The 140,716-nt window shown below is 42.4% G+C and overlaps 1 protein-coding gene across 1 annotated transcript; it reads right to left on the bottom strand.

Annotated features, from left to right (window-relative positions):
- Nucleotides 1-26,647: 26,647 nt before the first annotated feature.
- Nucleotides 26,648-104,107, bottom strand: LOC147684523 (extracellular calcium-sensing receptor-like). Its single transcript, XM_086939684.1, has 6 exons — nucleotides 103,881-104,107; nucleotides 75,190-75,481; nucleotides 52,522-53,358; nucleotides 52,099-52,326; nucleotides 46,761-46,884; nucleotides 26,648-27,558 (listed from the first exon to the last, which is right to left on the bottom strand). Exons 1-6 carry the CDS (start codon nucleotides 104,105-104,107, stop codon nucleotides 26,648-26,650), a joined length of 2,619 nt encoding a protein of 872 aa, XP_086795810.1.
- Nucleotides 104,108-140,716: the final 36,609 nt, after the last annotated feature.

Below are 140,716 nucleotides of genomic sequence, written 5' to 3'. Positions count from 1 at the left end.
CCTCTTTTTATTATAGGGAGTCATATGACTGGCGCGCCCCACGCCCAGGGCGTCGGGGGCGTGCCTCCAGGAACATAACAGCGCCTGAACAGAGAGCAGAGTGTTTATATAGTCTGAGAGCAAGGGCGTTGCCTACATGAGACACGTGTAGTTAGAATGCTGTTAGGAACGTGCACAGAAGTTTAGGTTTAACGTGCCTGAAGGCTTGGTCACAGAAATCAACAAGCATTGGAAACTGCCCTAAAAACATCAAGCCTTGGCAAAACCAAATTGCATTGTTCTTAAACAAGGTTCCTTATGAATATAACTCTGTTTAATACATTAAATAGTACAAGATCAAATTTTAACAGGTGAATTCTTGACAGAGAATTCTACTCTTGTACTCCACATGAGTTCTGTGTCTCATGTCTTCATGAGATATCTGTATGTCTTTGAATGTTGTGATTTGTTCCATGTTCTGAAGATCAGTTTGGCTTCAGTTAAACTGCTGATCTTCAGAAGGCGGATGCTTCAATAAACCCACTCTTCAATTACTTGTGGATTTCTTCTGGATTTATTTACCGAACCTACTACAACATATTGGCGACATCTGGGATTTATTTTCAACAATTCTGAAGCATCCACAGATCAAATTTGGAGGAAATGCGCTTTATTTTTATATTTTTGTATTCCTGTACGGAAGTGGTTTCTTCATAAGGATATTTATAAAAAGAAAATGTTATTTATTTGCGCGATTTGATGCAGTGTACTCTGAATTGACTTTCATTTATTCGTCTGGATTTGCCTTTTGGATGTTCATTATATCAAAATCAGAGAAAGTGTTTAGAGAGTGTTTAGTGAGAGAGCAGTAGTGCGTTAATTATCGCATTTAACACTACTGCTCTTGTATTTTGTTTTGAACAAATTGGCGTTTCTTTATATTTGAGACGCAGTGAAGAATTTCTGCAATTGTCAACCCTGTTTCTCCCTAACGAGTGTTTCAGTATCACTGAATCTTGACGGTCGGAAGAGGTGAGAGAAACAACTGCGTTATTCGGATACAGTCCTGCAGAGATTAACGAAGGTTGGATTGTCAGCCGCTTTGTTTTCTTTTAATTGACATCACCGGACCTTACCTGCGAATCTTCTTGTGAAGGGTTCCTGGAACATTTGTCTTTCTTCGTTTCCGTGCCGAAGCTCAAGGAGAATCCTCTATCCGTCATTGCGTGCTTCAGTGACACACACATGTTCTGATGACACGCACATCTTACGGAAGTAACTTCCCTGTTTCAGCGTCACGAAGAACATCACAGTTTCAATTGCGTGTTTCCGAGTCACGCACACGTTCCGGTGACACACACACCTCATAGAAGCAATTTCACTGTTCCAGCGTCAACGTCAATACCACGTTGATCGTCATTACGCTCTCGACGGCCATTTTGTGTGCTTTATGTTACCTTGGTTACCAGATACGAGTAAAGTAGTTTCCCGCAGTTAACTCATAAAGAGTTTTCCTTGGCTACATGTTATCGCTTACGGTAAATCTTAATTTTTATTAGCATTATATTTAGATTATTATTGTATTTGTTCATAAGTTTGTATTACCATGAGTACTAGTGCTGTATGTGGTACTCATCCTCCCCCTTTTTATTCAGGTGCCAATCAACCCAGTATGAAATAGGAAACATGGCACAGACAATTTAATAATTATTTACTTGCCATTAATGGTGAGAGTTTTAGTGCCAAGAGAAAAAAGCTATTCCTTTAAACACTTTAGGTGGCCATGCTAAAGATGTTTTTGTCCATTTACCACCATCTCCTACTCCAGATGGGATGGATAGTGGTGATTATGATTGTTTTTCAGAAGCAATTGATAGGGTTAAAAAGAGGTTCGCTGAACAACCTCATATTGTTAAGGAAAGATACAATTTTTACACTAGACATCAATTACTAAATGAACCTGTAGATACTTATGTTGAATGTTTAAGGATATTAGCAGATGAATGTGATTTTCGTGATCAAGTACATAATTATATTCGTGATCAATTTATCATTCGTTGTTCTAAAAAAAAGATTCGAGAGCAACTTTTAAGACAGCGCAATCCTTCGTTACAAGAAACCATTCAGATTGCGAAAAGTGTTGAACGTTCTAATATTTCTTTTAATATGAATATTCTTGCCAAAATTTCTGCAGGTGTGGCAGCTGTCAATGTAAAAGACTCAAATTTCAAATCTACTAATGTTAGAAATAAGTTTATTAAAACTACTACGTCAACTCCACAAAGTCAAGTTAAACAATATTCTAGTTCTGGTAAATTGTTTTGTAATCGTTGTGGTTCAAAGTCACATTCATTTCAATTCAAACATTGACCAGCTAGAGGCAAAGAGTGTTTCAAATGTAAAAAAATAGGTCATTTTGGGACTTATTGCCTATCTAGCAGGAGAGTTGCCATTTTATCTGAGATGGATTGTGAAGAAGAGATGCTTTCTGAACCTGATTATGAAAACAAAATTGTAGCTATAACTGAAATTCATAAGTTAGGTCAAGTTTCTCCCAGTGATTGTGATATTGACTCTGAACCTTATGTTCCTCCCATGTGTATCATTTCTGTTGAGGATAAAGATATAGATGTTATGGCAGATTCGGGTTCTCCCTATACGATTATTTCTGATTCTTTCTTTTACAAGTCATGGAGGAATAAAAGCTTAGAACCCAATGATATTTGTGTTTACGGTTTTTGAGCCAAGGAAATTTTCAAAAAAAGAAGGCTTACCTTCAACTGTTGTTCCTGATAATGGTCCACAATTTACCTCTCATGTGTTTAGTTATTTTCTTAAGAATGTTAATATTAAGCATTTTAAAACTGCTTTGTATTCTCCGAACATGAATGGTTTAGTGGAAAGGTTAAAAAAAACCTTAGTTGAAGGAATTCAATTAGCTATCAAAGCTCGCATTGATGTTAAAGCCCATGTTGCAGAATTGGTTTGGTCATATTTATGTACTCCACATTGTTCTTCTAAATTTTCACCTTTTTTGTTATTAAAAGGCAGGAAACCACTGCAAGAACTTTTTCTTTCATGGGCTAAAACTTCTAATTCTAAATTACCAATGAATAGTATTTATAAAATGGTTAAACAAAATTGTAATACTTAAAATGAGGTTGTTCCATCAATGCATTCTTCCTTAAGAGTTGGTGATAAAGTTAAAATCAAATTACCTGTTTTTGTGAGAAAAGGTCAATCTAAATGTTCTAATATTTTTATTGTGCTTAAAGTTGGTAAGACCTCTGCTCTTTTGGATAACGGTTCTTGGTGGAATATCTCAAAACTTGCAAAAGTTAATACACTTAATTTTAATAATAATGAGTGTTCATCTGAATGTTTTAGAGAATTCTACTCTTGTATTCCACATGAGTTCTGTGTCTCATGCCTTCATGAGATATCTGTATATCTTTGAATGTTGTGATTTGTTCCATGTTCTGAAGATCAGTTTGGCTTCAGTTATACTGCTGATCTTCAAAAGGTGGATGCTTCAATAAACCCACTCTTCAGTTACTTGTGGATTTCTTCTGGATTTATTTACAGAACCTACTACAACAATTAATCACCGACCAGGCATGGGCTCTGCTGGCAAATTTCTCTTTATCATTTAAACCAGATACTGCCTTTACCGTCTTATTAATTCATTTTTTTAAAGCAGTTGGTTTCAGGGCATTTGCCCATATTGATTGAATACCCATAGCAATATTTATCGCTAAATAGGCTTAGCGACGATTTTTTTATCGCTGCCTATCGCTGGATATGTTAGCGGAGAAAACATGCTATTAGCAATGTTTTTCTCCATTGTGCTAAAATATCCAGCGATAGCGGCAAAATGCGTGAATATCGCTGAGAATACAGCGATATTCACGCATTAGCGACAAAATGCTCTTAGCCGTGTTATCCACCTCCCATTGAATAACATGGCTAAGAACTGGTCTGGGCAGGTGTTAGTATTTGCAGATATTCGCGCTTAGCGCAAATATTTCTAACGCTGCACCTTCCTTGCTAATAGGCGATAGCGACGTTAGCGACTGCTTTCAGGTATGCCCACTTTGCATGTCATTAGCGATAAACATCGCTGACATGCAAAGCGGGCCCCAAACCGCTCGCTAGCGCCTAAAAGCTGTCGCTAACATCAGTTAGCGACAGCTTGCTTATAGGGCGATAGAATTATCGCCGCTTAGCGGCCGAAAACGGACGCTAAATCGGTGATAATTGCCTATCGCCCCCCTTGGTAATATGGCCCCCAGTTCTTTTATTGCTGCATTTAAATTAATATGGGCTGGAGCTTTTTCGTTCCTTTGCATCTCCTGCCACAAAGCTTGGTGTGGTATCCTCCATATTAGGGGAAGACTGCCATGATTACCCTCACCCCCTCCTCCTGACTACAGTCGGTTGATTCCCCTGTGACATGCCTTAGAACATCTCAGTGCTTACAATTCTAAGTGAAGCTCCCTGCATGGTGGCTGAGAGAGACTGGTCAGACGACAGCTGTGGCTGGGGTCCTCTCGCTGTACTTGAATAAACTTCTTTTGTTTCCAACTACATTGCTTCCTGTGTTCAACCGACAGCTGATCTTCATTTTCACACTGGCGACGAAGGACGGGCACAGGAATCAAGAATAACAGCGGAACGTGACCTCAACACGCTAGTAGTTCATGTGCCGACTCGTGATTACATACAGTACCGTGAGTAACCTTCTAAAAGATATTCTCTTGCTGAAGTGAGAGACTCAGTAACTGTCAAGCCTTACAGAGAAAAAAAAGGAAAGGAATTGTCTAGAGGAATGCCGTTTTAAACAATCCCTATATGGCAAAGTAGAAATTGAGTAAGCTCTCCTATGGCTATTCGGAGAGAGCTGTCTCACCTGTTAACCCCGATGAGCTATTCGACCTTGTGGTGACCGCTACACTTCCTAGGTGCACTTCCTTAGTGCTCTTCAGCTTTTGCATCTGACAGACAACCTAAAAGCTGTGGGAAATCAGCAAGAAAAGAGCCCCTGCCAGTCACGCTGACTGGCACAGCCTTTTTTATTTATTTCTCTTGGTGAAATAACGCAATCGGATGAGCTGTGGAGGAAACATTCTGATCACGTGTGTTTCCACAGCACAAGTCGTGCCTGCTAGAGTCACTAAGGCGCAAGACGAGTGTATAAACTCCAGCCGCAGCCCATGGAGGGAGTTCCGTGGGGGGCAGAGAGGCGGGTGGGGGAGGGGCAGGGTGGGGGGTACTAAACACCGGAATATGGATCATTGGAGGTAAGCAAACAATTTAATAAATAAAATTTATTTCGTAGCGTGCAAAGCAGGGCACGCTATGAAATTCATTTTATTTATTACATTGTTTACTTACCTTCAATTATCCATATTCCGGTGTTTAGTACCCCCCACCCTGCCCCTCCCCCACCCTGCCTCTCTGCTACACGGAACTCCATCCATGGGCCGCGGCTGATAAACTCCCGCCAGTCAAGCTGACTGGCACAGCAATTGATATTAAAATCATCAAAGAGGAAGTAACTGCGCACATACATGTGAAGAGTTCACTAGTCAGTCACGCTGACTGGCACAGCTGTTTACTTTAGTGATCGATCCAGACTCTCTTACTTCGAGAGAGTCACCTCTTCACCTGCTAGGAGACTGCTTTGGCCTCAACCGAATATTAACCACATGGCTGCTGGGCGTTTTCTCCCCCCTGTGCTGGAAATTGCCATTTTAGTGGCACCATGACGAGCTCAGCTCGTCATCAGCACACGACACCCGTGGGTGATGACGAGCTGAGCTCGTCATCAGCATCGAAAGGGTTAACAGTGCAGGATTCTTCAACAGCTTTAGCATTATCATTTGACTTCGGGCATGGGGATTTATGAGGAAGGTTATCCTTTCCTGTCAGGAAAAGAACCAGTAGAAAAAGGAAGCTGTAACAAACGACCAGTAGACTGGAAAGGAACTGGCAAATCAAGTGTATGACAGTGAAACAGCGCCCTCAAGTGGACTTTTTTATTTTCTTCTTTTCTTTATCTAATGTCACACTAAAAGGTGCCTATCCTCACACAAACTCGAGTCTTGAACAACATCTGCCCAAATGTAAACAAATGTATTTTTTGCATTAGAGGAATAGTGCTTTAGTGCAGTTCTGCAAGTGTTTTAATATTGGTTGAGATTCTCAAAGGGAACATTTGAAATATCAGTGGTGTTAGTGGTACATTAATTCACTCTTAGTCAAAATGCAGAATGAAACACCTCCGCCATTTTTCCTGGTCACTCCAGGGGAGCCAGTTTTGAAATGAAACAAGTGGAAAAAAGTTTTTCAAAACTACGCAGTGGTATGTGGACTAAATTTGGGACTCGAAAGGAAAGTAGCATTACTATTGCACTACTTAGGGGCTGATCTGAGTGTAAATGATGCCAGAGGTTTGAATGAATATGAAATTGATTTTAAAAAACTGGACATCCATTTCTTGCCATAAATAAGTATGATAATGGAACGCTACCATTTCGGAAAGAGAGGGCAGAAGGAGGGTGAAACAGTAGAGGAATTTGTTTCTGAGTTGAAAAAATTAGCTGCAAGTTGTAAGTTTGGTGGAGCATGTGAAGAACGGATAAGAGATCAATTTCTCTTAACATGCAAGAATGAAAGAATACGAGAAGAGTTATGGCTAAAAGACGATCCACCATTGAGAGAGGTGCTAATTGTAGCAAAACAAGTGGAGCACATGATGCAGTGTGTGAGTGAAATTAAACAAGACTGTGAAGGGAAAACAAAAGTGAGTGAGGTCACTAGTGAGAGTGAAAATGTGCTTGCAGTCAAAGGAGTTAAAAGAGAACAAAAAGAGAATAAGAGTAATTGGAGTTTTATAGGAAATTGTCACAGGTGTGGAAAAGCAGGACATTTGGCAAATAGCAAGGAATGCCCTGCGCTAAAAGTAACCTGCAATAGATGTGGAAGGAAGGGTCATTTTAGAGCATGTTGCAGAAGCAATGCCAATTGCAAAGGGTACAGCAGAGACGACACCACTCGTGTCTGCGATGAAATTGTCTTACAGGTTGAGGGTGAGACTGTGAGCAACCCAAAGGACTTCATAACAGTAGAGGAGACAAGGGTTGACAAAAATATCTGCTGAGGATTTTGAAAAGGTGTCAAAAGGGAAATTGAGACTTCAGAGAATGGATGTAAGACCAGGAGGCTATGGAGGACAATCCATACAGATGAAGGGTTTCTTCTGGGGCACAATGAGCTACAAAGATAGAATTGTGGTCACAAAGATTTAGGTATCCATGAAGGGAGATAACATTCTAGGATGGCAAGCACAAAAGGATTTAGGAACCTATCTCAATACTAACAAATACCTGCAGATTTTGGTGCAAGAGGTGAGCAAAACACTAGTGGGAATTGAAGAGGAATTCAAAGAAGTTTTCACAGAACAGTTGGGATGCCTCAAACACTATGCCCACAGAATAAGACTCAAAGAGAACTCCAAACCAGTCTCAGCCAAGGGGAGAAATCTGCCCATTTCTTTGCAGGAAGCAGTGAGGGAGGAACTAAAGAAGTTATGCAGTTTGGGGGTGATTGAACCTGTAGAAGTCACTGAATGGTTGGCGCCCATTGTAGCAGCCAAGAAGGGAGAGGACACAGTGCGCCTATGCATTGATCTAAGAGCGCTAAATAGAGAAGTAATAGTGGACAAGTACCCTCTGCCTAACATCAGACAATTGATGAGTAGATTAGCCGTGGCAAAGGTGTTTTCAACACTAGATCTAACCTCTGCCTATTACCAAGTCAGGCTACACCCAGAGTCACAAGAACTCACAGCGTTCATCACACCCATGGGGGCCTACAAGTTCAAACGCATGTCTTTTGGACTTGTATCCGCCGCCTTGATTTTCCAAAGGATCATGATCAACCTCCTCAATGGCATACCTGGAGTACTTTGCTACCAGGATGATGTTCTGATCTTTGGAGAAAATGGAACTCAACATGAACCTAGGCTCAGACAAGTCCTTAAGAGGTTCTGGGAACAAGGTCTTACGGTAAAAAGGGAAAAGTGTAAGATTGGATGTGCTGAAATAGAGTTCCTGGGACATAGAGTGACAAAGGAGGGTATTCGCCCCAAAACAGAGTTGCAGTACACAATTCTGAACCTTACACCACCCAAAAGCAAAGAGGAAATCAAATCCTTTATGGGCATGGTAGAGTTCTACAGTAAGTTGGTGTGATGAGTGTCAGAATGAATTTGAAGATACTAAAAAGGCCCTGGCAGAAGCACCCGACCATAAAGCCTTTGTACCTGGCAGAAAGAGGGTGAGCACCACCGGTGCCATCTCCAAAGGACTAGGAGTGGCTCTGATGCAAGTGGGAGAAGAGGGGGAGGAAACCATAGCTTTCGCATCTCGCTTTCTATGCCAAGCAGAGTACAATTACTCAGTGATCGAGAAAGAGGCCCTTGCTGCACACTGGACTGTCCACAAATTTAGAGACTTTGAGTGGGGAGTAAACTTCGGCCTGAGGACCGACCACAAGCCTCTTGTTGAAGTCTTTACTAAGAAGGGGCTTGACTCAACCTCGAGCAGAATCGGGGTGGGTGGTGAGCCTACAAGAATACACTTTTGGGGTCGAGTATGAGTGTGAGGAACCTTGCTGCAGACTGCCTTTCTCGCCTGGTTGGAGAAAAGCAAGAAGGAACTGATGATGGTGATGTGCTAGAAGGGCAAGACGAGGTGATGCAAAATGAGAATGTTTGTGTCATCAACCAAGGAGCAGTTGAGGAAGAGCGTTGGAAGGGTGACTTGAGGGCAGACATGATCCTGCAGAGAGTATGTGAGAAGAGCAAGGGTGGTTGGGCAGACCAAGAAAAGCGTGAAGAGAAGCTTAGATCCTTCTGAAAGGTCAGGCATGAACTATCAATCGTGGATGATTGTCTCTCCGGGGTACCAAGTTGGTTCCTCCCAACACATTGAGAGGAACTTTGGACGACTTTGCCCATGAGGGACATCTGGGTGTCAATAAGACAAAACAGAGTTTACATTTAGACTATTGGTGGCCCAACATGGACTCAGAAATTGAGAGGAAAATAAGAGAGTGCTTACCATGCTCCTCCAGTGACAAAGTACTCAAGCAACGCACTCCTCCCATGCACTGTAGGTCTCTGCCTGTAGGCCTCTGGGCGGATGTAACTCTAGACATAGTGGGTCCGTTGACTGGGGAGAATCGTACACCTTACATACTGGTACTTGTGGATCTTTACTCAAGGTGGCCCGAGTTAACATTTGTGTCAGAGATCACCACGAAGACTGTCATTAATTTACTACTAAAAGTGTTCATTAGGGAAGGCTAACTTAGCAGCTTGTTGACAGATATTGGGGTACAACTTTGCTAAAAAAAAAAATGAGGGAATTCTAAGAATGTAATGGAATAAAACACAAGTTATGTGCACTATACCACCCTGAGACTAACAGGATGGTCGAAAGGATCAACAAGACCATCAAAGAAGGCATCCAACTAGCGAGAGCCAGTGGGTTGTGCTGGAAAGACAAGGTACTGAAAAGTCTGGAAGCTTACAGACTATCCCCTCACCAAACCCCTAACATGACACCCTTTGAACTATTGAAAGCTAGAAAGCCTAACTCTAGATTGGTACCAGGGTGGATGAAGTGGTACAATGGTTGGACAGGTCTATCAGAGGAGGTACAGTGGCATGAAAAGGAACGGAAGGCCATAGCTGACAGGAAAGCCAGGTTTGATAAATCACATGCAGTCAAGGACATGGGATTCAAAGTGGGTGATTTGATCAAAGTCAAAGCACCCACAGGTAAAGCAAACTGGTCTGAATTTACAGAGTCGACTACAATTATAAAGTTGTTAAAAAATGCTGTTAAAACTCAAGAAGGGAAAATTTGGAACGTGAGTAGGGTGGTGAAGTACGCTGCACCTGCTCTGTCCACAAGCACACTAGGGGACAGTGAGTGTAAATTCCCAAGTACTGCTAACTTGCTTGAGACTGCTTGTACTGGGCAGGACAGTGCACACACCAGGGTGAGTGGCAGGATGGTTTGTCGTCCAAAGTATTTGGAACACTATGTTGGTAAATAGACTGTGTCTCACCTCCTTTCCATCTTTGTTTCTCTCTTAATTTCTCTCTCTCTCTTCCTCCCCTCCCTTTGGCAATTGTTAATTGTAAAGGAGGGGGATGTGTGGTATTCTCCGTATTAGGGAAAGACTGCCATGACTACCCTCACCCCCTCCTCCTGTCTAGAGCTGGTTGATTCCCCTGTGACATGCCTTAGAATGTCACAGTGCTTAGAATTCTAAGTGAAGCTCCCTGCTTGGAGGCTGAGAGAGACTGGTCCGATGACAGCTGTGGCTGGGGTCCTCTCGCTGTACTTGAATAAACTTCTTTTGTTTCCAACTACATTGCTTCCTGTGTTCAATCGGCAGCTGATCTTCATTTTCACACTTGGCATAAGTGATTTTTCAAGGCTTTTCTTATTCCGTTCAAGGTTTTCACGTATGTCCCCTTTCTTGCTATTATTTGATTTATAAGTCCAAACTACAGTCTTATCTGGGCTTGTGATGTTTTCAAGGATAGGTGGAGCAGAGATCTAAATACTTTGGAGGAGATCAGGTTGAAGAGAATGGCGTACCTGCCACAAAGTACTTTACTACGGTATGTGATGGTTGGTAAGAGTCTAGCTGAAATCCTTTCAGTAGTGGTGCATAGCTGGGACCATCCCTACTTCTTTTAAGGACCTGGAATGCCTGGGTCAAGGAGATAGCTTTTCCCTTAAAGTCCATCTATTACTGTTTAAAAGTAGCCCAATCATCAAAAAGTACTCACAAGTATCTATATGTTGAAATTTGCTCCAATTGCTTTTTTCCTAAGAACCATTTATGCTTCTTTTTTTCTGCTCCCTTTCATGATCTTATTTTTTTTTAGGTACACCATCACACCATTTGTTGCAGAATATATAAAAAGTAGATCTATGAGTTGCTGCAGGACAATTTTTGTCTGGCTTAGTAATATAAGGTCATCAGCATATAGAAGGTTAAATATGGGCTTGGAATCCAGTTTTGGAGTGTTTGAATTTACTTTATCAAGTTCAGTCGTGAGGTCAGCTATAAATACATTGACTAGGTATGGAGCAAGGACACAACCCTGATTTAATCTGTGATGTGTCTCAATTTTCATTGAAAGCCTAGATCCATTTCTTATTTTTACCCTTACCCAAGTTTCCATGTATAACAGCTGTATTCCTTTGAAAAGAGGGCGAAAGATACCCCAGAGAGATAACTTGTGCCATAAGAGATTTTTACTCATTGAGTCAAAAGCAGCCTTATAATCCACATAGCATAAATATAGTGCTTGGTTTGTGTTTTTCTATTTGTGCATTAATAATGATACCGCCAGTAGGTTGGTTTCCATACCTTGGTCTTTGGAAAATCCTGTCTGGATAGGGGGATGACGTTATTATCATTCAACCATTCTAACAATTCACTAAGAAGCAGATTGGCTAAATATTTGGCCTTAACATCTTGCAGGGTAATTAGGCGATAGTTTTTCAGTTGCTGATTATTTCCTTCCTTAGAAATTGAGTTAATTATCGATCACCTCCATGAGTCTGGAATCATCTCTTGCTGTAGTACATAATTGTATACCTGGGATAACATACTTGACCAGAATACTACATTAGATGTAAAAAGAGCTTGTGGCAGCCTATTTGGCCCAGGGGCCCAATAATTCATACTTCTTTGTACTACTTTATTTATTTGAACCTCCAAAACTTGATGTGGAGCCCAATTTTGTGAATATGACTGTATTCTTTTCTAATTAAGGTGCTGTATATTTTGTTTAGTAGTGAGTTTAAAATGATCTGTCACAAATTTCTCCCAGTTTTCTTCAGTAATATATAGCTTGTTACTCGGGATGGCGGTTTATTTAAGCTGTTAGTTAATTGCCTGAACAATCTTGTGGTTTTTTTCTTAGAGAGGAATAGAACTTTTACTCAAAAATGTTGTTTTCCCCCTGATTTCTCTTTCCATACTGTCTTTCTGTAATTTTTATTAATGGCATTAAAACTTCTGCAATACTCGTGATTTTTTGGAAATCTCTTATTCTCCTCAATTGATTACACTTAAATTTGATTACACAACATTGTGCAGATATTTTAATTTTCCTCCGTTCATTCGAGTTGAAAGTGGTACGGATTAACGTAATTTGATGATCATTAGTTACTTATTTGGTGAAGTTTGACCATTTCACTATTGGATTAAAAAAATCTTTACTAAAGCTGTTGTTTGCTTTAGTTTTTGCTATATCTTTTATTCCTGATTGTGTGTATTCTGACCATATCAACTTTCTATAATTGACTGTTGAGTCTTCTCCAGGATAGATGGGGCTTTTTGATGGAAGCGGTTTTGGACACTCATTTCTATTATCACTTTTGTTTGTCTTTTGTATTCTGAAAGATGCCACTTGATACAAGAGCAGAGAGATACTAACATATAATTTAGGATGAAAATCTAAATTTTAAGATTTTCTCCTACCTGCCATTTTTCCTTCTTCTTTGTCTCTTATGCTTCTGGATTTCATGGTTTGCCAGTTCTTCCTCACTCAGAGTCCCAGTCTCACTGTCTTACATTCCATGTTTTCTTTTCCTCATTCACCTTTCGATGTTTCTTCAATTTATCCCACTTGTCTCTCAGCTTCCTTGTTACTTATCCTGGTATCAGCTTTTACCACTTTTTACAATGTCTCTCCCCTCTTTCCTCATATTGACAATTTTATTTCTACCTCTACCCATTCCTAGCTTTCATTCGCACCACTCTGTTTTCATGCTATTATTTCCTCAACTTCTTTGTCTGCAACTCTCATTCCATCTTCCCTCTGTCTCTCTCATGACCTCCTTTCACGCCTCCCTTTCCTTTCTCTTCACTCTCCTTTTCCTTCTTCATTCCTTGTCTCCCACTATCCTTCATCATAGTTTCTTCTTTTTCCTGCACAAGCTGTGGCTCCTTTCCCTTAGTGTTCACTCCACTGGCCTATCAACATTGCCAAAATTGCTGCATTGTATTCATCTATTGGGTTAGGTAGGAGGAAGAGATCAGTGGAGTTTTAAAGGAGGTGGGGTGTTGAAGCAACCTAGCCCAAATACCCACCATGAGAAATCGTGATTGTTTATCGAAAATCAGACTGAAGCACACAAAGCGTGTTGGGCTTTCCAATTGACTGGTGTAAGTATCATGTGAATTTATAAATATTAGGGTAGCAATAGACACTGTAAATGTACTACTAGTATGATGAATGCATTATTACTGAACTTAACTTTCACAGCCTTTTCATACCTTCTACAGGATCCTCAGTAACACCCCCCCCCCCAATAAAATGAAACGAAAGTGTGGCATAACCAGGGCAGTACAGAGTGGTCTATTTTATATAATATTAGGGTGCTATTACTTCTTACACTTTTTATTTCGATAGGCGTAACTGAAACTTCACATACTTAACCTAATCTATTATTTGTTCTTGGTAAGAAATTTCCTCACCCTGGTACACATTCTGAGAACAGGAGTACCTCGTAAGGCAATGAGCAATAATATTACATTGACATCTGGAAAGTTAATGTGGTCTGCAGGTAGTCATAATTTCAATTTAAAAAAATGCATAGGATGCCAAGCAGTTTTTAAGAAGCTAATTATCGACCTCCCATGTAGCACAGACTCAGGTAGCTAGTTTAATGTTATATCATTTATGATGTGGAACCCAGCAGCAAAACTTCCTGGATTTGTGGCTATCATATCCTCTTTGTAGTAGCCAGTACAATTGTTGGTCATCAGCTACTTGGTCTCTATTAGAAGCATGTGTCACTCAGCCACACAGTTTGCAGTCCATTTCAATGTTTTATATTCAGTCACAGTTTTTCTAAAGCATTCACTTATAGATGCTGGACTAGCACAACTACTTTGGAAGCCATTAACTGCAAAATGCTGTTCCTCTGCTGTTCTTGGCAGAGTAAAATATGTAGCAGGGCCCACAACACCATAGATGGAGTTGCATTGTTTAATAATAATAATAATAATAATAATAATAATAATAAGCCATTTCTAGAGCGCCTGGCTACACAAAAAACAGTGTGTCCCCGCGCTAGATGCTGCTAAATCTCGAGAGGCAGATGTTAAGGCGAAAGGCCAGGGTCAGAGCACACAAGAGAATTAAGTCGAAGGAAAGAGGAGCGTTTTAAGTTTTCCGCAGAATCTAGCTTCTGAGGGTTCCATACGAAGGTCGAGAGGAAGATCATTCCAATGTTTAGAAGCCAGATACCTAAACGAGCACCCGCCCATCCTGGCTCTGGTAATACGAGGGTTTTTTTAACAGCATCACTCCGGACGATCTCAGATTCCGGGTGGAGCGGTGAACAGTAAGAAGGTTCTGCAGGTAGCCTGGGCCTCTGCCCTGGGCTATACGATGCGCAAAGCAGAGAGCCTTGAATTTAATTCGCTCCCTGACTGAGAGCCAGTGGAGCTTGGCTAAAGCAGTCTTCCCAGATGCTCTGCGAGGTAGGTTGAGTACAAGACGTGCAGCTGTGTTCTGAACGCACTGCAATTGGTGAAGGCGTTTTTTACTCAGACCCACTAGTATAGCATTACCATAGTCAAGGTGGGGTGTGACTAGGGCATGGACAATGGTCTTTCTAGCGAAGAGTTTTCAGTTTGCTGAAACACCTGCCTGTCACTTTGCTGACATGGGACTTGTACGAGAGATCAGAGTCAAGCATTACTCCTAGATTTCTCACGGAGTCAGCAGGAAGGGGGGGGGGGATACCCAGTTCAGTGGGCCACCACATACGCGACCATGCTGAAGATGACTTCCCAACGACCAACAATTCTGTTTTTTCGCCATTTAGGCGCAAACAATTATTGTTCATCCATGTTGCCACGGATGACAGGCAGTTGGAAAAGTTGGTGGCATCTTCTCTGCTGTCAGGCGTAAGCCTGAACATCAGTTGGGTGTCATCAGCGTAACTGACAATACCCACCCGAACGATTCCACTATGTGAGCCAGGGGTTCCATGTATAGGTTGAACAAAGTAGGGCTCAAACTCGAGCTCTGAGGAACCCCGTGGCTCAGCTTCCTCAAAGAAGATTTAAAAGGGGGACAGTGCATCTGAAAACTCCTGTTGGCCAGGAAGGATTTTATCCGGGCATGGGCCGATCCCTCCACTCCCATCTCAGAGAGACGTAACAGCAGCGTTGTGTGCAGCACAGTGTCAAAGGCTGCACTCAGATCTAATAAAATCAACCCTGCTGTCTGCCCTTCATCCGCCATCTGTCTAAGTCACTCAGTAGAATAGAGAACGGCTGACTCGGTAGAGTAGCCGGCTCTAAATCCCGATTGAGTGGGGTGGAGGAGGGACTCCTCCTCCAAATATTTCATGAGTTGCCCATTGACCACCTTTTCCACGATTTTAGAACAAAAGGGAAGAAGGGAGATGGGACGCAGATTTTGGAATTGAGAGATATGGATATTCGTTTTTTTTTTAATGGGATGACCTGGGCTGTTTTCCACGCATCTAGCACCTGGCAATGTTGGAGAGACAGGGTGACAATAGGACTAATCTGATCAATCATACTCTCCATGACTCCTTTACAACGTACAGGTGGACACACGTCACAAGGAGAGCCAGACTGGATGCTGGTGGCAATGTTTAATAATTCCTGTCTCTCGGGTATCTTAAAACATGTAAGATGAGATTTCCCTGTATGGTTAACCCTAGCTTCAACCTGTTTAATCAAGAGGTCAGCACCATCTGTAAAGGTGGCATGGATCTTGTCAACCTTACCTACAAAGAAATCAGCCATGGAGTCACAAAGCTCATTGGAGTAGCTATCTTGGGCTTTGAGTCTGGACGGGACCGTTAGCTCTTTGTAGATGGTAAAAAGTTCTCTGGTAGGGTTGTCAGCTAATTCAATTCTACTCTTAAGATGGATACCCTTCTCTACTCGCACTAATTTCTGATATTTTTTTAGTTCCGCCCTGTAGTGTATTTTGCATTCTGGATTATAGCTTTTTCTCCAGCTCTTTTCCAAGTTTTTACATTTGGCTTTGGCTGTTTTCAGTTTTTCAGAAAACCAGGGTGCAGTTTTGGTTTGTCTTGCAGGAGGTTTAAGTGTCCAGGGTGCTACCGTATCCAGCGCATTAGACACCCATTTTTCATAACTACTCCATTTCTCCTGCAAAGTGTTGAAAGGGGGCGGGAGTTTTTCCTGAAGGGCGAGTTGAAATGTCTCTTGCTTGAATTGTTTCCAATCTCTGCGTTTCTGGGGTAAGGGTTTGCTAAATCTAGTTTCTAAACGCACATCTTGTAGTTCAAACGGAATAATGAAGTGGTCAGACCAAATTGTTCTAATCGGAGAGGAGACCTTAATACCCTCCCAATTCACAAAAATAGGGTCCAAAAGATGGCCCAGTGGTGCGAGGGAGCTGCAGATTGCAAGTTAAGCCCAAAGGATTTCAGTACTGCAGCCACAGCCTGTGCCTCCCCGCACTTTATATCTTCGAAGTGGAAGTTTAGGTCACCCAGAATAAGAAACCTTTTATATCGGAGTGCCGGTTGAGTTATCAGTTCCAGAAGCTGGTCGCCAAACTGTGCTGCCCCTCCGGGCGGGCGGTATATTAGCAGCCCGTTAATAACGGTATTAGGTCCTGCTTTAATTGTAAAAAGACCGCTTTCACTGTTAGGCAACATGGCTTTCAGTAGGGTGCATTCTAGATCAGATTTATAAATGAGAGCTAGCCCTCCCCCTCGCTGCTTCTGTCTATCTAATCTAAGTAGCCAGAACCCAGGAGGAATGGCTTCGAGAACATCAGGTGACGAAGCTTCGTCTAACCACGTCTCGGTAAGAAACAGCACATCCAGGCAGCTCTTCATTAACAAATCAAATATTTCTGTTTTATGTTTTTTCATAGATCTGCAGTTTAACAATGACATGTATAGCTTAGAGTTTTCCCGATTAGTCCTCTTCGCAGGATGAGAGGTGTAATTGCAGGTCTCACAAAAGAGAGGTGGTGATTCAGCCTGTAAAGAGTGGTAGCAGCTATCTGCGAGTTTCGGACACAGAGATACTAAATCTTGTCTAGTGTAGTGTGGGCTATACCTGTGGGTTTCCGTTGTGCTGAGGGATACGGATGAACCCGGGGGCCCAGCCCCCGGCCCCGTTCGGTCGCGGACGGGCACAGACGGGCTGGACTCTGGCTTGACTCCGGCGTGAATACGGCGCGCCCGCTGAGCGCATCCGCTGCGCGGAGACATGGCCGTATGTTTTTATAGTGGCGACTAGAGCACCAGGAGAGGGGTTCCCTACCCAAGATGGCCACCGCTGAATCCTCAGCCCGAGCCCCGAGGGAAGACGGCTCTGCAATCAGCCTGTCACTGCGGGGAAGAGGAAGGTAAAGCTGCCAACACAAGGCAGAGTGCAGACAGTCAGGATATTAAATTTAGCTGAGTTCACTCACCCTAAAATCGGCGAGTTAAACACCAAGTGCCACGATAAAATCCGAGTTTAGTCCATACATTCCTATTTTTTCCCATAAGGTTCTTCATTTAGAAGCTTCCAAGAAACCTCCTAATTGGTGAAATCTGCATCCAATCAGTAGTCATGATCCGAAGAATGAAAAGAACAATAGAAATTTGCAGATTTTTAGAACATTTTGTGCCCCAGCCACTTTCACCTTTTATTTTGCCACAGTCCTTAGCGGCTCACAGAACTACAGCAGCATTGTGATTGTCTAAACCTGAAGCGCATGACTGACCAATGCCTCCCCTTATGTGTGTCATCAAGGATGTCCAGAGTTGTCATTTGTAGTCATTGTTATTTAATGAAGTAGAGACTCTACAACATTTAGGTAGGACACCGGGGCCAGATGTATGACCATATCATTTAGCGCCTTGCAGTGTGTTTAACCCTGTTTGCAAACATCAATGGGGTCGCAAATTGCAAGGCTCATTAATATTAATGAGCCTCTTGCAATTTGCGAGCCCATTGGGAATGCCAGCCGTCCCAGGGATAGTGGCCTTCTGGGCTCAGCAAACCACCATGTCTGGGACTGCTTTTAAATGAAGCAGTTTTAAAGAAATCTAGCCCGTTTCCCTCAAAGGAAAACAGGACGCATGTGGACCACTGTCTGCCCTTAAAAAATAATTTTGCATGCATTTGCAAAGTGGAAGGAGTCCCCTGGGGACCCCTTCCCATTTGCGAGTGTAGTACCACCTACTTGAAGTAGGTGGTAATTGCGAGTGTTTTGCAACCGCAATTTCGGTTGCAAAACATTAGTACATGGTTCTGAGACTTGCTATTTGGAAGGGAACGCCCCTTCCAAATAGGGAGTCGCAAACCCTATTTAGCGAGACACAAAAAAATTGTGACTTGCTATATAGGCTTTGTACATGGCCAATGATGGTTTTGCATGCGCAAACGGGTTTGCAAACCCATTTACGCATGCAAAAATAGATTGTACATCTGGCCCCAGATATCTTGTGCCTAATTATCATTAGACCTACTTATCATTGCTTCCTCACTGCCGCAAAAATACACAACAAGCACATTTCTTGCTTGTGTGCCTGTGTACATCCTAGTGGCTAAAACTAAGTCTCCAAGCATCACCCAAATACATACTCTCTCTCTCAAAATCACCAGTGAACCTTCAGTTATCTCTAACACTGCCTTGTTAATATCCAATGGTGACTCTGTGTTCCATCAGACCTGCACTGCAAAACTTAGGGGCATATTAGCAAGGGCCAGATCGCCGCTTTAGCGGCACTTTCTGCCGATAAAGCGCCAATTTTTTTATCGCCCAATTACCAAGCTGTTGCTAACAGCAGTTAGCGACAGCTTCCAGGCAATAGCGACCGTTTTTGGGCCCGCTTTGCATGTCAGCGATATTTATTGCTAATGACATGCAAACTGGGCGTACCCAAACTGATAGCGACTGAAAGCAGTCGCTAATACAGCTATCGCCTATTAGCAAAACCTGCGACGTGATAAAAAAACGCATGCTAAACGCGATTAGTGCCAGAATTTTACACCTGGTAAAAACCTGACTTAGCCATAATTGTCAATGGGAGGTGGATTCTACAGCTAAGTCCCCACCTGCCTATTAGCGAGATTTTCCTTAGCGATAGGATTTTTATCGCTGGAAATCTCACGTTGAGGATGCAATTCACCGCTATCGCTGGATTTTTGTATCGCAGTGGAGATAAACTTTGGTAATACTGCGTTATCTCCGCAATAAAATCCAGCGATAGGAGGTAATAAAACAAATCACCCTAAGCGCTGTTTGCGATAATTATCGCAAGTTGTTGCTAATATGCCCCATACTGTGGTCTTTCCTTAAAATAACAAAAAACCTCTGTAAAAGTTTTGCAGATTGAGATATCCACTGAAAAATTGCAGGGCTCCCAACCCTACCAAATGCGCAGCACACCACCTCCTTCGATGGGGGTGGGAGGACGATAGCACCTTTGGTGTCATAGTCTTAGTTGGTTCTGTCACTGTAACCTCCTCCGTGCAGCCAAGCTACCAAAGAGTCACTGTGGGTCACAGTAACAGAAGCCATGCGGTTTTTAGGCTGGGGCTTATGATACTGATTGTTATTGCCTGAACTTTCAGAAGAGGCATGCAAATGATGCAGGAGAAGACAAAAAATGTCCCTAATACACAGAGAGAGAAAACACAATTTTATTGGGGAGTTTTATTTTGCAGAGAGAAACCCTCCTTTCTGCAAAACAAAATAATATGCTGCTTGTGCCGTCATGACATAGCATCCATCCACTATTCATATCTGACGGTTCGACAGAGGCGCTTTCAGCATAAATGATACACCAAACAAAGTTGGGAGGTTTGTGATACAATCAGCAGAGGCGGGTGTCTGCTGTACCATAGAGCACAACAGCTTTCCTACCAAGGTTCAAATGACCCCCACCGGTCTCCTATTGACCTTGTAATCCTACCAAATCACTCTTTTAAACCTTACAACAATCCTCCCATTCTGTCCCAGCCAGAGAAAAAACTTCCATTTCACTTACAAACCGCCTTCCATCCTCAAAGGTTTCACTGACAAATTAGTAAATTCAGATACTTCGCTATCACACTCAAAATGACCAGTCATTGAACCTCTAAAGTGACTCTGCCTTTTTAAAGCTTTATTATTTATGTATGGTCTATATTTCATGTTATAATGTCAAAAATGTAAATTATAACAGCTAAGACCTAGCATTTTCTGACCTTCCCAACTTCACCTTATTGTACCGGTTAGTTCCTCATTGTATTACCTTCCAGATTTCACACTATGCACTACTTCAGAGGGTCCTATCCAAACCCACAAGAATCATTAGCAAATCCAAAAACCAATACCTAACTGAGCACCATCAGCAAGCATTCATCTGCTAAAGGACTGCTTCTAAAAGACACAATGATTAGATACTGCCAAATTTAAGTGCCTCCCTAAACACAATGCAGAACAGCACATATCAATTATCAACACAATTATTAAGAACAAGTAACATGCCTCTTGAAATGCACATGTTTAGAGATGAATAAAAATACATCAATCCACTGACTGGAAAAATCAACAAGAGACACAGCAGTCTCTAAAAGACTCCTCTTCCCTAAAAACACAATGGAAAGAACGCACAACTGAATAAATGGTAGGAGGATTCATGAACCACAAAACATGGGCTAGAGGAGGTTGCCTCATACACATACATTTTAACTTCTTACACAATAAGTACTGACTCAGCCAGAACTCTGTAACACTGTTCTGTACCATAAGACACATTTCACAGCCTTGCCGAATGGCCAGCAAAAGTAGGCTTTTGGTAAGAAATCTGGGGTAAAATATTTTGGGTTCAAATATGGAGCACTTGAAACTGTAGTAAGCTTAATGCACAGCCTTTTTGTGTTCCAGATGAACCCAAACTAGTTGTCTTGAAATAGTCAAACTGAGCCTATCATTGATGTTGTCCTGGGGTCTGGCCTTTACTACTTATCTGAATTGTAAGTATGACTTTTTTGATCTTCACCTAGTTTATAAAGGAGGAGCAGATTAAGCAGTCCTATAGATTGTTAGATTCTCTGGGCTTAATTCTCTTCTGGATCTGCTGTGTATTAGAGCTTATGATTTTGATTTGATCATGAATCAATAAATGATTTATATTTGCGGACTTAGCTTCCTTTTTTTTAAATTGTTATTATCAGCACAGAGTGAAAACTCAGCAAAATCAATACATATAGTCCATCAAAATCTGTACATGAACCTATACAGAATGGCAAAAAATATAGAATAATAGAGATACACAATGTTTAACAGAGAATTCATACCATTTTAAAAAGAAAAGAGCCCCTGCTAAGAAGATTTTAAATAAAATTGCCCCAAATTTTCTCAAATTTAAGCATAGACCTAGTACCCCTAATTCGGGCTATTCCAGCTTCCATGTTATGTATTTCATTGACCACGGACCACCACTGCATAATATGTGGCGGCTGTGGCGATATCCATGCCCGATCTATAGTAAGTTTAACACAGGATAACAAAATAGTAATTAAAGCTTTTTGAGGTAAAGTAATACTATGTATATCTAGAAGTACAGTAGAAGCTGACAATAATGGAGGTCTTACCAGTTTAAATTTCAAAACTTTATCTAAATTAAGCCAAAAGTCATTCAATTTCGGGCAGGAAAATAACATGTGTTCAATATTAGCGCCCACAGTATCGCACTTAGGGCATTTGGTACGATCAGTATATAATGCATTTGAAGACCATTTGAGGATCACTTCAAGGGTATGGTATAACAAACAAGAAGTTTTAAATTGTTGCAATCGAAGGCTAGCTGATTGAACCAAACTGTTGATTTTAGACTGAGAGTGAGAGATCTGATCCGGATAGATCGTCATTCCAAGTTTAGAGCTCACACTTCTCCGCTAGTTTGGAGCAATCTTGTTTTACATAAGACATTAAACAGTTATAGCTGGTGCTTATTACTGATTTAATTTTAGATGAATAGAGGCACTCCCAAATATCAGATTCTGAGACAGTTAAGATTTTCATCAGGCGTATCAAAAAGTCATGTACCTGGATATATTTAAACCTCATAGACTCCGTAAGGTGGTACAGATGTTTAAGTGTCTCAAAGTCTAACAGGCCATAAGCACCAAACAAATCCCCTAAGGTTACAATACCATGGGTTACCCAAGCACGAGCCCAGCTATCATTAAATATCCCTGGAAGTCCTGGGTTATCCCAAAGCCTTAATTTTGAATGATAGAAAGAGGTTTTACAGAAATGCATCATACCGAACCAAATCTTAGCAATGTCCCGAGCTGTCTTAAATTTGACTCTTTTGTAAACATTTGGGTCATTCAATCTTAGCAGAAACATTCTTTGCATCTAAATTCAGCATAATGGTATGAAACTTTTCTTTTTTAACTCAGGGTTAAGCAAGGAACGAAGGCACCCAATGAAAGTTGCCCAAAAGTAAAGTTTAAAGTCTGGGAAGCAAAGACCTCCCATATCAGTAGATCTTTTAATGAAAATAAACTTTTTTGTGCCTTCCGATAACCCCAAATGAAGCTGCTAAAAATTCCATCTAGCTTTTTAAAAAAGATGTTATTAAGTGCCAAAGGAATAGAACGAAAAAAATAAAGAAATTTCGGCAGAATTTTCATCTTAATTAAGTTTATTCTACTTATAATATTTAATGGTAGTTTATGCCATTTTTTAAGAAGCTGTTTAGTTGATTTGACAAGCACATCGTAGTTAATGGGAATTATATCACAGATATTAGATGATATTTTCACCCCCAAATAATTAGCTGCCCTACAGACCCCCAAAGTTCCCCCCGATAATTTATAGTTGACCACTATCTGGGGTTTATTAGCATTTTATTTGTAGCCAGAGACATTGCCAAATTTTTCCGCTTCAACCATGATGCCCTCTAGTGCTGTTGTGACATTTGATGAATATATTGCAATGTCATCTGCATATGCGGTAATTTTCAAACAGTGGGGTCCAGAGCAAAATGGGATTATCCTAGGCTGGGCCAGGAGCGCAGAAAGAAATGGCTCCATAGATATTGAAAAGAGCAGAGGTGACAACGGGCATCCCTGGCGAGTGCCCCGTGCAATGGAAAAAGCAGAGGATAGCAGACCTGAATAGCTAATTTTAGCCGTGGGTTGGTCGTATAGAGCCCGAATCCAGCTGACCATTTTACCCCTGAAACCGATGAAAGGCAACACAGACCAAAGATAATCCCACCCCACTCGGTCAAAAGCCTTTTCTGCATCTAATAAAATCATGCCGAGTGGGGAGGCTTTGGTCTCTGCAATGTCGAAGGCTGTGATAGCTGTGCTAATGTGGATTGTTTTGTCTCTGCCCAAGACAAATCTGTGCTGTTGTTCACTAACAATCTCAGGGATAATCAAGGCCATCCTGTTTGCCAGAACTTTGGAAAAGACCTTCGCGTCCGAATTAATCAAAGAAATTGGCCTGTAGGACCCACATTCCTCCGCTGGTTTATCCTTTATTTAAAAGAAAATTATTTTCGTTGTATTCCAAGAGTTCGGGGCCTTCCCCGTTACCCCAATGTACTGTGTTACAAGAAAAAAAAGAGAGATTATTTCCTCAATGCAGGTTTTATATACTTCCACCGGGATTGAGTCCTCCCCTGAGGCTTTCCCCATAGGCAGAGATATAATAGCCTGCCTTAGTTCCAGCTCTGTATTGTCATCCGAGAGATCTTCTAAGCCTGGTAAATTAAATTTTCCCTTGATATTACTTTCTAAGTATTCTAATATTTCAGATGTAGGGGGTTGATTCTCCGGGGTATAAAGGGTACTATAATACTCTCTGAATTGAGTCAAAATCTGCGCAGGTTGGTTATACATAATTTGATTTGCACCCTTTATGCATTTAATACGAGTCTGGGCTCTATCATCCGCCACTTTGTAAGCCAATAGCTTACCGATTTTATCCCCTCCTTCATAACGCTGAATTTTGGTCTTAAGCATTTTGGCGCAGCTTTTTTCAATAAAGGTTGTTTTAAGATTAGATTTTAATGATCCAAGTTTAAGCTCTATTTCTACGATGTTGATGAATCGTAAGCGAAGCGCCTCAACCAATAAAGTTTCATATTCCAAAATATCTGCTGTTAATTTGTTATTAGCCTTCCGACGTTCAGAATTCTGTTTAAAAATATATTGTTGCGCATGGACTCTAATGCTGGCCTTACATGTGTCCCAAACACAGATATGGGAGGCCGTATGAAGATTTATTTTAATGAATTCACACAGATGAAGCTTAAGTTGAGAAATATAAACTGTATTGGTCAATAGATAACGGGGGAAGGAAAACAATCTTGTGTTATTTTGACCTTCATCATAGCTATATGTTAATAGAATGGGGTTATGATCCGAGGACACCTGGGGGCAGATTTCCATGAAGCTATTCTGAATTATTTGATCCGTTGCCCAAGCCATATCAATCCGTGTGCAAAGTTTGTGAGGGGCTGAGTAAAACATATAGCCAGGTACATCAGGATAGAGAGAGCGCCATACATCCTTAACATTGTGTACCTGACTTATATCTAAAATAGCGGCCCTGACTTTGTGCATATGTTGAAAAGTTTATCTCTGGATATAGTGCATAAGTATGTGATGTTCAGGGTGGGTGTGTTGCTATGTAGTAGCTTATCAAATGCATGTTATGGCACCTATCAGCAGACTACCATCTGATGATCGTTTGGGGTTATGAGACTGAACAGCACAACATCTCTGAATGTGTTTATCTTTACAGGGTGCTTTATATGTTAATTTCACTTGTATGTCTTCATCAGGGATTCTTGTTTGTCATTAGCTGGATTGTTTGATATGAAGGATAGTCTAATGAGTGTATATGATTGTTATGAACAATACCCAATGGATAACTATTTGATTATGATCTTGTGGTTGCATGGCACAAAACCCGGATGTCTGTGTCCCAAAAATCCTTTCAGGATTGAAAACTTATATCTGAATATTGTGACAAATAGATGTTCTTGTCCTGTTAATCATGCACTTTTATGTGTTGATACTGTTATTGTGTATTGTGTAAATGTTTTCATTAAACATTTGTATACTATTCAATAGAAATGAAACAGTAAAAGAATGTCTTGATAAATATTTTCTTTTAACCATCTGCAGACTGATGTGAAAGCTCAATAGATGATTGATAAATTCATGAATGACAGTTGATTAATCCTATATAAATGAACACAACCGCATCTCCCTAGTTAGTTAGATGAGCTTTGAATATATTGCCTATAGTTGCAACAAACAAGAAACAATATTTATGTAATATAATCCCTCTTTTTAGATAATCTCTATACACTCCTCTTCCGTCCAGGAACATATAGTGCCTATTTTTTAGGAGTATTTTCCCAACTTCATCTTAACCGCTCTCTCAGAAAACGTTTACAGTTATGTTTATACATCAACACTCCTACATTACATACTTTTGTTTTGCTAGCTCAGTTTTCTTTACATTCTTTCATCCATCGTAACCACCCATAGATATCCCAAAGCGTAATGGTAAAAACATTTCTTTTTAATTAAATGAACATTATCAGTTCTAGCTGACTAATGGCTACTCCAGTCAAGATTGATTTGATAAATAAAGTTTACCCAAAAAACCAATGTCGTTGATTGGACAGATTACCTTCCTGCCCCCTTCAGTCTTCTTTCCTCTAAGGTCCTGACCTCAAGTCAATAAAAGAAACTCAAATAGTATGTCAGAGAACTTAATATTGATACTCCTACATGATAATATTACCTCATCTCTGATTTCATCCCAAAAGAGCAAGAAGTTAATAAGCTTTGGAATCAGTAATCTGAGAACTTGATGATAACCATAGACATAGGACCACTGCAAAATGAAAAGAATAACATCTTTAAAAACTACACAATAGTATCCAGAAAATTGGAATGAAAATGAAATAATGTAAGGACTCCTGCAAAATGTGGGAGTACAAATTCTAAATTGAAGCAAAAATGTTTTGAATCTAGAAATCTAAGATCCTTAATCAGAATGAAGAATGACAAAACAAAAGTGGTGTTGATTTGAATATAGTAAAAACGATGCAAATAAATGTCTTTAGAGGAGAACCATGACTACTCTATAGAAAAATATCATCATTTATCCTGCTTTTTTTTGGACAAATTGCAAAAGCTCAAAAGGTAGAACTCTACCTATTGCATATAAGACAGGTCCTAAACAACATGACAATGTCTATAAACCCAAACTAACTTGGTCATTCCTCAGAGTCGTGATCCACTCAGAAATTTAACAATGTTAAGAAGTGGTAATGAGTTAAGAATGATGTAAAGAACATATACAAGTTTAACAAACAAAGTTAATAAAAGTTTTCAACATTGGTTTGTGGTGATATTACATAAGTTTCTAATGAAGGCCCAAATCAACATGAGATAACATTTAAATTTTTCAAGAGCATTTCAAGAATAGTGGATGATCAAACTTTATGAGCTCAAAGACTTTCATTCAGATTTAGACCTTCAATTAAAAAAACAAGTATTCTTCATTCAAACAGTTCTAGTTATGTTGGACATTTTTTTGGACTAGATATTCTCTTGTGTTCATTTCTGGTCTCAGAAAAAGGATGTAAACCTTTGGGGCAAATATGCAATACAGAAGGCCTGCACCAGAGGACAAAATTGCGAAAATCTCTACAGCTACCAGGTATTTTCCCTTTGTGCTTATGTAGGCTGGGATAAAAGTGATCCAGACACTGACAAACACCAGCATGCTGAAGGTGATAAACTTGGCTTCATTAAAGGTATCTGGCAAATTCCGAGCCATAAATGCGATCCCAAAAGTTACACAAGCCAAAAATCCCATGAAGGCCAAAATACAGTAGAACATCAGGATGGAACCTTCATTGCATTCAGCTGTAATTTTCCAATTTCCAGCATTATTGTTAAGTTCTGGGAATGGTGGTGATGTTGCTAGCCAAATAACACCAATGGTGAACTCTATTAAGGAGAAAGTGAGCACGATGAGGTATGAAGTTCTAGAGCCAACCCAATTTCTTAAGTTACTGTTGGGCCTAGTCGCCTTGAAGGCAATGAGTACTGTGGCTGTTTTAGCCATTACACAGGAAACACAAAATGAAAAGGAAATGCCAAAGATCACCTGACGGAGCATGCAGGTCACTCGCTTGGGCCGACCAATGAAAATTAGGGAACAAAGAAAGCACATCATGAGGGCAACAAGAAGGATATAACTCATCTGAATGTTGTTGGCACGCACAAGTGGGGTGTGACGATACTTTATAAAAAGACACAAAGTGCCAGAGGCATTGAAGAAGAGGAATATAGCAACCAATGCCAATATGAAACCAAGCGGTTCTTCATAGGGCAAGAATTCAATTTCCTTTGGAATGCATATGTTTCTTTTGCTGTTGGACCAGTGGTCACCTGGGCATTTGATGCAGTCAAGTGAATCTGATGAAAAAAGCAAAAAATGAATTATACAAAGCCGCATTGCATTTAAGCTTTGTTTCGAACTGTTGAATAAACATATATCATTTATTGCTGCAGAAAAGTATTCTCACTAAGCAAAGAAATTTCAAAAGCAATAAATGCACTTCTTTAACCCCTTCGGTGCTCATGACAAGCTCAGCTCGTCATGAGGCAGAGTGCTCGTGTGCTCATGACGGGCTGAGCTCGTCATGACCACACCCATTTCCATTATGGTCCAGCAAAGCAGGGGAATGATTCAAGCAGCAAAGGTGTTAAAGAATACATATTTTATAACTTTAAATTTAAATGTCCTATCTAAAGAATGATACTGAGTGATCCCAAGTATCATTCAATCAAAGTATATATCAACAGTGAACTAATTCATAAAGATACAAATCCTACACCAATTTCGAAACATATAGAAAATTGTAATGATAAATTACTTGACACCAAAATGACAAAAATCAAAATGTAGAACCTGAGTTAAGAATTTTTAAACTTCAAGGTAAAGATTAGCTCCTAAAAGATCAACCCAAAACCACGGACCTATAGTTGCTCAAGACAGGGCCAAAGTAAAAAGAAAATGGCCAACCACAATGGAGAACAGGTTGGGTAAAAGAAGTGGATTGGGTTCAGTTGGCATTTATCTTCAGACTTTGAAGACATTTTTAAGAAAATGTTCTGAGAAGGGAAAGTTTCAGTGTGGCAAGGGTGCAGGCAGTGTCCGAGGAGGGAGCATAGCTATCAGGGAGCTGCTCGATAAAGCCGTTGTGAAGATTTCTTCGTTCTGAATAAGTCACGTTTTGGAAGCTGAAAATCTCCAGTGGGATGAGGCTGCAGGCCATAGCCAACAAGAAATCCATGAAGTTGGATGCCTCATGGGCGAAGAAACATTGAACAGGATTTGCTGCTGCGGAGACAATCATAGCAGGTGCTGGCACAAAATCAGGCTGACCAGCGATGCACCTTGGGTGGATAGACAAACAGATTGGTCCCAGTCTCCTCTTGGTTCTCAGAGCAGTTTTGGGCCAAAAAATGTCCATGTCAAATGTTTTGGCTTTTGGCTTATGGGCACATTTAGCACTACCACCAAGAGTCCAGGAAATAGATCACTTATTAGGACTCACTCAGGCTGGTCCAGGTGCGGTTTCAAGATTATTAGCCTGTTCTCTCCCTGAGACTCTGATCAGGAGGCCAGCCAACTAGCACTTGTAGTCACTCACGTAGTCCTGTATAAAACATATCTCAATTGGCAGGGGAGGCACCTGAGGGTTCAATGAAGGCTTCAGGCAGCAAAACAAGCCTTCTATGTGCAACAAAGATGTCTTCTGAAGTTCACAGCAGGCCACAGCAGCAGGCATTCCTCTGAGAGTCCTTCCACAGATCCAGTAAGTGAACTGAACAGTGAGTCTCCGGATCCCATCTTTATACCTGATGCCTCTGTTGAAGTAGAAGTTTCTAGGGAACTCCCTTTGAAGTACTTGAATTTTCTTGCCTCCCCTGCCCAGTCCTCACGGGATTATTGGATGGCTCTGTCTCTTTTGAATACTGGCTACAAGATAGCTGAATGAACGATGAAGGATTTAGCAAGTCCTCTGTGTCAAGTAAATCTTGTAAACCTATCATGTACTCATTGTGGATAGTCAAATAGAGCTATTGTTAGCCTATATAATAGTAATATAGGTCTAGTTGGAGGTTCTGGTATTGACCCAGGATCTAAAGCAACATATCGGTATCCATCCTGTCTGCCAGCATGCAACCCTGTTTTATGGAAGAGTTGAAGTCATACTTATTCAAAGACCTCTGCATCACAATGCATTACCAGTCTGCAAATCAGCAATTATTTCAAAGGACCCACACATTGGTGGTGAGGCTAGGATGTGATCCAGGGATGTACAGGATCATTGAGGATAACCTAAATGCATCTTTGATCTTATACTGAGATTTAGGTAGTCTGTGCATCTCCACAACTGTTTTTTAGTCTGCCTTAGCTTTCCTTAAGTTTTAGATGACCTTTTAGAGTTTGGAGTAGGAGTTGTAGAATTTTTGCACTGTAGGCCCTTCCAATGAAGTCAATTATTCTGTCCACATGTGAGGTTTAAAAACATATGTACAAAGCAAATGAGATAATCCCAAAACACTGCAGACGTCATTCTAACTAAATTCCACTCTTGGTAACTATTGATGCCATGTCTCTGGATGATCCTCTAGACCAGTAGAACATTTTTCAGTATTATCAGGGCAGATAACTGCAAAGGTATCATGAAGATCTCTCAAACTGCCATAATGAAGTGCTGAAACACAGCCATAATGTAACAGAGACCAAATGTATAACCAAGTGCTCAAAATTGGCCACATTGTGTGTTATAAGCAGTTTTCCATTTCCCTTTCACAAATCTTGTCATCCTTGATTTCATCTAAGTTCTCTGTGTTCAGTGGAATGCAAACATTGCATAATTTGCTTTTGAAAAATTATCCACAGGAGGAGTTAAATATCAAGGTAGCAGGGGTGTGAAAACTGCAAATTATCGAACCCATGAGTAGCACTCCAGCCTCTGCTACAAGGACCAGTATACTGAGAAGGGTCCTAACTTATGCTTCTACTGTCTAAGGTGCCCCAGAAGTGCTGCTGAATGTTTGCCTCTGATTACATAGTACTTAGAAATGTTTTCATGTTGCCCATCCTCGCTCCCCAACCCATCCTTCAATACCCTGTCTGACAGGCCAACCAAAGATGCTGCCTTCTAACTAATTTATGATATGATGTACACTGTATGTAGTCTAACTGTTCTTATCCATGAGTATGTAGGATTGTAACATGTGTCAGCACTGCTGATTCTGGCAGAGGGATAGCCAAGGGTCTGCGCCTTGGAAGTGTCAGGGTAGAGCGTTAGTGTGAGTGGAGTAGGGACTCCCCCCTTCTAGAACTTCTAATCTCCATTTGTAAACCCCTGCACAAGGTAAGAGACTCCAAACTAAGACAAGGAGCAGAGGAAAAAGGGGCTGATCCACAGCATGGATGGATGGAAGGACAATGGATTTGTACTTTGTGGATTTCTGGTGACTCTGTCCACAAAGCTAGTGGCACTAGCTCCACACCTCACCCCTGGGTGGACTTGCTTAGCATACTTCTGTGGACTGGTCCTGGATGCCCAAGGTGAGGATACCGCAGGTTACAGCGAGATGCACAGGCATGCTTGGAGTAGCAGAAGGCTTAGAGTGCTTTGGAAGTGCAAGCAGAGAGAGTGGTCTGTCTTGAGGGCCATTGTGTGCTGTTGCAGGAAGATGCCATGTGAGGCGATTAGTGATTTCCAAGGGCTCAGACAGGAGAGCTGAGATGCTGGAATTTTAAAGGTCAGTATATTCTTAAAGATTATGTCAGGTGCCTTAAGCATACCAACAAGAGCAAAGAGTAATAAACCCTTCAAGATTTTGCCTGTGGGGGGTGAAGATATTTGGATTAAAAAGGGCCACTTGCTTTCAGTGGTTCTAGCATCCACAGTGGAGTATTGGGGGCACTTTCAAGGGGAAAAGTGATATCATGAATGGCAAAGCACATAGCTGGCAAGGTTTCAGATTGCTTATGTGTGAATTTTGCATCATTCTTTTTTTTTTTTTTTTTTTTTTTTTATTTATTTATTTGGAGTCAGCAATACATCACAGAAAAAGGAAGATTTTTAAAAGTACATATTTTGATCATTCAGGACACAGGCTTAATAATTAATTCTCATAATCTTTAAATACAAAAGACAAATAATCATTCCAAACATACATTAGATAAATAGTTAAGACTTCTAAAATGGAAAAGCTCATGTAAAATCATCCGAATATAAATAGGAGGGGGAGACAAGGTGTATAATTGTATTTCCAATATCAATAAACATCCAATTCTGCTAAATTAACATTTCATACATTTTTTACATGAGTCTCCCGCCAATTGGTTACCGGGGCCCAGAACCTTCTTCCGAAGTCCCGTACTTTCCCCCTCTTATACTCATATAGGCAGATCTCAATATTGTGTATACCAAGGAGTCTAGATAGCCACATTTGAAAAGATGGTGCAACTGTATCCTTCCACCCCGCAGAGATCAAGATCCTAAGAACAGCGACAGAAATAAATACCAGTGCTTCTTCTTCCTTGCCCAAATTTAAATTCGAATCAGTGCCCAAAATCATCAGGGTAGGGGATAGATCGATCTTATGACCTAGCAGCCCCTCCCATAGTTTTTCAATCTCTTTTTTCACTGGTGTCAAGAGGGTGCAAGAGAAGAACATATGCAGTAGATCTGCTTGGCCACCCCCACATCTTGGGCAATTATCGTCCGCTCTAGCCCCCCATATGTGTAATTTCGCCGGGGTATAGTATAAGTTAAATATCGTTTTATAGTGTTGGGCTCTTAGGTTTGTAGCTCTGAATATTCTTTTATTCAATTCTATAGCCAGGTCAACATCTACATTCGGGTTCCCTAATTTGTTAGACCATGCAACCTAACTTAAGGCTATACCACTGGACCTGTCTCTTAATACAAATGAAAATACTATTTCAATTAGATGTTAATTCGGACAACGTTAGACCCGAAGCTTATCAACCCCCCTCCATTTATGAATTATTATTGGGAGGAAAGGCTACTGGTATCATGTTATGTGAAGTAGATCGAAGATTTTATAAAAAAGTAAGATATAAGATAATTGATAGTGCTTGGAGTGTGTGGAAGGCCAGTAGAAAACTGTGTAATATTCCCAAAATTAGTGCCTATATCCACACCCATAGATTCAGCCTCTTTTCAAGGCTGGGGATTGGAAGGGTTTTAAAAATTTGGAGTGAATTGGGCATCAATACGCTACGAGACATAATGGATGCAGAAGGATTTATGAGTTTTGAAGTATTACAAAGGAGGTACGGGATTCCAGATAATCACTGGTTCGCCTATACCCAGGTTGACCGCTCCCTGAAGTCCATTAAACCAAAACCACCTCCCCCTGAAAATAGTTCCCTCTTGGAAGCATTGTCCAAAGGATGCAGTAAAATCAAGCCTCTATACAACATCCTTCGGGCTGAGATCAAGGATGATGTTGAGAAAACAGAGGTTGCTTGGTCGAATTTTGCATCATTCTATTGTATCTATGAGTGACATTCAATGACTATGAGTGACACTTTCTCCTGAACAGTATAATGTCACCCACACTTAGTAGTAGCGTGGCACAGCCCAGAGCCTAGGACGGACACCCGTTGCCAGGTGAGGTGACAGAGAAACAATAAGTTAAGCAGAGATTCTCTGCCTTAGCCAGCCTGCACTTCCCTGACTGGCTCACGAATAAAATTAATGGCATGATCAGATCATGATCAATTGTCAGAGCCCGTCCAGGCTCTCCACCACATGGGACCCGAGGCCGAGTACAGGATGTGAGCGAGTCCCCAGCAGGGATCTTCTCCCTGTACAGTTCCTCAATTAAGTCCTACTCTTACTGCAGTTATGAATGACTCAGTTTTTAGCAAGTATTTAGAAGCTTCATTTTGTGGCTGGACATCCACATCTGTTTGATTTGAGCAGGGGGTGCTTTTTAACATTAGTTAAGCAGGTGTGTGGTTTTGTGTTTTGGTCTTCAAATCTCTGAAGTGTGTTTGGCTTGCATATGATTTTCTGTGATAGCAGTATATTCCCACGTCGTAACATATTGAGACTTCAATACCTTCTGTTGTACACTAGAGTCATCATGCCGCCTTTCAAACACGAGCTCAGATTTTCTGTGTCCGTACCAGCAAAGCAAGAAACTAGAACTACACGTTTTTATCGCACATCAGGACACAGTTCTTTTGTGTGGAATCTCAGACACTGCGGTAATGCGGGAACATTTATAGAAATGCTTTTTTCTAAAGCAAGATGCATGGCACTTGGCAGGACTGATGGCAATCTTATTGAAAATCCTCCCCTTAGAAGTGGAGTATGATTAAGACATTGTCTTCGATGCCCATAAATCCTCTGGTTTATAAGTGGTCGGTGTGAAGGGTTGGCTTCCTAAGTCCAAGAGCGTGGTCGCAACGTATCCTGTGCCCTCCTTCAATGAGAAGCACAGTTTGGGGTGAGAGATGCAGGGTGGGAGGCAGGAATAATTTCCCCATTGGGCATTGGGGCTCCACCCCCTTGTCAATTCAAATCCTAAGCAAAAAATCTATGATCTGCCACCATGCAGATGAAAAATCTAGTTTTAAAATCCTTATTTTCAGTGCTAGGATTCTCTCGCTCTGAGAGCTGGTCCGGCAGCCAGGCACTGTGTGACTGATGAAACAAAAGTGTGCACATATGGCACTTTAAGAATCATGCCATGAATCAGGGTTTATCTCTTCACAACCCTTAGTGCAATGTAACTGGAGCTGGAAGGCCATCTGCTTATTTGTTGTGGTTATAATGCAGCCCCTGAGCATTTTCATGTCCAACCCAGTCCAAAGCTGAATGTCACGTCAATCTTATGAGAATCCAACCCTGTCTGAGTTATCACAATGTAGACACATAATTGTAGGGGCTGAGGCACTGCTGCTCCATCTGATACCTTCTCCAGGCCTGCCTTGATTGGGTGGTCTGGCTCCTGTTCTTATATCTACAGTTCTGGTACTGAAAAAGCAGTGGTGCGGACAGTTATCCAAACATAAGTGCCCCATAATTGGCAAAGCAGCCTACTCTGCATCAGAGACCCTGGTTTACTTTATTTTCAAGTTTACAGAAAGACGAGCTGCCAAGCACACAAAATTTAAAATATTGCACTTTAAGCAAATCCCAGGGGACCACTAAATATTACAGTTGGATCGACCAATTGAATGCCAGTTCTGTTCTCATTTATCGTATCCAGCCCACACCATACATATAGTGTGAAAAGAAGGAAATGCCGGTTTGTTTCTTACTTGATAATACAAACAGTGAATAGAGCTGACATCTCCCCTATCACTTCAGTAGTGTGATATAATTGTATTACTTGGTCTGATGTCTGTTCTCTTTCTTGTCTCTTGCTCTCCTTCTCAGTATAATGTATCCTCTTGGGTTCCCTGTCTCCCTGATTCTCTCCCATACTTTGTTATCCCAGTCTCTCCCCTTCTTCTTTGCACCCTTTTCCTAGTCTACAACTTTTCTTCCTTTTAGAACTTTCTGTAATTACCATAGTGTTGACTTTCTCTCCCTCCCAACCTTCCTGTTTTCAAAGCACTTCGATAAATTTCTATCTTGAATTGAAAGATCTTTATTCAATTGTAAATTATATAATCGTGAAAGGATAAAACAGCATAGAGATACCATATTCAATTTAAATACAAAGTATGTAATACAATCAGTAGGATTGGAAGAGGTGAAAAAATCATCATATTTCATAGGGAAGTCACATTAACCTTGGAGTTAAGAAGCCAAATGGCATTTTAAGAATTCATCACTTTGTTCCAATGCAGGCACTTTTAAAACTGCAAAAGACACAGCATAGCTAACATTTGTAAGTAAGGAAAGGCTGGTCTATATTGGTGAAATCCCTTGACTTAAGAATGGGCACCAGATACCTTTGACAAGGGGGATCATCACACCTACAGAATAGTACCAAGTGTTCCAAAGTCTCAAAGTCAGGGGTAAGCGGCCACCTCAGGGGAAAATTTCAATAGAGTTTGGCTCATTGATATTGATAGGATTTGAGAGCGCAAGTAACCCCAGAGGCGTCTTGGCGCTGTCTGTGATCAGTGGAAGTGACCTAGTTAGTTAGAGAAAAGCCAGGCTTTTAACAACTTTCAGAAAGCCAAGAGAGTAATGGCTTACTTCAGATTTTGGGGAAGATTGTTCCATTTTAGAGCACTGCATCTGATGAAGCTCTTGCCTCCCCAGGACACATGCTTATAGGGGGGAACAACCAGATTTCTGGAGTGGCTGCAGGGTAGGTATCTGCCTGGAGAATACCATTTAAGGTTGTAGTCAGGCCTTATTCCATGAAGTGCTTGAATGCTATGCAGAGAGCCTTAAAGGTGATACATGGCTCAATAGGCAGCCAATATATCTTACTTATGGCCTGGGATGCCGATTGGAATCTGGTAATTTTCCTCTCGCTGAATGCTCAAACAGTTATGAAATCCCCAGATGGTGGCACCATATAACAACACAGGAAGGCATTTCATTCTGTATATTTATAGCAGCGGTTGGACAGGGTTACTGCCCACCATTAAAGCAAACCCCGAAAAGAGATCTGCATGCTTGATTAATTCACTGGCAGCAGTTTGCAAGACAAGGTATCCAGCTTCAGGTCAAAGGTAATCCCTAAATAAGTAAACGCAGCCACCCTGGAAATACATTTCCCTTGATTGTGATGGAGGTCTGCCTCCTACAGGCCATATAGTGCATTTTGGGAAGATTGGTATCCAGCTCCAGTTCATCCGTGAACTTGACAAATGAGTCAACAAGGCCCTTGAGCCATTCAAGGTGTAGGAGAGTAGCACTAAATTGTCTGCATATAAGAGGGAGGGGACAAAGGTAGATTTAGCCTTGGGCATGTCATTCCCAATGGCAACCAAAAAAGAAGTTCAGGCCAAGTAAAGTAAAAATAGGATAGGCGCCAAAACACAGCCTTGCCTGATCCCTCCCCGAGGCTGGCTGAAAGAATCCGTGCACTTCCCTCCCATACCATATCTGACCGATGCATTGACAACTGTATGCACGATAAGTAAGAAGTCAACCAATAGCTGAGAGAATCCAAGATCAGCTACTATACTCCATAGTTTGATCCGTTGACCCGATCAAAACCACTACTCAGATCCATGAATGCTAGATAGATGTCCTCTTCTTAGTCACCTCATTTTTCCCTATTAACAAACTTAGGTTCAAGCTTTGTCCCATTGCTCCCATGTCTTCTTTAAAGCCATATTGAGCTGGGGAACAAATGTTGTTAAGTTGGGCCTAGTCTTCAGTACGTTGTAGAATTATGCAACCCACTATTTTAACGGTAGAATCTAATACAGAAATGGGTCTGTAGCAAATTAGGGTGCTGCCTACTACCCATTTTAAAGATGGGTACAATGACCACAGTTTTCCATGAGTTAGAAGTTTTAGTGGTGGTGGTAGCATTTAGGGTGTTAGTTAGTAAAGGAAGATGTTTGCTTTATAAAGGTCCATGGGTACCCCTTCTGGACTGGGTGCTTTATTCATGGGGCTAGCTAAAATTAAGGAGCGGACATCCTCAAGTACAGACATAATACCCAGTGAGAACAGTAAGGTCCCTTCGGTGACAGCCAGGAACCCATCCACACCTAATGGATAGACGTTTTTAAAGTGTGCCACTGATTGTATGGGAGTAGTGTTCGAGCCTATGTCATCAGGCCTGGCAGAGTAAGCCTGCTTCCCATTGACTACCTCCCAAAACCACATGGCATCCCCTGAATTGCAGGTGGTGACTAACCGCTCCGACATTTCCTCTTTTAGATATAGCTTTCTTCTCCTAATGGATTTTCTGTAAGCTGCTCTAGGGGTTGTAATATTCAGCTGGCTTCTTGGCCCGTCATTAAGGGCTTTGCACAGCCACTTACTGGCCACCCCGCACCCTTTGTCAAACCAAACATTTTTAGGAGCTCTACAGGGCCCAGATAGTTCAAGCATGATGGTTCTTAATGAATGATTTACAGACTGGAAGGCATCTAAAACAAAGGCAGGGAAATCCTCAAGTGTTAGCTGAGGATCCATGTTTAAACTGAGGTTTGTATCGACTAAAACGCTTAGCAAAGTGAGGATGAATATGATACTCAAGGTCACCGGGGTATGCAGTTTCTAGTAAGTATGGATTTGTCTGCTTAGGTCAGATAAGTTCCACAGAGTCTGCAGGGAGCATTACTCTGTAGGAACAAATGCCCTCACACTCCTAGAAAGGTGTCATGCTTCAACATTGGGCTTTTGCTCCACTTCGGACCAGCGCTGCAATGCCCGGCGGGCGCCCTCAATGGGGGCTCTTTACCAGAGATATGGTGAAGTGTGTGTGTGTGTGGGTAAAATAGTAGATTGGTGTTTTTTAAGTTAAAGTGTCAAAGAGTGGGATAGAAAATAGGACATAGGCTACTCTACAGCAATATGTTAATGATTGAATACTACTGCTTATGTTAAAATATGTGGTGCCACCTACTAGAAGTGAATATCTAAGGTAGCTGAAGGTCGACATGTTTCAAGCCTAATTTAGTCATGTGAATGATCTAGCAGCTTTTCTTCACAACCATAAAAACCTAATCTACACAGTGACTGGGGTTTCGATATACGAGTTCATTTTTGTTACTCCCAGTCACCTATACTTCTCTTTGTATCAATATAAGTAAATCAACTTTTGAGAAGACCTGTAGTGCAGAGAAAATTATGACATTATCAATTTCACTATTATCAAAACATTTACAATTTGAGACACCAAAGCATGCTCACATGTTCATTCTCACTCTCTAATGTGTCCCATGAATTAAAAATTGCAATTCACCAACACCACATGGAAGATAAAACATATGCCATACAATTCCAACACACACTATTGATCAGTGAGGAAACTTACCCACTGAGGGTATAAATAAGAACCCCTTGAGTATTTGCATGCTGACACACTTATTAGCATGCTGTAAAGTATCAAAACACAGGACCAGTTGACCCATGGTAATGATCTGGCGAGTGAGCAGTTGAATTGAACAGACACTCTCTTTTGGAAAAATGGAGCGGCTGTGCCATATTTATGGTCTCCTGTATATCAGCACACTATAATAATAATAATACCTCGGTATTTGTAAAGCGCAAATTAATCACCCCTACGGGTCTCGAGGTGCTGGGGGCAGTCGTGAAGATTAAGCGAGCTATTGCCCAGATTCACATGGTGCTGTGCTGAGCTGCCACCGGGGATCAAACCATGAGCCCTGTGCTACGAGTCAACCACCCTGGCTGTTGCGCCACACCTCTCCTGGAAACTTTGGAAGTGCTGAGTGCGGTGGGTCTCCTGTATTTAACCTGTCTTCCATCAGCATTAATTGGAAGCAGGTGTGTCTCATGCAGTTAAAGTCCGGTTTCAACCACTGGAGCGGAAACACTCGGGTAGGACGTTCGGGTCTTTTTTATTTCTAATGGGGGAGGAATCTTCTCTCCCATATATGTGTAAACGTGGTGGCCATTTTAAAAAGGGGGGGGGGTGAATCTGAGAAGTCAATGTGGGCCAACATCGTCCGCCCAGTCAATCATAGTTTTAATAGTCGGATTGACATAAGAACACTCCTATTTTGATCACATGACGTTTATTTTTTGTAGTGATTAAAGGAATCTTTTTCCTGTGAACAATTGTTTATTCTGTGAATGAGGATGGTAATGTATACATATTTGTGTCACTCACTAACTGTTATCTAATTTATATTCGTGCCTAGGAATTTCATCATTGAGATCAATGATGTTCTATGAAAGGCGGAATGTCTATTTTTATTCCCTTCTAAAGAGGGCATGCTGGTTCATGTTCGGGTATGCTTTTAGCACAGTCCATCGCATATCCTCTGCAGTGTGTCCCTCAGTGAGAAAATGTGTGCTCATTTTTGTATTGGATTTCTTGCAGCGTATAGTGCTGTGAGGTTAGTTTATTCTCGATTTTACAGGGTGTGTGGTCATCCCTACGTATTGTTTACCAAAGGGACAAGTGATCGAGTAGACAGAGTTCTTTGTGTTGCAATTGGTGTGTGATTTTGGTGTCCATATCCAATTAGTCTTCAAAGGTATCTCCCTAGAGTTTTCTGTGAAAGTACAGGAGATACATGATCCACATGGGAAATGTCCTTTCACTGGGGGTAGATCCCATAGTAATCTCTGGTCTGACCCCTTATGGTCTCGTGGGTGTGTGTGTATTAGCATGTCCTTCAGATTAGCAGTCTGTTTAAATGCAAACTTAGGTGGTGGGAAGGATAATTGCCCAGTTTGAGAGATTTTCCAGTGTTTCGTTAATTAAAATTTTGACTGGGGTGTGTAAGTAGTGACACATGTTAGAGTCTTGTCTTGTTGTCTAGTGCGGGGCTCTAGTAAAGTCTCTCTGTTACAATTCCTAGCACAGTTTTTACACATTGACTACAGAATTGTTTTGATTCCAAATCAACGGCAAGCTTTTGTGCCTGTGTATAAAAATCCTTTAATTTGTTGCAATTGCGTCACAGGTGTAGGAACTGTCTGCATGGAAGGTTGTCGCGCAGGGATTTTGGGTGGTAGCTATTGTTCTCCTGTCAGGAGGATTTTTATATGAGCTTACTATTAGCTCATTGTCTTTGTTCTTGATCAAAATATCCAGGAATGGTAGTTCCTTCTCATTGATTGTTTTTGAAAATTACAGGTAGGGGTTTAAGTTGCTGACCCAGGAGCAAAATGTCTCGCATGTAGCCAGGTCCCCTTTCCAGACAATGAGTATGTCATCTATATAGCGTCACCAAAAAAGGATGTTAGGTTTGTATGGGTTCTCTGGACAGAGAATGAATTGTTCTTCAAAATGTGACATATGGAGACATGCTAGGCTTGGGATAAAGGTACTTCCCTTGGAAGTACATTGTGTCTGTTGGTATAGTTTAGTTCCATTTTGAAAGACATTTTCAGAGAGGGCCATGCATGTGCATTCCATGATCAAGATAATGGGCGGCGGGGAAGCATTATTTTAAATAAATGTAGGTGTCATCAGCTTATTTTTGGTAAGAAACACCAACATTTTCTTAAATGTATCTCAGTTGTGCGATGTACATTGTAGATAAAGTAGGAGCCGGGATTGAGCTTGGGGACACCCCGCAGTTAATAGTCACTGGGTCTAAAGCAACATTTGCTACCATTTTCATTTAGCTAGGAATGAACGAAACCAGTTAAGAACTTTTCCTCTGAGGCACATACAATTCATCAGTATATTAATTAGGCTCTGATGGTCTGAGCTTGATGCCTAGGTTCCTAGTAAATTTGTTGCCCTTGATACCAGTAAATTGGTCTAAAACCCATTCTTGCAATGCTTTGCAAGCCAAGGAATGTGTGTTACTGTTCTGTAGTTTGAGAGGAGAGATGTGCATTTTTTTAAAAGGTGTAATATTATGCTGATTTTTAGCGTGTCAGGGAATCAGACTTGGCGGAGGTATTGAAACTTCTTTTCAATTTATGACAGCAGAGTTAAGTCATCATGGTCAAAAGTGGGTCTCAATGTTTGTTATGTTTGCATTGTTGCTCTTCCGATACCAGGGAAAATAACCTAGCGCTAAAGAGAGGAATGAACACTGCATACGCTGTGGAAATATCAATTGGTGTTGTGGGATATCAAAGTAGTGTAAATTTATTGAAGAATAAGTCTTGAAATTCTTGACATTTGGACTTTAATGGACTACAGTAAAAAATACCTTGGGATTAAACCCCCATCCCCACAATTGCAAAGGTAGCTTCACAGCTGCATGGGTAGCGCATGCAGACTCCAACTGCAAGCTGAGGTCTGTTTTTACTCTGCTGAAGAGCTCCACATGGCACTGATGATAGAAAATGGCCTGCAACACGGTAGGTAGTCATTTTGTGCGTTTTCACAATGTTTGGCACTGTAGTTCTTGACCCTGCCATGGCAGCGGAGTCCGAGCATTATGTCCTACACCCGGCGGACCTGCTCTGTTCAGCTAATGAGGAGATCGGCCTTGGCTCTCCCCCTGACCGTCACCTACCCAGCTGGACCTTGGGCACAGTTTCTCCCTTCTCCCTGTCTTGCCCATCCCCCCCTCTTCGTATTTCCTACACTCTGTCTTTGCCCTGTCTCCTTTCTATCCACCTTTCTGACCTATGCCCGTTGGAGATTCCTAAACTTGGCTCCCTTCCTCTAACACATCTATCCTATGCAGACGACGTGGTATTGTTGAATCTAACGAAGATTGGCATCCAAAGGTTACTAGTAGGGCTGGCAGAATTTATACCAAATAACAACCTGGAGACAAACGCAACAAAAACAATGCTTATCACCAGGCGGTGGACAGCCAGTACATACACCTACCTGGAGGGAACAAAGCTAGAGGCCGTGTCCAACTTCAAGTACTTGGGCTTCTACTTCGATAATCGACAAAGCCATCAGCAGCAAATGTCGTACATCACTCAGAGATCAAATTCACTCTCATTTGCTTTTAGATCTTTGGCCAAAAATCTCACGGGGCCATCATATAAACCTCTACTGGCAACAATAAAAGCAAAAGTTCTACCAACCCTGTCATATGGCAGTGTAGGATTGCATGGGAAAGATGCGGACCGGCTTAACAAAATGCAGACAGCCATCTTCAAATCTACCTTCCAAATACAACAGGGAGCCTCACCAGCTCAGACGAGGTTAGAATTTGGAATAGTAAATGAAACAGTGGGAAGAAAGTACGCAAGTATTAAGTACTGGTACACACTGAAACAGAACACGTCAGCCTCGGAATTGCACCAAGCATTATGGGAAGAAATTAGATCTGACACTACATCCCCATACAATCAGTATCTTGAAAACTCCATAACTGAGACTGGAACAAGAAAACTTTGGGAACTTAACCTGCCTTACCCGGCATTCAAACAGGCTATAAACAAGTCGACAAAATTCCACTCTCTCTTACTTGATAAAGCCACGTTTAGTACACGAAAACACGCATGGATGGTCATATCAAATTACAAAACACTTGTGGCGAATGTCTGACAAAAATATCGATATATAAAAATATCGGAACAAAAATATCAAAGTCAAAAATATAGGAATCCTATCCCTAACAAGGTAAGTACAAAAATATCGAAAATAAAATATAGAATGACAAAAATATCGTTTTTTGTAAAATATCGTTTTTTTTAAATATAATAAAAATGTAATATTAACAAAATAATACTTATAAATTTAATAAACATATTTAAAAATGTACTATAATATTTAAAATTAATACATAATGTAATACAAATTAATGTTAATAAATATATAATACATAATATATTTTTCATTAATAATAACTCTAAATTAATTATTGTCATAACTTAAAAACAAATAAAAATGTAATAAATTACTAATACATTTATTTACATAAAATATTCACATAAATAACAATTAATAACAACATAATACTAATAAAAAAGCTAAATACATTTTAGATAGCGTATGAGTAAAAATTACTATTCCCACTCCAGAGAGAGCAACAGTAGGGAAAGTGTTGGATAGCGTAGCAGTAACAATTACTATTCCCACTCCAGAGAGTGCAACAGTAGGGAAAGTTTTGGATAGCGTAGGGGTGAAAATTACTATTCCCACTCCAGAGAGTGCAACAGTAGGGAAAGTGTTGGATAGCGTAGCAGTAACAATTACTATTCCCACTCCAGAGAGTGCAACAGTAGGGAAAGTTTTGGATAGCGTAGGGGTGAAAATTACTATTCCCACTCCAGAGAGTGCAACAGTAGGGAAAGTGTTGGATAGCGTCAGGGTAACAATTACTATTCCAACTCCAGAGAATGCAACAGTAGGGAAAGTATTGGATAGCGTAGGATTAAAAATTACTATTCCAACTCCAGAGAGTGCAACAGTAGGGAAAGTGTTGGATAGCGTCAGGGTAAGAATTACTATTCCAACTCCAGAGAGCGCAACAGTAGGGAAAGTGTTGGATAGCGTAGGATTAAAAATTACTACTTCAACTCCAGAGAGTACAACAGTAGGGAAAGTGTTGGATAGCATCAGGGTAACAATTACTATTCCAACTCCAGAGAGTGCAACAGTAGGGAGAGTGTTGGATAGCGTAGGATTAAAAATTACTATTCCAACTCCAGAGAGTGCAACAGTAGGGAAAGTGTTGGATAGCGTAGGTTTAAAAATTACTATTCCAACTCCAGAGAGTGCAACAGTAGGGAAAGTGTTGGATAGCGTAGGGGTAACAATTACTATTCCAACTCCAGAGAGTGCAACAGTAGGGAAAGTGTTGGATAGCGTAGGGGTAAAAATTACTATTTCCACTCCAGAGAATGCAACAGTAGGGAAAGTGTTGGATAGCGTAGGGGTAACAATTACTATTCCAACTCCAGAGACTGCAACAGTAGGGAAAGTGTTGGATAGCGTAGGATTAAAAATTACTATTCTAACTCCAGAGAGTGCAACAGTAGGGAAAGTGTTGGATAGCGTAGGGGTAACAATTACTATTCCAATTCCAGAGAGTGCAACAGTAGGGAAAGTGTTGGATAGCGTAGGGGTAACAAATACTATTCCCACTCCAGAGAGTGCAACAGTAGGGAAAGTGTTGGATAGCGTAGGGGTAACAACTACTATTCCAACTCCAGAGAGTGCAACAGTAGGGAAAGTGTTGGATAGCATAGGGGTAAAAATTACTATTCCCACTCCAGAGAGTGCAAGAGTAGGGAAAGTGTTGGATAGCGTAGGGGTAACAATTACTATTCCAACTCCAGAGAGTGCAACAGTAGGGAAAGTGTTGGATAGCGTAGGGGTTTAAATTACATACTTATAAATTACATCTATCAATTAATTAATTATTTATTTAAAATTAATAACCAATTAATTAAATTTAGTTACCAATTAATAAAAATAAATGTATGCTTCCTACTAATTAATAATTAATTCTACATAATGAAATTACTTCCCACCCTATTCCCCTATAAACCCATAACCCGCTACAGAACATATTTATAAATTAATTAAAAATATTTACCAAAATAATTAAATATAATTACCAATTATTTTTAAATAATGTATGATTCCTACTAATTAATAATTATTTAAACATTATTACATTACTTCCAACCCTATTCCCCTATAAACCCATAACCCGCTACAGAACATAATTATCAATTAATCAATTAATTCAAATTATTTACAAATAATTCTCAATTAATTAATTAATAATTCCTACTAATTAATAATTAATTTAACATAATTAAATTACTTCCCACCCTATTCCCCTATAAACCCATAACCCACTACAGAACATATTTATCAATTAATCAATTAATTAAAATGTATTAAAAATTAATTCTCAATTAATTAATTAATAATTCCTACTAATTAATAATTAATTTAACATAATTAAATTACTTCCCACCCTATTCCCCCATAAACCCATAACCCACTACAGAACATATTTATCAATTAATCAATTAATTAAAATTAATTAAAAATTAATTAAAAATTAATTAATAAATAATTCCTACTAATTAATAATTAATTTAACATAATTAAATTACTTCCCACCCTATTCCCCTATAAACCCACAACCCGCAACAGTACTAAAAGACAATATTTAATTAAATTACATTAAAAATAAATAATAAAACATAATAAATACAATATAATATACACAAAATGTATTTACAAATCGATATTAGTAACATCGAAATTATTTATTTCGATATTATTGACATCGATATTTAAAACGTCGAAATTACTAATATCATACTAATATCGATATTAAGACTGTCGATATTACTTACCTTCTATATTATGTCCCATCGATATTTAAACTTCGATATAATTGTATATCGAAATTTAAAACTCGATATTTTGTCTGTGTACCCTTGTGGCAGCCCCATACCTATCAATCACATTTCCAGCTCACAGAAACCAGAAATTAATGGGACTCCGTTTGGGGAAACTTCCATTGATTATGGACCAACCAATCTGGGTGCACAATGGACCAAAAACCTGCAGACTATGAGGGAGGAGCAACGAGGACTTTGTTCATCTTGTCTGCATCTGCCCGAACCTAGCTCAAGCTCGAAGCTCTCTTTTAAAAAAGTCTATGAATGAGCGGGGTATAAGAACGTGCAGATCTGCAATTATGGCAACCTTGAACCCAGCAGACACGCGATCGAACTGCCTATTACTAAAGTTCCTTGCAGCCCACTCCCACGCGCTAAAACACACCATGGCACCCTGTCAACAAAAGGATAACACAACTGTGGTAGCTCGGGGAGAGAGCTCTCCGGAACATAAAAGAGGAAAAAATCAAGAACTTCAGAACTAAGCTAGACAGACTGCATTTTAATTACACTTCATTTGATTTTAAATAACAAACTCGGTTTTAGACGGAAAGTGTTATAGAATATACTAACAGAGATTGTACATATATATTAAGAAATTTTAAACACATTAGTCGATTCCTTTAAAATGTATTATTGTGGTTTTAATTAACTGAAACAATAAAAAATCTTTTCACTGTGAGAGCTATAGGGAAGCCTGGCTCGGGACTACCTTTCGGACTGATGACCGTTGGAGCTTCCTTGAGAGCTATAGAGGAGACTGGCCTTGGATTATCTTCCTGGCCGTCACCTACCCACTCGGTCTTTGGGCTGACTTTCCCTTTTTCTCTTTTCAATTTTCCCCCTCATCCTCTCCCTTCTCACTCTACCTCTCCCCTTTCCCTCTCTATTTGTCTCTCCGGACATTGGACACAGTTCTTCCTCGTCTTTCTGCTATGGCTCCTTCCTCCCCTTCATTCCTATAAATTCCCTCAACCTAGTTGTTTGTTTACTGTATCTTACTACACTATTGTAACGGATGTAATTTGTTATGCAATGTTCCTTTGTTACAGCGCTCTGATACCTATGGGTCTAGCCAGTGCTTTATAATCCTTTTGATGTACCTTCTAATGCAGCATTCCCCTGGTTATGCGCTCTGATACCTCCAGGTCTAGATAGCGCTATATAACCATAGCAAATCAAATAAACTAAAATCTGTTTTTTCCTGAACGCTGAGACCTGAGCAATATGGCTGATGACCGGTGGAGCTGCTTGAGAGCTAATGAGAAGAGGCCCTGGTTTTCCCCCTTGACCGTCACCTACCCAGCCGGACATTGGGCATAGTTCCTCCTCGTCTCCCCGCTATTACTCCTTCCTTCCCTCCCTCCTACGAATTATTGAAACATTGTTTATGTGCACTGTACCTTACTATGCTCTTCTATCTGATGTAACTTGTAAAGCTACGATCCTAAATGTAAAGCGCTCCGATACCCTCTTGGGTCAAGTTTGCGCTATATAAAACTTTATAAATAAATAAATAAAATAAAGTTTCAGTCCAAAATATATACTTGTTTTTCATATAATTTAACAACTACAAAACCCTAGTTTCAAACTAAAGCCTATGTTTGCATGTTTAGGTTGGAGTTCGGTTATAAGTGGAGTCCACAGTGTCCCCTAATCACATGGCTTCCTTGAAGAAAGCAAACAACCCACCTGTGTGGTTGGCGATGCTCCCATCAGTACAGGGCACACAGGAGAAGCAGCAGCTTGGACGTCCTGTGATGGCAGACTTCCTGAACCCTGTAGAACAACTCTCACTGCAGACTGATATAGGCACCTGCAAATATAACAGAAGTCAGAGGATCTCGGTATCACTACAATGTCCCATGTTTGCGATGCTTGCTAATTTTTTTATGCAATGTATGCCTCTGGGTAAATCCCGTGCCCGATTCAAAACATACCACCTCCAATAAATGTGAAATATTAACCACAGTACCGCTGCACCCATCCACAAACAAGCAACATTGTTGAAAAATGTTAAAATCAAGGCATCTGGATCTATTATTTTTCCATTTCAGCTGCCAATATAAGACAGTGGTGAATAATCCTGGTGGAAGTGAATGCTATTTTAACAAACTAAATAAACAGTATTAACAACATAATTGGGTTATAACATCGAGAAAAAAAAACTTGTGCCAGGTTTGAAAAATCGATCGAAATGCACACATATGTGTTGTCTCTTTTATAAAAGGGTGAACAATAGACACTACCACAATGAACAGACAGCTGAAATTACAGTATAAACATCTGGAAATAATGACCATGCTAGTCCTACATTGAGGCAGCTGAGTATGGGCACCACCATATTAGGCCAGTAGAGGGGCTAGTCTTTACAAATGGTATACAAAATGGCCTTGTTCGGTTTCCCGGCTAATGGGAGCACACAAACATCAACATTTAGTTTTTGATAGTGCTCTTCAAGTCGCTGCACCAAGCTAAAAAATCAGCTTCAGGTGCTAGATCAGAGTGTAATGGCACAGAAAGACTCATATCGACTAAATCTCAGGGAGTGGGTGACATCACTGTAGATTGAAGGAATAACACAGGTCTGCACCTAAATCAGGAGGGGAGGTAATGGTGAGGCAATCCTGGCCGGGAGCACAGCTGTGATACCCAATTCTCCAAATCCACCACACAATGGGCAGATTATAGTCAAAATGTTGCTAACTCGCCGAACTTGCTTTTTCCTTGCAGAAATAGGCAAAATATCATGTGTGGATGTTGTGGGTAAGCCTGGGCGAAGTTTGCGGAGTTGTGCTACGCGGAACTCCACAAAGTGACAAAAAAAACTCCGCTGCACTACGCGGAGCTCCTCAAGCAGCGGACTTCCATAGAAAAATGCAGTTCGCAGTGATTGCACAGCGCAGGCGGTCCCTTCTTTCCCTTTTCTGCTGCTTGTGTAGATTTTAACTCAAGCGGCAGCTTTCTCAACACGAACAAGCAGTTTCTCATCGCAAGCAGTCGCAAGCATATGCAACCACTCGCAATGAGAAACTTGACTACCCCGCGTTGAGAAATCTTGCCAGGATGTTTATTTTCCACGCCCGTGCTCGCCAACTTGATATTGATGTTTGCGAATGAGAAAAAATCTCGCAGGGAGGTTGATTTTCCTCATTCGCTGTCGCCAACTTGATGCTGACGATCACGAGCGAGGAAAAAAACTCCGCTCTGCGAAGTGGAGTTTTTGGGAACTCCACGAACTCTGCGTAACTCACAGTGCGGGAAACTACGGAAACTCCGCGAGCGGAGCGTAGTTTTCCGCCCAGGGTTAGTTGTGAGGGCTGGCAGGGAGAGGCCCTGGAAGAGATACTCAGGATCTGAGGTTCTTTAAATTTAAAGTGAAATTGCTTGTTCTACACTTCTGTGTAATCAACAGAACACACTTACCATGCTCTCATGGCCTGCTCAGGAAAATGAAAGGGAGGAAGGTTGAAGGATGGGGCATGGTGGGAGGGTGCCCTTAGCACAAGAGTTGCAAATTATTTAATGACTGAGGGAGTGGGCGGCTGGTGGTTGGGGGCAGCGGCCGTTTAGATGTGCACACAGAGTTCGAGTTGGGGCGGAGCAATGAAGAACATTCTGGGGACACGATGTGCGCCTGAAGACAGCAGGAGAGGTATGTGCACAAGGAGTCATGGTAGAAACGTTGAGGGTTGGGAAGTGCCCAAGCTATGTTGGTGGTCTGGGCATTCAGAGGAGTGAAGTTGGAGATCCGAGTCTTAAAGGTGAATGGGCGGATGCATCGGCTACTCAGTTGTTGTTTCGGTCAACCTCGTTGATGTAGCTGAAGTTGACTGAACATGCAGGCGGTGACAGTCCGATATTTTTTAGTGGTTGGTGATGAGCCCTGCAAAATGTTGGTGTTGGGGTGCCTTGCCCGCTGGATTGGAGACCGACAAAGAGTGCTGCAGGGGTGGAGTCACCAGGTTAAGTGGTTCTCATGTATTGCTGGCTGCTTCGATGGGGAGGGGACTGTGGTTGTGTGGATGGGTGGCCAAAACTCACCAGAGAGTGCAGGGGTCCAGCAACAGGACACAAGTTAATGGCCTTGAGTTGGATGAAACTGAACCTCAGCTGACGTTTATGGAAGGCACATGTGCGACATTGAAGGAAACTGGAGGCAGACTCTCCGTGTTAGGTGGATGGGACGGTGCTATGGAGGGGACGAGGGAGCAGGTGGGCAGCCGCAGGTGGGGGTGGAGGGCACTGAGGACGGGCGCTGAAGCTGGATGGGCGCCGACACTAGCATGAAGCAAAGCAATTAAAAAAGATTTCCCCCAAACAACAGATAAGGAATCAAAGCATAGTGAAACTGTACTTGGCCGGTGCCCCTCAGCAAAAAAACTGAAATCACGTATTGCTGCCTAAACCAGTTAGGAGGCAACAAAGAAGAGCAACACTGGTAAGTAGAAGGCAGGAGCCAGTCCTTTGCTGAATACTACAGGTCTTGCAGACAGACAGCACATGCGCGCTGCCTATGCTCGGCCAAAAAATTATCTTTAATAGCTGAGTGGGCAACTGGCTCAGGGTCCAGCGTGCCACAGCACTGCTACCTGCGAGTTCACACTTCACTTTAGTTCAGTAACACTTGCAATGCACAAGAGTGGCTCTGAGTGTCTAGTCACCCCGTCTCTTTGTACTAGCCATTGTTTTGTGGTTCAAAAACAATAAAAAGAAGTGAAAATAATACTTCCATTAATATCTCTCTACTGATATATGTTTATTTACATTTCAGCACTCTGTGAAAGGAAATTGAGATTTGGCAGTGGTCAATAGACGGCCTGTGGTTGTAAATTTGCTACCATTGGATTTAGACAGGCGTGAGAAATGTGTTTCTCTCTTCAATCTGTTGAGCGGCAATGCACAGATAAGCACTTTTGTGCGGGTACCGATGCTTAGCACCTCATAATCAACATATTGGTGTTAAATTCAGAAAAACACCATGATTCACACAAACCTGAGTGATCCTGGGCTGCCAAGAGAATTTCTGAGCACCCACCACCAGAGGTAGTTAACTCCAGTTCTATATTCATCTCGCATGAAGATCCTGCCTCTGCGATGAGACTGTGCAACCACCTCTCACCGTCAATGATTATGAATGCCAGCTTCTCTCTCAGTGCTGGATTCGACCCTGTGGAGACCCCTAGGCAATCACAATTTTGGGGACCTCCTCACGAATTATCTCCTAATATGTTTACCTCGGTCCCTACTTGATGGATCACCTTGAAACTTGCCATGCAGTTACTAGACAAAAAGTAGCACCTTTTTAGAAAGGTTTGTAGGAATTCTTCAGATATGACAAAGTGATTAGCAACACAAAAAAACACTTTTCCTATGGAATGGCTGACCTAACTGTAACTACCCAGTGGAGACAACCACTGTTTTTTTTAGATAGATAGATAGATAGATAGATAGATAGATAGATAGATAGATAGATAGATAGATAGATAGATAGATAGATAGACTCTGCATTTCATGGTTTTACATTCTATTGTGATCCTTGTTCGTGAATGAGTTGTCAGTGAAAGTTTCAATAGGTGACTGGTATGATAGGGTGCATGTGTTGGCCCACTGTTGCAGACCACCGCTACTTTCATTGCATTCAGCAATGTTGAGCTGAACCAACTTTGATTTCTTCTAAACTGGGTAAGGCCTGAGCATCCACAATTTACAAATGTATTTGAGAAAATACTATACAAAAAAGTCTACAAAAATTACAAAAGGATTAGGGAAAGAAAATGTAAACAATAATTCCTGGAAAAGCGTCATCAAGAAAAATTAAAAGTGTTCCTTAGATAATTCTCTCTCTTGAACCCGGCTTTAAACAACAACAAAATATTGTCTGGAGGTATTGGTCTCCCATGAAAATGTCCAATTTCTATTGTTTACACAGCTCAATCTGCTTAAGATGCAACACAGGAAGTACTTGTCTTTTTCCTGTTTTCAGTACCCAAAGGTGTTAGAAAAGATGTTTTCAATCTTATTTCACTATTCTTAGAAGAAGATTATAGAAAACATTATTAATATTAAAATTCAGCATTAGGATTTGTAAAACAGTTTTAATTTCTCAACCCTCTTGAAAGAATTGTTTTCCACTAAGTCCAAACAGGACTTGTTCATGAGCTTGTGGCGTAATTTTGGATGTATGTAGAATGTGCATGACTTTAGTAACTGAAATGTTGTGCTTGTTTAGTTTCAGACTTGTGTTAGTTTCTCTCATTTTGCACCTTTTCAAGTATATCATCTTTACTTCTTCAATGTATGACCTCTAGCATGTGTGAATTTTTGTATTGCTTATACATTTTTGTATGGTGACCAATTTCCCAACATTTTAGATTTTTTTGTCTTAAAAGTTTTGAGAAAAAAAATCTAATGTAAACGTTTGGGCATGATTTAGGGTTCTTATGGTGAATTTCCACCTATTGCTGAGGATTATCATAGTTTTGTGCTACACCAGTCGTGGAAAGTCTGCCATTTTGTTGGAGCAGCAACTATTTGGGGACACTTGTTGAAGTAGGGTGCCTTTATCAGATGGTGTTCACCACAGAAAGTTGGTCTCCATAACATGACATATAGTGTTTTAATTCATGTTAGGAAGACCATACAATTCTTTCAATAACATTAGCTCGCTCATTGTGTGTCTTTCTGTCAGTGAAATATGTGCCTGGTGGCACAATGAGACACACTTTTCAAATGCAGTGGATTCAGTATTTTGAGTAAACTGGTGTTCTGACAAGGTAAAACTATATACATTTCAGACAAACTATTGATAATAAGGGGCCTGGCACATGGAGAAAGCCACTCCCTCGAACAATGAAATAAATTCCAAATGTCTATTACCACCACTGTAAAATGAAACATCAAGTTGCATTTCAGTTAATATAATGAGAAGTCCCTCTGCCACAAAAGAGCTGCTATATTTCCATATCAGTATCACAGTGCTATAACTTTAGCACTAGTCTTAGATGAAATTATTAAAAGTATGTCTCACCTGGGTATATTTTCCACCCCAAAAGATGGCACTCTCATTAATGACAAGTTTTTGGTCTGGAGGAGCACTGGCATTGTAGATCCCAACTTTCACATATTTGGTTGTGTCGTTCGATGTCATGTGCCAATATACCAAATCCAGCAATGGTGGAGAGTCTCCAAATTCATCAAAAAAGAATTCGCTCCCATCAGAACTCGTAATGTGAACATTTTTCACATAGTGCAGCATCTGCCCAAAAAATATCAATCATGACCTCAAACGGATAATCAATAAGGTTGAAAAGATATGTATTGATTTGCATATCTAACTGTGGTGATCAATTTCAGCTGCATTTAAAAAATATTTAGATGAATGAAATTCTCTTTTTTATGTCATGCTTTGTTTAGAATGTTGTTGCTCAATCATAACAAAAACAGTACTAACCTGCCAAGGTTGAAAATCCATAGGATCTGCACATGATCTGTTACTGAAAGGACCTTCTTGAGGTTTACAGTGACGAAGATCACCCAGTCCTTCAGCCAAAGCATGGATGGCATTGTATGCAGCAAAGGGAAATCTGAAATCATTCACCTCATAGACAGAAGCATCAAGAGATTCTGGCCTTTCTCTCCCAGTGCAGAGCCTTGTCCCTTCTGTTATGTTCTCCATTGTCACCTCTTTAAATGCTTCTATCCATTTGCAGTTGAAGACTTGCTCCCAGAATGATTTCATGAAAATGTCCTCAGTGTCTGTCAATGGGTGGATGTTGTACAGGAATTCCTTGAATCCAGGTATTTCTCCACTGTACACTGCCAACCCAAGTGTACCATTTAAAGTTTCCCACAGGTCCCGTCTGGAAAACACTGTTGATGGGATCCAGGTTGTAACTCCAATCCAAATTTTTAAAGATGTGCCTTGCATTGATATCTCCTTCAGGAGTGCAGTGATATGTACTCCATAGGTGTAACATACAATCACCTTAGCAGTGGATTTTTGCATAATGCTAACTACACGGGCAAAAGAGTCCGTGCTGATTTGTGTGGGGAGAGTCTCATAAAATTCTATGCATATCTCATTTTCTTCTGCTGCCTTCCTAAGTGTCTGACTGCCTTGGAGACCCAGGTCATTGTTGGCAGTCACAATTCCTATCCAGGTCCAACCAAAGTGGAGCAGTATCTGCACCAAAGCATCCGCCTGGAAAGAAGCACTTGTGACTGTCCGCAGGAAAGACGGGAATTGCACTTTGTCACTCAGGACTGGAAGTGATGCAACATAGCTTATCTGTTGATAACAAAGAACACTATATCTAAAGATGTTGAACTAATTAGTGTGATTCATAAAACAACTGATTTACAAAAATGTTCACACTTTTAGATACATTATTTATACTTGATGAAATAGTGTAAAGATACATTGTTTACCCTTAAAGAAGCAAGATATGTGTGTAAGATTGATCGGTTTGCATGTGATGTACACTAACAGAGCATAACATATTTCTGTTTAAACTATCTGCTGGCCTGGTAAATTTGCCACTTTTAGGGGAGGATCCAGGGGAGGCCATGCAAATGACAATCTATGTACATAAAGAAGTACATCCCAAAGCAGCCCTCCTAGTTTACAAAAAAAAGATCAGAACATTTGCTTATGACATACTTGGTAGTAATGATCTCCTAATAAGGTGGACAATCAAACCACTTGTGTATAAATGTTTCTATGATAATATCAGTTATATATTGAGCTGTCAGCAAGCCACAAAGTAGCTCCTGAGCCATTTCACTGTGACATACTCAGAGTGTGCATGGACTTAGGCCATGGTGTTTGTGTTAAAGAGTCATAATCATTAAAAAAGAAATCTTTAGTTGTTGTCAATGTGTGGTAAGACAAAACACTGTAATGTGCAAATTCTATGTACTAACTTTAAGTAAAGGATAAATAGGTACTTTGAATGCCATTCATAGAAAGCAAAGAAAGCCCAACTTTGGGGAAGGTACAAACAGTCAGCTGAATCAGCTTCATATATGTTTTTTAAAACAGTTACCTTTTCTGCCATCTCTCCTCATTGTCTCTTCTTCTTTTCTCTTCCTGACTCCAGTCCGGAAGAAGGAAGCACAAAGGCTCCCCTAAGCCAATCACAATGCTGCAATGCAGCGTTGTGATTAGTCTGAGTGCAGTGGGTCGGCACTCAGATAGGAGCAGGGAGCCTGTGCATGTTCCCCACCAGGCTGTGCAATGCAGCCTGGTGGGGAACGGGCAAAGTGTGCATAACTGTTTGGCGGGCCCAAGACGGCTGGCCAAGCAGTCATGTGTACTTAGCCTGCACAAACTACTACTCGTCCCTGAACCACCAGCCGAGCCCAGCCCGCCCTAATCCAGCCCAGCAGCAATGAAAAATAAAATGATAATAAAGTTTTTTTAATCATTTTATTTTCCCTTTTTCCCTGCTCTACCTTAGAGAAGGAGTGCCCCTGAAAAGTATACCTTTAATATTTTTACATGTAAGGACTTTTAGTAGGCTCCTTGTACTTTGGTCTGTTATTGAATTATGAAATGGGGCAGCCATTCTCTTACTTCAATGTGAGTGAAAGAATCCTGCCTTTTCACAAGAAGCACATCCACACACAAAGTAGTTCCCTGAAGTAGTATGTACTACATTGGAAATGTGTGCCTTTTGAGACCAAAGAATATATGCTAACTTTTAACCAATAGAGTTTTTTAGAATGACTTTGATTTAAAAAACAGCCATTGCAAAAGCCAAAAGTCTGGCGATCAATGCTAGATCTATTTGCCTTGGCAATTTTTACTCTTCATGTATTATTTATTTGTAATTAAAACATCAGTCATAACAAGGCAGTGGTCAATCCTATACTTGTTCGTCATATCTATCAGTGAAAGGTTAGCCAACATCATAATGCATGATTAAATACTTGCCCATATCACATTCAGCTAGGTGATTTATATAGAGTGTACACTGACCCTTGAGGAATCAAACCATTCAAGGAATTTGTTCATGATTACCTTTTTTATCACAAAGTCCTCACACAATGACAGCATACAAAGTATGTGCAGGCACATGTTCAGGCACATGTACTGTTACCATGAGTCTTTTTTCCAAGTCAATCCAAATTTTTAATCAGTTAGTAATTAGGCAAAGGCCCCATGCGTCTTTTGGCGTCACGTTTGGCGGTCACATTGGGGACACAATTCTGCAGAGTCACTGCAGAACACTGCAACTTTCAACCTTTTCAATGACTCAGGAGGGGTCTTTTATTAAAGTCATTGCTGTTGCGCATTGAACAATCAGCATGTGAAGCGCCTCCAGTCATTGAGCAGCCTTTGGAATATTATCCGCACAATCCTAAAACATTATTATCAGTAAGAAAACAACAAAGGATATGTTTATAATTGTAAATATGGCATAAACTACTTTTTTTTTTTTTGTATGTTCTTATATAGCGCTCGACTACCCGGAGGCATCTCGGCGCTTGCCTTGGGAACCCGTCCTGGCTTTTCCCTGTGAGATAGCCCCTAACGGGCATCTCCAAGGTGAAAGCCAGGCATCCCGCCGCGGGGGGCCGTTGTGGAGATTAAGCAAGCTTAATGCCCAGAGTTGCATAGTGTGAACCCATGATTAGGTCAGGCACCGAAGCGAGAATTATCGAGTCCGTGGACATTTGAGCTCAAGACCCTGCCGCGTCGGGAATTGAACCCTGGTCCCGGGTCTGACCTCTGCTTCAGGGTCTGCCTGCTCTAACCAGTGAACCACACTTCTCCATCAGTAAGTATTGCTGTCCAGACAGTGGTATACTAATTGAATATAACATGGTCATCTACAACAGATGGGTTTTATAGTGATGTTGTATCTATGCATTCGTGCTTGGGTGTTTTCCAAGTAGCTAATAGAATTGAAATAAATCAATATGTAAAAGCTGGATACACACCCCACTTCATCCCCACTTCATTCTATAGTACAAAAAATAAGTAATGCTGTAGTGCAATGTTGGTACTGCTCTAGAGTCGATAAATTAATAATATGACAAGTCCTCTTCAGATTACCAGTTCAAAAAGTAAAGGTCTTAACTCTAAAAGGAAATTACATTAAGTTTACAACTAGCCTCAAGTAGGTGGCCTGTTCAAATATTGTGTCAAGGAAACTTGTTTAATTGTAGAGTGAAAACATTCAGTTTCTTACAAGGAAGGGAGAAGTTACTGTAATCATACAAAATACCCTTTGATGTTTACTTAAATCTGAAGGTGATTCTATGAACCAATGGTCAATGGTACATGTTAAAGGTAAACCATTCTTCAAATTATTTGTTCGCTATATGGCCCAATAGAAATGATGCCTGTTTTCATGCAAATCTTTCTCTTGAATTCAAAGATTGTAATGATGCATGGCTATCAAATGTACAATCTAAATTGATGTTGATACCGCTAATAGACAAAATAAGAAAAACCATAAACTGCAACATCTCAAGGGCAGTTCTACAAATGAAGATTGGCCAGTTCATTTATGAGAAACTACACAATGTTTTGCCCTTCACTGACAATCAAATGAGTCGTCATTTATTTTTTGCACACACAAAGTTGGATTAAGTTTGCAAATCAGATTTTCATTTAAAAATAATGTTCAGTCAATAAAGAGCCCCTTTGACCCTTTGTCACTGACCATGTCATGAGTGATGTAATATGTGATGTCATCAGCAGTGCATTGCAGGCGCGCAAGTTATAGTGAGTCCAACTAACTATAACGTGGGAATTTAAATGGTTTTATGTCAGTAAAATTTCCAGCTAACTATAACTGGTGTGAAACCTATGGTTTTTTCAGTGAATTTAATAGGTTTTTTAAATGCTAATTCCCAACTATAACTGGTGTGAAACCTATGGTTTTTTCAGTGAATTTCATAGGTTTTTTAAATGCTAATTCCTAACTATAACTGGTGTGAAACCTTTGGTTTTTTCAGTGAATTTCAAAGGTTTTTTAATAGCAAATTTCTATAGCTATGAAATGTAATATTTTTTATAATGAATCCTATATTGTATATTAATGTAATACTTTTTTTTTATGTATATTGTTCATGGTTTTTTTGTTTTTTTTTTGCCCTGGAGCGCTCCCGGTGCGCGTCCCGGTGAGCGCACCAGTAAGCGCTTTTGCCGCGAACGAAAACATCATTGTGACATATCGCGAAGCCGCATCCACGTGATACACACAGCGTAAACGCACCCGGAAGCACTCGAGCGCATAAGATCGCGCAACGTAAGCATCCGACGAGCTTCGCGACGCGCCTGGGGGCGCGTAGCGTAAGCGCGTCGGGTCATGTGACCTAAAAATAACACTTTTTATTGGTTCAGGACATTTTTGGTTTCTAAATGATGGCAGCCCTGGTCATGTGACCTGAAAATAACACTTTTCATTGGTTCAGGACAGTTTTTTTTTCCTAATGATGAAAGCCCCCACCTTTTTTCCTCATTCTCACTTTGTACTTTAAGTGAAGAAGACCTGTTGAAAGACCTCTCTGTACCTTTTTGGACTGAAAAATGGCTTCAGTAGCAGCAGCAGCAGGAGCATCTCAGCCACCACCACCATCACCACCAAGAGGACCACCACAACACCACAGTGGTGGAGATGAAGAAGAGGAGGAGGAGGAGGAGGAGGAGGAGGAGGAGGAGGGGGGGAGGACATTCCTGCCAGAAGATAATACCCCATATAGGCCAAAGCAGCACATTATATGGGAGTTTTTATCCATCCCAACGGGCCTCAAAAAAAGTGAATGCGCCAAGGGTTACTTGCCTAATCTGTGGCACTGAACTTTCAAGGGGGAACCCTAACAAGAAATACTCATTTGGCAATAACACCATGATTCGCCACATGCAGCGCCGGCATCCTAACAACTATGCTGCGACAGAGGTCCGAGAACTGGCCAGAAACCCTCCCCAATCTTCACCCAGCACCTCCAAAAGAAAGCAACCCACTCCATCGGGACCAGAGACAAGGGAGATGGTCCCAAACATACAACCCCAGTTTGGGCAATACAGGATCACTTGTATATTCTGTGGTAAAACAATCACCTATGGTGAGCAAAGCATAAAGCTCATCAACCGTGCTGGTGACAACCACAATTTCCCCCCAAAAACATAATTTTTTCCTGATTTTTTATTGCTCCAGTTGAGCCGTTTACAATTCCCTGTTTTTTGTTTCTCCCCATAAAATTAACAAAAAATATATAAAATTGTTAATAAAAGCCCAAAAAAGTACAAAATGTTCAAAAAAACATTTAAAAAATATAAAACAACAAAAAGAAGAACAAAAAAACTGTTCTTTTTAGAACTACCTCCAATTTATAAAAAAAGGCTACATGTTTTAAAAACTCTGTCATTCTTTATCCCCCATGGTACGCTTCCCGGTACGCTCCCCGGTGCGCGTCCTGGGTGCTCCCCCACGCAAATAAAAAAAAAAATGTTTTGCCCCGCGGGGCCCTTTTATGGCCCCCACATCAAACCTAGGTGGTCAGGGGGGTCTACTCTGCCCCCTTTTGGTCATTTCCCCCTTTGTTTTTGCCACCTCTTGTGTCTCGATGCTACTGAGACACAAGATGGCGGCCGCTCCGGACTGTTTGGAATGTTGACAGACACCCGAGAGCCAATTAGCTTTCCGCACGCGAACTCGCGTAGCGCGCTGGTTCGTGCCCCGGTGCGCGTACCGGGGCGCGCTTATAGATATATATATATTTTTGAACCTAAATTACTCAAAATCCACTGTAGCACATATCTTGAGACATAGCAAAGGCACATCGGGCTACCAGTCCCTACAATTTTGCCAAGTTTGGTGGAAATCCATTCAGCCGTTCGGGCTAAAAGTGAGTTTGACCTCCCTATTTGAGTTCCCTAGTTGACCTCGCATTTCATCGACCCAGAAAGACCACACGAATCCAAAACGTAAATGAAGGCACAGGGTTTATTAAAGTCTAGTCCAACAAAATCTGACGCGTTTCGGGCATCCGCCCTTGCTCACAGACAGTCAGTTAGTGCGGCATTCACATTTAAGTACCCAGAGCTTCACAGTTTTTTTTCGATGTGTCAATTAACATTTTTTTCATTAGCATTTTTTTCTTTTTTTCAAACACTACACCATGTGATCATGGAAAGAAAGGACATACTCCATTGTAAGCACTACAAAGTCTGTTTTCCAAACATACATGTTAACAAATGATCTCTACTACATTAGATGGTTAAAATCCATAATATATAAAGAATGAGTTAGTTAAAATTCATTATTTATAACAATATATACAATGGCCAATAAATGCGACAAAGTAAATACAATTAGACGCAAATAAAATGATTGCTTATAATGCAAGCAGACCCAAGCGAAGAGAGCCTTGTTCACATACATTTAAAGAGAAACTGAATAATTCATTTAAATAAAACCCATACACTGTGCAAACTACGCAATCTCGTGCAAATATGCAAGTAAACATCCTGATAAAGTGCAAGTGCAATGTGCAATTTGTATTATCAGCATTATAAAGTGTCAAAGTGCCATTCTGTGCAAAAATTGCATAAATGTAAACTGTATATATATATATATATATATATATATATATATATATATATATATATATATATATATATATATATATATATATATATATATATATATATATATATATATTGATGTAAGATCTTTCTTCTGATTACACAACAACATCTTGATCTAATTGAATGGGGCACCATCTAGTTGTCATCCAATCCACATCATGCCGAGACCCAAAATGTCTTTCAGAGCCACTCCTAAATTTCTCAAGCTCCTGATGAGTATTGTTAATCAACATTTGATAGATTTAGTGTTTACTTTTTTAGCAATGGATTTAGAAAATGTTCAAATTTCCTGGAGGGAACATTGCAGGATGTCACTAAATGTACCTTTGTTTCATCACATCACATTTCAATTTATTATATTTATATTATTGGCATTTTCCAAATGAGTAATCTATTGATAGCCATTCTAATGGCATCATTCCATCTGGCACCCAAATGTTCCAACTTTTGAATCCTCTCAAGTTAACCTATATTTCCAAAGATCTCACTGGCATCTCCTAGTAATCATGCTCAAACTATCTTAAATGTGGCTGTTTGCCATGTCGATGCCACAGATCTTGTGGACACTGATCGCTGTCTAGGTACCACACCTCCATAAATACCTCTGACATGGCCCTGTTCTTCCATGGCATGATGCCCAATCATCAATGGTAGTCTGCCAAACAGGGAACACAGCCATAGCAACAAGGACAATAACCGTATAATATCAGTAACATCACAGATGATACCCTTTATTATCAACATGGCTCCGTGCTCTCCTCTCCTCCTCCCCTCCGATCCTCTAGCCCTTCCTTAAGCTTCCATCGCCCACTCGCTAGCTGCCCCCCTCCCCAGCCACTTCATCAACTTGTGCAAAAAGTTTAAAATAGGACGCAAAAAACAAACAGACATCTGTGGGTTTCCCGCCTCTCAATTTGCTACCACAGTCAGAGCTGGGTTGTATTTCAAATGAATTATGCAGGATTGGGTGGAAAACATGACACGCTCGTGACGTCGATGCAAGTCGGATGGCTCGCGGTGATGGATGGTGACTCAAGAGTTGACGCCCATCAAGGCTGCATTCAGGAAGAGTCTGCACGCCAGTCCAGCACCAATTCTCTTCATATGGTAAGTGGGAGGCTGGGGCAGACTCTGCCATGAGTTTTTTGGGGAAACTCCGCACTGCCAGCGGAACGCTGAGTTGACAGCACGCTGCAAACTCCGCTAGCGTAGTGGAGTTCACTGCCCACACCTAGCTATTATTCCTCACTCTCGCTTTTGGTGCCTTATGCAGAAGACTGATGCATGTGACGAACAGAAGCTCCCTGTCCTGCACAGGTCTGAAAATAAGAATGGCCATTCAAGAGATTTGAATGCCTTTTTGGGCATCTAGTTACAACTACTTCATTCGATTTGTGGCATTTTGTGTTTAGACACCTAAAGTCATGTTTAGTCAACCGAGCAGGCATGAATCCAGGTTGCTCAGGTTGATTTAGGTTCTCTATTACAGTATAAAGTTAGTTCACCAACACTGTGGCAACACCCTTAGTATTAGTGTTTAGCCATTAAATGGGCTTTTATGAGTTTTAACTGCTGTACTTTCTAGGACATAAAGCCTTGACAAGCTATCAGCTATCAACTAGTTCTACTTCAACCTATGTTTGGTTCATGATGTGGTAGCAGTTGACACTCCTTAATAACAGCTCATCTCCCTGATTTCTGATGTTTGATATCTGTTTAACCAGCCGTGATGCAATGTACTGGCTAGGATTAGAGGCATTACATATTTAGGGAATCTAACGTGCTCTTATTTTGTATCAAAGTTTTGCTGGTCTCTTGAAATATCTTAACAATTAAATATTTGTTGGGAAAGTCATTATCTTGGACCCAAGTAAACATTCTTCTATCTTTCTCTATGGGGACTGTAAGATTGGCAAATTGTAATAAATATCTTGGATCAGTCAATTGTATGATGGTCCAAAGTGTAAAACCTTTGCCTAGACATCATTTTTATTTACAATTTCCACCTCCAGGTCATCAATTTCAGGATTATTTTTCTCATAACCCAGAAGTTTGCCTAAAGGTCCCTGATCTTCTGGACATATTTGAAGCGAGTACACTATTTTTAATTTTTTATTTTTATTTATTAGAGTTTTATATAGCGCAAACCTGACCCAAAAGGGTATCAGAGTGCTTTACATATATGCAGGTGAGTGAACAGGTAAATCAGAACAGTAATAAACCATACAACAATCACAATAAAAGTACAGAAGGCCATGGGAAGTAGGCAGGGAAGCTAACAGGAGCCCATCCAAACGGTATAAACAAAGAAAAAGGTGAGGGAGAGTGGTAGGGCAGGCCATAAAAACAATAATTTCGATCACAATGATAGTTCCAGATGAGGCTGTACCCAGGCAGGGTGAAGGAATCCTTCTAGTCCACTAGAGAAATCAACAGAGTAGGCATAGTGTCAGGAGATAGATTACCAGTGCATCCAGATTGACTTATCGGTGTGGGAGAGTCAAGATAATGGTAGCTTGTTCACGAATGTGTTCATCAATAGCATTTGTCACTTGTTTTTTGTCTGATTCAGATGACGGGTTGATTCTGGTTTCCGATGGTAGGGAATTTTAAATTATCTGCGCAATACCCGATAAGGCACAATTGTACGTTTTTTTCTTCTTTAATTTCTGTAGTTTCAGCAGAAAAGATAAGATGCTTCCAGAGGTACTAGTGAGACTTTCCAACCCCAATTTTTGTGCAATGTATTTCGAGGTGTTGGGGTGAATGGCTTTGTGTGTTAAACAGGCAATTTTTAGATGGATTCTTGCCTCATAGGGGAGCCAGCTTAGAGATTACAAATCGGGTATGATATGTGTATTGTGTTTAGAACTTGCAGAGACTTGTCGCTACATTAAATGAGGCTCTCAGGGGGCCCATCTTAGTTCTAGGTCCATAGTCCAGTCTGGGAATCAGTAAGGCTTGGACAACTGATTTGAAGTCATCCACAGGGAGGAAGGGTTTGATTTTCCGTAAGATGCTCAGTTGAAAGTTAGCTCTTTTGGTGGCTGAGCTGCTGTGATCTTGCATGCTCAGATTCTTATCAAGTGTAATTCCCAGAGATTTTGTGGAATCGAGGACAAGCAGAATGCAATTGAGGACAGTTAAATGTTTCAACCAGTCATCAATGTCTAGAAATAGTTTGGGGGTGAAATTAAAAGGAATTCGGTTTTGAGAGTGTTTAGTTTGAGATGGTTGCATGTGAGCTAATTTTGAGTGTTTTGAAGAGTTGCGTTAAGGGATCTAATATCCTCCAAGCAGGAGATTTGCAGGTAAAGTTGGGTTTCATCGGCATACATGTGATAATTAATGCTTGAAATTTGCAGGATTTTAGTTAACGGTTCTATCAACAGGTTTAAGATAGTGGGTGAAAGAGAGGAACCCTGTGTAACCCCTAACTAGACTGATGTGGTGTTGGACAGGGAGTGATTAATCTTTATTCTTTGCGATCTATTGTGTAGGAAGGAGGCAAACCAACCTAGAACAGGACTGGAGAGCCCCATCCTGTTTTCAAGTAAATCCAGGATATTGTCATGTTTGATCATATCAAATGCTGAGGAGCAGTGGAGGAGAATTAGCTGACAGGATTCATTTTGATCAAGCATTTGTAAAGCGTCATCAACTATGTGCTTGAGGACCGATTTAGTGTTGTGTCCCTGACAGAATCCAAATTGATATTGGTCCAAGAGTTGGAATTTTTCAATGTGATTGCTTAGCTGGATATGGACACACTTCTCAATGAACTTAGAAAGAGTTGAGATGCTGGAGGTCAGGCAAAAGTTATTTGGACCCTTTTCGTCTGCTGTTGGTTTTTTAGGAATGGGGTTAACCTTTCCTGGCTAGAGGCATTCTGGTAGTTCAGGGGGGGGGGGGGGGGAGATGACAAGGTAGAAGGACACCCCAGAATTGGACCTTCAAGAATACGAGCAGTGAAGAAGACGAGAGTAGTGCCCAACCTTCCACCTCTAACCAGGGCAGAGTGAGATTTAATCCTTAGGATAGATCAGACGAGGATCTAGGTACATTATTTATTTATTTAGCGATTTGTAGAGCGCCTGGTGACCCGGAGCCATCCCCGCGCTATAACATTTGTGAAGACCAGAGGGAAAAGGGAACTTTATTTTGGGAATAGCAGAGTTTTCAGTTTTTTCCTGAAAATAAGATGACTGGGTTCCATCCGCAGGGGGAGGGGAAGTGAGTTCCACCCAGAGGATGCTTTGACAGAAAAGCGTCGGCCGCCGGTACGAGTCTTCCTGTATCTGGGGACGTTGGCCAGACGCTCGTTATCCGAGCGAAGGGACCTGGGGGCCTTGTATGGAGTGACCAGGTCTCTCAGAATAGCAGGGCCAAGACCGTTGAGCAGTTTGTGTGCAGTGCACAGGGCCTTGAATTCGACCCTTTGACGTATTGGAAGCCAGTGGAGGGCCTTGATCGCTGGTTTGGCTGATACTCTGGAAGGGAGGTTCATAAGGAGCCGGGCGGCTGCGTTCTGCGTGCGCTGGAGTTTAGCCATGGTGGCTTCAGGAGCTCCCAGATATACCATGTTGCTGTAGTCCAGCCGCGCAAGGATCAGACCTTGGACCAGGAGTTTCCTAGATAGGGGCGGAAGTAGTGGGGGGATCCTGCGGATGGAGCGCATGAGACCAAAGCAGGTACCTGCTGTTTTGGATGCTTGAGTTTTCAGCGACAGCTCGGGTTCTAGCCAGACTCCTAGGGTCTTAATTTCTTGTTTCGGGGTGGGAATTTCCCCGAACACGTCTGGCCAGACCGATGGGGGGATGGTGGTCCATTGCTTGCCCAAAAGCATGACTTCTGTCTTTGACCCGTTTAGTTTGAGCGATGACTCGCACATCCAGTTGTGAATTTCCTTGAGGCAGTTCAGCAGATTGTCAGGATGGTTGTCCAGATGGGAGAGTGAGACGACCAGTTGCGTGTCGTCCGCGTAGCTCACTATCTTGATCCCGAAGGGGGCGACCACGTCTTCGAGAGGGGCCATGTATGTATTAAATAAAGTGGGGCTTAGTGATGACCCCTGGGGGACACCGCTCGTGAGGGGGAGGGAGGCAGAGTGGGAGTTGCCATCCCATACCTGGAACGAGCGCCCGAAAAGGAAGGATTCTATCCACGTGAGCGCCGAACCTGCGAGCCCTGCCGCGGCCAGCCGATGGAGTAGGACACAATGGTTTACTGTGTCAAAGGCTGCGCTGAGATCCAGGAGGGTCACTGCCACTGACCCTCCTGAATCCAGAATGCACCTTGCCTCCTCGATGGCGGCGAGAAAGGCGGTATCTGTGCCGTGGCCCGGGCGGAACCCGGTTTGGGACTGCCGCAGGAGGTTATTTGATTCTAGAAACTGTGACAGTTGCCCATTGACCAGTTTCTCGGCCATTTTGCTGATGCAAGGGAGGAGTGAGATTGGCCGGTAGTTCGCCATGTCGGCAGGGTCCAGATGAGGTTTTTTTAGGAGTGCCTTGACTACTGCACTCTTTCAGCTGGGGGGGACCGAGCCTTGAGAGAGCGAGATGTTTATCAGCTCCGTGATCGTAGGCACGATGACAGGGGCTACTGTTTTCAGGAATCTGATGGGGGCGGGATCCAGAGGGGATCCGCTTTTCATTTTGGCCATGGTTGTGCCTACTTCGTTCAGTGTTACTGCCCTAAAAGCGGTCAGCTGAGGATGCAAGCTGTTTCCTGCGCGGTTGGTGGGTGCATCATTGTCCATGTGGTTCGGCAGGCAGGGAGGGGGGAGGGAGACTAGAATACGGGCGATTTTGGAGTTAAAGTAGGTAGCCAGTTCGTCACTTCTGTCCGCAGGGGGTGTGTTGGAGGAGGGTGGAGCTGGTATTTTCAATAGCTCTTTGGCAATGAGAAAGGATTCCCTTGCCGAGTTGGTGGAGTTTTTTATTCTAGTGTCATAGTGTGAGGCTTTAGTGAGCTTCAGGGTTGATTTATAGATTCTCACCGACCTCTGATAGGCTTCCTTGCTGGCGTGCTGCCAGTCTTTCCTCCATAGCCGCTCTGCTTTTTTGCAGTTTTTGCGGAGAGTCCGGAGTTCCGGGGTGTACCATGGGGCAGATCCTAGTTTCCCGTTTTTATCCTCAAGGGTTTTTATGCGGAGGATGGAGTCCAGTGAAGTGGCGATCCACTCCCTGAATTTCCTGTCTGCGGTGACCGGGTCTTCCGAAGAGGTAGGGGTAGTGGAGTTCAGGGTTCTGGCCCAATCCTCTGTGGAGAGTCTGGACCATGCCCTGTCCCTGGTAAAGGTAGTGGGTTTGTGGAGTTTCTTGAAGGCTCCTGGTAGGCGGAGAGGGACCATGAAGTGGTCCGTCCATGGTGGTCCATGGTGGTCCGTGGTCCGTCCATGGTGGTCCGTCCAGTGGTCCGTACATTCTTCCGCTCTTTTTTAGGACAGCACCAGAGAGGTCGAGGAAGAGGGGGAGGGGGCATCCAGAGGGGGAGAGGCAGGGCTCGCCAGAATTTGAACCAAACATGGGAAACCTACTCCCTCGGGTTGCACGCAGCAGAGGCAAGAAACCACTGGATTTTTGACTACTGTAGAGAACGACATAGAGTTGAATTTATCTGACCATATGTTGACAAACGATGAACGCCAAGTCCTTAATAAAGGTCTTGGGTTCGTAACTACTCCTGTACATGACAGCTTTAAGTGCAGGAGTGAATTTTTTGAAGTAATGAGAAAAATTAAACTAAAAAAATTATTTGCTGATAAAGAATGTGATCCTCCCTTTGTATTTACCACCAATTTGCATCGCCCCTCTTCCTTTTGCCATCCTCTTAGCTCGGTGGGCCCGGAGGTACAGGTGTTTGAAGAGGAAGTACTACGGGACATTGGCAGCCTGGAGAAGGCCAAGAGCAGACATGGGTTTAGCAATATGAGCAAGCCAGAGTCGACAGCAGTTAAATCTTTACAAAACAACAATTCACTGACCATCAAACCGGCTGATATGGTCGTGATGAACACTAGTGATTATGAGGCAGAGGTGTTGTGGTTACTGGGGGCCGTCAAAATTATAGGCCCTTGGTCCCACTGGAGAGATACAGGATCTAATAAGTGGACTAGTGACAGGGGCGAAAGAAAAGAAATGGGTCACTTCTAAGGAAGCAGATTTTCTGATTAACATGAAACCAAGAGTCCCAGCATTCGATAAACTGGCCAAAATAGATAAAGCGCAATGGCCTCCACCGGGCCGCCTGATTGTTTCAAGTATTCAGTCCGTGTTGGAGCAATTCTCTGACTTTTTTCTGAGGGAGTGTGTCATTACCCAACCGTCCTACCTGCAGGACACCACATCTATCTTGAATATCTTGGAAAGCCTTGAGTATGACCCTGAACATCAATTCTTGATAACAATCGTTATGGAATCATTATATACAAGCATACACCAGGAAGCCACGCTGGTGGCAGCAGCGTGGGCCCTGGTGGCGTGTGAGTAGTCTTATGACACTCCCCAATCGTTTGTACTCCAATGTGTGGAAATAGCTCTGACCATGAATTTCTTCAAGTACAACCAGCAGATGTACCTTCAAGTGTCTGGTACTTTGTTGGACAGGCCACGTGTAAGGCTTGCTCTCCCCCGCACGACCAGGCCCGAGCCCGGCTCTTCAGGTGTTACACGCAACAACCACCCGTTTCCCGTTTCATATGGGACCCCTGCCCCTGAACATCTCCACACCATGGGCCCGATTCCCTACCGGCCCTCTCGCCCGGCCTGGGCACCATCTTGGACACAGCACCACGAGGCCGCGTGGCCTCCGATCGACCCTAACCCTGGGCCTGGCCAGGCCCCGACATCCCGGCACCACCATCCACCCAGGAGGTGAGCGGACTACTTGGCAGGTCAATGGGAGAAAGAGGTGTCGATGGCTCTCCCCCGCCAGGTGCCGATCGCCCCCAGCTCCCCCAGGCGCTGGCTCCACCCCCCTGCTGGGTGTCTGGACTCCCTCATCCCGGACCTCCCGACCTCCAAGTGCGAGGGTCCGGACATCAAAGGGCGCCAGACCTATAACTGGGGCAGCTCCAGAGCAGGAAGGCAGTTGTATCCTGGAGTCGAGAGACGCAGTGAAGAACTCATCCTTGACGGACTACTGGCGCTGCCGTAGCCCTGCCTTGCGAACTATCGACCTGCCTGCTGGCGCTGCCGCAACCTTCTGAAACCTTCATCGTCGTCGGGACCTGCTGGCGTGGCCGCGGACCGTTTGTAACCACCACCTTCATCGGGACCTGCTGGCTCCGCCGCGGACCGTCGCTACCTTCAACCATCCCGGGACCTGCTGGCTCCGCCGCGGCCCGATCATCTAGAACGCCGAGCTCGAGGATTGTGAGCTATTTCATCTACCACCAGATCCACCCGATTGGTAACGAGACTGTCCCGCTACCCCCTTACCCAACCAAGAGACTAGAATAGAGGGGACCCCTGAGTCCAGACCTCCTTGTACCATTTCACCGTACTTAAAGAATTGCTTATAAATTAACGCTGAACCTTATCCTTGTGTGGTGTACATCTGTGGGGGGGGAAGTTACTTGTCTGTACGATCGCTGGAGACGGCTCTCCCCGGAGACCTCTCCCCTTGTCCTCGGCCGACCCTCCCGGTCCGTCTAACATACTTCAATTGGGGCAACTTTTGCCCCCAGTCTGGCCTGCATTTATGTAGGCCAGTTTGAAGCAAACTACATCAACCATGCATCTAACCCCTTCCAGAATAACATCTGTCTCTGGAAATGGTTTATAGATGATGTGTTGTGTATCTGGTCTGGCACTGAGACTAACCTTCATGAATTTCTTACTTGGCTGAATGGATTGGGCAAATGCCTGAAATTTACCTGGAAGATCAGTAGGGACATGGCGACTTATTTGGATCTTGACATCTGTGCAGTGAGAATCGGATGTGTACTAATGTACATCAAAAGCCAACTGATAAGAACTCCCTACTGCATTATAGGTCTTTCCATCCTCGTGCCCTACGGGACAATTTGCCTGTGGGCCAATTCCTCCATTATCTGAGGATTTGTCACACCACAGAGAAGTTTGTAGAGCAAGGAACAGAACTGACGGGTAAGCTTGAGAACTGTGCATACCCCAGGAAAATTGTAAACAGAGCTCCCAGAAGGGCATTAAACATACCTAGAGCAGCCTTGCTGGAGAGGAATGTCAAAGAGAAAGGGGAGTGCCTTCCAGTGGTTTCTACATTTGATCCACTATCCACAGGGGTACGCCAAATTCTCAGGAAACATTGGCACCTGTTGAGCACTAATTGCTTTACTATGCCAGCCCCAGATTTGCTTTTAAAAGATCTAAAAACCTGCAGGACCAACTGGTACACACCCGCCCGAGGCAAGAGTTGGAGACCACAGGACTCCCTACTGGGCATCCCCCTTGTGGGGGATGCTCTGTTTGTGATTTTACAGAGAAAGTGAGTAATGTGCAACTGGTAGACGGGAGAACGTGGTATATGAATACATTTACTAACTGTAATAGCGCTAACGTTATATACCGGTTGACATGCCCTTGTGGGCTTCACTATATTGGTCTGACAACACGCAAGATAAAAATCAGGATCCAGGAACATCTGAGTACCATTAAAGCCAGCAAATTAACTACCCGTCTGGTGGTGCATTACCGAGAACAGAAACACCACCATAGAGATATGAAATGGGTCGTCTTGGAGAAAGTATGGGGGGAAGCACTGAGTATTGAAAGCAGATTGATCACCAGGGAGGCCAGATGGATTTATCAGGAAAGGGCGGACCGACAGAGTTTGAATGACGTCACTGAGTGGAACAAGGTAGTTGCCAACACATAGTTATGAGAACTGACATCTTAGAAGAGCATGTCTGTGGTGTCCGTCGGCTGGGGGTGTCAATCGTGTGAAAAAAGCCCACAATGTGGATGTAAGGGTGGCAGTAATTATTTACCACCATAAAGATATGAGGAATTGAATGCAATAAACCAGTGATAAGGGATGATTGACTCCTCTGCATGAAATTGGATTGGCCTTGCAGTATATAAAACCAGTATAAATATGTGGACTGGTACAGAGTTGTAAATATTGTAATACGTGGATGCGTACAAATGTCCCGAACTGGTGGCTGTTGGTATGCCAGAAGGTCGCAACCTCCAGCTAAATATACATTTTTGGTTTCCTTGTCCAATGAGCAATTACAAAAAGGAGTGAACTGCAGTTCATAGAGCAATTACTGATGGGTGTCACTCTGTGTTTTTTGTGTATGTGTTTTCTGTGTCTATGTTCCACAGGTATCAATCTGTGAAGTCACAGTGTGGCATGGACTGACCCCTAGCTCTGAAGAAGTTGCCTATAAGTATTGTTAGGCAATGAAACATGTTGGCTTCATATAATAGAAGTACGACAGTAGTTCTTTGTTTTTAATGTGAGCAGACACCCAGCAGTGAATAAAATTGGATATAATGCTAGTGGTTGTCTAGCTCGTTTTTAGTGGGTTAGAGCCAGACAATTGATGCAGGGGGCTCTGACTCAGGGGTCAGGTTTTTCAGGTTTTTTAGATGTTTCTCCAATTGAGTTGGGGACATTATTTTCACATTGATTTGGATTTCAGTGGAAATGTCACTGATGATGATAAGTGGAACACACTGATGAGTACCTATCAGTAGTTACCTGGCTGTTGTTTCCGTAAGGTACCTTCCCACTTTTCATACACTTTTTATGGGGATTGGGTGTTAGGAACTTGTGGCGGAAGATAGATACAGATAACAGTGTTATTAAAGGAAGGGGATAGGAACACCCTGAAAGTACAACAGAGTGTTGCTAATACCTTAAGTATCCTCACCATTGAGGAAGGCGGGGGATGTTCAAGATGTTCTATTATTGAGATATAGAACAGGTTTTTTGTGGTAAATAGGCATTCTGGTATGGTACCTTGACTTATCAAAGTGTTTACTATTTTGGTCCAGAATGGAAGCAGTGAGGTTTTAATCTCATTGAAGAGATTCGAGGGTGGTGGACCATTGAAGTCTTCAGTGTGTTCTTGAGAGAAATGTAATGAGAAAAAATCATATAGAATCAAAGAATCAGCCAACAAGTGTTTCATCACAACGCAAAGGCTTGTGACTCTTCAGGGCTGTTATACTGTTTGAAGGTACGTGAATAAGGCCCCTCAGTGCCGGTGAGAAATCCAATCCGGCCTTGGGTGATGCGATGAGCTAAGAAGGGCGAGACGCCAGCCTCTAAGCTCAGTGAAGTAGGTAATATGGGGAACTAGATGGTCTTGGTACAGGAACAGAAGGAGGGTGTGTTTTGTCTAAGGATCACACTTGGACGTGTTCCGAGTCGGGATAGCCAGGCACCGACCTAGGATCGCCGGACCTCTCCACAGGACGAGCAGACTGGCGCACCCGCCCTCCCGTCTACATACCGCTTGAAGGCTCATTATTTAAGGTCAATTCAAGCCGTTTCAAACCCGCTACGCTCTGTTCTTCCAGTCCACGCACCTGGCTATCTCGACTAGAAACCCGTCCAAGTGGGGCCCATGTGATGTTGACCTCAGAATATTTTACCATTAGAGACTACCGCAACTTCTTTGTATCCCCACCACGTGTGCCTAGGACTGTGCCTATCAAACTGTTGGGTGTTCCTGATTCACAAAACAACGGGGGATAATGGGTAGTTCCCCCGACCTAGCAGCACCATTTATACCGACAGCACATACAACCCAGAAAAGCATACCAGTCTGAGCGCCAATCTTCCTGACCATACCTAAAAACCCAACATCCCAATGATCAATTAAGTCGTTTTAGGGTTTGAGAGTAGACAGTATTTTTAATATGGTAGCTTCATCATAGGTTTTGAATCAGCACCACAATTCAATGGGGCAGATTTACGATAACTGGTGCATCCCTGCATGTCAGCAAGGATGCGTCAGTTATTGTGCACCATGCCTCCGTCACCATGCATGCGCCTCATTTACAATGCGGCACACCATGGGCAAAAACGGCACAGAAATGTGACGCAACTGTGCTGTAAACGCGGTGCATTGCTGGAGTTGCATCGCAAGCACGACGCAGCTCCAGCAATGCTCTGGGGGGCCCTATTCTTACAATGCTGCGGCAATCCTTATGCCTGCTTCAAGCAGGCGCAGGGTTTTGACGCAGCATGGGCCCAAAAGTGACTGAGTAAAATCTTGTAGATTTCACTCAGTCACATTTAGGAGGTCTTCCAGTGCCGGAACGCCCCGCCCCCCAACCCCCTGCGCAGGAACGACTCCTTCTGGCGCAGGGCTTTACAACGTGACGCATCTCCCAGATGCGTCACATTGTAAATACCCCGCAGCATGGCACATCTTTTGCGCCGCCGCTGCGTCACAAAAGTGACGCAACGGCAGCATACAAGAAGAACAAGGGGCTTGTAAATCTGCCCAGTTGTTTTTAGGGGAGTGAGTAGGACACTCAGGACAAACTGAAGGGTGGGGGTTGCCGAGTGGAGGAGCGGGAAGGAGATCCAATGCAGCCCTTAAGTCATTTTCAATCTTTTTTGTCTTACCAAGAAAAAGGAGGAAATATGTTCACAGTTAGGCTTCAGATTATTGATCTGTCTTAGAAAGTGGGTTGTTGGTTGAGTGGGGTGTGAGCCCTTGGTCGTTCCCATGCAGGGTGAACCACAAAAATTCCCTAAATTTACCTCTGCTTAAACCTGAGTTGCTTGGCACAAAAAACAGACAGGCTTAACTTAGAGGCATTGTGTAGAGTGTTTATGCATTACACATACAGTAATATAGTGACAAAACAACAAAATCCAATAGAGTATATTTATATAAATTATTTGACACTAAAATGCCAAAAATCTAAACAGTAGAACTGGAGTTATGAGTTTTTAAAGTTTTGGTAAAAACTAGAAAGTAAAAGATCAAATCACCAACTGTGGACATCAGATTGTGGGAGACCTGGCCAAAGGTGAAAAAGAAGGCAGATGGAGCACCGTTCGGAAATAAGAAGTGGGTTTGGCCCACTCAGTGCTTACCTTTGGACTTGGATTCTTGAGAAAAATGCTTTGAGAATGTAAAGTTCAGCTGGGCAAGGTTGCAGGATGTAGGATTCCGATGAGGGAGCGTAATCACCAGAATAGCCATGGGTTGAAGCCACAGTGAAGAGTTCTACATTCGGTCTCAGAAATGGATGCGGAAAATCTCCAGTGGGGCGTCAGAAGGCTGTAGCCAAACACAGTTCCATGAGGAAGGATACCCCTTTGGTGAAGGTCACCTGAAATGGATTTGCTGCTGCGCAAAAGAACAGAGCTGGAAAAGCTGCAAAGTCAATCCCATTGGCAATGCAACTCAGGTGGATAGACAAACAGGTTGTTCCTGGTCTCCTACTGGTTCTCAGAGCACTTTGGGATTTTGGACTATCTGGGCACTTTTAGCACCACTTCCAATGGTCCAGGATTGGAGGGGCACCACTTGGAGGGTCTGGACTCACACTGGCTGGGTCCAGGTGTGGGGTCAAGACGGTGAAAGAATATTGTGTCCCTGTGATTCTGAACTAGAGGACAGCAAACTAACTCCTGTCCTGGGACAGTTGAAGATCTAGTCCTTGTTCCAAGAAAGAAAGTAGCAGAGAAGCAGGACAAACAGGCAGCAATCCAGCCAGGTCCGCAGTCTTGCAGAGCAACAGCCCACCAGAGTGGCTGTCCTTCCTTCAGAACTGAAGTCCAACTCCTGGCAGAGTGTCCATATGTCCAGAAGTGACCTGAAGAATTGGTGTTTGAGGTCATACTTTTATACCCCGGTACCCTGTTTTCCGGAAGGTGGGAGAAGCTTCTAGACAGTAACTTTAAAGGGCATGGAATTTCCTGCCTTGGTTCCAAGCTAGCTAAAGTAACAATGAAGGTTAATTAGGCCCTTTGAAGGTAGAGAACAGGCTATCCTGTTGAAAGTGGGCTGTGCTTAGCTCTGACCCCACCCACCCTGTCAGCTGATGTCTCATTCAGTCACTCCTAATCCCTCTGTTGTGTGACTGTCTGGGAGTAATTCAGTGAAAAATTGTAGGATAAAAGGCAAAAAAATGTGTGTGACCGTGCGGAGAGGGCCAGGTTCAGCAACCTTCCGTATCCATTCTATACTTTGGCAGGCACTTTATTTCGTTCATTGAGTAGTCTATACTGTTCCAGTAGTCTCTAATAATGTTCTCATGCAATACAAGCAAATATTTGGTCTTTATTACACACAGGATAACATTGCTAAATTAGGGGGTTAATTAATGGGATTGTTTAATCTCCTTTACTGACTTATGTTCCACAGTATCCAAATATCTGAAAATTGCTTTGGACTCAAATTTGACACCCAATGCTATGTGTGGAGGCTATAGGTCAAAAAGTGGCATTGCACTTTCTATGGTACCAGGGATGCCATACTGACTATTGCTAGGAGATTTTGCTCAAACGACTTTTCTTTTGCTTATGATTGGTGGCAGAGAATATGGACCAGAATTCTTTCTAACTGAACGTTAGTGTCAAGACATATAGGGGCAGATTTATGAGGCCCTTGCGCAACGTTTACGCCGCTGTTGCGTCACGCAAGGCGGCGTAAACGTGGCGCATCCCTACGAACGATTTACAACGTGACGCATCTAGGCAGATGCGTCACGTTGTAAAGCCCTGCGCCGCTTGTGGGCGTTCCGGCGCAGGGTGGGCGTTCCGGGGCAGGTGCGCCTCGCAAAAGTGGCTGAGTGAAATCTATGAGATTTCACTCAGTCACTTCTAAGCCAATGCTGCGTCAAAAGCCTGCGCCTGCTTGAAGCAGGCGTAGGTCTTGATGCAGCATTGTTAAAATGGGGCACCCCCGAGCCTTGCTGGAGCTGCGTCGCGCTTGCGACGCAACTCCAGCAATGCGCCACATTTCCGGCACAGATGCGTCACGCATCTGTGCCGTTTTTGCACCATGGTGCGCCACATTATAAATGTGGCGCACCATGGCTGGCGGAGCTGTGGCGCATGTTAACTGGCGCATCCCTGGGGATGCGCCAGTTAACATAAATCTGCCCTATAGTATGTCCTGGTATTACAGGGAATTGAATAATTGTACAGCCATTAAACGTTTGACATAGATTTTTTTCTCTTTTACTCTTTTTTCCTTATTACTTTAATTTCATGTATATCAAATGAAATATTTATTCTTTTGTACGTTCTCTGATTTAAAAAAAAAGCTGTGCATGACAGAAGCAGTCATAAGCCTTTTTTGTGTGTTGAAAAATTATCACCAACCATGTGCTAAATAAAGAATGTCAAAAGCACTCATTAGAAAGGAGAACAAGTTAAGATACGACAATTGATAGTCAGAATTAGCTAACAATTCAATGGCATGGATGCAAATTCAAAAATGGATTGTGCCATCAACATGTAATGCAACTGGTCATACCAAACTAAACTCCGTTCATGTTATTAAAAATCACATTTGCAAGGATTTAACTCAAGTTTAAACTCATCCCTTACCTGAGGAAACCTGTAATTGCCAAGTACGTTAGCCATAGGGAGGACTCCTGCGGACGGTCCATCTCCGATGAAGCCAGCCAGCTTGGGGTGTGCCTGACACAGGTAGTTTGGGACTGTCTCTGTCCCACCTGACAGCTGCTGCAAGGTTCCCCCGACTGCTGAAACCTGAGAGTGACAAGAGTCATAGATCCGAAATCCCAAGGTGGTGTTAGGTAAGATCTTGTGACTTCTATTGATGTCATTAATCGTGAAGACCATGGCGAGCAGGCTTTGGTAGAACGGTATATGAATTCTGCAGGTACCATAAAAATGTGCACATACAATTTACTTTTACAGCAATGGAATGTGGCAAGCAAAAGAGGCTTTTAAAATTATAAGGACATGATTGACATTTCAAAGCATATGAGGCAGGAGTGACACTGGAAAACCAATGGACAAAGACACAATATCTATGGGCAAAGTATTGAAAGGTAAGTTTAGAATTTCTATACCTAACGCCACATATATGTACCTTAATGGTATATGTGTCTTGAAGGTGCATAGATGTGGAGTTAGGAATAGTCAACCTATACTTTCTCTATATGCACTTATCTTTCGATATTGTCCTTCGATGTTCTGTCAACAATATTAGGGGCATATTATCAACACACAGCGATAAATATCGCTGAGCACGATTAGCGCTATTTTTCTTATCGCTGGCTATCACAGGATTAAATCGCTGAGATAACGCGTTATCATCAACGTTTATCTCCACAGCGATAACAAATCCAGCGATAGCGGCAAAATAAGGGGACATCGCTGGAAATCCAGCGATACAAATGTGGCGATAAGGTAATCCTTGGTAATAGGGAGATGTGGACTTAGCCTCAGAATCCACCTCCCTTTATAAATATAGCTAAGTCTGACATTTTGCAGAAGCACTTAGCGCGCCTTTTTTTATCGCTATGGGTGTTTGGGACCTGCTTGGTAATACGGACAAGTGCAGTTAGCGCCATTTTATGTTTTATTTTGACACAAAATGCCCACTTTACATCTCATTAGAGATACAAAGCGAGGCGTCGGTAACAAGGCTGTATTTCTATCTTCGGGAATTCCATATCGCAGTCTATGAAGCATCATGTAGAGCTCAATCGAGATAACGGTAGAGGTAGATGCTGTTGTGAAGAAATGTTTATGATTCTGTAAGTATGTCTGACTTACTCTTTAACTATTCATAAATATCCAACAGAAACACTTAAATAAAGAGAAGCAATTAAAAGCTGTAACTTGATTTGTAGACTCATGTCTACAATTTTTATGACACTTTAAAATTGGAATAATTCAACATCCCAGAGATATAGATGGAAACTTACAGATATCGAGGATTTCTATGAAAATGCATTAATTTTACATCAGTGTAAAATACGTTTACCCTGATTTTCAAGGTGAAAATACCATTGGGGCAGATTTACAAGCCCCTTGCACCTCTTTTGCTCTGCCCTTGCGTCACTTTTGTGCAAAAGATGCACCATGGTGCAGGGTATTAACAACGTGATGCATCTGGGAGATGCGTCACTTTGTAAAGCCCTGAGTCATAAGGAGGCATTCCGGCGCGGGGGGGGGGGGCGTTCCTGCAAAGGAACGCCTCCTAAAAGTGGCTGAGTGAAATCTTCAAGATTTCACTCAGTCACTTTTAGGCCAATGTTGCGTCAAAACTAAGCGCCTGCTTGAAGCAGGCGTAAGGCTTGAGGCAGCATTGAAAGGATAGGCCCCCCACAGAGCATTGCTGGAGCTGCAGCGCGCTTGCAATGCAACTCCAGCAATGCGCCGCTTTTACGGCACAGATGCGTGATGCATCTGTGCCGTTTTGGCCCCATGGTGCTCCGCATTGTAAATGTGGCGCATCATGGGTGGCGGAGCTGCGGCGCACAATTACTGGCGCATCCTTGCTAATTTGCAGGGATGCACCAGTCATTGTAAATCTGCCCCTTTATTTTTAACGACCAGTGCTTATTTTTTCCTTGCCTTTTCGGGGCATATTATCAAGGGGGTTTATCTCCGCTTTCTTGGCTTTAAAAGCCAAGAAAGCGGAGATAAAGTTATCTCCCTATTACCTAGCTGTCGCTAACACCAGTTAGCGACAGCTAGTAGGAGATAGCGACCATCTTGGGACCCACTTTGCATGTCAGTGATATTTATCACCAATGACATGCAAAGTGGGCGTGCCAAGATGTTAGCAACTGGAAACAGTCGCTAACATCGCTATCTCCTATTACCAACTTTTGGAGATATTCGCGCTAAGCGGGAATATCTCCAAAAGCTAACACCTGCCCCTGAGCAGTTCTTAGCCATGTTATCCAATGGGAGGTGGATACCATGGCTAAGAGCATTAGCTCGGTAATGCATGAATATCGCTGACTTTTCAGCGATATTCATGCATTGTGGCGATTTTTATCGCATTTGCGATAAACCTTGATAATACCAAAGGTTTATTTGTGGTAAAAATCGCTGCAGCTTAGCGGTAAATTTTTGTCTCTAACCAAGCAATAGCGATAATGATCGCTATTGCTTGGTAATGTTTTGAGTCATTTCGCAGAGGCTGTCCCTCCTTCGTTCCTGAGTCATGTTGATTAATTACCCAACACTACCACACGTGTAAAATACCCTTAGAGCGAATTGCATTTTCACCCCAACGTATTTACAAAGTGATTACATTTTACAAGTGGGGCCACAGGGTATAGCAAGTGGATTTGTTTTAAAAGTTGACAGAACTGCATGTTTTCCCCTTTTCGACACATTTCCCCATCAGCAATTCCTCCCTGGTACAGCTCGAGAAATGGGGTGGGAAAGAATCGAAAGTCCAAATGCAATTTGCACTGATTTCGCTTCCTTAAATGTAGATGCAGATACACTTTGTGGGTAACTGTAGATTTGCTGTTGCAGGAGCGGTATGTGAGCAAAATGGGTGTGAAAACCCATGGCAAAAGTGAAAACGAGCTACGTTATGTGTGCGTGGGTGTCTCTGAAAAGTTCATGGTAGCAATGGATAAATGTAGTGGGCAAAATCATTCCTGTGGGATAAATTCCACATATTCTTATTTAGAACTCGAATTTACACCCCAACACTAATTTGAGTTTGGGGCTCCGTGGAATATACCTGTACAGAAGGTTTCGTGAAGGAAGCCGACAGCTAGTGAACTGTTTATCTTTGCACTGAAATCTAGGTTTTAGAAAATACTCTGAACTGTAATTTAGTGGCATATTACCAAGGGCCTTATCGCCGCTTTAGCGGGAATTTTTACCGCTAAAGCGGCGATAATTTTATCGCCCTATTACGTAGCTGTTGCTAACACCAGTTAGCGACAGCTAGTAGGATATAGCGATCATCTTGGGGCCCACTTTGCATGTCAACGATAATTATCGCTAATGACATGCAAAGTGGGCGTGCCAAGATGTTAGCGGCTGGAAACAGTCGCTAACATTGCTATCTCCTATTACCAACTTTTGGAAATATTCGCGCTAAGCGCGAATATCTCCAAAAGCTAACACCTGCCCTGAGCAGTTCTTAGCCATGTTATCCAATGGTAGGTGGATAACATGGCTAAGTGCATTAGCTCGGTAATGCATGAATATCGCTGACTTTTCAGCGATATTCATGCATTGCGGCCGATTTTTATCCCTTAGGAGATAAACCTTGATAATAGCAAGGCTCCTAAGCGATAAAAATAGGCGATGCACGGCGTTAAAATAATAGCCGCTAAACCAAGCATAGCGATAATTATCGCTTATGCTTGGTAATATGCCCCTTAGTTATCTAGAAGTTGCCAGCGATCAAAAATTACGACAAGGTGCATTACAAGAAATGAGTAGTAATCCAGTAAAATGTGGAAGTTGCATTCATTCATCAGTGCAAGAGATTTTTCTGTCCTTTTAACAAAGATAACATAATTTGGCGAGTTTCCCCTTGAACACCGTGCAATTAGAACATTTTATGTGGATGGCCAAAGGTAGAGAAAGGCTTCAGTCTAGTTAATATATGGATGATAAGTTTCATAACTAAATATTTAAAATAATGTTGGAAATATTTTAGCCATGGTCTATTTAATATTCGTATAGAGTTTGGAAGAGCTTTCAGCATGTATATGGTTTATAGTGTGAATTTATGTAAATGTTCATGAAAAAATACTTTGGATGATTTGCCTGTGGTAAATCATGTTTGGGATGAAGCTTGCTTGGGCAGTCAGTGTAGTCTTTTTACTGTCTGTGAGATGCCCCAACGATGTGGTTGCATATATTGCTAATCTTCAATGCAATGAAGGACAGCAAGCCAAGTTGCTGAGCTGCGTTGCATGAAAGGGATAGAGCAGAAATGCTCCATAGTGGCAAAGATATACAGGGCCTCATTTATGAGAAATTACGCATCGCTGCGACATTCCTGATGCATCATATTTAATGTATGATGCATCATGTCGCAAGGAGTTACAGATGTGTGTGTATTTCTGACGTATCTGTAAGCACAAAAGTGACGCATTGCTGGAGTGTGTCACAAAAGTGACGCAACTCCAGTAATGCTCATGCGAAAGGGCCTGCATCAGTCTTACGCCTGCTGTGGGGCAGGCGCACGATTTTGACGCAACGGCATCTTAAAAGTGACGCAGTGAAACCTGTCCCACCTGACAGCTGCTGCAAGGTTCCCCCGACTGCTGAATCCTGAGAGTGACAAGAGTCATAGATCCGAAAGCCCAAGGTGGTGTTAGGTAAGATCTTGTGACTTCTATTGATGTCATTAATCGTGAAGACCATGGCGAGCAGGCTTTGGTAGAACGGTATATGAATTCTGCAGGTACCATAAAAATGTGCACATACAATTTACTTTTACAGCAATGGAATGTGGCAAGCAAAAGAGGCTTTTAAAATTATAAGGACATGATTGACATTTCAAAGCATATGAGGCAGGAGTGACACTGGAAAACCAATGGACAAAGACACAATATCTATGGGCAAAGTATTGAAAGGTAAGTTTAGAATTTCTATACCTAACGCCACATATATGTACCTTAATGGTATATGTGTCTTGAAGGTGCATAGATGTGGAGTTAGGAATAGTCAACCTATACTTTCTCTATATGCACTTATCTTTCGATATTGTCCTTCGATGTTCTGTCAACAATATTAGGGGCATATTATCAACACACAGCGATAAATATCGCTGAGCACGATTAGCGCTATTTTTCTTATCGCTGGCTATCACAGGATTAAATCGCTGAGATAACGCGTTATCATCAACGTTTATCTCCACATTGATAACAAATCCAGCGATAGCGGCAAAATAAGGGGACATCGCTGGAAATCCAGCGATACAAATGTGGCGATAAGGTAATCCTTGGTAATAGGGAGATGTGGACTTAGCCTCAGAATCCACCTCCCTTTATAAATATAGCTAAGTCTGACATTTTGCAGAAGCACTTAGCGCGCCTTTTTTTATCGCTATGGGTGTTTGGGACCTGCTTGGTAATACGGACAAGTGCAGTTAGCGCCATTTTATGTTTTATTTTGACACAAAATGCCCACTTTACATCTCATTAGAGATACAAAGCGAGGCGTCGGTAACAAGGCTGTATTTCTATCTTCGGGAATTCCATATCGCAGTCTATGAAGCATCATGTAGAGCTCAATCGAGATAACGGTAGAGGTAGATGCTGTTGTGAAGAAATGTTTATGATTCTGTAAGTATGTCTGACTTACTCTTTAACTATTCATAAATATCCAACAGAAACACTTAAATAAAGAGAAGCAATTAAAAGCTGTAACTTGATTTGTAGACTCATGTCTACAATTTTTATGACACTTTAAAATTGGAATAATTCAACATCCCAGAGATATAGATGGAAACTTACAGATATCGAGGATTTCTATGAAAATGCATTAACTTTACATCAGTGTAAAATACGTTTACCCTGATTTTCAAGGTGAAAATACCATTGGGGCAGATTTACAAGCCCCTTGCACCTCTTTTGCTCTGCCCTTGCGTCACTTTTGTGCAAAAGATGCACCATGGTGCAGGGTATTAACAACGTGATGCATCTGGGAGATGCGTCACTTTGTAAAGCCCTGAGTCATAAGGAGGCATTCCGGCGCGGGGGGGGGGGGCGTTCCTGCAAAGGAACGCCTCCTAAAAGTGGCTGAGTGAAATCTTCAAGATTTCACTCAGTCACTTTTAGGCCAATGTTGCGTCAAAACTAAGCGCCTGCTTGAAGCAGGCGTAAGGCTTGAGGCAGCATTGAAAGGATAGGCCCCCCACAGAGCATTGCTGGAGCTGCAGCGCGCTTGCAATGCAACTCCAGCAATGCGCCGCTTTTACGGCACAGATGCGTGATGCATCTGTGCCGTTTTGGCCCCATGGTGCTCCGCATTGTAAATGTGGCGCATCATGGGTGGCGGAGCTGCGGCGCACAATTACTGGCGCATCCTTGCTAATTTGCAGGGATGCACCAGTCATTGTAAATCTGCCCCTTTATTTTTAACGACCAGTGCTTATTTTTTCCTTGCCTTTTCGGGGCATATTATCAAGGGGGTTTATCTCCGCTTTCTTGGCTTTAAAAGCCAAGAAAGCGGAGATAAAGTTATCTCCCTATTACCTAGCTGTCGCTAACACCAGTTAGCGACAGCTAGTAGGAGATAGCGACCATCTTGGGACCCACTTTGCATGTCAGTGATATTTATCACCAATGACATGCAAAGTGGGCGTGCCAAGATGTTAGCAACTGGAAACAGTCGCTAACATCGCTATCTCCTATTACCAACTTTTGGAGATATTCGCGCTAAGCGGGAATATCTCCAAAAGCTAACACCTGCCCCTGAGCAGTTCTTAGCCATGTTATCCAATGGGAGGTGGATACCATGGCTAAGAGCATTAGCTCGGTAATGCATGAATATCGCTGACTTTTCAGCGATATTCATGCATTGTGGCGATTTTTATCGCATTTGTGATAAACCTTGATAATACCAAGGTTTATTTGTGGTAAAAATCGCTGCAGCTTAGCGGTAAATTTTTGTCTCTAACCAAGCAATAGCGATAATGATCGCTATTGCTTGGTAATGTTTTGAGTCATTTCGCAGAGGCTGTCCCTCCTTCGTTCCTGAGTCATGTTGATTAATTACCCAACACTACCACACGTGTAAAATACCCTTAGAGCGAATTGCATTTTCACCCCAACGTATTTACAAAGTGATTACATTTTACAAGTGGGGCCACAGGGTATAGCAAGTGGATTTGTTTTAAAAGTTGACAGAACTGCATGTTTTCCCCTTTTCGACACATTTCCCCATCAGCAATTCCTCCCTGGTACAGCTCGAGAAATGGGGTGGGAAAGAATCGAAAGTCCAAATGCAATTTGCACTGATTTCGCTTCCTTAAATGTAGATGCAGATACACTTTGTGGGTAACTGTAGATTTGCTGTTGCAGGAGCGGTATGTGAGCAAAATGGGTGTGAAAACCCATGGCAAAAGTGAAAACGAGCTACGTTATGTGTGCGTGGGTGTCTCTGAAAAGTTCATGGTAGCAATGGATAAATGTAGTGGGCAAAATCATTCCTGTGGGATAAATTCCACATATTCTTATTTAGAACTCGAATTTACACCCCAACACTAATTTGAGTTTGGGGCTCCGTGGAATATACCTGTACAGAAGGTTTCGTGAAGGAAGCCGACAGCTAGTGAACTGTTTATCTTTGCACTGAAATCTAGGTTTTAGAAAATACTCTGAACTGTAATTTAGTGGCATATTACCAAGGGCCTTATCGCCGCTTTAGCGGGAATTTTTACCGCTAAAGCGGCGATAATTTTATCGCCCTATTACGTAGCTGTTGCTAACACCAGTTAGCGACAGCTAGTAGGATATAGCGATCATCTTGGGGCCCACTTTGCATGTCAACGATAATTATCGCTAATGACATGCAAAGTGGGCGTGCCAAGATGTTAGCGGCTGGAAACAGTCGCTAACATTGCTATCTCCTATTACCAACTTTTGGAAATATTCGCGCTAAGCGCGAATATCTCCAAAAGCTAACACCTGCCCTGAGCAGTTCTTAGCCATGTTATCCAATGGGAGGTGGATAACATGGCTAAGTGCATTAGCTCGATAATGCATGAATATCGCTGACTTCTCAGCGATATTCATGCATTGCGGCCGATTTTTATCCCTTAGGAGATAAACCTTGATAATAGCAAGGCTCCTAAGCGATAAAAATAGGCGATGCACGGCGTTAAAATAATAGCCGCTAAACCAAGCATAGCGATAATTATCGCTTATGCTTGGTAATATGCCCCTTAGTTATCTAGAAGTTGCCAGCGATCAAAAATTACGACAAGGTGCATTACAAGAAATGAGTAGTAATCCAGTAAAATGTGGAAGTTGCATTCATTCATCAGTGCAAGAGATTTTTCTGTCCTTTTAACAAAGATAACATAATTTGGCGAGTTTCCCCTTGAACACCGTGCAATTAGAACATTTTATGTGGATGGCCAAAGGTAGAGAAAGGCTTCAGTCTAGTTAATATATGGATGATAAGTTTCATAACTAAATATTTAAAATAATGTTGGAAATATTTTAGCCATGGTCTATTTAATATTCGTATAGAGTTTGGAAGAGCTTTCAGCATGTATATGGTTTATAGTGTGAATTTATGTAAATGTTCATGAAAAAATACTTTGGATGATTTGCCTGTGGTAAATCATGTTTGGGATGAAGCTTGCTTGGGCAGTCAGTGTAGTCTTTTTACTGTCTGTGAGATGCCCCAACGATGTGGTTGCATATATTGCTAATCTTCAATGCAATGAAGGACAGCAAGCCAAGTTGCTGAGCTGCGTTGCATGAAAGGGATAGAGCAGAAATGCTCCATAGTGGCAAAGATATACAGGGCCTCATTTATGAGAAATTACGCATCGCTGCGACATTCCTGATGCATCATATTTAATGTATGATGCATCATGTCGCAAGGAGTTACAGATGTGTGTGTATTTCTGACGTATCTGTAAGCACAAAAGTGACGCATTGCTGGAGTGTGTCACAAAAGTGACGCAACTCCAGTAATGCTCATGCGAAAGGGCCTGCATCAGTCTTACGCCTGCTGTGAGGCAGGCGCACGATTTTGACGCAACGGCATCTTAAAAGTGACGCAGTGAAACCTGTCCCACCTGACAGCTGCTGCAAGGTTCCCCCGACTGCTGAATCCTGAGAGTGACAAGAGTCATAGATCCGAAAGCCCAAGGTGGTGTTAGGTAAGATCTTGTGACTTCTATTGATGTCATTAATCGTGAAGACCATGGCGAGCAGGCTTTGGTAGAACGGTATATGAATTCTGCAGGTACCATAAAAATGTGCACATACAATTTACTTTTACAGCAATGGAATGTGGCAAGCAAAAGAGGCTTTTAAAATTATAAGGACATGATTGACATTTCAAAGCATATGAGGCAGGAGTGACACTGGAAAACCAATGGACAAAGACACAATATCTATGGGCAAAGTATTGAAAGGTAAGTTTAGAATTTCTATACCTAACGCCACATATATGTACCTTAATGGTATATGTGTCTTGAAGGTGCATAGATGTGGAGTTAGGAATAGTCAACCTATACTTTCTCTATATGCACTTATCTTTCGATATTGTCCTTCGATGTTCTGTCAACAATATTAGGGGCATATTATCAACACACAGCGATAAATATCGCTGAGCACGATTAGCGCTATTTTTCTTATCGCTGGCTATCACAGGATTAAATCGCTGAGATAACGCGTTATCATCAACGTTTATCTCCACAGCGATAACAAATCCAGCGATAGCGGCAAAATAAGGGGACATCGCTGGAAATCCAGCGATACAAATGTGGCGATAAGGTAATCCTTGGTAATAGGGAGATGTGGACTTAGCCTCAGAATCCACCTCCCTTTATAAATATAGCTAAGTCTGACATTTTGCAGAAGCACTTAGCGCGCCTTTTTTTATCGCTATGGGTGTTTGGGACCTGCTTGGTAATACGGACAAGTGCAGTTAGCGCCATTTTATGTTTTATTTTGACACAAAATGCCCACTTTACATCTCATTAGAGATACAAAGCGAGGCGTCGGTAACAAGGCTGTATTTCTATCTTCGGGAATTCCATATCGCAGTCTATGAAGCATCATGTAGAGCTCAATCGAGATAACGGTAGAGGTAGATGCTGTTGTGAAGAAATGTTTATGATTCTGTAAGTATGTCTGACTTACTCTTTAACTATTCATAAATATCCAACAGAAACACTTAAATAAAGAGAAGCAATTAAAAGCTGTAACTTGATTTGTAGACTCATGTCTACAATTTTTATGACACTTTAAAATTGGAATAATTCAACATCCCAGAGATATAGATGGAAACTTACAGATATCGAGGATTTCTATGAAAATGCATTAACTTTACATCAGTGTAAAATACGTTTACCCTGATTTTCAAGGTGAAAATACCATTGGGGCAGATTTACAAGCCCCTTGCACCTCTTTTGCTCTGCCCTTGCGTCACTTTTGTGCAAAAGATGCACCATGGTGCAGGGTATTAACAACGTGATGCATCTGGGAGATGCGTCACTTTGTAAAGCCCTGAGTCATAAGGAGGCATTCCGGCGCGGGGGGGGGGGCGTTCCTGCAAAGGAACGCCTCCTAAAAGTGGCTGAGTGAAATCTTCAAGATTTCACTCAGTCACTTTTAGGCCAATGTTGCGTCAAAACTAAGCGCCTGCTTGAAGCAGGCGTAAGGCTTGAGGCAGCATTGAAAGGATAGGCCCCCCACAGAGCATTGCTGGAGCTGCAGCGCGCTTGCAATGCAACTCCAGCAATGCGCCGCTTTTACGGCACAGATGCGTGATGCATCTGTGCCGTTTTGGCCCCATGGTGCTCCGCATTGTAAATGTGGCGCATCATGGGTGGCGGAGCTGCGGCGCACAATTACTGGCGCATCCTTGCTAATTTGCAGGGATGCACCAGTCATTGTAAATCTGCCCCTTTATTTTTAACGACCAGTGCTTATTTTTTCCTTGCCTTTTCGGGGCATATTATCAAGGGGGTTTATCTCCGCTTTCTTGGCTTTAAAAGCCAAGAAAGCGGAGATAAAGTTATCTCCCTATTACCTAGCTGTCGCTAACACCAGTTAGCGACAGCTAGTAGGAGATAGCGACCATCTTGGGACCCACTTTGCATGTCAGTGATATTTATCACCAATGACATGCAAAGTGGGCGTGCCAAGATGTTAGCAACTGGAAACAGTCGCTAACATCGCTATCTCCTATTACCAACTTTTGGAGATATTCGCGCTAAGCGGGAATATCTCCAAAAGCTAACACCTGCCCCTGAGCAGTTCTTAGCCATGTTATCCAATGGGAGGTGGATACCATGGCTAAGAGCATTAGCTCGGTAATGCATGAATATCGCTGACTTTTCAGCGATATTCATGCATTGTGGCGATTTTTATCGCATTTGTGATAAACCTTGATAATACCAAGGTTTATTTGTGGTAAAAATCGCTGCAGCTTAGCGGTAAATTTTTGTCTCTAACCAAGCAATAGCGATAATGATCGCTATTGCTTGGTAATGTTTTGAGTCATTTCGCAGAGGCTGTCCCTCCTTCGTTCCTGAGTCATGTTGATTAATTACCCAACACTACCACACGTGTAAAATACCCTTAGAGCGAATTGCATTTTCACCCCAACGTATTTACAAAGTGATTACATTTTACAAGTGGGGCCACAGGGTATAGCAAGTGGATTTGTTTTAAAAGTTGACAGAACTGCATGTTTTCCCCTTTTCGACACATTTCCCCATCAGCAATTCCTCCCTGGTACAGCTCGAGAAATGGGGTGGGAAAGAATCGAAAGTCCAAATGCAATTTGCACTGATTTCGCTTCCTTAAATGTAGATGCAGATACACTTTGTGGGTAACTGTAGATTTGCTGTTGCAGGAGCGGTATGTGAGCAAAATGGGTGTGAAAACCCATGGCAAAAGTGAAAACGAGCTACGTTATGTGTGCGTGGGTGTCTCTGAAAAGTTCATGGTAGCAATGGATAAATGTAGTGGGCAAAATCATTCCTGTGGGATAAATTCCACATATTCTTATTTAGAACTCGAATTTACACCCCAACACTAATTTGAGTTTGGGGCTCCGTGGAATATACCTGTACAGAAGGTTTCGTGAAGGAAGCCGACAGCTAGTGAACTGTTTATCTTTGCACTGAAATCTAGGTTTTAGAAAATACTCTGAACTGTAATTTAGTGGCATATTACCAAGGGCCTTATCGCCGCTTTAGCAGGAATTTTTACCGCTAAAGCGGCGATAATTTTATCGCCCTATTACGTAGCTGTTGCTAACACCAGTTAGCGACAGCTAGTAGGATATAGCGATCATCTTGGGGCCCACTTTGCATGTCAACGATAATTATCGCTAATGACATGCAAAGTGGGCGTGCCAAGATGTTAGCGGCTGGAAACAGTCGCTAACATTGCTATCTCCTATTACCAACTTTTGGAAATATTCGCGCTAAGCGCGAATATCTCCAAAAGCTAACACCTGCCCTGAGCAGTTCTTAGCCATGTTATCCAATGGGAGGTGGATAACATGGCTAAGTGCATTAGCTCGATAATGCATGAATATCGCTGACTTCTCAGCGATATTCATGCATTGCGGCCGATTTTTATCCCTTAGGAGATAAACCTTGATAATAGCAAGGCTCCTAAGCGATAAAAATAGGCGATGCACGGCGTTAAAATAATAGCCGCTAAACCAAGCATAGCGATAATTATCGCTTATGCTTGGTAATATGCCCCTTAGTTATCTAGAAGTTGCCAGCGATCAAAAATTACGACAAGGTGCATTACAAGAAATGAGTAGTAATCCAGTAAAATGTGGAAGTTGCATTCATTCATCAGTGCAAGAGATTTTTCTGTCCTTTTAACAAAGATAACATAATTTGGCGAGTTTCCCCTTGAACACCGTGCAATTAGAACATTTTATGTGGATGGCCAAAGGTAGAGAAAGGCTTCAGTCTAGTTAATATATGGATGATAAGTTTCATAACTAAATATTTAAAATAATGTTGGAAATATTTTAGCCATGGTCTATTTAATATTCGTATAGAGTTTGGAAGAGCTTTCAGCATGTATATGGTTTATAGTGTGAATTTATGTAAATGTTCATGAAAAAATACTTTGGATGATTTGCCTGTGGTAAATCATGTTTGGGATGAAGCTTGCTTGGGCAGTCAGTGTAGTCTTTTTACTGTCTGTGAGATGCCCCAACGATGTGGTTGCATATATTGCTAATCTTCAATGCAATGAAGGACAGCAAGCCAAGTTGCTGAGCTGCGTTGCATGAAAGGGATAGAGCAGAAATGCTCCATAGTGGCAAAGATATACAGGGCCTCATTTATGAGAAATTACGCATCGCTGCGACATTCCTGATGCATCATATTTAATGTATGATGCATCATGTCGCAAGGAGTTACAGATGTGTGTGTATTTCTGACGTATCTGTAAGCACAAAAGTGACGCATTGCTGGAGTGTGTCACAAAAGTGACGCAACTCCAGTAATGCTCATGCGAAAGGGCCTGCATCAGTCTTACGCCTGCTGTGAGGCAGGCGCACGATTTTGACGCAACGGCATCTTAAAAGTGACGCAGTGAAATCTCATAGATTTCACTGCGTCACTTCTATGACCCTTCCTTGCATCAATACGCCCCCCTTGCATACATTATACCTGGCGCAGGTATAATGTGGCGCAGGGGTTTACAAAGTGACGCATCTACCTAGATGCGTCACTTTGTAAATATGGCGCAACAAGGCGAATTTTTTACGCCACTGGTGTGCCACAAAAAGTGACACACCGGCGGCGTAAAAATGACGCACAGCCTCATAAATGAGGCCCACTGCATTTCTGCTCTCTCCTCGCACTATAGCATAATGGTGCTGGGAGCCTGTGTTACGGACATATTACTGCACAAAAACAATCCTCTGAGGCATTTTCCTAATTCTGCAGCACATGTGGAAAGATGAAATAACGAGGAGAAATAAATATATATGTTACTGTGTTGTATTTTTGTGCTTATTTGCTGTGCTGTTATGTTGCTGTGTTGTTTTGTAATATTGTATTGTGTTGGTGATGTGATTCGCCCATTCTTCGCAGACCATGTAACTCCCAGGTTGGAGTCTTTAATACCCTCTGGTACTTGGGTGAAACACTATTCTGATATCTTTCACATAGAAGAGAGAAAACCTGGCTCCCCTGATTTCTAAAGAAAAATGTCTGTAATTTGAAACAGAACTTTTAGGATTCAGCATGGGAACAGATGGAGTCCCTGTAGATATCTTTACAGCCAATACCCCCATATGGGCCCCTTTCCTGACAAGCCTAAACCTAAAAAAAAGCCCAACTCCTAGGTTCCTGGAGTGAAGGGATCATTGTACCAATCTTTTAGAAGGGAGACAGAGGTCTGCCTAGCTGCTATTGGTCAATCTCCCTACAGGGGCGGCCTTAGGCATGTGCAAGCTGTGCACCTGCACAGGGCCACCAAATCTCAGGGGCCACCACGCCAATATATATCCTTAATATAATAATCCTCTGGGGATGGATACATATTTGCGTGGCGGCCACTGGCAGGGATTTGGTGGCCTCCAGCTCTGTTCCACTTCCAAACACCCTGACCCCCCCCCCCCCCCCCCCCCTCTTCACTGGCCTCCGCGCTCCACCCCGCCCGGACCCCCTCTTCCGGGGCCCCCTACCTACGATCCCTGCCCAGGGCCGCCATGATCCTAAAGCCGCCCCTGCTTCCTATTTGATTCAAGTGCTTCATATCTTAGGGCGAGTAATCTTGTAGTGACTGGAGGCCTGGGTAGAAGAGAATAAGATCTTAACAGAAATCTAGTTTGGCTTTTGTCCAGGGATTGGTACTGTCGAACAATGTTTAATCTTGTATCTTTTGGGTGGGAAATAATATTCTAGCAAAGAAGACAGCTCTCCATTTAGCTTTATGGATCTGTCCAGTGCATTTATTCTGGTAAATTGCACATAACTATGGGCTTAATGGAGCAATCAGTAGAAAAAGAATTGATAATTATGATGAAAAGCTTACATGCTGAAACCTCAGTTTCAATTCGATATGGAAATATAGAGAAATGAACTTCCTCAATCCTATTCCTTTGGTATATATAAATGTAAAGATATTTTTACTGGAGAAGAGTAAAGATATGCCTAGGATGGGAAATCGTTTAATTCCCGTCCTATGATATGCTGATGACGCTGTCCTTATTTCAAGAACAACAAATGGTCTTCAAATTTTACTTAATTAATTATTATTCTTTATGGAAAGCCTGGAACTAAAGGTGAATTTCACTAAATCATTTGTCATGACGTGTGGCTCAGCTAGGAAAAAAATGTAGTCTCACTGGTTGGGGGGAACCCGGTTAAAGAAATTTAATTATTTGGGGATTTTAGTAAAATCAATAAAGCAGTCTTTAGATCTGCACATAAACCACACCAGAAACCAAATCAAAGAATTAGTAAATATTTGCATGAGCAAGTGCATAGCTGTTGAGACATACAGAGCTGGCATTTGGGGCTACAGTAATGCATTTATCCTGCAACATACGGAAAATAAAAATAGATTTGTCTGCAGAACACTGCCTCTCCCAAAAAGCACCACATCCATTATTGGCCATGGAGAAGCTGGTTTAATGTACATGGAAGATAAGACTGGCCTTGCCCCCTTGATTTTATGAATTACATGTTGAGCCAAGTAGGAAACGGATTTGGTAAGGGACTCCCTTGTGGATTGCTGTTATTTGAAAATTTGCATCGCATACCATGGTTTGCTTACTTTATGAAAGTGTTTTACCATCTGGGAGCTCCAGAAACATTTAATATTACCTGGGATTTAAATTTGAGTTGTAAAGCTAACATCAGACAGTGTTTTCAGGAATATCGTATGGAGCAAAGGGGAGAAAGTGCTGCATCTATGTTCAGCATAATTAAGTTCTCTGGCATTTGTACATGCACAGGGATGGAACCTTTCCTATCCCTTATACTGAGTAGAGCTAACGCTTTCGTTAAAATCTTCTAAGGTTGGGCAACCTGCACTTAATCATAGCTTTTCCCACTCAAGGCACCTTTTTACGACCCAGCCGCCTTGTGATAGTCTTTCTAGTCAAAGCCCATGCAACTTTATGCTCTTTTGTACATTAGAATCAGTCCCACGCCAGTCACTCCTGGTCACCATTTTCACCATGCAAACTTTCGAACTTATAATTTAGCAATGGCATTTTTACAGAAGCTGGAGGCATCAGATATTTGTCACTCTGTTTTATATTTCAATATTATAACCATTACATTTAGGAAGAGTTACAAATAAGACTTCCAAATGTTGTAAGGTTGCACTTTTAGAGAATTCTTAAATTAGCATAGAACCTATTTAATGGTAATGAATTTGATTATGTGCATTGTGCATTGACTTATTATAAATGTTTTGATTGATTTATGATATCTGTTGTAACATGCACATAGGATGATGAAGATGAATTTTAATGTGCGCTGTGTTCATTATAAATGTCTTGATCTATGGGTGATTCTGTAATATACGTTGATGTTGTGCGTTTGGTGTGATTATGTTCTTTTATGACTGTTTCCGCCAAATAAAGATTGATTATGAAGATGAGTCGTGATGTGTTACTTTTGTTGTGTGTGGGGATTGTGTAGTTAAGTTGGGTTGTTTGTATGGTCATTTAATTTTGAGTTATTTTGTCTTGTATTGTTGTATTGTGCTGCTGACTCGCTGTTAAGTTGTGATGCTGCAATATGATATTTGAGTTGTGTTGAGCAGCTTGGTATGTTGTAGCTGTAAGTGAGCGTGTGCCATGTATGTAGTGAAGTCCAAGATACTTTTGTTGTATAAAAAGTATTTATTTCAAATGAGTATTTCCCATATGATAATAGAGCATTCAGCTCAGCCAACGCGTTTCGTTCTCCCCTGGAGCACTTCAACAGGGCTTAAGTAAAGCAATGCTAAAAATCAAAAGCAGTCAAGAAGAGGTAGTCCAATGTAAGTGCTCCAGTGTATTGCGCTGGACGCAAATGAGCATTTCCAGGGCTAGGTCAAGCGAAAAAGAGACAATCCTTGTGGTATGGTCACACAGATTCACAATTCTTTATTGAAAGATCAAAATAAGGGAGAAAGGAATGGGGAGGGGAACATAAGACTTGATAAATGAAGCAATCATACAGCGCAAAGTACACAGAGCAATATTAAACTTAGCAGTGGATAGATAGCAAGGGGTGGTCCCACAAAGCTGGGACCCTGGGAGGTCAAGGAAGGGCAGTACCAAGCATGTCGCATGGGTCCACATCTCTGCACATGATGGTCGGTGGGGTAAGGTGAGCTGTGAGAAAAAATGGATATAGCAAAAGACGGGGAGAGAAAATCAAGCAGGGGGCCCACTCTCACACACATGTCTGAGGGAGGGGAACTGATGGGATAAAATGGAAGAAGAAGGAAGGGAATAGAGAAATGAGAGGCAAAGGGGAGGATAGAGGTGGAAAAAGCAAAAGTGGAGAGTGGGAAATGCATGAGCAATGTCAAGGATCATGTCCAGAGGAGGATCCCAAGGGCAGTGGCAGCGTAGTGGAACATTTGGTCTCTCCATAGGAAGTCAAGGGAGACCTCAAATAGAAGCTAGCAGGTACCATCTGGGAGAGAAAAAGTGCCCAGGTGAGGAGGAAGGTCTCTGTCTTGTCTTGCAGTTTGAGATGGCTTGCTCATAGGTAGACGTCCGGTACATCGTCGAGAGCCATTCGTCATGGGGTGTTTGTGAGTGCCAGTGACAGAGAATGCAGATCTTCACCGTGGCATGCGTCATATGCAGTAGATAGCACTAAAAGTGGGAATGGTCTGGGGTGGTTGTTTGGTCATGTAGGAGGATCAGGGGATTTGACAAGGTGGACGTAACCACCTCCCAATAATGTCAGACTATGTGGCAATCACAGTGGATATGAATCAGGTTGCAATGGCCGTGGGTGCAGTGCCAGCAATTTGCTGCTTCTAGTTTTACAGGAGTCCAGTGACAGTCATTTAGTGACTTAAAGAGAAAAACCTTCAACCGTGCCTCTTGTGCTCCATGGTCCAATGCTTCCAAAGGTCCTTCCACTCCTCTGTTTCATATTCTGTCTGAAGTCTGGTTTGCCATTTGTCACAGAGGTTATTCAGGAGGAGCAGGGAGAAGTCTCAAGAGGCTATAAAAGCCAGATATCACCCCACAAAAGCAGCCCCAAGCCCTGGTATAGGAGAATACAGGAGAGGGTTGCAAGACCCAGGGCCACGCGCCCAACCAACAGGTGAGGCAATGCCATAGCTGCAAATACCAAGAAAAGTACAAAGTTCCTCAGTGTTAGAGATGGGGAGTGAGGTCAGAGGGTGGTCACTGATGTGTGTTGTAAGGAGGGGAGTTCTCCTTGTGGGAACTAGGGCTCTTCTACACCTAGCAAGCTAGGTGTCATGCTTCATCATTTCAGCTTACCCCTCACCAGGTCGGCGCTGCAATACCTGGTGAGCACCCGGAACCGGGGCTCTTTGTTGGGGATGTTTTTTTCCCTCCGGTGGGTGCAGTTGGGGTGAGGGGCCTAGTGCGTGTAGGTGCAAGGGAATATGTGAGGTTAAAATAGGTCAGTTAGTCCTAAACAAACTTTTATTCCAAAGGTAAACTGCCTAATTAAAAGGTGGAGAGGAGCGAAAAACTAGTATTTAGGTATCTAGTGGTATGTGCCCTACTCTCAGGTGATCGACATGTTTCGTGTCTCAATTGTCAAACCGATCAGGACACTTCTTCAGGATCAGGGTGAAGTTATCTACATCAAGGTAAGTGAAAACTACATACCATGTAAGTCAGGATTTGATTATTGATCTCTATACTACCACAATATGGCAGATTCACACGAGCACCCCAGTGGAGTCTTTCGATAAAGGTACTTGTTCAGCCTTTGGCAATCCTTGATTTTAGCATGCTGTGAATGCTGTGAATGTTGTGAACATGATCCACATATCACTCTATTACTCTAAACACGATTGAGTAACCTTGGGCATTAACCACCGCACTGGTCAATAATGTTACATCTACAGACACTACTGCTGTGTCTTGTCACTTTTAACTTGTTTCACACCCATTTTTATCCCATCCTCCAGGTCTACGATGACTATACAGGGTATTTAGTTTTCACTTACCTTAATGTAGATAGCTTCACCCTGATCCTGAAGAAGTGTCCTGATTGCTATCTATACTATCAAAAAAGGCATTTAGGATCGTCCACTAGTTCTAGGGTGTATAGGATTCAGTAGAAGACCACAAGCTCATTGACAATGTCTTGTGGGTGAGCAAGGATAGTGCCATCTGCAGATTTAATGGGTGGGATGATCAGTGCCACATCCTGTTGGTGTAGTTTGCCCACTGGCGGCCTTCCTGCCTTCTTGCCTTGTTCATAATGGCGATCTTTTAGCTGCTGAAGCCCAGAATCTTCGTTAGAGGTGAACAGGGAATAATGGTCCATGTAGGCCTTCTTCAAGCAAATGCGAAGAGGAGGCATGGGGTTGTCAGTATAGAGGCTTGTGAGGGATGGGATGCAATCTCATCCTCCAGGGCGTCTCTCCTTAACTGTCCATAGATAGTTGCTTTGGCAGGTACCCATAGGACCCAGTGGGAAGTGACAAACCCCCAATTATGTTCCAGGTAAGTGGAGACATAAGATCACAGGTGAGATTTGCCCTGGCGAGTGCTGTAGCTCAAGATTTTTAAACACCACAGTTTACTGCCAGGGAAGAAAAGTCGCAAGTCCTTGGAGTGGAGGGTCAGGCAATGATCGCAAAGTGGGCCCTCTAGGATCCGAGAGTCCCTGGAGAGACCAACCACTGGCTGTGAGATCAGGAAGCAATCCAACTGGAACTGGGTGCCATGCACCTGTGATAAAATGTGAACTCTCGTGCTAGGCCATGGTCAGAAGTAATGTCCCCCAGCAAAGCCTGACCTACATTACTCCCTACGATCTAATTATCTCCAATCCCAACTCCATTCAGCTCGAATCTATTCTTCCCTGTGACTGGTTAGACCATCACTATATAACCTTTGATATCCTAGAAAACTAGAGCTCTACAAGAGCACAACCACTAAAACAAAAACATTGGAAAAGAACGCTCCAAAACACAAACGTAAACAACCTCATATCTCACTGCAGTATCGCGCTACCCCCACCTGCAAACATGTCCGTCGTTCACGACCTCACTGAGCACTACAACAACTCCATGTTGTCTGACCTGAATGCAACTGCCCCCTCAAACTAAGAAGACAATCCATCAAAGACTCCAAACCATGGTTCAATGACAACCTAAGCACGAACAGACGCAACCTGAGATTAGCAGAATGCGCTTGGGGATCCGCTCCATCCATTGGTCTACTAAAAACCCTAAGGCTGAAAAGGAGTAGATACAGCAAACTCATCAGATCTGTGAAAGCAACTTTCTTCAAATCCCAACTTGACAAAGCCAAAAATCGCCCGGAAAAGCTGTTTGAGTTAAGTCACAATCCAATAACACTCCTCTCCAATCTTCTCTCATCTCCTGCCCTCAGCCAAACTGCAATGCTGTTGCTGATTTCTTCCTTGAAAAGGGAAGTAAGATCTAATCAGATCTAAAGTCTGCCCTGATCAAGCTCTCACCCTCTCCTGATTGTCCCCCAAGGGTCCTCGCTCTCCCCCACACTCTTCAACCTTTTCATTGAACGACCTATGGTAATCCTCAAAGCATCCAACATCCAATACCACATGTATGCGGATGATACCTACCTGTACATGAAAATCGCTTCCCCTGAAGATATCAAGTCAGTCAACGCAAAATTCCTCCTCATCTCTCCCACTAAGAAAAACCCCACTGTTGATAAATATCTAATAAACCTCACTGCTCTCAATTGCACAGCACACATCATTGATTCCATGAAATCACTGGGAATTGTGCTAGATAAGAACCTAAACATGCAAGATCATAGCAGAACATCTATCAAAAGAGCAAACTTCCAACTCAGCATACTAAGAAAACTCAGACCCTACCTTCCCCAAGATGACTTTAAATCTGCGGTGCAAACACTAGTCATCTCAAGGCTAGAATACGGCAGTGCAACACTATGCGGACTTCTGAAACTCAGCTTAGCCCCCCTCAGAGCATATCTGAATGCAGCGACTAGGCTTATCACTGGCTCCAAGAATACCAACCACATCTCTCCGGACCTCAAATCGCTCAACTGGCTTCCATTTGAATCAAGGATCCAGCAAAAAATTGCATGTATGGCTCATAGAGCACTGCACTTCAACATACCTCTTTACCTAACAAATAAGCTCAAACTATCAGGTGGCTCCTAGCCTTCTAGGAGCACGAGCACATTGCTGCTCAAGCCGAAGAAATTTAAAAAGATGAAAACTTACAAGCGTACATTCTCTGGTATTGCCCCAAGAATCTGGAACTCCCTACCTGTGGAAAGAAGACTGATCCCCTCAACATTTGCATTCAAGAAGGAAGTGAAAGCTCTACTGATGAACACTGCGCTGAACTAGATGTTTTTCTCCTGTTGTCCCCTTCCTTGTTTAACCAACTAATCTGCTAACTGACATTTGATCCGGACTCAGTGTTACCAGCTATTATGTCATTTTATCCCCTTCCGTGCTCTGTGTGCTCATGACGAGCTGAGCTCGTCATGACACGCGCGGCGCTCACACGCGGGGCTGAGCGTTCCATTAAACGGGCTGTTATACCTGATAAATATTGCTCTACTTTTCCCTCACAGCTATCTACCTATGTCTTTCGCAACCCGTATGTAAAGCTCTCTGATACCTGCTTGGGTCATGTGTGCGCTATACAAAACTTAAAAAATAAAATACATCTGTTCAGGGGGGGGGGGCGGTGCAGTCCAGGACCACGTCCCAGGCCAGGCTCCAGTCCCCCTCTATGAGATAGTGAGAGGCCCCATTTCCTGTTCGGAGACGATGGAGCTGATGAAAAATCTAGTGGTTGGATCCCGTTGATACGTACACTGGGCCAACACGTAGAATCTGCCTACCAAGCCGAAGTTTAATGAAAGCAAAGTGGCCATCTGAGTCCGTCCATGTCTTGATGATGATGAAGGGCAGGGTCCCTCACAAAAGAATTGCAATGCCGCACTCTCTAGGCTGCCCAATTCTGTCGCCCGACATTGCAGTACAGCTACTGTGGACCACCTTTCCCACCTACTCATTATGGAAGGGAGAGGTTGTTTTCCGGTATTTAGGACATGTTGACATATTTAGACTGCAGGAAGGACAGCACATTCTTATGTCTGATAAAATGTGTCAGGACATTAACATTCCGGGAGACGACATACAGGGGTGAGAGGGTTGGTGGGGCACTGGTGGCCATTGTGGTAAGAGGACAGCTTTGGGGGTGCAGGGAGCAGGAAGAAAGGGTGAAAGAAGAGGGAGGATGGAATAAAAGAGAGAAGAGGGAAGAAAATAAGGAGGGAAAGGGGAAAGAAAAGAGAGAATGGGAGAGAAAAAGGAAGAACCCCCTCAGGCACATGGTGCTGACAACCCAGAGTAGGAGCACGTAGAAGCAAAACCCTGTAAAAATGCAACTGAACAAGGGAAGGCATAATTTGATACAGCAGCAATACAGTTTAGAAGATAGGCATGCAGACAGAAATGGTATACTCAGCCCTCCTTCCTGTGGGCATCGCATGTCTGATTGTGCAATGGACAGGAGAGCAACAGTCATGGTATGGAAGAATGTGCGTCAGTCCTCGGGCTGGTTGGGTTTTAGCAGAGAACGGGATTTGTCATGGTCCCAGTGCTGAGTAAGAGAGGCCACCACTTTGAGGGCCATTTCCTTGCTGTCCTGGGACAGTGCCATGCAGTCCAGATCTCTCTCTTGGTTTTGGCCCCCACTGCAGCTACAGTAGTGGGAGGGATTTGCCTGAGGAACGGAATCTGGCAGATTAGTCCAAAGATGCAAAGTCCATCTCTTGTTCAGTGAGTCTATTCCGAAAGGAGTGGAGCTCCCCCGGGTCAATAAAGTGCTTTGTCCTACCATCCTTCATGATCGACATGCAGGCAGGTTCGAACAGTCCGAATTTAATATCCTAATTCCGCAGTTGGGGTCATAAAGCCAGGAAGGCCTTCCTCTTATCGTTGGTTTCCCGAGAAAATTTGGCGGCTATGCGGATCTCATGCCCCTCATAGGCATACGGGCCATGGGAGTGGTTGCTGGTCAGGAGCTGTCGTACTTGCTCATGGTGGAGGAAGCAGGCAATGGTCAATGGGGGGGGGGCATATGGTGTTCCCATTGTATCTCCAGGGGGGAGTGAAGGTGAGCCCCGTCAGCATGGGGAGAAGGTCCCTGGGGATGCCCTTAACATCCAAGCCCTCAGCGTGTTCTGGAAGTTCCAAAGAACCGGGCATTGTCTGTGTAGCTCCTATTTTTCAGGTCCTTGACCTTCTTCCACAGGTGCCAGAGCTCCTGCTGCCTAGCCCGGGTGCTGTTTAGACTTTCTTCTACAGTCAAGAGACAACGCTTCACTCCCTCCACTCTGTCCTGAAAGCTTGCGATGTTGGGCCAGATAGATTTAGTTTCTGTGGTGAGGTCTCATATTTTGGAGTCCAAGCCTTCCAATCAGTGACTTTCCATGATAATCTCCTCCAAGATACAGTCCATAGTAATGTCCGGCTGTAGACAGGGGAGGCCACAGTGGCCGCAGTGGTGGACAGTGTTGGAGGTGCAGCCATAGGACGAGGTTGGGAAGCTTTCTCAGTGAAAAGCAGCTTGCTGGAGGATCTGCCTGAGGGTTTGCCTAAGGGCATCACCAAGGTGTGAGGTGAAGGAGGAAGTAGTTCTGTCACCTGGCATGGCACTGAAAGATGTATCTGGTGGGCAAACTGACCCCTTCCCCTGCCAGGAGACGGAGGTAGAGGTAGGTCCAGCTCAGCATAGCTGTGTCAAGGGAAGGTCACTGCTAAGAGAGGACAGGCCACTCGCAGGACAAGGCATACCTGTTGGGTGATGTGTCCAGGTAGGGCTGTCAAAGTCATGTGCATTCCTCAGATCCAGCCAAGCCCACTCAAAAGGAGATGGTTCTGCCATCTATGGACTGCACCAGCCTCAGGGTCAAGAGGGGTGGAGTGCTGAAGACCTTGTGCACCATCAGAGCCAACCCCAGGGCCTATGAGTTACCCTAGGCCGTACGCCACAGAACATCCTAAAGGCGCAAGGGCTCCATGCTCGTGTAGTGGAAGGTGATAAGGAGGTCAAGGAGGATATGTGAGGTAATAGGCTGGATGCTGCACTCACAGCTAGACAACGCAACTGTCAGTGTCCATGAGAGGGGGAACCTAGATTTGCTGGTGCTTTGTCCAGGTAGTAGAGAGCAGAGGATGGTGGGGGGTGCAACGACAACCTCCCGGGTGGAGCCTGTCCCTACCGGTCTAGTGCTGCACCTCTGAGTCTCAAATTATTGGTGGTGCTACGCAGCTGTGTTATACTTTGGTTTCTATGATCTCTTGTGGCCCAAAGGAAAGCCCAATTGGCCAGGGGCATCAACAGTGTCAGCAGCGTGGGTCAGAGGGAAAGGGGACCTGTAGTGGGGGTGGAGGCGGGCCACTCCATCAGGGTCTTAATGGACTTCGGAGTGGCGGTGGCTGGGAGAACCCCCGCAGGAGACCCAAGGAGATGATGTTGGAGGGGGAAAACAGGGTACTTCTCCACCCTCGCTGGTGCTGTGAGTGTGTTGTGATGTACCACTACTGCTCGAGGCTGCAACACAGCTAATTAGTCAGGTGAGCCCGAAGAGGCTGCTGCAAGCCCATGGCTGTAGTGCCAAGGCCTCTGTGGGCTCGCGGTCTACCGGAACAGGGCAGAGGTCTTAGAGGGGCCATAAAAATACTGCAGGTATGGATAGTCAGTGACTTTTGTTATTGTAGGAGGAACCAGGTGATGCAGGCTGAGATGGAGTCGAGCAGCCTAGTTAAAGTCAATGACACAAAATATAGCAAGCTGAAAGCATTATGTGATATGACTGGGGAGGACTTACTATGTATTACTACCACGAATGCTCAAAAGTGGACCTCAGATACACTCTTGTACACCTTAGGTGAGTCCTGGTAGAGTGGCAAACTGCAGTCAGGCTACTTAGAGGAACATGTGTTAAGTATTTCACATCATCAAAATGGACACTAAGTAATTGACACAACTTGAGAGAAATCCAACACCAATTTATAAAAATTAAGCTGATTTTTATATATTTTTAGACACTAAAACAAGGTCAATACAAAATGCATAATCAGAGTTATTAATTTTCATGCATTGAATAAATCAGTACTTTTTCAGTGGAAAACTTTACAATTACGGTCAATGGAGAAAACGCAGTGTGACAATCGGTCACTTGCTGGTTGAGTTTTATGGAACACACTTGTAGTTAAGGTCTTTCAGGTCCACAGACCAAGCCTCAACAGAGAAACACAATGTGCAAATCAGTCACTTGTGGGTTGAGTTCTACAGAATCCGTTGTACTTAAGGTATTGCGGGTCCACACAACACTCAGTACTTCTTTTACCTGGCTCAGGGGGACGAGATTCAGAAGTGTGCTGGCTATCAATGGTGCTGAAAAACAGGACTCACGAGCATTTGTATTGGCACTTTTGACAATTGGTCACTCGCAGTTCTAGTTCAGAGGAGCCCCTAATAGGTTAAGCTAGAAGGGGGCCTTGGACCAAGGAACACCAGGCAGAACAGCTCTACTCAGTTTGGGCGTTTCGAGTACATAGGTGCACCTGGCTATCTGTGGTGCTGAACAGGACTGAAGGTGTTAGATTTACCAGGCGGTACAAGGCAGAGCGAAATGTGATGCAAAAGTCGGACAATGGAGCCACAGAGTTGGATGGTTGAACTTGCACGATGAGTCCCTGGGGCTGAAGTGTTGAGTAAAACAGTCAGCAGTCAGATTGACCACCATCAAACATTGGCTCGGTAAGCACAGCATCTAGTATATCTTCTCACAGAGGGCCAGGGGCACAGTGTAGAAAGCTGAACCTTGCTGAGGGGTGGGACTTCGATTTCCAAAAGACACCTGACCAGTTACTTTCGTTAGATTCCTCTTTGGAACCTGGTGAACAGTCCTTCTTTGGTCTTGTAAGTGCAGTTTGGTCCTGCTGACTGCATGGGACTAGTACCTCTAGTCCTTGGGAAACCCGGTGAAGTACCTTGGATGCAGAGGGGTTCACATTCCTTTTGGAACCGGTCTCTGGTCAAGGTCGAGTAATAATCCGGCGGGTACAGAGTGACTACTACCGATGCATAGCTTCACGCCTTATCTTAGTGAAGTCCTGCGATTTCGTGGACATGGGTCTCTTCTTGTCATTGCAGCGGATCTGAGGTTCTGGTGTCAGGGATGCCCCTTAAATTCTGGATTTAGGGGAACTAGGGATGTGAAGGCTAGTGGCAGAGGAAGGCATTGTCCTCAAGTGGGGGACAAGTTCCTTTGCATATCTGCGGTGGTGTAGCATGTGAAGCTCACCACCATGATGGATCTATTAACTAGCCATCCTGTGAGGGTGGAGGTGTCACCTCCTTCCTGCACAGGCTTTTGTCTCTGGCTTCTGGGAGCGGCACATATAGCCCAACATGAGGTCAGAACCCTGTCTTGCCGGGAAACAACTCAAAAAGCCCTCCAAGGCACGAGAAAACTGGGCATCTCAATGGGCATCCTCTAAGGGTGCCACCTGGGTACATGCTGGTTCACCCTCGACCCAAGAATCATGTCAGGGGTGAAAGACCATGGTGGTTAATACCAAACACGACAGAATTTATCAGCACCATAATTGAACTGGCTATATGCTTGCACATATATGTTCACACATATATGTTCACACTTATAGCATAATGCATCCTGAATCCTGGGTTATAGAAGGCCTACTTTAGGGGTGATTGATTTATATCATAATCAGGGATGGGACTCTGCCACGTATGGTGTGGGCAAAGTCGAACTCGAGCAGGCAAGCTGCTTGTGCAGGTACGACATGGCAGACCTGCAGACTTTACTTTTACTTGAGTCACTGCAGCCCTGGTGACCTCTTGAACATCCCTGCCCTGAGCACCACTGATACTATATACTAGCATCTTACAGGGGGTGTTAAGGTTCTTGCCAATTGTGTTTGCAACTTGATGGAATGAACACTGCCACTGGGGCGTGGTTAGCAGGCTCCAGTTCTCTTTCACATAAAAAAATCATAGTATCTTGATCAAAAAGTGGGGAATGACCATCCAAAAAGGACACTTTATAACACCACATCTTTGTGCCACAGCACCTGCCGGGAGCCATGGAGTTGTTGCAAACGCTCAAAGATGGGATCGATGATGTAGTGGTCTTGTGGCCACCAGAGTGGAGTCCAGAGGTAAAGCGGGCCTCAATTGCAGTGGGGGCTCCCACCATATTGCAGCCACAAGGGAACGAGCGGAGTGGGCCGTGGTGAAGCCAAGGCCCGGCTGGAATCAAGGGTACAGCAGGCCACGCATAGTAAATTTTCAAGCCTGGATGACAAGGTGGGCCCTTGATTGCAGTAGGGGGCGGCGATGCTGTGAAGATGTTGAATGGCCAAGCACACAGTGCTGGCCAAGGTAAAGCTGTGTAGCCCAGCCTAAATCGAGGGTGATGCATGTCGCTTGACAGCAGGCTCTCCCATATGGCAGCAGAGCCTAGGGTCATTGATGAACAGCTAATGTCCCATCAGGGCAACCAAGACACCTCAGTGGGACTGCAGTGAGAGTAGGGCAACTAGAGCTGCTTCAGGCAGGCTTCACGGCTGTTAGAACTCTGCCCCATCCCTAGGAACTCTCCATTGTGCAGATCTCTTTCATCTACATCCATGGCCAGACCATGCCATAATATCATATTTCCTATGTGGCAACACTTCTATCTGTGAAGGAATGCTGAAGTTAGTGTCTGCCACAGAGAGAACGAGGCACTCAGTGATACAACACCTGGGACAATAAATGCTCATTTATTTTTAGACATTAAAATACATCTGCTCAGCTATCAAAATAAAATGGGAACTACTAAGTTTTACTAACCGTTAACCAGATTATCCATTCCCCAAAGGTGCAATGCATCAGCACTGGACTTGTTTCCAAATCACTGGGTCAGGTGTGTTAGTTCATTTGGAGCACCTGAAGTGAACCAGAAGTACATACAACTGACAGAGTGTGTAAGGTTGCTAAAAGGAGACCTAAAGTAGGAGCTTCTTTAATGGTGTGGCATCACTTGGTCACCTTAACTATACAAAGTATAAAAAAAGCATAGTAAGCAGCACGTGGTTGCAGTGCTTGCAGTCCTTGGCTTTTGATTAATAATCATTTGGATTCAGTGACTACAACTCCCAGTATGCATGAGGTCAACAGAACACCCAGCATAGGAGCACTATGACATTGGTAGCATGGATTTGTCTGGTAACCTATCCCATAAAAAATGATCGGAAAAAAACACAAGAAATAAAATAAATTAGCAATTAAGGAATCTCTGGTTGTAGATTGAAATGAGCAAACATTCATAAAGTATATAATAGTACAGGTATTGAAGGAACAAATATTTACTTTTGACAGTGCCTGGGAGTAGGAGGATCTGTGAACAAAAGGTTTGTTGAAGGAAATGTACTCTCCTCGTGAATTGCTGCCATAATCCCCAGCACCACATCCCCATCTTTGGAGTAAGCCTCCATCTTTGGTGTGGATAGTCGATGACATTGTTGCTGGTTCTCAGCTGCAGCAGTGGGTATTAAAATCCACAGGTGCATCAGCATAATCAGTATTGCCACTGCCATTGCAAAATTATGTGCTCCTCATCACTCCAATAGGCTGTTCCCCATCATGTGCATGGACCTGTATTTAGAAAGTCAAGACAAGGGTCAACACCACAGTGTGAGTTAGGTTCCTACATCTTCTTATTGAGGTACTCACTCAGACTTGACTCAAGGAGCATTACTGGACCTAGCGGAACAACAGATTGATAGTCAAGAAACATCTTGTGTACATGCTCAAAATTCAACCTGGAGAAAGGATCTTGCAGAAAAGCGCGATCACCTGTTGAAAGTGTGCAATTGCATGTTGAAACAAGCATTAGTAAATGCAACAGGTCCAGCCTTTTTAATGATGCGCTACATTTGCAAATGCTGTACTCATCCAGCCTACTAAAGTGTTTTCAAAATATACCATTCCCATTCCCATAGCTGGCAAATAATCTCATGAAAGGCAGTGCATCACAATATATGTGTTTTAACGTAAGATGTGCTATGGTGGTCTCATGCATCTCATGTAACAATGTAGGAAGTGAAGAGGAGATAATTCAGTTACCCTGAATTCAAGTTACAAAAAGAACAATGGTTGCAATGTGTACTCATAAAAATGTGAACTACACACCAGTGCTTGAGGGGATGAAATCCTGTCCTCAAATGTGTGCTGTTTGAGTTCAGCAAGAAAGAAACATGTCTATAGAGCTAAAAAGGATAAATGTGTCAGCATGGACTTGCGATATTGATTAAGCCATTGCATAGATTTTGCATAGCCGTGTCTTTTCTCAATAACGTTTGAATCAAATGCTCAACCATTAAGACTCAGAGTCCCACAAGATTCCATCCTTGCTCCCTACTTATACAACTTACAGAAGAAGCCCTCACCTCATTTCTGCAAGATGGACCTATCCATGTACACCAATATACTTATGATACCCAGATGCTCCTCTGTCTTTCCGATCCCACCAACTTAACAAACCTGAAAATCATCCTCAATAAACTAATTGGGTGGATTTATTATCTTTCTCTAAAAATGAATCTATTCGAAAAACAAATGAATCCTCCTCTTCTCTAAAGACTCTCCGCCGCCTCCTCAAACATTCTTATTGTGTTACATCCACTTGCCATTTTTCTGTCTCTTGTCCCTCATCTGAAATGTCTTGGCATCATTATTGGCCAGTCCTAAATCTATATGATCACATTCCTATGTTAACCAAATCTGCCGCCTATCAACAACACCTGCTCAGGACATTGAAGTCTATGAGCACACATTCAGATTTTAGAAACACTGGTCTCTCTCTCATTTTCACTCACCTGGATGGAAGTAATGCAGTGACGGAGTGTTTTCTCAAGGCCTCTGATGCTCTTCTCAGAGCTATAATCTATGCAGTTGTGAAGCTTGTTACAGATGTCCAAAAATTGGACCATATCAAACCCATCCTAAAACAACTCTGTGTCAAGGTGGCCTGGTATATGCTGTCTACTAATAAAAGTGGGCACCCTCTACCAGTCCATACAAACCCTTATGATGTATGAGGTCAAAGATAACCTTATTGAAAGCTATCCTAGTGATAGCTATGGAGAGCAAATTAACAAAAAAGGGAGGTAGAGTAACGAAGTAGCATTCTTACTCCACAGGCTCAATTACATAAACAAGGGGAATCCTACTGACAGTGTTTGAGAGAAGTGTTACCCACAGTGGTGTGGGAGCACTTAGTGTTTTTTAAAATACCCCTCACACACCAAAAGGCCCCTTGGTGTCAAGCTTCATCATAGGGGTCTTCGCACCCCTCTAGCGGGATGCGGCGTGCTACGACCTACGACTACGCGGGAGCACTTATAGTAATGACTATGGGGCTCATTATGATTGCGGATTTTCCGCATCCTCCGGGCCGGCGGAAGCCACCGCCGGCCGGGAGGATGCGGAAAATCCGCAGCGGACCCACCAAAGACCCACCGCCACATTTGGATGGCTGGTGGGTCCTGGTTTCCGTCCGCAGCTTTTCCTCCGCGGTTGGCTTACAACCGCGGAGGAAAAGCAATAATCTGGTGACGGTGTCTCTCAGACACCGTCCGCCAGATTAGTATGTGCCTGCAAACATGCTTTTCCGCTGCGGCTTTTCCGCCGTGGAAAAGCATGTGTAACTTCACTGCGGGGGCCCGTTGCGGGCCCCCTAGGTGAAGGGGGGGTGGGGGGTGCACATGGGGGGTACCTATGGTACCCCCCTGCATTTGTATGCAGAAAGCGGCAGGCACCACGCGGTGCCTGCCTCTTTCTGCATGCAAATGCAATGCGTGCATTTTTAACATTGCCGCGGGTGCAGCTTGAAGCCGCACCCGCCGCAATGTTAATAATAGAGGATGTGACCGCCACCCTGGTGGTCACATCCTAATTGCACAGGAGGGGACTCCGCAGCCCATGCTGACGTCCCCTCCTCCTCAATGATCGCGGACGGACGCAAGTCCGTCCGCGATCATAATCGGCCCCTATGTGTGGTGCATGTGGTGCAAGTGATAGGGATGATGAGAAGAAGGAGATATATAATAAATGGAAAGGCAAACAAAAGAAATTATGAAGAAATAAGTGTAAGAATGGAAAGGGAAGTGAAAATGAGAATTGCTAAAGTTGGCATCTGATTGAGAGGGGATTGCTGGAGCAAGGTCTTGTGAAAAAGGAGACTTGCTTGGATTCAATCTTCTCATGTAACTACTAAACTTGTATTAAAATTTGTTTGTGGAAATAACAGTGCATTCACACAACATTATAGTATCAGAGGGAAGCTTGCCTATGTGTTTTACTAATCAGTAACCCGAGAGTGATGCTAAGATGGCCGCTAACTGAAATTCTTTAGTGCGCATGCGTCTACTGCACCTACATAGTATGACGTATCTATGCTTGGAGCGAAACTTTCTGTTCTTGATCCGTAGTTAGCAAGATGGCCTCTTGAAACTCACATGCTTGCCACCTGCTTGCTGAAAATGTATTCCAGCTATTTCTATTAATGCTAATGCGGGAAGAATAATATTAAGTAAATGGGATTAGAGTAGAAATAGGTGGTATACAGTGAAATTGTTTATTTTTGATTTTAAAATTTGTCTTTTTGACTCTTTCAATAGTGCTTATTATGGGCCTGCAGATGTGAGCCACAGTCTATTCCCTCTCGTTTTTCTACACATGCGCAATGTGACCAAGCTGGAAGACGCCATGTCAACTTGAACATTGTTCAAGGGAACCGGAATGACAGTCCTTGAGAACTACTGTTGTTTCTTATAAATTGTGACAATTACATTGTGAATACGGGTGGTAATAAAGACTGATGTATAAAACTTAAGGGGTGGGATTTTAAACAAACAACTGAAAGAAAAAAATGAGAAATAAGCATGTTGTGATGATCACCTCACTTTACCTGTCCAATCAGAATTAGGAGTTTCATAAACTTGAAACATTAATGGGTGGTACTAGCATACAGGAAAGTATCATTGAGGTAGTTTTTAGTTAGTAAGTGAGACTGGAGACTAGAGATGCCAGAGGCCGGGATGCTGTTTGAGAGAGTCCCAGACTTAGATGCTGAAGAAGAATTTAATTCCTGAACCAATTATTTTAAGCATATTAATTTAGAAGAAGATCGCGAGAAGGAAGAGTGTCAGAGAAGGGTTACGGCATGTGTCGGTGATAGAGAGGTCGTCTATCCTGTCCTGATTCCTGTCCTGAAGCCTTTGTTCACAGATCTTTCCTGGGGGACCCTTTCCAATTCCTAGGCCTGGGGATTGTTTTTCACACCATTCTTGGTTAATATTTCTACAATTGTGTATGCGCTTATGTGCTTTTCTCTCTGTCCTCTCCTTTTCATGCAGCATCATTGCAAGTATTAATGAAAGTATTTGATTAATTTTGACTCTTCCTTCCTGTGCGAGACGGAGTTTGTTCTGTGCTGTGTAAGTGGTTCACAAAAATGTTACTTCAAGATAAAAATGTAAAAGACATCCCGACTCTGAGATCATTTGTAATGTATAAGTATATTAAAAGCATATGTAATTTCACCATCAACAAGTTCTAACTAAATTGCTCCATTGACCAGAGGAAAACACTTTTGATCAGTGAAAGGTTGGTTAGGGTCTAGAGATAACCAATTATGAGAACTAAAAAAACATGACCCCAGCGGAATTTGCAAGTGTGTGAATGAGTTTATGGGCCCAGTTGAGTATGTGGTGTTAGATTACCTGTTGCTGGTTACCCGCTGGATCACTTCCACCTCAACAACAAACAGCCCATTATTAACAATTTCATGTTGGTGTTATTCTATATTGACTGCTGGCAAGAGGTGAAGCTGATTCAAGTGATCGTCAAGTGAAAGACCAGTGCCATGTGTGCTGTGCTGTCCTCCAGCACTGGGGCACATTGACTTCAGAGATACAGCTAACCGCTGCTTGATAACAATCCGGCACTCAGCCTTTACCATTGTACCTCATGAATCCTTTCCCTCTTCTGTCCCCTTCTTCCAGTGACCCAGTGGCGGCCATGTCAAAAGCCTGACTCAGACTCTGGGGCATAAAAATAAGATAATGATGCATCGCTGCACTGCAAGCCCTCTTGCTGTGCTGAAGTACTGCATTAGGAAAGTACATGGATGAGTCATATTAACAACAATGCAATGCATCCCTGAGATTTCTTCTGCACTGGTGTTCAAATGGCTGCCTTGTGCCAATGCAGGCCCCTTGCTCCCTGTTGCAAGGGTGCCTGCATTGCAGGGATGATTGTGTAATTGGTGGTGTTTTCCTTCTGCTCTGTGTGCTGCAGAACGCAATACATACAGAGAGGAAAAGACAAAGAGGAATAAAGTTATTTCTCCTTGTTGTTTATGAAATCGTGTAGATCTGGGAATGAATCAGAATCCATGGGTGGTGCGTGGGAACAACCACTGCATACCCATGGAATGCCCCTGTCACACAGAGTAATGCATGAAAGTAGCCATATGAAAAGCTTTGATTGGCCTTGTAAATATGGGCCAGCACACAACACTAACGGAACATCGAAAAAAGTGACGCTCCGGTGGAGCAAGGGGCTTGTAAATATAACCCTCTATATTCCACTCTACTGTATGGCGCCATTGTCAGTGGAATCCAAAAGAAGGTCTCCCGCCTAGGGAGAGGAAAACCCAGCGCACTACTTTAGTGAGACCAGTGGTCTAGTTCATGTTCAGTTTAAACAATAAGTCGTAATCCAAAGAAAGTTATCAAATATCCAGATTTATTCAGGTAGATGTGACGATGTTGAAGTAGATAAAGCACATCAGTAAATGGCGTTCCACATATATGTAATTTCAGGTGTGTTAACCCATCACACGACCCAATGCATTTCGGGCGTTGCCCGTCGTCAGGGGAATTACTCTACAAACAAAAGACAAAAGCCAGCTGTAGTATCCAAATAAACTTCTAGATCAATCAGAAATATATCTATGACTGGGTATGGTGCTAGATTACAAAGAAATAGATTGTGAGGGAAAACCGAGATGAAAGAAAACAACGTAAACCAGGTGCGTAGAGACTGAAACAAATGTATAAACGTAGTGAAAGTAACAAAAGTCATAAGTTAGAAGTGCCCGGTAACCTCAAAGAATGCTAAGTGATTGACTCCAATAGTATAGCGAGAATAGAAAACATGCCGAGTAACAAAGCAAATCGTGACCGCCACCAATAAAGCGAAGTTTACAGAGAGCTCAAGACGAGCGTACTCACCGGTGTGGAGATAACACGGACTCCGTGGAGTTCCGAGAAGGTGAGCACTCGTTAAGTGAGCAAGGAAGTAAATTGTGATGGGGGTAAACATAGAAGTAGGACTGCATAGTGCAGAAAGAATGAGCGCCATCTTAGAGTGTGCATGGAAGTGAATAGGTAGGGAGAAACTAAAAAAGGACCGAAAAGGAGATATAAGTGGGTACCATCTTAAAATGTGCACGGAGGTAAACAAATGAAAAAACATGGTAATATTCAAAGGTGAAGAAAGAGTAAATAATGCAGAATACAACAAATAATCAAAAATCATAAGTAACACAGAAATTCCATTCGATCATTAAGACCCGATGGGGCCATCGTGGATAAGTAACGAATCCAAAAGTTCTCTCTCTTGAGGAGATGGTTCTTGTTGTTCACTGTGATAGGAACTTGTTCTAGTACTTGGAATTTAAGTTGAACAACTGAATGTCTGTTCTCCAAGAAGTGGATGGCCACACTAGATTTCTGATTTTCAGTTCGAATATTGCTCTTGTGTTCCAAGATTCTTGTGCGAATCTTCCTCTCTTTTGAGAGCATAGATAACATTCAAATTGAAAGTGAACGCTACGTGCAACAGCAAGAATGTTATCTATGCTCTCAAATGCCCATGTGGCAAGTGTTACATGGGCCACACAGAGAGGAAGATTCGCACAAGATCTTGGAGCACAAGAGCAATATTCGAACTGAAAACTGAATATTACCATGTTTTTTCATTTGTTTACCTCCGTGCACATTTTAAGATGGTACCCACTTATATCTCCTTTTTGGTCCTTTTTTAGTTTCTCCCTACCTATTCACTTCCATGCACACTCTAAGATGGCGCTCATTCTTTCTGCACTATGCAGTCTACTTCTATGTTTACCCCCGTCACTATTTACTTCCTTGCTCGCTTAACGAGTGCTCACCTTCTCGGAACTCCGCGGAGTCCGTGTTATCTCCACACCGGTGAGTACGCTCGTCTTGAGCTCTCTGTAAACTTCGCTTTATTGGTGGCGGTCACGATTTGCTTTGTTACTCGGCATGTTTTCTATTCTCGCTATACTATTGGAGTCAATCACTTAGCATTCTTTGAGGTTACCGGGCACTTCTAACTTATGACTTTTGTTACTTTCACTACGTTTATACATTTGTTTCAGTCTCTACGCACCTGGTTTACGTTGTTTTCTTTCATCTCGGTTTTCCCTCACAATCTATTTCTTTGTAATCTAGCACCATAACCAGTCATAGATATATTTCTGATTGATCTAGAAGTTTATTTGGATACTACAGCTGGCTTTTGTCTTTTGTTTGTAGAGTAATTCCCCTGACGACGGGCAACGCCCGAAATGCATTGGGTCGTGTGATGGGTTAACACACCTGAAATTACATATATGTGGAACGCCATTTACTGATGTGCTTTATCTACTTCAACATCGTCACATCTACCTGAATAAATCTGGATATTTGATAACTTTCTTTGGATTACGACTTATTGTTTAAACTGAACATGAACTAGACCACTGGTCTCACTAAAGTAGTGCGCTGGGTTTTCCTCTCCCTAGGCGGGAGACCTTCTTTTGGATTCTTCTTTTATACACTGCTTGGCTAGACAGTGTTTACTACCCTGCGGCACACGAAAGCTCATTACAAATCTTTATCTTTGGGATCACCTTAGCTGTGCGAGATCCACCTCTCCAGACATTGTCAGTGGATCTGAGCAGGCAGGGAAACACCTCCACCTGACCTGTTCGCCCATGTACCTATGCCACAGGGAGAGCGCATGGTGCAGTCCAACATCTGCATCCACTCTCTTCTACTTCTTTCCTACGCTTCAAACGCAACACAAAAACGGCCAGTGCTACCCATGTGCGTCTGCAAATTCACTGCTACTCACAGCTGCCAAGAAGGGCTGTGTGCAGCGTGCTCCTGAACCACTGTTATCACCTACTTTGTTATAAGTGCTCCGTTACCATGTTTCCAGTGTGCATGTTCTTTTTATATGTGGGAGACACGGTACTGTCAGCAAACCAAGCACATGAAGGTTTCCTTCAGCCCGCAATTTCAAAGGACTCCTACCGCAAAATGAACTGACATACCACAAAACCAGACCTGCTCTTGTGATGAGGGTTACTACAAGGCCAGTTTTACACTGACAAGACCGGTATTAAACAGAAAATGTAAAGAAAAACACCTAATGATCCCCGACTGCTAATTAAAGTAAACAAAAGGCCAGGGTAAAAATGAATACAGATGATTTCATGTCAATTGTACTTAAGAAGCATGTCTGAGCCTTTGCAGAATCTTGTCATGTGGGCAGATGGCCAGCAATTTTCTCTGGGAAAGCTGGCAATAACCCCACATGTGATGAGGCACGCACTGGCCACTGGGTGGTGACCGTTTCTCATGCTGAGTCAGGTTCTAAATTTTAGTTTACATCGGGGCATATTTACAACCCCTATCACCACAACAACGTCACTTTTAGTGATGTTGTGATGGTGATAGGAGCTTAGCCTTATTTACAAGGCAGCGTTAAGCCACTTAACGTGACTGAACACACTACATTTAGTGTGAATGGGACGGGCAATGGGTGTTGTGGTGGACTACTCCCTAATTACAAGAGCAGCGTAAATAGGAGGCAAAGCCAACATTAAGACCGGGGAAAACCTTAACAAAAGGAGGAGAAAGGCTTTATTTCTCCTCGTTTTTGCTGTTTGCAGCACACACAGAAACAGCAACACGCCAATGATTGTTTATGTGCAGGAAGATCACCATTTCTGCACATAAACAATCGTGTTAAAAAATCCAGTTTTGCAACTTCTACATGCGCTACATTAAGCAGCGCCATAGAAGTTATGAAACAGCATTAAAAGATTGTTTATGTTTTCCAGGAAGTGGGACCTTCCTGCACATAAATAGTCTTCCCCTCAATGCAGGCACCCTTGCACGATGGTGCAAGGGTGCCTGCGATGGTGCTTAATTTAGCATCAGTGCAGGGGTACACGGAGGGCTGCACCATATTCTAGTAAATATGGTGCAGCCCTGAGTTTCTAAAGTGACGAAACGTGTCCTTAGCCTTCTTGGCTTAACAACACGCTCCACCACTTTCTTGTATATATGCTCCATTGTTTCTATGTTGAATGCTTATGGTGCCAGTAAATTAGAGAGTAGTCACATGATGGTTCTGACTCAATGCCACAAAAGCTTCAGCAGGACTGCTTAGAACAGCTGTAACAAACCTAACATACACTAAAAGCACTTCTATGATCACTTTTTCTATGCACCTTTTGGAGCAACTGTGAGATGAATTTCTTAAATATATGCATGTATGAATTAAAAAAATATTGAAAAGTATAAATGTAATTAAGTTTGAACATCTCACATGTCTCCTTTCTCTTCTTTTTCTCTCGCGACATGATTACAATACATTATTGAATATCATATATTTCTTTGTAAATAATTTGCAAATGGACCACACTGTTGCATGTACCATATATTACCCAGGTCCTGTGGCTTACCTTGGGTTACCCCATTAGTTTAAAATAGCTAGTAGGATGCTGCCATTAACTCCAGACAGACACGGCTGAATAGAGAGAGCAGCCTTGATGCCACGGAAGGACTTACCTTAAAAATAGTGGTGGGTTGAATCCTGACTCTACATCACAGTGAAAAGGCAATCCATTTAGTTTCAAAACACTGTTTGGTAAGTGCAGTTGGATATGTGGTGGCCACAGAAAGGAGCAACGACAAGAAAGAGATCATCAGAACAGTAGATCCCTCAAATAACAATCATAGCATAATGGGTCATTTTTGGTAACTAGGCACTGCAGAGATCTACAGACATATCAAATACACTCTACAAGACCGTTTTCATGAGCTTGATATTTCAGGGATCAGGGCAACATTGTGTGGGGAGAAGGACTGTGGTCAAAACAGTCATGCCCTGAAGCTAAGGTTGGATTCATCAGCCAGCACTGACCTTCTTCCAAATGGTACATCACTATGGGAAATTGGTAAAGAGTAACAAAATAAACTTCACATTTTACGACAATCTTGAGGATCCTACTCAGGAAATACAGAGTTTTAGAGGGATCTTAGTGTGACTCCATGTCTCATTTTTCCACCAGGGCTTAGTTCAGTGTTACTGACAGCAGCACAACGTACGGATCTGAAGATACAGAACACGATAGGAGGGCTGACATCAAGTCAATCACACAGACAATTTACTATTGCTTTAAAATGCATCTGTCCTGCACCCCCCTTCATTTCAATTATCAAGTGCACACGTGCTCACGTACAAAGCTACCCAAGCATCATCGCTGACCATGCTCAAATCTAAAAGTGTAGGGGACAATTAAAGATGCTCACAGTGTATTTCATTATAAATGTTATGCTGGAGTCTGTGGGAGAGGTGCCCATGTTCTCACGTCACATTCGTTTCCTGATCTGCAATTTTCCGGTTCTAAATCTGGGGCTATTGACAGAGTTCAGAATAAGCAGAGTGATTTGAAGCACTCGTTCTTAAGATGTATAATAAATAGATAAATAGAACAACAACTCCAGCAGCATAACATGACTTTGAAATGAAGTGACTATAAGTTTGTTCATGTGTTGTTTGTATGCATTTGCATGGTTTTCATCGAGATGCCTTTCAAGTGTCAACATATGGACTGTTTGATGGTGATGATGTGCCTATGAATATGTTTTTATACTGGAAAAATTGTAAGATTTTAAATAATCAAACAATAAAGAATTTACTGCAGTTACTGGTGGTCAAAGAAATACCAGAGAACCATTCATGAGCATGTTTACAATTGACCAGCACAGTAACACCTCAGTCCTGATCCTAATTGTCTTAAAATGCTGAGGTGCTCCACTGCAAACATGATTTTTCGCATCGACCTGCAAAAAATATTGACTACAGACTGTCAAATGACATTATATTGTCATGCTAAGTATACATAGGGAAGTATGGATTTACTATCCTTAGCTCCACGTCTGCTGTCCTTGGCAATATATATCTGTTCAGTTCTCTGACATGCTTTTTTTTATATATAATGCCTAAAAATACAAAACATGGCTCACCTTAGGAATTTTTCAGCCGTCAAACTCTTTGTCAGATGCTGCAGGACACATGCATTTTTATCAAGATTCATAGGTGGGAGTCATAGAAATGAGTCAATGAAAGCCTTATCATTTTATTAGAGAATGAAATAGGTATCTCAGCCTAGGAGTCTGTGTACAGTCCACTGGCTCAGAATATACATCCACAGGATGACCTCTTTTATACCATTGCTCACTCCCCAGAACCCTCTGAAACCTGGACATTAGATTTTGATCAACCACCTTTTCCATTCCCTTGATGGTTGACACTTCTTTTAACAGTTCATCCCCTTACTTTTAATGACTGGGTACTGCCAGGAGATAATTGGCACTTCCATGAACAGCAATCACCGCCTGTTTCCGTTACAGGCACAATTAATAGTCAGCCACCTGCTGTGTGGATTTTTTATATTGGTCCCAATTTTCAGGGAAGCAATGTCCCTCATACAATGATTTTTCTGTTGACATTCAGCAGTCCATCCATCTCAGCCACCTGTGTCCTATTGGCAAGCAGCAGGACTAGTATGTAGCGGGCTAATTTATATTTTCGGACGACAAACTCTACCTTCATTCCCATAACACACATGTGTGGGTTCTGTGTAGGTTTTTTAGAAGTGACCACTACCAAGATTGCATTTACTCACCCAGGGAACATCAGATTGTGGTGTATTCCTATGTCATGTGTTTGATGGTCGCCACGTTTAAAATGCATGCATAGAGCGTTATCAAAATGACCAATCACAGAGTTGGATTCTGTGAAAATGTACTCTATGTAGTCTTTTAAGGTGAATAAGAAAAAAAGTGATTATATAGCTAATATCCTATGGCATGAGAAAGCCTAATACTAGTCTGCATCATCTATCAGCACACACCTTTTGCCCATTTTCTCGAAATCTCTTTGGACTATTTGGCACAAAGCAAATGAGAGTCCTATAGGTTCTGGAAATCCCCCCTTTCCTTAAGTTCTCTAACAACATTAGGGTCCAATATTGTCCAATTTTGGGCACTGTAACATAGACCTTTAGATAGTGAAATTGATATGTTTGTGCAAAATGAATATTACCTGTAATTCAGCAAAAGTTGTCATCCCATGGCTCCCTCATATGTCCCTCAGATGTGAAATACCAAACAGATTCCATGTCCTAACTCCTCTTAGTTTCATACGACTTCCCTAAGAGCATTTCCGACCTATAGTCAAGTTTCCTACACACCTTATGTTTCCACCCTACAAATCTTCTCATTGTGTCCCGTTCTTTGACAACAACTGTTGATGACACCTGAGGAATAATACCAGTGTCATTACCTCCAAAAAGTAAATGCAAGTATGTTTTATTTCCTATGGCCAAGCTTTGTTGCTGGACAGAAGTTTGTGTTTGCCCAATGGGGAATATGCCCATTCATTTACAACTACTGGATAAGACACCCAAAAAGAATGTTGCAGAAATAGAAAGGGGTGCTTCCCTTGAGGTCCAGATGGTGCATTATTGTCATAGAAATGTGTTGGTCTTTGATTCTCAAAGGCAGATTTTCTAAATAGTGTTAGAGTGTTATTAAATAGTTTACATGATTTAGTCTGAGATATTCTACCAAACCTACAAAAACACTGTAGTTATTTATTTATTTTTAAACAGCATGCTTCTGCTTTTGAAGGAGAGGAACAGATTCCCCAAGTGTGCAACATCAGCCTTCAATTTCCCTTATAGTATGCTAAAATTACAAGTGCTTTGGTAACTTCTAGTTTCCAGATGTTGAATTTTCACCTCTTAAACTGGAGTTAAGTAAGGACCCTAGTGACCAGTTGGGAATTGGGGCAGGAAGATGTGACCCAGTTGATGCTAATTCTGGAGTTTAGTCGAAGCTTCAGAAGAACCTCCAAAGCCCTCTGGTACAAGGGGGTTTGTTTTCAATAAGCAATAGAACATCATCCACATACAGTAATCTGCCTCCTATTGTACTAGGCACTTTCTGCAGGGTAATCCTCAAACTTTCTGCCTTCACCCTCCTGTTTCTGAACCCGTTTTTGTTGATTTTTTGGATGCTGCACTTTACCACCGCTAACAAGTGGAAAAGAGCTTGTTATCTTCTTCAAACATGATAAAATTGGCTTTCACCCAATTGCAACATTTAGTTACATTGTATGTCCCTAGTAAAGCAGTATTCCATGTACTTAGGGCCTTTAAATTAAATACTACTAGTAGGACTACAGCACTAATTTTGCCACCCATATAATTAGCCCTTTAGACATTCCGCAGGCCTACTTTGCAGCTTGTGTGTACAGTTTTAAACTCCCATGTCGAACTGGCAAAACAATCCTCTTGCAAGGTCCATACCCCACTTTTTAACGCATATAAGTCACCCTTAGGATAGACCCTACTAAGCCCAGGGGACGTGGTGCACTGTATTTATAAAGCTGGATATTTATTTTAAGTTTTAAATGTCCTGGTTATGAAAAACTCCTGAATTCTTTTTTCACTACTGTGAGACCTACCTCTCCCAAAGAATAACATTGGGTTCCCTTATTACTCTTAATAAGTCATAGCTTTCAATTGGGAGCAGATAGGATTGTCAAGCTCTGTGTCTAGGAAATTGTTATTTAGAACCCTCTTTAAAGGTCAAATAGGAATTACATCACAATTCAGAAAATTCCTCTTTTAGAAAGTTGGCATTTTCAAGTCCTAACCACTTTGTTCCTGTAGGCTGTATTCTGCATCAGATGCCTGGTTGTATCTGGCAGTTGGCTTTTGTGTATTTCTCCCAGACAGTGAGACAAAGAGTGAATAGGTGTTGACAGGATTGGCCATCTCTGTTTTGATAGGGGGCGGAGCTGACACCAAGCCCACTTGCAATTTGTAAAGCTTCTCCCTGAGCACACTTACAAAGTGTTTGGCACAGTTTGTGACTAAGGGTGGGTGGGGTTCACAGAGTTCCACTATGTGGAATTCCACAGAATTGCATAAAAGCTCAGTAGTTTTCAAGCAGTTCCGCTCCATCCTAGTGATGACACAGCTCCAATACAATTGCATTCACAGCTGCTTCAACAAGGCACACATCACACGCACTCTACAGTGTCTTTAAAATGAAGCCACAACATATAAAAAAAATAATTGCTTGTACCATTAAAAATACAGAATTGTAGAGTAAAAAGTATTATTTTACATAAGAATGTCACCTTACTGTAATGTGTCAAATCAGCGAAGTTCAGCATGTCACAACACTGTAGAACCAGTAAAAGCAGTCTTTAAACAAATGTTAACGTAGAAGGTTGTTGGTGGGTCAGCACATCTTGAAACTTTCAAAATTGCCAGAAATGTGTTGTATGCACTGTGCAAAAAAGAGTCTCTCCAATTCCAAGATGTTTCAAAAGTATAAATGTAATCCAACAAAAGACCCAAAACCACCCTCCAGCTCTGCTACTTTCAAATCCCCCCATGTACATTCCCCATTCCAGAACACCAGATTATGGAAATGGCAATTAATGAAGGGTGCACTGCTCATGCCCTTTATCGCTCTTGCACACAATCCCACAGTTCTGCAAGAGCCTGCCGCTGCAGCACCGGGTCAAGATCCCACGCATTTTTAATGGTCTTACATTACAAATCCCATGTTGCTCCTTAGACAAAGCCAAGAAGTGATTTCACATGCTGGTTCTCCAGGCGGGAAGTGTCAGATATGCCATTTCCCTTGGCAAAAGACTAGAGTGCTTCTCAGTAACACAATGACATCCCCTCTGCTATATGGCTGACCCCTACTGGCTCTTGGATAATCGTGGTGATTCTAGGAAACCTTTGTTCATTCATGGGCTGACTTCCCTCTGACTTCGATGAGCTTCTCACTCCTGCTAAAATGTTGGCCATCACATAATATAGGTAATGATTACCTACTTCTGGACATTTGTAGGACGTGGCACATCGCTCACTTCTGATTAGGAGTGGGTTGTGGGGGCAAACTTAGCCACAAGGCAGAATCAGAGTTTTTGTCAATCTCCACACTCCCAGTGGAGCTTAGAGTCACAAAATTCTGAAAACTCCACGCGCAGAGCGGAGTTAATCCACCAACGCCTATTTGTGACAGCAGACAAGCTGTGAACCGGACAGGAAGGCAGGAAAATCCAAGCAACTCTGGGGATGGAAGTCTCTAGAAACTTTACCAATGCGGAAAACTCAGAAGACTGCTGTTCTACTCTACTGCAAGAAGGACTGCTACTCTGCTGCCCTGCTACTCTACTCCCCAGATTCCTGAGTGAGAAGGGCTGGACCTTCACCTTGAACCCAAGACCACCAGAGTTGCTCCAAAGGTGAGTTGTCTTGTCTCCAGATCAGAGCCTCAGAGACAGATAAGGATCCAACCACCTTAAACCCTACACCTGGACTCTGCTTGCTGTAAGACCTGCCCTGAAGTGGTATTATCCCAGTCGTGGACTCTTGGAAGTAGGCCTGAAGGTGCACTGGCAGAACAGCTGTGGTGCCCATCATTGACCCTGGTGTGAGCAAAGTGAAGGGACATGAAGCCCCACAAAGCCTCGCCCCACAGTTGCCAGCCTCCTTGGAATTAAAGCAGAGTGATGTGAAGCACCACCAAACTTTGCCACAGAGCTCAATGGAACTGAAACAAAACGGCGGAAAGATTCACCCCACAGCTTCATCGGAACCAATGCTGGATGACGAAAATACTCATAAAGCAATGCTGCGGAGTTCACACACCACAGATGTAAGGTACTTTGTTCAGCAGCCCAAACGTGGTCCCTGTGTCGGATGTATGACGGTACAACGCGCACCGTCACAACGCATCCCTTTACACCGCATCCCTTACAACGCAAGTCGTTACTACGACTTGCGTTGGGGGCGCGGATTTCGAATACTATAATTTACTATTCTAACACCAGTCCCCGGGACCCTAGGGAAGGTGTTGGGATAGTAAATTTACTATTTTTAATCCTTTAGCGCCCTCCAGCGCAAGTCGTGGTAACGACTTGCGTTGTAACGGCTGCGTGGTAAAGGTACCGCGTGGTAAAAACTTCGTGGTAAAGGATGTTTACCCCCTGTGTCCAGCCCATGCTCCATTGTGGTCTTCCTGAATTTGGGACTTTGCCCTCATTGTGCATGACCTTACAGTTGCTTTTTTGTGCTTGTAGCACTCTCTACCTAAACCTTTAAAATTGCATTTCTCCACTCTTATTGACTGGATCTGTAATGTTCTGGTGTCAAGTAATATATTAAACTTTATGCAAGTTTTCTAAAATGGTGTGGGATTATTCTTGTTATATGTTGTCACTTTATTACTGTTTGGATATGATGCATAAATATTTACACATTGCCTCTAAGTTAAGCCTGACTGCTTTTGTACCAGGGGTTAAGTTGTGGTTTGCTTGTGTTTTACCCTGACAAGAATTGTGGGTGCTGCTTGGGTAGGATTTCACCCCCTCAAACAATAACCCAATTTCCCAAACCTCAAAAATCCAACCAGAACTAGAAACCCTTGTGATCCAAGAGGCTTGCCTAATCCACCAAACAAGAGGTTCCATGACTACAGAAAACAACTCTGGAGAGAGGCAGTGGTCCTGCCTTGTACACCTGTCTATTGAAAACCTGTTCAAGAGAATACCATTCACTCTGACGGCGGCAGTGGGTTGCTTGTAAAGGAGCATGATTCAAGACATAAACTCTACCCAATCTCACCTCACAGAAAACTGAAGATGTTACTTGAGGGAATTGGTTGACATTGTTCAGGACATTCAACCCTTTTGTGCAACAACATTATAAAACCATGCATCATATTGGATAATAAGAACCATTAAGATACGGTCTCCTGGAACAGCTGTAGCAGTTTGAGGCTAAGCAGACTGTGACTCATTAACACAATTCCATTGATAGGCTATGGGCTTTGCCTGCTTAAGGCTAATGACTGTCTCAATCATCTCAACAGTAAGAGCCTGGTTCAGCCTTAGAATATTTTGTTCTGTTAATGGGGTGGGGGTTAAGAGGCTCCAAACTATCCACTCCATTCTGGAGCTATGCTAGAGCACGCTTAAACTATATTGGTCTCTGCTGCATTTAATTGATTACCCATGCCTTTCCTGGATATTCACAAATAAAGTTCTCCCTTGATATTTTACCTAGCTATCTTAATGAATTTTCTTCTCACGTGCTCAGCCAAGCTGTTGCATTGCCTGCCTTGTTTCCAGTTTGATAGGGCCTTTTTGGTACCCCAACGTAGCAGGGCATCACTCTCAATCATGGCTCTCTCAATGTTCCTCTCTTTCTGTTACTCTAGGGCTTGTCAGTAATCCCGGGCAGAAGACTCCGCCAGCAGAGTTTACGGAGTTTTGCCTACTCCGCGCTCCATTGAGAATGCAGAGTTCAGGCAAAACTTCGACTCCGTGGCGGAGCGGAGTTAGCCGGCCCCTCCACCCTCCCTAATTTAATGATATTTAAACAAGGCAATTGCCTGCTGGGGTGTCTCCAGGCTGCCTCCTCCACGCCATCGTCTCTCTCTCCTCGCTGTCCTTGTCCACCGAACCCCCTACGTTGTACGTGCATGTCCCGACTCTCCATTGTGAAGGACCTCCCCAGATGATGTCGCTCCTAACGTCAGCCCCAGGCGTTTCAGGCTTTATCCCTGAAGCTCTGAGGCTGCATGTCAATCAGTAAGTCACACCCCACTCTCTCCCATCACGTCTGGTGGAATCACTAACCCCACCAAGCAGCGTCGCACTGGTCATCCCTGAAAGAGCAGCATTTGTATTCTGGGCTGGGTCCGTCACTGTTGAACTATGGAAATAATATCAAAGTAACTGATAACAGTGTCTGCCCTGGCACTTTCTACTTTGCTCTTTACAGTGCACAAACATCATGAATACGATGTCCCATCAAGCACCAGATTCAGTAAGTAATTTGCGTTAGAATAATATGCAGTTCAGACAGTTCAGTCTGGATAACATTTTAACTCCCTCCATGCTCGGGACGGCTCCCGTCCGTCATGAGTCACAGTAGATGTGTGCTCATGATGGCCGGGAGCCGTCCGAAAGTTGCCACTCAGCCCACGCTCGATTAATTCCCCACCTATGTGGGAGAATTAGTCAGTGGGCAGAGTTCGGACGGCTCCCGGCTGTCATGAGCACATGCCTACTGTGACTCATGACTGCCGGGAGCTGTCCCCATTACCGAACGCAACGCCCAGCCCGCCCCCCCTTGCACCACTGCGGAATTTGCAGTGCGGCGAAGGGGTTAAAATACTGAATATACTCTGAAACATTTACTTTAACTATGCATTACATGTGTGTAGCGGTTAAGGGTGGGCTTAATTTGCGTAATCGTGTTATGCAAATCTCCACAAAACGGTAAAAGATCTCCGCGAACACGCGGAATTGCTTATTCGCAAAGTTTTTTTACTGATCGCAATCGCTGTTTGCGTGCTCGGGGGTAAATATCTTGCGAAGACGCATTTTGAGAACGCGAACAAGCAAAATATTTCTCGAAGTCGCGGAACGCAGAATTTTGGGTAATTTTGCGTTCTTCCCAAAACGCAAAATTTCCCAAATTCCGCGAGCGGAACAGAATTTACCGCCCAGGCCTAGTAGCGTTTAAGTGAGGTGTACTTTACTGCATTCTCCTCTCTGTAGCAAACACTCAACCCCCTGAGCGGGCTTATGGTATGCATAGACTCTATGCCCATGTGCTGCCATAGGTCCCTGCTTGAAGGAATCAATCCATTTCAACACCTAACTGTTATGTCACCTTAAGCTTTGTTTTTTTGTAAATATATGTGTGTCTGTCTGTGTGTGTTGGTTTATTTTTTGGAGGGGTGGATAAAAAAAACGATTATAATTTACAAGCCACTTAGAGAATTTAAACTATTACTGAGGGTAGAAACTTTCCTCCCTCAAATTGAACTTCTTACTTAAGGTTAGAAAAAGAGCTTAGAAAAACAGTTAAAGGTGTCAGTGCCACTGCTGTTTTACTATTGATGCACAGTGATTTCAGGAGGAAATATTAGGGATAGTGGTGCCCTGATGAATGAGGAAGGATGCCAGTGATAGCTGTTGCAGCTCCTGTCCAGGGGTATGCAGGGTTGATTTGCGAGGGCTCGTGATGTCCCTTTCCACAGCAGATGCATCATAATCTCAAGTCATCAAGGATTGGAAGTTAACCTCGGATCAGAAAGTGCGAGTAGTTCCACATGTGATCAGCAGTTACAGGGCCTCTGTTAATTATTGACACACATTTCAAAGTTCTATCCAGGACGCCATTGTTCTCTCCTACCCAACAATAAGTGGCTTTTTCTTAGGAGGTCAACTCTACAAAAAGGGTACTGTGAGCCACTGTCCCAACAAAGCTACTGAGATGTGTCCCACATTACCTGCTGTGATGTTGCTTGTGAGTGAGTGAAGACAGCCACTTGTCCAGCAACCACCAATGACTGAACTTTGCCTGTCCTTATATGCACCATAACACTGCAATTAGATGTAACAAAGTGGAGTGTGCATGCAACTAGTAATGATGGTATGCAGGAGGGATAAGGCCTCTACCAAAAGGGTTAACTGTAGATTTTTTGTAGCAAATTGTTTTATTAAGTCATAAGCTTATCACAGTATGTTTGTCGTATAGTTTGCAATATGATGCTTCAGCTCTGTTTTATAACCTTGAGATTTAATTATTCTACCACATTTAGATTTGACAAACATTCCCACCAGCAGTATTCTTAAAATGAGAAGTTAATTTCTTAAGAGTTCTTTCAAATATTCATCATATTTGATTCAAAGAGGAAAATATTGAGGGTTCTCCTGATGTCGCCTATACTCCATAGTTCTGAAGGACAGTACTGGCAAATCAACACTCATGAGAAATTGAAAATTAACACTTTGAAGTGGCATATTTGCTAAACAAATGTTAAGATAAATTCTGGTGTTTAATGACTTACGATTTCCATACATGTATTTAAATTGGGATACAAGTAGATCAAAATATGTAGATTTACTTGCTTCCTTGGAAATGTGTTGAGCCACAAAAGGCACTGACTTGGAAATGGACATCAAAGCTAATAACAATAAATGTAGGTGAAATTACAGACTTACAGACAGGCATATTTACAAGCCGCTATTGCCACAGGAACGTCACTTTTTACGACGTTCATGTGGCGATAGGGGCTTTGCCTTATTTACAAGGCAACGTTAAGCCACTTAACGTGGCTTAACGCTGCCTCGTGAAAAAAGGCCCCCTTTCACGCTATGCTTAGTGTGAAAGGGGAGGGCAATGGGTGTTGCTGTGGGCATTCCGCAGCAACACCTATCAATTGTGAGGCTGTCCCCTATTTACAAGGGTGGCGTAAATAGGAGGCAGCGCCAAAATTAAGACCAGGAAAAACCTGGTCTTCCTCTGGCGCAACAAGGACAAATGTTTCATTTCTCCTCATTTTTGCTGTTTTCATGTGTGCTACGTTGTGCAACACACATGGAAACAGCAAAAGGCCAATGAATGTTTACGTACAGGAAGGTCCCTCTTCCTGCAAATAAACAATCATTTTTTTTAAATGCTGTTTTGCAACTTCTATGTGTGCTGCATTAAGCTGCGAAGCTTAGAATATGGAATTTGGAATAAAACACAGTAAACTGTTGAAGAATTTTATCTGCCAGGATGGATGTATTTTGTAAATTTCAGGAGAAGTATGCAGGGGAACATCATTCAGACAACTTTGAAAAGAATACGATATCTGACAGGTAAATAATGAAACTTGTGGTGCTATTTGGCCAAAGAATCAATCTTTTTTTCATTGACTACCAATCTCGAGTTTCTGATATCTCATCAATAATTTTGTAGGCAAGCTAAGATATGCCGGATTGTCGTAGTCAAATCTGGACTGTCGAATGACATTGATAATAATCACTTTATAAGGTGTGACAGAAAAGGGCACCTATGAAGTTGTTAAATATGGAATAGATAGTGCTTTGTAACCACCAAAATCTGAGGCTCAAGGCAAAGTTTGAGAGTCCAGAATAAGATCTCAGATAGACGAGCCATAACTGGATAAATGGCAAGAGATGAAGGGGCATATTTACAATCAAAGTGGCGAAGAGTGTCATTAAGCCAAGAAGGCTAACAACACACTCTGTCAATTTACAAATGGAGGGCTGCACCATAAATTACAAGAATATGGTGCATCCCTGTGTTACCCCATGCGCTCGAACTAATTTTAGCTGCCTAGTGCCAACGCAGATACCCTTGCACCTTAGTGCAAGGGTGCCTACGTTGAGGGGAGTGATTGTTTATGTGCGGGAAGGTGTCCCTTCCTGCACATAAACCATCTGAAATGGTAATTTGACATTTCTATATGTGTTGCTGAATGCAGCACACATAAAGGTTGCAAATGGTCATTGTTTTTCTATGATTCTTTATGTGCAGGAAGGAGCACTTTCCTGCACATAAACAATCAAAGGCGTTTTGCTGTTTTCATGTGTGCGGGTCAATGCAGTGCACATGGAAACAGCAAAAACGAGGAGAAATTAAAAATTTCTCCTCTTTGCGCCTGCTTAAGACCGGGTTTCCCAAGTCTTAATTTTGGCCCTGGCCCATATTTACACCACCCTTGTAAATATGGAGCAGGGTCAAAGTCAATGGGTGTTGCAGAGGAATGCCCACAGCAACACCCTTTGCCCTCCTCTTTCACTATAAGTGTAGCGTGAAAGGGGGCCTTACTTAGAAGGCATCGTTAAGCTATGTTAATGGTCTTAACACTGCCTTGTAAATAAGGCGAAGCCCGTATTGCCACAACAACATCTTTAAAAGTGACCTTATGGTGGCGATAGGGACTTGTCAATAATAAATATGCCCTGAATGACCAACATTTGACCATATTTAAGACCAGTCCGATTCGATCTTGCTTGCATTCCATTTCAAAATTTCAATTTCGAGGCATGGCCTAAATGCTGAACTAGATGGATGGGTAGCCCCGGAGATTCAGCCCGGCACTCTCTCTAACACACTGCCTGAGTGTTTCTACTTACTAAGCTTCACCTGGTTATGTTTTCCAACTTTCACGTCCAAGAATTTTGACAGTTTCTTTGATGTTACAGTGGTCAAATATATTATGCCTGCCATTTTCAATGGGTGCGCATCGTGCGGTTTTGGGAAAAACTGTTTTCTTCAACATAAGAAATATTAACAACTACAACAAATTCGCTAATTAACATTCTTGTTCTCATATGACCCTCATACAGCATTATCTACGCATTTTTTGACTTTTGTCATGATTGGATCTTGTTGTCATTTCCTTCTCACATTTCTAGATTGTCTACGCATGTACTTTATGTAAGACCCACTATTTGCTAAAGAAGTACACTATTTCTTCTCAACATGAACTTCTTTGTGACTTCGTTATAAGGTACTATTAATATGATTCTTTTCTCTATTACTCTGATATCCATTGCAATGACAGTTGGCTAAACTATCTTTACTTTTCGTGTTGGAGCTACAAATCCTAATTATACTGGTGCCACTCTTTGTTAAGGAGATTTTACGATATTTGCCATTCATTTTCCTAGAGGTTTGCCTTTTGACTTTCTTGTTTCCCCTCTGTTTACAGCTTTATGTCGAGATTACGTTGTCAGAAGCCTCCTCACATACTATCCTTGATCAGCTCTATAAATCTTAATATCTCACATGCATCCGTATCTTTTGATCAAACACTGGAACACCGGTTTGGCTCAGTGGGAATCCCAGCAATGACTGGCAATTCTCAGGGAGCACATACAAATGTTGCCATATCTACTAATAAAAGACCTTAAAAAGAGCCACCTTCTGCAGTGAAATCTCCTCCACCTATTTCAATGGAAATATTTTGAGAGAATATTTGAGAGAACATAAGAGCTTTAAAATCATATAGTCAAAGGCTGCACAGCCTTCAAGAGAAATGGTATTTTATGAACACAGGAGAGACCAGAGTGGAACAAAGATTCAGCAAGAGTGAAGCCTCCCTGACTAAAATAGACACTTTACAATGAGAAGTTAATGCACTAAAGAGACACACCGATAACCTTAAAAACAGACATTGCAGGAGCAATCTAAGAATGTATGGTTTACCAGAAAACATAGGGACATGATCCGATATAATTCTTTGCATATTTTCTTCAAAAACTTCTGGATTGTCCTCCAACTACATCCTTGAACATTCAAAAGCTTGAAAATTGGGACAAAAATCAGTTTCCAAGCCCAGAGGAGTTATTATTCTGTTTTTAGAGCCTACTGACCTCAATAAGATCCTTAATGCTGCCAAGCTAAAGAGACAGATTATATGGTCTGACCATGGGCTGTATTTCTCTCATGATGTGGAAAGAGCTACAGCGAATAGAAGAAAGCAATTTTGGGATCGTCACCCACAGTTGCAAACTATTAATGCCAGATTTTCCTGATTCACCCCTGTAGATTTAATGCGACTTGCAAAGGCAAAACAGTTACCTATGAGGAACCCATGATACTTAAGGAGCGTTTTAAGACTTGCAGGGTAGATATAATGGATACTCCTACCTCATGATGTGTTTTTCTATTTGTTTGAATGTGTTACTTATATTTTGTCATATTTGTCTATAATCTCTAATGATGTTTCTTTCTTTTTACAGCTAATACCTATAAGACATTGTATTTCTTCATGGTGTTTTGATCATTCAGGTGGAGCTGCTAACTGCTTTGTGGTGATCGATCAATAGATGAGAACATGGGGAAAGCAAGGAGAAAGCACTCAAAACTGCGGGAAAAGCAAAGCGAAAACAATGAAAACAAGGGAAAAGCAAGGAGAAAGCAATCAAAAATGGGGGAAAAGGCAATGAGAAAGCATTAAGAACAAGGAAAGTGAAAGGAGAAAGCACTCAAAAATGGGGCAAAAAGTAAAGAGAAAACAACTAAAAATGAGGGAAAAGCAAGCAGAAAGCACTCAAAAAACAGAGAAGCAAGGGTAACACAGGAGCAAGACCTATGGAGCAACAGCACGGGGAGAGCTGGCCCTGGGACCTGCTCAATGAGGTCACGCTGCAGCCTCCACTAAGTAGGTCCGGGACAGAGGGAGGGACGATGGCAGGCGGTGGATGAGGCTAGGTAGGAGGCCGGAGTGCCAGAGAGGGAAAAACAAGTAGAACACAATAAAAACATGGGGAACGTAAGGAGAAGGCTCTCAAAAACTGGAGAAAAAGCACAGAGAAAACAGGGGAAATTAGGGAAATGCAAGGAGAAGGCACTTACAATGGGAGAAAATCAATCTAAATTCCAAATGTCATTACAGCATTTAATGAAAGGAAAATTAAACTTCAACATGGCACCCTTTGAACAGGCTTCATCCTTTTTATTAAATCTAAGTTCCAGTTATTATTGCAGGCAAAAAAACAGGAAAATTATTAGCAAACTATTTAAAAGTTATAAAAGAATGAAGCAAAAGTGAATTCATTGAGACTTCAAATGACTAAATGGTTTCCAAGAACAAAGATATTTTGCTAGAATTTGCAAACTTTTATCAACATTTATATTGTTTTGACCAGAATCAATCACATTCAGGAATAAATGACTACGTATACTAAATCCCAAAACCTCATCTAGACAATGCCTCTCCGTGATAGTCCATTCTGCAAATTCCGCCCACCCCTACTCTATACGCCATGGTGGTGTGAACCGGGACCGTCCGCCATGAATGCGGCAGTCCCACATACCCTATTATGATGGGTTTGCCACCACAGCAGTCTTGTTCCACACCGTTAACATTGCGGCGGTGGCTGCTGACAGCAGCACCGCCGCAATGCCAAAAAGAGCATGTTGTGCATTTCACTGCACTATGTGGCAGGCACAACACTGTGCCTGACACTTGGTGCAGTGAAATGTTGGGGGGTACCATGGGTAGCCCCCAGTGCACCCTCACCGCCCCCAACACAAGGGGGCTGCAAGGGGCCCCCAAAACCAAGCTCTGCATGCCTTTCAAAGTCTGTTGCACCGCCGCAGAAAGGCTGGCTGGAGACCTCGTCATAATTTGGCGGAAGGTGCTTTCTAGGCACCACCACCATTTTATGGATGCAGACCGATCCACGGGGCAATCGTGACAATTGCCTGTGGTTGTTCCATGGTGGATGGCCTTTGCGTTTGCTGCGGTCATGGTCTGGATCCCACCGCCATCGCAATCCGGCGGTAGGAGAATCGCAGTCCGCAGGGCCGGCGGACCTCACCGCCAGCCCGGGTCCTTCCGCCATCATAATGAGCCCCATATTTCCTAACTTAATTAGATTAGAACAGGTTGGCTTTGCCAATAGTCATGTTTTATCTGATAACACCCTATGGCCCAGATTCTAATAGGTTAAGCATTGATTAATCGCTACTTTTTCAATGCAAACCTGATGCTAAACCTGCTTTGGGATTTAGATACCAACGCTAATTGGTATTAGTGTTGATTTGTATGTAAAAGTAACACAAAGCAGTGCGAAACGCTGATTTGCATTACTTTGCATCAAGTGGGTGTTACATGGGTATTCCCATGTAACCACCCATGCTTTTTGACCCTAAACCCAATTCACTAACATTGCTAGAAAGGGTTTAGCACCAACAATTAACACCCCTGAAAAGCAGGCATTAAACTGAGAAATGAATATGGCGCTCTCTTCCTATTATGCAATGCAGTGCAGCATCTTTGGGTGCTGCGCTGCATTGCCTGACACCTTTCAGAATCTGGGTCAATGTATTTTTACTATCTTTAGTAAAGCATCTTAATTAAACCATGAATTAGCAGCTATTTTTTTACATGCTGAGAATCATTTGACCATAATTAATTGCACTTTATGTTTGAAGCCTTAAAATAGTTTGATTTTGGACCAAAAATATTAAACCTAATTTCAATATTATATTCCTAAAACAGACATTTTTATGAATCGAAATATATTAGATTATTTTCCACAACATAGAGGTGTATGACAATGGTTGGCCTTTATCCCCACTATTATTTATTCTTTCTCTGGAGCCCTTTATTTCTAGAATTCACCTAAAAAGAAACATTACAGGTTTCCCCACAATAACTCACAACTAAACCTAGCTGATTATGCAAATGACATTGTTTCATATCTCTCTAATCCAAACAACCTCTTACCTGTGTTCCAAACAGAGGATCACACGTTTTCCGAACTTTCAGAATATAAATTAAATTCTGAAAATTCCGAGGTACTATCTCTTAATACATTTAGTACTAAAGATTATTTAACACCATTAGAAGTTGAATGAAATCCTAATAAAATTAAGTACTTAAGTATGTGGTTTACAAATTCTATAAAGGAAATAATCTAATTAAACTCGTAAAGAAATTGGAAACCTTGGGGCATATTACCAACAACTAGCGATAATTATCGCTTAGGAACCTTTCTATTATCAAGGTATATCTCCTAAGCGATAAAAATCGGCCGAAATGCATGAATATCGCTGAAAAGTCAGCCATATTCATGCATTACCGAGCTAATGCTCTTAGCCATGTTATCCACCTCCCATTGGATAACATGGCTAAGAACTGCTTAGGGGCAGGTGTTAGCTTTTGGAGATATTTGCGCTTAGTTCGAATATCTCCAAAAGTTGGTAATAGGAGATAGCGATGTTAGCGACTGTTTCCAGTCGCTAACATCTTGGCACGCCCACTTTGCATGTCATTAGTGATAAATATCACTGACATGCAAAGCGGGGCCCAAGATGGTCGCTATCTCCTACTAGCTGTCTACTAACTGGTGTAAGCGACAGCTAGGTAATAGGGAGATAATTTTATCTCTGCTATCTTGGCTTTTGAAGCCAAAAAAGCGGATATAAACTCCCTTGATAATATGTCCCCTTGTGCTAAGAAAATTGAATTTGCCTCTTTTGTCTTTGTTGGGTAGACTCGGTTCCATTAAAATGATGCTTTCATCTCTAGTGTTATACTTACTCTCCAAGTTCCCTCTACATATCCTGAATACGTATTTTAAACATATAGATTCTGTTCTGATATGCTTTCTTTGGCATAACTAAAAGTCCAGAATAGCACAGTCTCATCTCAATTTAAATAAACAGGATGGAGGTGTAAATTTCCCTAAGACAAAGGGGCATATTATCAAGGGATTTATCTCCGCTTTTTTGGCTTTAAAAGCCAAGAAAGCGGAGATAAAATTATCTCCCTATCAGCAACAGGGTTTTTCTTTTCTTAGGGTATTTCTTTATATTTTTGGGTGTGTGAGTCTTACTATTATAGGGGTACAGTGTGGGGAGTAAATACATCTTACTTACTTTATAATTAGTTGTTAAATACTAGCAGTTTTTAAATAGAAAATAAGTTTTAATTGTGTAATTGATTTTTTTAAAGTTTAATTTTAGCTGTGGGTTGTGGGGATTATTGTGGTAGAGTGTCAGAAGTCTACCACAGAGTAGAGTGTCAGACGTTAATTAATTTTATGAGTTTTAATTTGCTTTAATTGCCAATTAATTATGCTAATTAAGGAAGTACATTTTTTTAGAAATTAGATGTGGGTTGTGAATTTTGTAGTGTTATAGGGTAGGAAATATAAAAAGTAAATGTATGTAATAATTAATGGTTTTGCTCCTAAAGTAATTTCTAATAAAAAATATTCATTTGTTTGAATATTATTTTTTATTTTATTTAATATAATATATGTAGGTGTTTGTCATAAGTATTTAACATTATAATATTTTTCTAACATTTTTAATATTAAATATATATGTATTTTAATTTTTAACATATTTATATATATTTTCGTTTATTTTGTTTTTTAAATATTTTTGTTGTTAATATTTTGTTGGACTGGAGTGGGAATATTAATTGTTACCCCTCCGCAATCCAACAATTTCCCTACTGTTACACTTATTGGAGTGGGAATAGTAATTGTTACCCTTCTGCTATCCATCACTTTCCCTACTGTTACAATTATTGGAGTGGGAATAGTAGTGTTTACCCCTCTGCTATCCATCAATTTCCCTACTGTTGCACAGACTGTTGTGGGGATAGTAATTTGTATCCCTCCGCTATCCAACACTTTCCCTACTGTTGCAACGATTGGAGTGAGAATAGTAAATTTTATCCACCACTATCCAACACTTTCCCTACTGTTGCACTCACTGTAGTGGGAATAGTAATCTTTACCCCTCCACTATCCAACACTTTCCATATTGTTCCACTGACTGGTGTGAGAAAAGCAATTTTGAGCCCTTCGCTAACCACCACTTTCCCTACTGTTGCACTCACTATAGTGGGAATAGTATTTTGTATCCCTCTGCTATCCAACTCTTTCCCTACTTTTCCACTGACTGGTGTGGGAATAGCAATTGTTACCCCTCTGCTATCCAACACTTTCCCTACTGTTGCACTGACTGGAGTGTGAAATGTAAGTTTGAAGATTTTTAAATAGATTAATGTTTTAATTTATAATAGAATGTTTTTTAAATTTGATTTTATGTTATTGGCACATATATATATTTGTACATTTTTATATAATTTTAAACATATAAAATAAATTAAAATTCATAGTTTATTAATTGTTTTGAAGTAAATATATATATATATATATATATATATATATATATATATGTAATTAAGTTTATTTATTATTTTTGTTAACATTTATATTAAACCAACTTTATTCTGTATATTAACAGTATTATCTAACCTATTTAATATTTATTATTTTTTATATATATATATATATATATATATATATATATATATATATATATATATATATATATATATATATATATATAAATATATCGATATTTTGTACAACTGTATTTTTTACTCCAATATTTTATTTTGATTATTTTATACTTACCTCTTTAAGTACAGGGAGTCAACATATTTGAAATCTATATCAATATTCTGTCAGTGAACCGATAAACTCCTCCTCCTACCAGTCCCTAAACAAGCAAAAGCTAAACTTATCTCCCACCCTGGGGGTCTGAGTTTTTTCAACACCGGACCTCCGAAGCTCTTCCTCTTCCCCCAATCCTAAAATTCAGCTGCGTCCTTTCCGGGCTAAAACTCAAGCTGTTCAGGAAGATAAATGCTTTCAGGCGGATACTTTTTTACCAGCAACTCGGACTTTACTTTATTAGAAGCTGCTTTGTATATCTACAGTAATCTAAGGCAGTAAGTACACTTAGACATTTTAATTTGAAGGAATGTTTCCCTTAGAAGTAGTCATTTTACTTTAGAGGTATCTTAAAGCCAAGTGTGAATTGCCATGCATCACTTGTTATTTGTAAGTATAATTTCAAAATGACTCTTTGTTGGGAAATGTTCCTTTTTGTTTTTGTGAGTAACCAGTGTGTGCTGTGGGAAGGGCTTTTTAAAGGCATGTTGAAAAACCCTGGAAACCTTGGAAATGACCAGTTAAATTGTACTTAACATTTGAATTTATCAAATTATTTCACCAGTATGCATGCTTCATTATTAATAAATAAACCAGCTTTCAATAGCACGTTATTCCAAAATTCGACAGGACGCTACATTTTTCATGTTGTTGCCCAGTTATTTGTTTATTTAGCAGATGTAGTAAGGGTAACACACATTACAGGAACACATGCAATGGAAAACATTGCTACTGTAATGTGTTTGCATTCGTATAGCAAAGCTGAGCTTGCAATATTGGAGGCCCCTGTATAATAATTGTTGCCACAGTGTTTTGTCCGTAAAAAGCATTTTGAGCTCAATTACAGTGTTTGTGATTCATGTACTATATGTTTACATACAATGCTCAGATTCCTTCCTATGAAGTTCACGGTACACAAATCTACAGAAAAAAACGTACAAACAACACAGCAAGCATGCTTATAAGGACCTTGAATCTGGCACAGGGCCAATCAACTAGTAACCCAGTTCCCCATCCCACTAATATATCCATTGGTTATGGTGTTTGAACATGCCCACGTCAAATAGCAGCATGCCCTTAAGGGCCGATTCTGATCTCATTCCGAAAGCATTGGAACCACATCGTGTCTAGAATGCTGTCCGAATAACTCGGTTCTGGGAAGTCCAACCGAACAAGTACAATTTACGATTCGGTCTGACTCCCATTGAATTCAATGGGAGCCTGTGGATCGAACGCGTACACAGGCTCTCATTGTCAAAAGGGGTGGTTGGCAATCATCGTGCACCCTGTGGCGGACACCCCAAGGTGCCTGCCACACTGTTCATGGATGGGTACCGCCAAGGGCCCGATTTAGAGGGCCCCTGGTGAAGGGGGGCCTGCTACAGGTCCCCAAAGACCGATTCCAGCAGCTTTTTCGATCTGTGTAAACCGAATTGGGAAGGCTGTTTGAATCGACCATTGTACTTGTTCGCTCGGAAAACCTAGTCCATAGAGCTGTACGATTTGGCTCCAGAAAGCTCTATCTCTCAGAATGTCTATTGGAACCGATTCTCTCAGTGATATGGCTTTCAAGGCATCATACTTGGTCGTTCTGAACTGTAAATGATGCGGTTGGGGACAAGGGCTTCAGTTCAGTTTAGGCAATTCCAAATCTGATCGGAGCCCTTCCGAACGAGATCGGAATTGGTCCATAATGTTTAAAACATTACAGGGCATTTTATAGAGCAAATATGACTAGAGCAACAAATTATAACACATGAAACCAAGTTACAATCACAACCTCAGCTCAATATCCTGTTATTGTGAACAAATCACTTTTCTCTCCAGGTACCTAAAAATAAAAAAAAAGTTACATTGTTGCTGACAATGTCAATTCAATGTTGGTGTCACCTTAACATATAGTGATATTGTGCAAATCCCACAGTTTAAGACACATTCAATATCAAGACTTCAAAAACAACAAAAATATAATATAAAACCGATTTCTACATAAAAAGACAAAGAGCTTCTAACAGTATGCAGGGATACTTCAATTTTATTACCTTGTATATTACCCCATACTGTTAGAACCTGTCTGCCTTTTTTTCTATAGGAAGACATTTTATATTACAGTTTAATAGTCCCGAAAACCTTCAGTTAATATTATGATTCTAATCTGGTTTCCAAGGTTATAATTTTCAGCTCTATAAATAACCCATTAATATTTCAAACGTACAGTGTATGCTGCCATTTGATATGGGCATTTTTAAGTTTATAAAATTATAATAGCACCTCCATCATACTGTTAATAAATAACTTCCACTGTTCCCCCCAAAAAAACCTCATTACCTCTTCCTCTATCTTGCCTCACTATATACCTTCTCTCTGTCCCTTCACTAACCCACTCATTTCTCCCCATATCTCTCCAACTATCCCTGAATCCCATCTCTTTTTATCTTTCTCTTGTTCATTAGCACTATGGGCCCCATTACGATGAAGCGCCCGCCACCGTAACGGTAAATAGGACCAACCGCCAGAGGTGCGGCGGTCCCGCAGGCCAATTAGTCTGTGACCGCCACCCTGGCGGTCGCATCCCGAATCTTTTACATTGCGGCGGGCAGTGCTGTAAGCGGCACCCGCCGCAATGTAAAAGTTGCATGTTGTAGAGTGGCATGCACAAGGTGACAGGCACCGTGCGGTGCCTGCCACCTTGTGCATGGCAATGAAGGGGGTGCCATAAGTACCCCTCAAGTGCAGCCACCCACCCTCCCACCCTCCCGGGGGCACGCAACAGGCCCCCAAAGCCATTTACTGTATGCCTTTCCATGGCGGAGTCTCTGCCATGCAAAGGCATATACACCGCATACATCATAATGTGGATGGCGATGCCTGCAAGGTACCGCCACCATATTGTGGGCCTTTTCCACACCGCCTGCAATCCGACCAGCAGAAAAGCAGCGGACGGACTTTCCGTCCACTGCGGTATGGTGGGGGTAAAATGTGGTGTGATGTCGTGCGGGTCGCCACCGCCTGCCACCGCCGGCCGGGTGGTGGCGTTCTGCACAACATCCTAATGATTCCCTATACACCTTATTACTCTCACAGAATTTATTAGCTTTCACTAATATCCCATACAACTCTACATCCCACTTTTGCTAACTCTTTTCTCTCTATTTGCTATTGATACATTTTCCCTCATAACTAACTCACCCTCTCCGCCCTGAGGCTATTTCACTTGCTACCACACTTTTCCACACCACACAGTTCCACTACACACGATTCCATACCATATGCATTAAATAACACATACTTTCAGGTTGCTGAAACCTTCACTTACATGTTTTCCCTCTTTATCTATAGAAGATCTCAATCTTCTACTTGATGCCACAAAGTCCTGCTCGCCTCTTGACCCCTGCCCGCTAAAAATCTTAAAAACTTGCAGAGGGTCGGTGCTTCCCCCGCTACTGGAAGTCATGAATTTGGCGATCCAAGAGGGTATCTTTCCCTCTTCCTGGAAAACCGCTATTGTTAGGCCTCTGTATAAAAAACCCTCCTTAGACCCAAGGATCTTGAAGAATTACCGCCCTATTTCCTTACTCACGGCCCCAGCCAAGATTCTGGAATCTCACATAAATCAACATCTGTCCACTTATATTGAAAATTCCAACATGCTTGATAGCTCCCAGCACGGCTTTCGATCAGCTCACAGCACTGAGTCTGCCCTCACTGTTGTGACAAACAAAATTCGATCTGAGGTTGACAAGGGACATCCTTCGCTGCTTGTGTTGTTAGATCTGACAGCAGCTTTTGACACCCTGTCCCCGTCAATACTGATCTCCAGGCTCAAGGATATCGGACTAGGAGGCTCTGCCCTCAGTTTGCTCTCCTCCTTTCTCCATCACAGGGAGCAGAGAGTAAAAATGGGCAACTTCCTCTCCGATCCCCAAAAGGTGCAATGAGGGGTTCCCCAGGGCTCTTCATTGAGCCCTTTATTGTTTAACATCTATGTTACCCCACTTGCACAGGTGGTAAGATCCTTTGGCCTGGACGTGCTGTCATATGCTGATGACACCCAGATCTTGGTATCCATCACTCGGCCAGTCTGTGAGATCGCCTCCAAGTTTAGAGCTTGTATGGAGGCAGTCTCCAATTGGATGACAGGTAATTTCTTAAAATTGAACGGTGAAAAAACCGAAGTTATGGTCTTCGGAGGGAGCCAAGATCTCTGGTCAAAGGACTGGTGGCCTCCATCCCTGGGAGATTGCCCGACTCCCACTCCTATTGCTAAGAACCTTGGAGTACAAATTGATCCCACCCTTTCTTTCGACCCCCAGGTAAATAGGACAGTGTCTACTTGCTGTGGCACCATCAGAATCTTAAAGAAAATTGTCCCTTACCTGTCCTTGGCAGCGCGGAAACAAGCAACAGCTGGCCTAGTACTATCGAGGCTAGATTATTGTAATGCCCTTTATGGTGGCATCAATAAAGGCCCTATCCATCCCCTCCAAATGGTGCAAAATGCTGCAGCCAGATTGGTTCTAAGCCTCCCTAGGAGGACGTCTGCAACAATGGCCAGAAGGGACCTTCATTGGCTCCCAATTCCATCTAGGATCTCCTTCAAAATTCTCTGTCTAGCCCATGGTGCTATCCATGGCTCAGGATCTGAAAGCATTAGATCTCTTCTGTGTGCCTACACCCCCACTAGAACGCTTCGTTCATATTCAAAGAATAGGCTGGTAGTCCCTAGGTTTGCTAAGGTTAGATGGGGAGGTAGAGCCTTTTCCACCTTGGCTCCTAAACTGTGGAACTCCCTTCCCCTTGAGCTCACCAGTCAATCCTCCTTGACAATTTTCAAAAAACTTCTCAAAACCTGGCTTTTCTCTCAAGCATATTAGATTCTTGCTCTCCCAAATGGCCTTTGGTCTAGTTATCTGGAGTCTGGACTTTCTATGTCTGTTCGTATTGCGCCTTGATGCCCCTTGGGGCTAAGTTTTGCGCGGTATAAAAACGCCATTCATTCATTCATTCAATGCACAACATACATTCCCACTAAACACCACACAAATCCACAACACACTTCATACAAACCACAGCATACTTCCACTACACCTCATACCACATAATTCCAAAAACATACACACAATTCCATACCACAGAAACCAATTCAAATATATACCATATAATAACACACAACTCAACAAACATCCTGCCCACAAATTAACAATCAAGTCCATACCGTAGAAATGCACTTGCCAACGATTCACTATTTAACAGAGACCAACACTCACCATACAAAACTCAACATTATTCCACTCAAAATATTTCCACATGCTACCACATATTTCTACACCACACAAATAAACAACACAAAAATAAAATTAAAACCACATACATTCCACAACACACAATTTCACTGCACACCACATATTTTTACAAAACACCACAAAACTCCTCTGCATACCACATACATTTAAACCACACCACAAAATTCATATTTCAGCCCACAAAATACAACAAAACACCATATGATTCAGTTACACTACATAACGTTCATAACACAATACCAATTCACATAATTCTACTACATAACACACATTCACACTACACACAATTCCACTACACACAAATACACTCCATACGAAAACAGATTATTACACTCAATACACTTCCACTCTGTGCCACATATTTTCAAACCACACAATTCAACTCAAGTCAACTGCAAAACTCCAACCCATGAAGCCTCTGTGCAAACCCGGCTGCAAACTCATTTCAAGGTCGTAGAAACAGAAGCGGTCCTGATGAGTACACATCCTTCACTACAGCTAAAGATGATGCACTTTTAATGCTGGCAGCTATTTCTTAAAACACCATTGCCCTCCTTATACCGCTATCTGAACATTTTATCACCCTATCTCCGAATTTTCTTAACCCACCACACCGTCCTCCTCCTGCTGCATATTCTTTGTTTCCCACGCTCCTCATTTTTAGGTCTCGCAAGAGAACTATTGCTACCGAGTTGCCTCCCAAGGGAGACAGACCGGGGCACGCGCTGATTGGGGTCTGTGGACTCGCTTCTGAGACGCGGTTGCGCAGACGCACACACAGCTCCTGCTTTCGCTTGGCTCGCATGCACTAACGGGGCACACACACACATCCAGCCCCCCCACCCCCCTGCCCACACACACACACACACAGGCGCACGGACCCATACACACGCAGCCACCCCCCTGCACACACACACACACAGACACGCACACACACAGACATGCACGCATACACACGCCGCCGTCCCCTACCCCCCCTGCACACACAGACACACACACCCCCCCCCCCTTACAACTAAGCCCCACTCATGGCATCGTCACTCCCGACTTCTGCAGCCACCGTGGGGCTCTCCCTCAGGCATGGGAGCCCCGCGTCACCGCTGCTCCTCTCGGGCCCTCCGTGGATGCGGGCTTCACGCAGAAGGCGGAAGTCCCGCCCTACGACCGGCTTCACGCTCCTGAACTTCCGGTTGCTAGGCAAGGTTACAATCCTTGTGCACGGAATGCCATGATCGTCTTGTTTTGAAAGAGCTTCCTAGTCAGGACTAGAGTATCTCAGGAATCGCGGTGAGTTTTGTGCTGGTTCAATAAAGAGTTTACAAATATTGAGGTCCTGACAGCCAATAAATGACACAGGACGGTGCAGATTGCAACTTCATGTGTGGTAATTGCATGTGTTGTAAACACATCTTCATAAACATTATGAGCAGTACTGTGTTGTCTTACTTACGTAACGTTTCTAACGTGTAATCTTCGACATTTCTAACTCGGCATTTAACAGACCGCAGATAGTCTCCTCCAAACAGAATCAAGCATAATTTGCACTGATTTTAAAGCTGCTCTGCGCTGTCAAAGCAACGGGGCCCTTTTAATCTCGGCGGTGTAATGACATCTTGCTGTGGATGATGAACTCATAATATCGGTTTTGTCTGCCACAGGTGTAAAAATCTGTTCTTCGTAGAGTAGGGAAACCGGAAGGGCTGCGGACCCCTCCTGGCGCTTAACCGCTCGAGAACTAGAAATTCGTCTGTGAAGAGGATTTGAAGTGAGGTAGTATCGGCTGTTACATCTCGTAAGGACAGCTTGTGGGTTTAGGATTTGTTCATTTTCGGCAAAAAGGAAACCCTGATCTCGCAGTTTTATGAATGTTCAAAGTTAATTTTAAGTTTCATTCCTCATTTAACATTGCGATGATCGGAGATAACTAGAAGATAAATTATAAAAACACTTTTACATTATCTGAGCTTGTATAGAGCAACCCTTCCCCCACTTGCTAATGGTATAATCCCTTAAACCCGTTGCGTTGCTGTGATAGCAGTGAGGTTTCAGCTGGTAGTAACTGTATAGTAGTCGTTGCACTTCAGCATAGCAGGCCCTCTGCTAGGAAACAAGCCAGGTAACGTATTCTTTTAGATTTCTTGTGTAATTTTAAATTGAATTTTTACACTTACGGTTGTTCCTAATTGTTTGTCTTGCATTACTCCGTCGTATAGTATGTAATTTGGGGGGGGAGGGGTGGGGGTGTTTACTGGAATGACAAATAACATGTATGATAGAGCAATAAAGGAAATAAAATATGTTACTTTTTAAAATAAACAGTTTAAGGTGTTAAGTCGCAAACTACAAACGGTCACTGACGGCTCTGGAATATACTACAATGTCATTGTCTTCATGCCACTGACCGAGTAAAACTATTAAAACATGTATCTGGTTCTAGCACAACACCGAGCAGACATTTTCTTAGGTGGCGTATTGTTAGTCTACTGCTAATTGTTTGAAGAAATGAATGTCATGTTGTCTGCATGATCATCATTGAGAGTGACTGTCCGCAGATGGAGTTTAAACGTTACGTTTCTGTCTGTGCCCCCGCAGGAGACAAAACATTTCTGGGGAGTCAGGACAGGCTTGCGTACCTTC

The sequence above is a fragment of the Lissotriton vulgaris genome, chromosome 10 (genome assembly GCF_964263255.1).
Source record: "Lissotriton vulgaris chromosome 10, aLisVul1.2, whole genome shotgun sequence".
In the NCBI taxonomy this organism is placed as follows: domain Eukaryota; kingdom Metazoa; phylum Chordata; class Amphibia; order Caudata; family Salamandridae; genus Lissotriton; species Lissotriton vulgaris.
This window is presented reverse-complemented; position numbering and strand designations above follow the sequence as displayed.

Bases quoted from the DNA above. Each gene is read 5' to 3' on its own strand.
- LOC147684523 (XM_086939684.1), bottom strand. From the start codon at position 104,107: ATGGCAGTGGCAATACTGATTATGCTGATGCACCTGTGGATTTTAATA. The intron at 53,359-75,189 runs GTAAGGGATGAG...TGTTATCAACAG, and splicing joins GCAATTACAGGTTTCCTCAG to ATAAGCTATGTTGCATCACT. The intron at 46,885-52,098 runs GTGAGACATACT...TTATATTTGCAG, and splicing joins GGGGTGGAAAATATACCCAG to GTGCCTATATCAGTCTGCAG.